We start from the raw sequence: 131278 nt of genomic DNA, 5'->3' as shown, positions 1-131278 counted from the left end.
GAGCTAGGCCGGAGGTCCGGGAGCAGGGGCGCAGGGCGTGGGGGAGAAAGCTAGGCCGGAGGTCAGGGAGCAGGGGCGCAGGGCGTGGGGGAGAGAGCTAGGCCGGAGGTCCGGGAGCAGGGGCGCAGGGCGTGGGGGAGAGAGCTAGGCCGGAGGTCAGGGACAGGGGCGCAGGGCGTGGGGGAGAGAGCTAGGCCGGAGGTCCGGGAGCAGGGGCGCAGGGCGTGGGGGAGAGAGCTAGGCCGGAGGTCCGGGAGCAGGGGCGCAGGGCGTGGGGGAGAGAGCTAGGCCGGAGGTCCGGGAGCAGGGGCGCAGGGCGTGGGGGAGAAAGCTAGGCCGGAGGTCAGGGAGCAGGGGCGCAGGGCGTGGGGGAGAGAGCTAGGCCGGAGGTCAGGGACAGGGGCGCAGGGCGTGGGGGAGAGAGCTAGGCCGGAGGTCCGGGAGCAGGGGCGCAGGGCGTGGGGGAGAGAGCTAGGCCGGAGGTCCGGGAGCAAAGGGGCGCAGGGCGTGGGGGAGAGAGCTAGGCCGGAGGTCCGGGAGCAGGGGCGCAGGGCGTGGGGGAGAGAGCTAGGCCGGAGGTCCGGGAGCAGGGGCGCAGGGCGTGGGGGAGAGAGCTAGGCCGGAGGTCCGGGAGCTGGGGCGCAGGGCGTGGGGGAGAGAGCTAGGCCGGAGGTCCGGGAGCAGGGGCGCAGGGCGTGGGGGAGAGAGCTAGGCCGGAGGTCCGGGAGCAGGGGCGCAGGGCGTGGGGGAGAGAGCTAGGCCGGAGGTCCGGGAGCAAAGGGGCGCAGGGCGTGGGGGAGAGAGCTAGGCCGGAGGTCAGGGAGCAGGGGCGCAGGGCGTGGGGGAGAGAGCTAGGCCGGAGGTCAGGGAGCAGGGGCGCAGGGCGTGGGGGAGAGAGCTAGGCCGGAGGTCAGGGAGCAGGGGCGCAGGGCGTGGGGGAGAGAGCTAGGCCGGAGGTCCGGGAGCAGGGGCGCAGGGCGTGGGGGAGAGAGCTAGGCCGGAGGTCAGGGAGCAGGGGCGCAGGGCGTGGGGGAGAGAGCTAGGCCGGAGGTCCGGGAGCAGGGGCGCAGGGCAGGGCCAGGAAGCTGCCGCCTGCTGACCAGGTGATGAAGGGCGAGGAACCCAGGGCAGGGAGGGGAGGAGGACAGAAAGGGAGCGGGACACTCGGCTCCATTGGCAGCTCACCTTCCCCCACTCCCCCCTCCTGGGACAGGCACTCAGCTCCTGGTGACGGAGGGAGAGGCCCAGCCTCCAGGCCCAGGACTGGGAGTTGGCCACAGCCTTGGGTTGTGGAGTTGCTTCCCAGGGCTGGTTTGGGGGGGTGGAGGGGTTGGTGAGACAGATTGGGAAAGGAGAGAGAGAGAGAGGGAGAGAGGGAGAGAAAGGGACAGAGAGGGAGAGAGATGGAAAGAGAGAGAAGGACAGAGAAAGAGAGAGAGGGAAAGAGAGAGAGGGAAAGAGAGAGAGGGAAAGAGAGATACGGGGAGAAGAGAGAGAGAGCGGGAGCGAGAGAGAGAGAGAGACAGGGAAGGAGAGAGAGGGAGAGAGAGAGGGAAAGAGAGAGATTGGGAGAGGGAGAGAGAGAGGGGGAGAGAGTGGGAGAGAGAGAGAGAGGGAAAGAGAGAGAGAGAGGGAAAGAGAGGGGGAAAGAGAGAGGGGGAGAGAGGGTGAAAGAGAGGGAGCTGAGAGAGGGAGAGAGAGGGAGAGAAAGAGAGGGAGAGAGAGAGGGAGAGAGAGCGGGAAAGAGAGAGGGAGAGAGAGGGAAAGAGAGAGAGGAGAGAAGGAAAGAGAGAGAGTGGTAGAGAGTGAGGGGGAGAGAGAGAGAGAGGGAGTGACAGAGAGAGGGAAAGAGAGAGGGAGAGAGAGAGAGGGAGAGAGAGAAAGAGAGGGAAAGAGGGAACTGAGAGAGAGAGGGAGAGAGGGGGAGAGAGAGAGGGAGAGAAAAAGAGGGAGAGAGAGTGGGAGAGAGCAAGGGAGAGAGAGGGGGAGAGAGAGAAAGAGAGAGGGAGAAGAGAGAGAGAGAGGGAAAGAGAGAGAGAAGAAGAGGGAGACAGAGAGAGAGACAGAGAGAGAGATACGGACAGAATGGGTTTATGCCAGGAGTGGGGTTTGGATTGTCCCCTATTGGAAAAGTCTCTCCGGTCCGCTCCCCCCCTCAGGAGCGCTGCTGCCCCTGTCTCCCCCGAGCCGGGATGTGCCGTCTCCTCCACTCTCGCCAATGTTTCTGGAGCGCTGGGGCCTCCCCTCCCCCCAACTCCCCCGGGGGTTTTACCGCTTCTCCTGGTGCCACCCCTGCCCTCCCTCACCTGCAGAGCAGCCCCTGTCCCCCGTGCCGGGTGGGAGACACCTCCTGCCGCTGGTCTGGGAATCGGCTCGGTCCCTTCTTGGCCCCTCCTTCTTCTTGGTCCTCTTCACCCCTCCTCCCCCACCTTCCCCGGTTGACCCTCTGCTGGTTCCTCCTCCACTGATTCGCTCTGATGGGGAGGGGGAGGTTCGGGGGAGCAGAGCTGGTGTTTGGCCATCTGCAGCCTCGCTCTTTTCCTCCATCTTGTCTCTCTCCCTCTCTCCTTCTCTCTCCTTTGCCCCAATCTGTTCGCTGGAGGCCCCGGTGGGTAGAGCCTTGGCAGTGGTCCCACTCTCCGCTCCGTCCGCTTGGCCCCTCCTTGGTTTTGGGAGTACTCCGCTGCAGTTGTCCGCCACGTGGGACCCGGTTTCTCCGCCGGGATTCCAAGGAATGTTGCGCTGCCCGGGGCCTCGTTCCCCCGTTGGTGAAGCTGGAGGGAGGGAGGAGTTGCTCCCTCGGCGCACCCCCCCCCCACCCCCCCAACCAACTTGACAGCCATCTGGTCCCAAACCCCAAAGGCACCCTTGACCTCGGCGCGGTTACCCACCTTGTCGATGTGCCTGTCGAGGAAGGGTGCCAGGGAGGTCCGGCAGCCAGTAGATGTCCACGGCTTCCAATCCACAGGGCCCCAAAAGGATCCTCTTAATGAAGGTGGCATGGTCAATGAGTGCACCTCCTTCGCTGTCTTTCACCACCACCTTAACATAACCCCCTGGTTCGGGGCTTGACTGGCTGCAGCTTCACCTCTAAGTTCCCGATATTTGGCACTGAAACCCCATCAAGGGGAACAAACAACCAGGGGATAGGTTCCAATACCAATGGGTAAAAAGGCCTTCGCTGAAACGCTCCCCCCTCACCAAGTGAAGAAATGAAGCCCACAAATTCAAAACTTACAGACGTGCAGGGATAACCATGATCTCCCCTTCTAACAACAAGTGTCCCCTCAGACTCCTCCCTTCTCCCCACCGAGCCCCAGGCCTATTCCTTCCAGGTCCTCATTTCAATACCCTCTACAGTCAGGTCAACCATCACTGCCCCACCCTCACCCACCTACCATGTCCCCCCCACCACACCTTCTCCAGGCACACGTTCCCACCCTGAATCCTTCACTCCTCCCACATCCTCTGCTCCAATATTGGCATCGCCGTGAGCGCAGTGGGTCGCTCCCTCTCTCCTTTGCCTCCCTGACAGTGGATTGTGGGTTGAAGAAGTGCCTCAGAAACTTGAACGCTGGCCTCCAGGCCAATGTTGCTCAGCGCCAGCACTGAAGGAGTGCTGCTCTGTCGGAGGCGCCGTCTTTGGGAGATGAGGCCTCAAGCCGAGGCCACGGCTGCCCCCTCAGGTGGGTCGTAAAAGATCCACGTCCACTATTTCACAGAAGAGAAAAGGCCAGTCAGGGGGCGGTGGGGGGGGAGATCTCCCCGTTGCCCTGGCCATTATTCCTCCCTCAGACGACTTGATAAACAACAGATTATCGGGTTGTTATCACATTGCTGCAGATGGCGGATCTTGCTCTGTACAAATTGGCTGCTGTGCTTCCTGTATTACAACAGCAACCGCACTTCTTAGGCCTCAACCCACTCACATGCTTCAAAAAGGCCAGTAAAAGGCATCTTGCTCGCTCTCTCTCTCTCCCCCACTCTTGCTCTCTCTCGCTCTCTCTCACTCTCTTTCTCTCCCACTCTTGCTCTTTCTCATTCTCTTTCTCTCTCTCTCCCTCTCTTTCTCTCCCATTCTTGCTCTCTCTCTCTCGCTCTCTTTCACTCTTTCTCTCCTGCTCTTGCTCTCTCTTGTTCTCTCTCTCGCTCTCTTTCTCTCCCGATCTAGCTCTCTCTCCCTCTCTCTCACTCTCTTTTTCTCCCACTCTTGCTCTTTCTCATTATCTTTCTCTCTCTCTCTCCCTCTCTTTCACTCCCACTCTTGCTCTCTCTCTCGCTCTCTTTCTCTCCCGCTCTTGCTCCCTCTCCCTCTCTCTCTCTCTTTCTCTCCCACTCTTGCTCTTTCTCATTATCTTTCTCTCTCTCTCTCCCTCTCTTTTTCTCCCACTCTTGCTCTCTCTCTCACTCACTTTCTCTCCCACTCTTGCTCTCTCTCTCGCTCTCTTTCCAAAGTGTGTTTTGGTCCCTCTCGTTAATCACTTTTTGTTTGATTACCTCCCTCCTCACTGACCTCACCCCCTCTCCCCAACCCCCACTCCCTCCAGCTCTGCAAGTGGTTTCTCTCACTCATGAGATGAGGGGTGTGGGACAGCTCCCCTTAACATAAGTTGCAGCTTATGGAGTGATCCACAGCTGGGAAATAAAATTGCATACACGCCAACCAGGTTGGGGGCGAGGGGATTGCTGGGGAGTTGGGAGGGTGGGGGTGGGGGTGGGGGTGGGGGAGGCGCTGGCAGAGGGTGGGTAAGGGCACAGCGGGAGGCACCCTGTCCCACCTCACGGCCGACGGCTAGAGCGCAAAAGACAAAGGCGTGGTTGTAAAGCCGCAAGAGGAGACCCAACCTGCAGATGATACAAGGATAGGTAGAGGGACAGGTAAAAACAAAAAAACTGCGGATGCTGGAAATCCAAAACAAAAACAGAATGACCTGGAAAAACGCAGCAGGTAAGGCAGCATCGGCGGAGAAGAAAAGAGTTGACGTTTCGAGTCCTCATGACCCTTCGACAGAACTTGAGTTCGAGTCCAAGAAAGAGTTGAAATATAAAAATATATTTCAACTCTTTCTTGGACTCGAACTCATGTTCTGTCGAAGGGTCATGAGGACTCGAAACGTCAACTCTTTTGTTCTCCGCCGATGCTGCCAGACCTGCCGAGTTTTTCCAGGTAATTCTGTTTTTGAGAGGGACAGGTAATATTGAGGAGGCGGGGAGGCTGCAGAAGGATTTGGACAGGTTAGGAGAATGGGCAAAGAAGTGGCATGTGGAATACAACGTGGGGAAGTGTGAGGTCATGCACTTTGGTAGGAAGAATAGAGGCATAGACTATTTTCTAAATGGGGAGAGAATTCAGAAATCTGGAGTGCAAAGGGACTTGGGAGTCCTGGTCCAGGATTCTCTTAAGGTTAACTTGCAGGTTAAGTCAGCAGTTAGGAAGGCAAATGCAATGTTCGCATTTATTTTGAGAGGACTAGAATATAAAAGCAGGGATGTGCTGCTGAGTCTTTATAAGGCTCTGGTCAGACCACATTTAGAATATCGTGAGCAATTTTGGGCCCCGTATCTCAGGAAGGATGTGCTAGACCTGGAGAGGGTCCAGAGGAGGTTCACGAGAACGATCCCAGGAATGAAAGGCTTAACATATGAGGAACGTTTGAGGACTCTGGGTCTATACTCGATGGAGTTTAGAAGGATGAGGGGGGATCTGATTGAAACTTACAGAATACTGAAAGGCCTGGATAGAGTGGACGTGGGGAAGATGTTTCCATTAGTAGGAGAGACTAGGACCCGAGGGCACAGCCTCAGAGTAAAGGGAAGACCTTTTAGAACAGAGATGAGGAGAAACTTCTTTAGCCAGAGAGTGGTGAATCTATGGAATTCATTGCCACAGAAGGCTGTGGAGGCCAGGTCGTTGAGTGTATTTAAGACCGAGATAGATAGGTTCTTGATTGGTAAGGGGATCAAAGGTTACGGGGAGAAGGCGGGAGAATGGGGTTGAGAAACTTATTAGCCATGATTGAATGGCGGAGCAGAATCGATGGGCCGAATGGCCTAATTTCTGCTTCTATGTCTTATGGTCTAACCACCCTCACCCCTCTCCCAACAGTCAAAATAGGGGACAAACGGGCATTCCAGGGGAGGGTGGAGGGTGGAGGGGGGGGGAACATAAACAGGGACGTGGGGCAAATGGCGGGAGTTACAGGACAGGAGCCGAATAATACGCGGCGGTGGGTCACTTTGTTGGTCAGTGCAGGCACTGCAGGGGTAACGGGGTTGGGGGGGGGGTGCCTCTCTCAACGGGTCAGGGCCTGTCGAGCGACCCCCCCTGCTCAGCGACACGTTCCCCGGGGACATCGAAAGCCGGGCCGGGCTAAAAAAAATACCTGCCTGGGAGGTATTTGCTTGCTCCGTCCTGTTGCCATGACACCAGGACCATTCCCCCCCCGAACCCCACCCCCCCCACGTTGCAGCTAGGCCCCGCAGGCGGCCGGGGCTGACCAGCTAGGCCGCAGCCTGGGCTTTTCCTGCAACAGCCACTGGGGAATCTGTTCCGCAGGTGGTTGTGGTTGGGGGTGGGGGTGGGAGCAGGGGGGAGGGGGGGTGGGGCGGGGGGGGGCGGGGGGGGTGGTGGGGGGGATGGTGAGGACAGCGCCAAGGATGTCAATCGCCAGCAACCCCTAAAACCTCGACCTCAGCGTAGGATTTTCCCATCGAGCGATTGAGGTTGAAGCCTCGAAGCCCCAGGCCTCCTCATTTCCGGCCAGTTGATTCCCGGGGTTGCTCCATTCTGGGCGGTTTCTTCATTTTTTTCAGGACAAAAGGCCACAGAATCACACAGAGTGCAGAAGAGGCCCTTCGGCCCATCGAATCTGCACCAATTACATGATCAACACCAGACCTACCTCCCTAACCCCACTGACCAGCACTTGGCCCCATAGCCTTGAATGTTAAGAGGTGCCAAGTGCTCATCCAGATACTTTTTACAAGGATGTGAGGCAACCCGCCTCCACCACCCTCCCAGGCAGCACATTCCAGACCTTCACCCCCACCCCCCCCTCACTCTGGGTAAAAAAAGTTTTCCCTCACATTCCCCCTCACATCCACCTCCCTCATCGTGTTCACTCTCGCTCGCCAGCCCCTTCCACGGGCGCCGTGGCAACCTTCCCGGCACCCCCCCACCCCCCCCCCCAAAACCCCGGGACTACCTCCCCCCTCACCCCCACTCCTCGCCCGGTTTCCGTGGCACCTCCTCCCCCCCCCCCACCGCCCCCCCCCACCCCCCCCGCCACCCCTCCCCCCCCCTGTCCAGGTTGTCACCCGTTGCCAATTCCCAGTGGGTCATTCAGCCCCCTCCCCAGCTCGTTCAATAAATGAGTGGCCCATCTGTATGTCAACCACACACCCCGGCACCACCACCCCCCCAACCCCCCCCTCCCCCCACCTCCCCCGGCGCACCCCCTCCCCCCCACCATCCACAACGCCCACCCCCCCCCAACACAAACCCGCCTCAGCCAGCTTCATAGGGGGAGAGAGTGTTCCAGATTTCCACACCACTTTGAGTGAAGAGGTGCTCCTTGACCTCATCCCACTCTAATTTTAAGGCTCCCTCTCCTGGTCACAGGAAAATCAGGGGAATGCTCTCCTTCATTGGCAGAGAGGGATAGAATATAAAAGTAAGGATATAATGTTGGAATTGTATAAAACACTGGTGAGTCCCACAACTGGAGTGTTGTGTGCAGTTCTGGTCACCACATTACAGGAAGGACGTAATAGCTCTGGGGAGAGTGCAGAGGAGGTTTACAAGAATGTTGCCAGGGTTAGAAAAGTGTAGCTACGAGGAGAGATTGGATAGGTTGGGGTTCTGTGCCTTAGAACAAAGGAGGCTGAGAGGTGACTCGATTGAGGTGTACAAAATTATAGATAGAGTGGACAGGATAAAATTGTTTCCCTTGGTGGAGAATTCTAGAACCGGGGGACATAGATTCAAGATAAGTGGCAGAAGGTGTAGGGGGGGACATGAGGAGGAACTTTTTTACGCAGAGGATAGTGGGTGTCTGGAATTCGCTGCCCAAGTTGGTGGTGGAGGCAGAAACTCTAAACTCTTTTAAAAAGTATCTGGATCTGCACCTCAAGTGCTGTAAGCTGCAGGGCTATGGGCTGGGTGGAGGGAGGTGGGATTAGAAAGGGCACCTGGGTGTCCTGGGGCTAGCATGGACAAGATGGGCCGAATGGCCTCCTTCTGTGCTGTAACTTTCCGATGGTTCTAAGCCCAGTCGGGAATGGGTCGGTGCTCAAGGGCCGAACTCTCTCCCCATCGGCAGAAGGTGTCTTGAACCAGGGGAGACCGGCTCGAGGTGACCGGTGAGAGAAGCAGCGGCAAGACACGTGGAAATCCCTTATTATTCTTATTTATTTTTTCCCACCCAGCGGGCGGTTAGGATCGGGGGATGGGCCGCCGGAGAGTGCGCTGGAGGTGGGGACCATTGAGGGTAAAAAAAACGCTACGGTGAGAAGGGGCGGGGCAGCGGGGGCTGGGTGAGCCGCTCCGACAGGGAGCTAGCCCCGGCGCGATGGGCTGAATGGCCTCCTTCTGGGTGGGCCAAAGCCAATTCTGCGTTTCCAGAATTTCACCCTCCCTCCGGTAAGGCCACTTCGGTGGTGCTGGTTCATTTCAAAGGAGCCAGAACTCAAGTTAGCTTTCGATCACTGAAAGCATGCAAGGTACAATTCTGGCCATAGCTTATCAGCAGAATGTCAGTCAAATATCAGGGGCATAACGCTAATCCTGTCACTCCGCCCCCCACCCTCAACACAGGCAGCGTTTGGGGTACCTCCATAAAAGTCAGCTTTTGCCAGGAGTGAAACGTAGAAAATAAGATCAGGAGGAGGCCACTTAGCCCCTCGAGCCTGCTCTGCCATTCAATATGATCATGGCTGATCCTCTATCTCAACGCCGCACTCCCGCTCTCTCCCCATACCCCTTGACTCATTTAGCGTCGAGGAATCTATTTCCTTCTTAAATATACTCAGTGACTTGGCCTCCACAGCCTCCTGTGGTAAGAGAATTCCACAGGTTCACCACCCTCAGAGTGAAGGCGTTTCTCCTCATCTCAGTCCTAAGTGGTCTACCCTGTATCCTGGGACCCCTTGTCCTAGACCCCCCCACCACACCCCCCCCCCACCCCCCACCACCCCCCCACCACAGCCAGAGGAAACATCATCCCTGCACCCAGTCTGTCCATCCCTGTCAGAATTTTACACGTTTCAATGAGATCCCCTCTCATCCCTTCTAAACTCCGGTGAATACAGGCCTAGTCAGCCCAATCTCAGAGCCCAAAATGTGCAAAGACAAAGTCATTTTGTTGATCTTCCCTCATCCCGGCTGCCCTCTCACTTTAAAAATAAACATGGATATGACATCTATCAATTAATCTCAAATCCTGCTGAAAAGAGAGACATGTTGCTGAAACTTTTCATCTCGCACTTTCACCAGGACAAACACAAGAATGCCAAATTTCAAACAATCACATCCATTTATACCACAGGAGAAAAAGGTGTTGATTGGCGGGCAGGTTGAATCTGATTGGCCGAAGCATTGCCGCAGATAATCTCCCCAAGCTCCCGGGTAGTTCAGAACAAGGTGCAAGGGAATGGGCCCCTGCGTAGGAATGTATGTCACTTCTAGCAGGTATAAATGAGCCATGTTACAGGCTCGACTGATTATCCTAAATGGGCTGTTAGTGTAGATGTTAGCGCACTTGGGATTGCTCAGTGAGTGCTGTCCAATCACAGAATCCCATCTAACAGTAGACATTTTGTTTTGGGTTTTGCAAGCGCACGCTGGTTGAGTACTCTGCCTATTACAAACAACCAAATGGACCATGCACCATTCAATTTGATCTGCTAGTCAGTAAGACATAAGGCCTACATACCTGGCATTGCAATAGCGTTGAATGATTATTCTTGACGCAGTGATAATATTCCAGTAGCATTAACCAACAGCTTCTCTCACAAATAACCTTACACACAGAATGACTCTGACCGACTGTCCCTCTTTTCTATGCTGTTTGTGGGATCCTGTTGTGCATAAATTGGCTTCCTCGGTTCCAATGTTCCAACAGTGAGGACTTTTCAAGAAGTACTTCATTGGCTATAAAGCAGTTGGGATGTCCAAGGCGTTACAGAAATGGAAGTTTTTTCTTTCCTGTACTGGTTTGGGGAAAGATAAAAAGAACTGTCTAGAAAAATTCACGGAGTAAAATGGGGCCTCAGAATCTAAGACCAAGAGGAAATTCCTTACAAATTACAGTCTACCTGACACTGTATCTAACCCCATGCAGTACCTGTCTGGGGAGTGTTTGATGGGGACAGTGTAGAGGGAGATTTACTCTGTATCTAACCCCGTGCTGTATCTTTCCTGGGAGTGTTTGATGGGGACAGTGTAGAGGGACATTACTCTGTATCTAACCCCGTGCTGTACCTGTCCTGGGAGAGTTTGATGGGGACAGTGTAGAGGGAGATTTACTCTGTATCTAACCCCGTGCTGTACCTGTCCTGGGAGTGTTTGATGGGGACAGTGTAGAGGGAGCTTTACTCTGTATCTAACCCCGTGCTGTACCTGTCCTGGGAGTGTTTGATGGGGACAGTGTAGAGGGAGATTTACTCTGTATCTAACCCCGTGCTGTACCTGTCCTGGGAGTGTTTGATGGGGACAGTGTAGAGGGAGCTTTACTCTGTATCTAACCCCGTGCTGTACCTGTCCTGGGAGTGTTTGATGGGGACAGTGTAGAGGGAGATTTACTCTGTATCTAACCCCGTGCTGTACCTGTCCTGGGAGTGTTTGATGGGGACAGTGTAGAGGGAGCTTTACTCTGGGTCTAACCCCGTGCTGTACCTGTCCTGGGAGTGTTTGATGGGGACAGTGTAGAGGGAGATTTACTCTGTATCTAACCCCGTGCTGTACCTGTCCTGGGAGTGTTTGATGGGGACATTGTAGAGGGAGCTTTACACTGTATCTAACCCCGTGCTGTACCTGTCCTGGGAGTGTTTGATGGGGACAGTGTAGAGAGAGCTTTACTCTGTATCTAACCCCGTGCTGTACCTGTCCTGGGAGTGTTTGATGGGGACAGTGTAGAGGGAGCTTTACTCTGTATCTAACCCCGTGCTGTACCTGTCCTGGGAGTGTTTGATGGGGACAGTGTAGAGGGAGCTTTACTCTGTATCTAACCCGGTGCTGTACCTGTCCTGGGAGTGTTTGATGGGGACAGTGTAGAGGGAGATTTACTCTGTATCTAACCCCGTGCTGTACCTGTCCTGGGAGTGTTTGATGGGGACAGTGTAGAGGAAGCTTTACTCTGTCTCTAACCCCGTGCTGTACCTGTCCTGGGAGTGTTTGATGGGGACAGTGTAGAGGGAGCTTTACTCTGTATCTAACCCCGTGCTGTACCTGTCCTGGGAGTGTTTGATGGGGACGGTGTAGACGGAGCTTTACTCTGTATCTAACCTGGTGCTGTACCTGTTCTGGGTGTGTTTCATTGGATCAGTGTTCAGTGAAATACATTATTTCCATTGGTTACATTCTCCTGTCAGTTACATTGTAGCCAATAGGAACATTCCCCTGTCAGTTACATTATTTCCATTGGTTACGTTCTCCTGTCAGTTACATTGTAACCAATAGGAACATTCCCCTGTCAGCTACATTATTTCCATTGGTTACATTCTCCTGTCAGTTACATTGTAGCCAGTAGGAACATTCCCCTGGCAGCTACATTATTTCCATTGGTTACATTCTCCTGTCAGTTACATTGTAGCCAATAGGAACATTCCCCTGTCAGTTACATTATTTCCATTGGTTACATTCTCCTGTCAGTTACATTGTAGCCAATAGAAACATTCCCCTGTCAGTTACATTCTTCCCTTGTTAATTTCTCTCTGTTTCTGTCTGCGGCGCTGTTGTTGGATGTTCTCTAACCCTGTTCTCTAACGCTCCTTCCCCATTCTGGCTCCTTGTCGCTCTGTGTGTGTTGATCGGGAATCGGGTGCCGAGCCGAATCGGGATAAACCTTTAGCCAGGTTCACTCAGCACCGAGGGAAACATTTTCTGCCCCATCGTCATGGGCACTTACGGTCCGGCTAACGAGAAACTCCGAAACCTGGAGGAGATCGAGAAGGAGATTGCCATTATCCTCCAGAGCGCAGGTGGGAGAGAGGGGGAGGAAAGAGAGAGTGTGTGGGAGGAGAGAGAAAGAGAGAGCGTGGCAGGAAAGAGAGAGAGAGACAGTGTGTGGGAGGAAAGAGAGGGATGGAGGGGGAAGGAAGAGAGAGAGGGAGTCCAGGAGGAGAGAGAAGAAAGAGAGAAGAAAGGGAGAGCGATGGAGGGATGGAGGGAAGGAGGGAAGGGAGGAGGAGAGAGTGAGTGTGTGAGAGGAGAGAGAAAGAGAGAGAGCGTGGGAGGAAAGAGAGAGAGAGACAGTGTGTGTGTGGGAGGAAAGAGAGGGATGGAGAGGGAAGGAAGAGAAAGAGGGAGTCCAGGAGGAGAGAGAAGAAAGGGAGAGGGATGGAGGGAAGGGAGGAGGAGAGAGTGAGTGTGGGAGGAGAGAGAAAGAGACAGTGTGTGTGGGAGGAAAGAGAGGGATGGAGAGGGAAGGAATAGAGAGAAGAAAGGGAGAGGGATGGAGGGAAGGGAGGAGGAGAGAGCGAGCGTGGGAGGAACGAGAGAGCGAGCGTGGGAGGAACGAGAAAGCGAGTGAGCATGGGAGGAACGAGAGAGCGAGCGAGCGCGGGAGGAACGAGAGAGCGAGCGAGCGCGGGAGGAACGAGAGAGCGAGCGAGCGCGGGAGGAACGAGAGAGCGAGCGAGCGCGGGAGGAACGAGAGAGCGAGCGTGGAAGGAACGAGAGAGCGAGTGAGCGTGGGAGGAACGAGGGAGCAAGCGTGGGAGGAACGAGAGAGAGCGAGCGAGCGTGGGGGGAACGAGAGAGAGCGAGCGAGCGTGGGAGGAACCAGAAAGAGCGAGCGTGGGAGGAACGAGAGAGCGAGCGTGGGAGGAACGAGAGAGCGAGCGTGGGAGGAACGAGAGAGCGAGCGAGCGTGGGAGCAACGAGAGAGAACGAGCGAGCGTGGGAGGAACCAGAGAGAGAGAGCGAGGGAGGAACGAGAGAGAGAGCGAGCGTGGGAGGAACGAGAGAGCGAGTGAGCGCAGGCGGAACGAGAGCACTAGCAAGTGCGGGAGGAACGAGAGAGCGAGCGAGCGTGGGAGGAGCGAGTGAGAGAGAGCATGGGAGGAACGAGAGAGCGAGCGTGGGGGGTACGAGAGAGCGATCGAGCGTGGGAGGAACGAGAGAGCGAGCGTGGGAGGAACGAGAGAGCGAGCGTGGGAGAAACAAGAGAGCGAGCGTGGGAGAAATGAGAGAGCGAGCGAGCGTGGGAGGAACGAGAGAGCGAGCGTGGGAGGAACGAGAGAGCGAGCGTGGGAGGAACGAGTGAGCGTGGGAGGAACGAGAGAGCGAGCGTGGGAGGAACGAAAGAGAGCGAGCGTGGGATGAACGAGAGAGAGCGAGCGTGGGATGAACGAGAGAGAGCGAGTGTGGGAGGAACGAGAGAGAGCGAGTGTGGGAGGAACGAGAGAGAGCGAGTGTGGGAGGAACGAGAGAGAGCGAGTGTGGGAGGAACGACGGAGCGAGTGAGCAAGAGTGGGAGGAACAAGAGAGAGAGCGAGCGAGCGTGGGGGCAACGAGAGAGAGCGAGCGAGTGTGGGAGGAACCAGAAAGAGCGAGCGTGGGAGGAACGTGAGAGCGAGTGAGCATGGGAGGAACGCGAGAGCGAGTGTGGGAGGAACGAGAGAGCGAGCGAGCGTGGGAGCAACAAGAGAGAACTAGCGAGCGTGGGAGGAACCAGAGAGAGAGAGCGAGGGAGGAACGAGAGAGCGAGCAAGCGTGGGAGGAACGAGAGAGCGAGCGAACGTGGGAGGAACGAGAGAGCGAGCGAGCGTGGGAGGAACGAGAGATCGAGTGAGCGTGGGAGGAGTGAGCGAGCAAGCGTGGGAGGAACAAGAGAGAGAGAGCATGGGAGGAACGAGAGAGCGAGCGAGCGCGGGAGGAACGACAGAGCGAGCAAGCGCGGGAGGAACGAGAGAGCGAGCGAGCACGGGAGGAACGAGAGAGCGAGCGAGCGCGGGAGGAACGAGAGAGCGAGCGAGCACGGGAGGAACGAGAGCGCGAGCGAGCGCGGGAGTCACGAGAGAGCGAGCGAGCGCGGGAGGAACGAGAGAGCGAGCGAGCGCGGGAGGAACGAGAGAGCGAGCGAGCGCGGGAGGAAGGAGTGCGCGAGCGAGCGCGGGAGGAATGAGAGCGCGAGCGAGCGCGGGAGGAACGAGAGAGCGAGTGAGCGTGGGAGGAGCGAGTGAGCAAGAGTGGGAGGAACAAGAGAGAGAGAGCATGGGAGGAACGAGAGAGCGATCGAGCGTGGGAGGAACGAGAGAGCGATCGAGCGTGGGAGGAATGAGAGAGTGAGCGTGGGAGGAACGAGACAGCGAGCGTGGGAGAATCGAGAGAGCGAGCGTGGGAGAATCGAGAGAGCGAGCGTGGGAGAATCGAGAGAGTGAGCGAGCGTGGGAGAATCGAGAGAGCGAGCGAGCATGGGAGGAACGAGAGAGCGAGCGTGGGAGAATCGAGAGAGCGAGCGTGGGAGAATCGAGAGAGCGAGCGTGGGAGAATCGAGAGAGCGAGCGTGGGAGAATCGAGAGAGCGAGCGAGCATGGGAGGAACGAGAGAGCGAGCGAGCGTGGGAGGAATGAGAGAGTGAGCGTGGGATGAACGAGAGAGAGCGAGCGTGGGATGAACGAGAGAGAGCGAGTGTGGGAGGAACGAGAGAGAGCGAGTGTGGGAGGAACGAGGGAGCGAGTGAGCAAGAGTGGGAGGAACAAGAGAGAGAGAGCATGGGAGGAACGAGAGAGCGAGCGAGCGTGGGAGGTACGAGAGAGCGAGCGAGCGCGGGAGGAACGAGAGAGCGAGCGAGCACGGCAGGAACGAGAGAGCGAGCAAGCGCGGGAGGAACGACAGAGCGAGCGAGCGCGGGAGGAACGAGATCGCGAGCGAGCGCGGGAGGAACGAGAGAGCGAGAAAGCGAGGGAGGAACGAGAGAGCGAGTGAGCGCGGGAGGAACGAGAGAGCGAGTGAGCGCGGGAGGAATGAGAGAGTGAGTGAGCGCGGGAGGAACGAGAGAGCGAGTGAGCGTGGGAGGAACGAGAGAGCGAGTGAGCGTGGGAGGAACGAGAGAGCGAGCGAGCGTGGGAGGAACGAGAGAGCGATCGAGCGTGGGAGGAACGAGAGAGCGAGCGTGGGAGGAACGAGAGAGTGAGCGTGGGAGAAATGAGAGAGCGAGCGTGGGAGAAATGAGAGAGCGAACGAGCATGGGAGGAACGAGAGAGCGAGCGAGCACGGCAGGAACGAGAGAGCGAGCAAGCGCGGGAGGAACGACAGAGCGAGTGAGCGTGGGAGGAACGAGAGAGTGAGCGAGCGCGGGAGGAACGAGATCGCGAGCGAGCGCGGGAGGAACGAGAGAGCGAGAAAGCGCGGGAGGAACGAGAGAGCGAGTGAGCGCGGGAGGAATGAGGGAGCGAGTGAGCGCGGGAGGAACGAGAGAGCGAGTGAGCGTGGGAGGAACGAGAGAGCGAGCGAGTGTGGGAGGAACGAGAGAGCGATCGAGCGTGGGAGGAACGAGAGAGCGATCGAGCGTGGGAGGAACGAGAGAGCGATCGAGCGTGGGAGGAACGAGAGAGCGAGCGTGGGAGGAACGAGAGAGCGAGCGTGGGAGAAACGAGAGAGCGAGCGTGGGAGAAATGAGAGAGCGAACGAGCATGGGAGGAACGAGAGAGCGAGCGAGCGTGGGAGAATGAGAGAGCGAGCGTGGGATGAACGAGAGTGAGCGAGCGTGGGAGGAGCGATCGAGCAAGAGTGGGAGGAACAAGAGAGAGAGCATGGGAGGAATGAGAGAGCGAGCGAGCGTGGGAGGTACGAGAGATAGAGCGTGGGAGAAACGAGAGAGAGAGCGTGGGAGAAACGAGAGAGCGAGCGTGGGAGGAACCAGAGAGCGAGCGAGCGTGGGAGGAACCAGAGAGCGAGCGAGCGTGGGAGGAACGAGAGAGCGAGTGAGCGTGGGAGGAACGAGAGAGTGAGTGAGCGTGGGAGGAACGAGAGAGCGAGCGAGCGTGGTAGGAACGAGAGAGCGAGCGAGCGTGGGAGGAACGAGAGAGCGAGCGAGCGTGGGAGGAAGGAGAGAGCGAGCGAGCGTGGGAGGAAGGAGAGAGCGAGCGAGCGTGGGAGGAAGGAGAGAGCGAGCGAGCGTGGGAGGAAGGAGAGAGCGAGCGAGCGTGGGAGGAAGGAGAGAGCGAGCGAGCGTGGGAGGAACGAGAGAGCGAGCGAGCGTGGCAGGAACGAGAGATAGCGAGCGAGCATGGGAGGAACGAGAGAGAGCAAGCGAGCGTGGGAGGAACGAGAGAGATCGAGCGAGCGTGGGAGGAACGAGACAGCGAGCGAGCGTGGGAGGAACGAGAGAGAGAGCGAGCGAGCGTGGGAGGAACGATAGAGCGAGCGTGGGAGGAACGAGAGAAAGAGCGAGCGTGAGAGGAATGAGAGAGCGAGCGAGCGTGGGAGGAACGAGAGAGCGAGCGACTGTGGGAGGAACGAGAGAGTGAGTGAGCGTGGGAGGAACGAGAGAGCGAATGAGCGTGGGAGGAGCGAGCGAGCAAGCGTGGGAGGAACAAGAGAGAGAGAGCATGGGAGGAACGAGATAGCGAGTGAGCGTGGGAGGAATGAGAGAGCGAGCGTGGGAGGAACGAGAAAGCGAGTGAGCATGGGAGGAACGAGAGCGCGAGCGAGCGCGGGAGCAACGAGAGCGCGAGTGAGCGCGGGAGGAACGAGAGAGCGAGCGAGCGCGGGAGGAACGAGAGAGCGAGTGAGCGTGGGAGGAGCGAGCGAGCATGTGTGGGAGGAACGAGAGAGCGAGCGAGCATGGCAGGAACGAGAGAGTGAGCGTGGGAGGAACGTGAGAGCGAGCGAGCATGGGAGGAACGAGAGAGCGAGTGAGCCTGGGAGGAACGAGAGAGCGAGCGTGGGAGGAACAAGAGAGCGAGTGAGCGTGGGAGGAACGAGGGAGCGAGCGTGGGAGGAACGAGAGAGATGGAGCGAGCGTTGGGGGGAACGAGAAAGAGCGAGCGTGGGAGGAACGAGAGAGCGAGCGTGGGAGAAATGAGAACGAGCATGGGAGAAATGAGAGAGCGAGCGTGGGAGAAATGAGAGAGCGAGCGAGCATGGGAGGAACGAGAGAGCGAGCGAGCGTGGGAGGAATGAGAGAGCAAGCGAGCGTGGGAGGAATGAGAGAGCGAGCGTGGGAGAAATGAGAGAGCGAGCGTGGGAGAAGTGAGAGAGCGAGCGTGGGAGGAACGAGAGAGCGAGCGAGCGTGGGAGGAACGAGAGTGCGAGTGAGCCTGGGAGGAACGAGAGAGCGAGCGTGGGAGGAACGAGAGAGAGCGAGCGAGCGTGGGGGGAACGAGAGAGAGCGAGCGAGCGTGGGAGGAACCAGAGAGAGCGAGCGTGTAAGGAACGAGAGAGCGAGCATGGGAGGAACGAGAGAGCGAGCGAGCGTGGGAGCAACGAGAGAGAACGAGCGAGAGTGGGAAGAACCAGAGAGACCGAGCATGGGAGGAACGAGAGAGCGAGCGTGGGAGAATCAAGAGAGCGAGCGTGGGAGAATCGAGAGAGCGAGCGTGGGAGGAATGAGAGAGCGAGCGTGGGATGAACGAGAGAGAGCGAGCGTGGGATGAACGAGAGAGAGCGAGTGTGGGAGGAACGAGAGAGAGCGAGTGTGGGAGGAACGAGGGAGCGAGTGAGCAAGAGTGGGAGGAACAAGAGAGAGAGAGCATGGGAGGAACGAGAGAGCGAGCGAGCGTGGGAGGTACGAGAGAGCGAGCGAGCGCGGGAGGAACGAGAGAGCGAGCGAGCACGGCAGGAACGAGAGAGCGAGCAAGCGCGGGAGGAACGACAGAGCGAGCGAGCGTGGGAGGAACGAGAGAGCGAGCGAGCATGGCAGGAACGAGAGAGTGAGCGTGGGAGGAACGTGAGAGCGAGCGAGCATGGGAGGAACGAGAGAGCGAGTGAGCCTGGGAGGAACGAGAGAGCGAGCGTGGGAGGAACAAGAGAGCGAGTGAGCGTGGGAGGAACGAGGGAGCGAGCGTGGGAGGAACGAGAGAGATGGAGCGAGCGTTGGGGGAACGAGAAAGAGCGAGCGTGGGAGGAACGAGAGAGCGAGCGTGGGAGAAATGAGAACGAGCATGGGAGAAATGAGAGAGCGAGCGTGGGAGAAATGAGAGAGCGAGCGAGCATGGGAGGAACGAGAGAGCGAGCGAGCGTGGGAGGAATGAGAGAGCAAGCGAGCGTGGGAGGAATGAGAGAGCGAGCGTGGGAGAAATGAGAGAGCGAGCGTGGGAGAAATGAGAGAGCGAGCGTGGGAGGAACGAGAGAGCGAGCGAGCGTGGGAGGAACGAGAGTGCGAGTGAGCCTGGGAGGAACGAGAGAGCGAGCGTGGGAGGAACGAGAGAGAGCGAGCGAGCGTGGGGGGAACGAGAGAGAGCGAGCGAGCGTGGGAGGAACCAGAGAGAGCGAGCGTGTAAGGAACGAGAGAGCGAGCGTGGGAGGAACGAGAGAGCGAGCGAGCGTGGGAGCAACGAGAGAGAACGAGCGAGAGTGGGAAGAACCAGAGAGACCGAGCATGGGAGGAACGAGAGAGCGAGCGTGGGAGAATCAAGAGAGCGAGCGTGGGAGAATCGAGAGAGCGAGCGTGGGAGGAATGAGAGAGCGAGCGTGGGATGAACGAGAGAGAGCGAGCGTGGGATGAACGAGAGAGCGAGTGTGGGAGGAACGAGAGAGAGCGAGTGTGGGAGGAACGAGGGAGCGAGTGAGCAAGAGTGGGAGGAACAAGAGAGAGAGAGCATGGGAGGAACGAGAGAGCGAGCGAGCGTGGGAGGTACGAGAGAGCGAGCGAGCGCGGGAGGAACGAGAGAGCGAGCGAGCACGGCAGGAACGAGAGAGCGAGCAAGCGCGGGAGGAACGACAGAGCGAGCGAGCGTGGGAGGAACGAGAGAGTGAGCGAGCGCGGGAGGAACGAGATCGCGAGCGAGCGCGGGAGGAACGAGAGAGCGAGAAAGCGAGGGAGGAACGAGAGAGCGAGTGAGCGCGGGAGGAACGAGAGAGCGAGTGAGCGCGGGAGGAATGAGAGAGCGAGTGAGCGCGGGAGGAACGAGAGAGCGAGTGAGCGTGGGAGGAACGAGAGAGCGAGCGAGCGTGGGAGGAACGAGAGAGCGATCGAGCGTGGGAGGAACGAGAGCGAGCGTGGGAGGAACGAGAGAGTGAGCGTGGGAGAAATGAGAGAGCGAGCGTGGGAGAAATGAGAGAGCGAACGAGCATGGGAGGAACGAGAGAGCGAGCGAGCACGGCAGGAACGAGAGAGCGAGCAAGCGCGGGAGGAACGACAAAGCGAGTGAGCGTGGGAGGAACGAGAGAGTGAGCGAGCGCGGGAGGAATGAGATCGCGAGCGAGCGCGGGAGGAACGAGAGAGCGAGAAAGCGCGGGAGGAACGAGAGAGCGAGTGAGCGCGGGAGGAATGAGAGAGCGAGTGAGCGCGGGAGGAACGAGAGAGCGAGTGAGCGTGGGAGGAACGAGAGAGCGATCGAGCGTGGGAGGAACGAGAGAGCGATCGAGCGTGGGAGGAACGAGAGAGCGATCGAGCGTGGGAGGAACGAGAGAGCGATTGAGCGTGGGAGGAACGAGAGAGCGAGCGTGGGAGGAACGAGAGAGCGAGCGTGGGAGGAACGAGAGAGCGAGCGTGGGAGAAACGAGAGAGCGAGCGTGGGAGAAATGAGAGAGCGAACGAGCATGGGAGGAACGAGAGAGCGAGCGAGCGTGGGAGGAACGAGAGAGCGAGCGTGGGAGGAACGAGAGAGTGAGCGTGGGAGAAATGAGAGAGCGAGCGTGGGAGAAATGAGAGAGCGAACGAGCATGGGAGGAACGAGAGAGCGAGCGAGCACGGCAGGAACGAGAGAGCGAGCAAGCGCGGGAGGAACGACAGAGCGAGTGATCGTGGGAGGAACGAGAGAGTGAGCGAGCGCGGGAGGAACGAGATCGCGAGCGAGCGCGGGAGGAACGAGAGAGCGAGAAAGCGCGGGAGGAACGAGAGAGCGAGTGAGCGCGGGAGGAATGAGGGAGCGCGTGAGCGCGGGAGGAACGAGAGAGCGAGTGAGCGTGGGAGGAACGAGAGAGCGAGCGAGCGTGGGAGGAACGAGAGAGCGATCGAGCGTGGGAGGAACGAGAGAGCGATCGAGCGTGGGAGGAACGAGAGAGCGATCGAGCGTGGGAGGAACGAGAGAGCGAGCGTGGGAGGAACGAGAGAGCGAGCGTGGGAGAAACGAGAGAGCGAGGGTGGGAGAAATGAGAGAGCGAACGAGCATGGGAGGAACGAGAGAGCGAGCGAGCGTGGGAGAATGAGAGAGCGAGCGTGGGATGAACGAGAGTGAGCGAGCGTGGGAGGAGCGATCGAGCAAGAGTGGGAGGAACAAGAGAGAGAGCATGGGAGGAATGAGAGAGCGAGCGAGCGTGGGAGGTACGAGAGAGAGAGCGTGGGAGAAACGAGAGAGAGAGCGTGGGAGAAACGAGAGAGCGAGCGTGGGAGGAACCAGAGAGCGAGCGAGCGTGGGAGGAACCAGAGAGCGAGCGAGCGTGGGAGGAACCAGAGAGCGAGCGAGCGTGGGAGGAACGAGAGAGCGAGCGAACTTGGGAGGAACGAGAGAGCGAGTGAGCGTGGTAGGAACGAGAGAGCGAGCGAGCGTGGGAGGAACGAGAGAGCGAGCGAGCGTGGGAGGAAGGAGAGAGCGAGCGAGCGTGGGAGGAAGGAGAGAGCGAGCGAGCGTGGGAGGAAGGAGAGAGCGAGCGAGCGTGGGAGGAAGGAGAGAGCGAGCGAGCGTGGGAGGAAGGAGAGAGCGAGCGAGCGTGGGAGGAACGAGAGAGCGAGCGAGCGTGGCAGGAACGAGAGATAGCGAGCGAGCATGGGAGGAACGAGAGAGAGCAAGCGAGCGTGGGAGGAACGAGAGAGATCGAGCGAGCGTGGGAGGAACGAGACAGCGAGCGAGCGTGGGAGGAACGAGAGAGAGAGCGAGCGAGCGTGGGAGGAACGATAGAGCGAGCGTGGGAGGAACGAGAGAGAGAGCGAGCGTGAGAGGAATGAGAGAGCGAGCGAGCGTGGGAGGAACGAGAGAGCGAGCGACTGTGGGAGGAACGAGAGAGTGAGTGAGCGTGGGAGGAACGAGAGAGCGAATGAGCGTGGGAGGAGCGAGCGAGCAAGCGTGGGAGGAACAAGAGAGAGAGAGCATGGGAGGAACGAGATAGCGAGTGAGCGTGGGAGGAATGAGAGAGCGAGCGTGGGAGGAACGAGAAAGCGAGTGAGCATGGGAGGAACGAGAGCGCGAGCGAGCGCGGGAGCAACGAGAGCGCGGGAGGAACGAGAGAGCGAGCGAGCGCGGGAGGAACGAGAGAGCGAGTGAGCGTGGGAGGAGCGAGCGAGCATGTGTGGGAGGAACGAGAGAGCGAGCGAGCATGGCAGGAACGAGAGAGTGAGCGTGGGAGGAACGTGAGAGCGAGCGAGCATGGGAGGAACGAGAGAGCGAGTGAGCCTGGGAGGAACGAGAGAGCGAGCGTGGGAGGAACAAGAGAGCGAGTGAGCGTGGGAGGAACGAGGGAGCGAGCGTGGGAGGAACGAGAGAGATGGAGCGAGCGTGGGGGGAACGAGAAAGAGCGAGCGTGGGAGGAACGAGAGAGCGAGCGTGGGAGAAATGAGAACGAGCATGGGAGAAATGAGAGAGCGAGCGTGGGAGAAATGAGAGAGCGAGCGAGCATGGGAGGAACGAGAGAGCGAGCGAGCGTGGGAGGAATGAGAGAGCAAGCGAGCGTGGGAGGAATGAGAGAGCGAGCGTGGGAGAAATGAGAGAGCGAGCGTGGGAGAAATGAGAGAGCGAGCGTGGGAGGAACGAGAGAGCGAGCGAGCGTGGGAGGAACGAGAGTGCGAGTGAGCCTGGGAGGAACGAGAGAGCGAGCGTGGGAGGAACGAGAGAGAGCGAGCGAGCATGGGGGGAACGAGAGAGAGCGAGCGAGCGTGGGAGGAACCAGAGAGAGCGAGCGTGTAAGGAACGAGAGAGCGAGCGTGGGAGGAACGAGAGAGCGAGCGAGCGTGGGAGCAACGAGAGAGAACGAGCGAGAGTGGGAAGAACCAGAGAGACCGAGCATGGGAGGAACGAGAGAGCGAGCGTGGGAGAATCAAGAGAGCGAGCGTGGGAGAATCGAGAGAGCGAGCGTGGGAGGAATGAGAGAGTGAGCGTGGGATGAACGAGAGAGAGCGAGCGTGGGATGAACGAGAGAGAGCGAGCGTGGGATGAACGAGAGAGAGCGAGCGTGGGATGAACGAGAGAGAGCGAGTGTGGGAGGAACGAGAGAGAGCGAGTGTGGGAGGAACGAGGGAGCGAGTGAGCAAGAGTGGGAGGAACAAGAGAGAGAGAGCATGGGAGGAACGAGAGAGCGAGCGAGCGTGGGAGGTACGAGAGAGCGAGCGAGCGCGGGAGGAACGAGAGAGCGAGCGAGCACGGCAGGAACGAGAGAGCGAGCAAGCGCGGGAGGAACGACAGAGCGAGCGAGCGTGGGAGGAACGAGAGAGTGAGCGAGCGCGGGAGGAACGAGATCGCGAGCGAGCGCGGGAGGAACAAGAGAGCGAGAAAGCGAGGGAGGAACGAGAGAGCGAGTGAGCGCGGGAGGAACGAGAGAGCGAGTGAGCGCGGGAGGAATGAGAGAGCGAGTGAGCGCGGGAGGAACGAGAGAGCGAGTGAGCGTGGGAGGAACGAGAGAGCGAGCGAGCGTGGGAGGAACGAGAGAGCGATCGAGCGTGGGAGGAACGAGAGCGAGCGTGGGAGGAACGAGAGAGTGAGCGTGGGAGAAATGCGAGAGCGAGCGTGGGAGAAATGAGAGAGCGAACGAGCATGGGAGGAACGAGAGAGCGAGCGAGCACGGCAGGAACGAGAGAGCGAGCAAGCGCGGGAGGAACGACAAAGCGAGTGAGCGTGGGAGGAACGAGAGAGTGAGCGAGCGCGGGAGGAATGAGATCGCGAGCGAGCGCGGGAGGAACGAGAGAGCGAGAAAGCGCGGGAGGAACGAGAGAGCGAGTGAGCGCGGGAGGAATGAGAGAGCGAGTGAGCGCGGGAGGAACGAGAGAGCGAGTGAGCGTGGGAGGAACGAGAGAGCGAGCGAGCGTGGGAGGAACGAGAGAGCGATCGAGCGTGGGAGGAACGAGAGAGCGATCGAGCGTGGGAGGAACGAGAGAGCGATCGAGCGTGGGAGGAACGAGAGAGCGATCGAGCGTGGGAGGAACGAGAGAGCGAGCGTGGGAGGAACGAGAGAGTGAGCGTGGGAGAAACGAGAGAGTGAGCGTGGGAGAAACGAGAGAGCGAGCGTGGGAGAAATGAGAGAGCGAACGAGCATGGGAGGAACGAGAGAGCGAGCGAGCGTGGGAGGAACGAGAGAGCGAGCGTGGGAGGAACGAGAGAGTGAGCGTGGGAGAAATGAGAGAGCGAGCGTGGGAGAAATGAGAGAGCGAACGAGCATGGGAGGAACGAGAGAGCGAGCGAGCACGGCAGGAACGAGAGAGCGAGCAAGCGCGGGAGGAACGACAGAGCGAGTGATCGTGGGAGGAACGAGAGAGTGAGCGAGCGCGGGAGGAACGAGATCGCGAGCGAGCGCGGGAGGAACGAGAGAGCGAGCGAGCGCGGGAGGAACGAGAGAGCGAGTGAGCGCGGGAGGAATGAGGGAGCGAGTGAGCGCGGGAGGAACGAGAGAGCGAGTGAGCGTGGGAGGAACGAGAGAGCGAGCGAGCGTGGGAGGAACGAGAGAGCGATCGAGCGTGGGAGGAACGAGAGAGCGAGCGTGGGAGGAACGAGAGAGCGAGCGTGGGAGAAACGAGAGAGTGAGCGTGGGAGGAACGAGAGAGCGAATGAGCGTGGGAGGAGCGAGCGAGCAAGCGTGGGAGGAACAAGAGAGAGAGAGCATGGGAGGAACGAGATAGCGAGTGAGCGTGGGAGGAATGAGAGAGCGAGCGTGGGAGGAACGAGAAAGCGAGTGAGCATGGGAGGAACGAGAGCGCGAGCGAGCGCGGGAGCAACGAGAGCGCGAGTGAGCGCGGGAGGAACGAGAGAGCGAGCGAGCGCGGGAGGAACGAGAGAGCGAGTGAGCGTGGGAGGAGCGAGCGAGCATGTGTGGGAGGAACGAGAGAGCGAGCGAGCATGTCAGGAAAGAGAGAGTGAGCGTGGGAGGAACGTGAGAGCGAGCGAGCATGGGAGGAACGAGAGAGCGAGTGAGCCTGGGAGGAACGAGAGAGCGAGCGTGGGAGGAACAAGAGAGCGAGTGAGCGTGGGAGGAACGAGGGAGCGAGCGTGGGAGGAACGAGAGAGATGGAGCGAGCGTGGGGGGAACGAGAAAGAGCGAGCGTGGGAGGAACGAGAGAGCGAGCGTGGGAGAAATGAGAACGAGCATGGGAGAAATGAGAGAGCGAGCGTGGGAGAAATGAGAGAGCGAGCGAGCATGGGAGGAACGAGAGAGCGAGCGAGCGTGGGAGGAATGAGAGAGCAAGCGAGCGTGGGAGGAATGAGAGAGCGAGCGTGGGAGAAATGAGAGAGCGAGCGTGGGAGAAATGAGAGAGCGAGCGTGGGAGGAACGAGAGAGCGAGCGAGCGTGGGAGGAACGAGAGTGCGAGTGAGCCTGGGAGGAACGAGAGAGCGAGCGTGGGAGGAACGAGAGAGAGCGAGCGAGCGTGGGGGGAACGAGAGAGAGCGAGCGAGCGTGGGAGGAACCAGAGAGAGCGAGCGTGTAAGGAACGAGAGAGCGAGCGTGGGAGGAACGAGAGAGCGAGCGAGCGTGGGAGCAACGAGAGAGAACGAGCGAGAGTGGGAAGAACCAGAGAGACCGAGCATGGGAGGAACGAGAGAGCGAGCGTGGGAGAATCAAGAGAGCGAGCGTGGGAGAATCGAGAGAGCGAGCGTGGGAGGAATGAGAGAGTGAGCGTGGGATGAACGAGAGAGAGCGAGCGTGGGATGAACGAGAGAGAGCGAGTGTGGGAGGAACGAGAGAGAGCGAGTGTGGGGAGGAACGAGGGAGCGAGTGAGCAAGAGTGGGAGGAACAAGAGAGAGAGAGCATGGGAGGAACGAGAGAGCGAGCGAGCGTGGGAGGTACGAGAGAGCGAGCGAGCGCGGGAGGAACGAGGAGAGCGAGCGAGCACGGCAGGAACGAGAGAGCGAGCAAGCGCGGGAGGAACGACAGAGCGAGCGAGCGTGGGGAGGAACGAGAGAGTGAGCGAGCGCGGGAGGAACGAGATCGCGAGCGAGCGCGGGAGGAACGAGAGAGCGAGAAAGCGAGGGAGGAACGAGAGAGCGAGTGAGCGCGGGAGGAACGAGAGAGCGAGTGAGCGCGGGAGGAATGAGAGAGCGAGTGAGCGCGGGAGGAACGAGAGAGCGAGTGAGCGTGGGAGGAACGAGAGAGCGAGCGAGCGTGGGAGGAACGAGAGAGCGATCGAGCGTGGGAGGAACGAGAGCGAGCGTGGGAGGAACGAGAGAGTGAGCGTGGGAGAAATGAGAGAGCGAGCGTGGAGAAATGAGAGAGCGAACGAGCATGGGAGGAACGAGAGAGCGAGCGAGCACGGCAGGAACGAGAGAGCGAGCAAGCGCGGGAGGAACGACAAAGCGAGTGAGCGTGGGAGGAACGAGAGAGTGAGCGAGCACGGGAGGAACGAGATCGCGAGCGAGCGCGGGAGGAACGAGAGAGCGAGAAAGCGCGGGAGGAACGAGAGAGCGAGTGAGCGCGGGAGGAATGAGAGAGCGAGTGAGCGCGGGAGGAACGAGAGAGCGAGTGAGCGTGGGAGGAACGAGAGAGCGAGCGAGCGTGGGAGGAACGAGAGAGCGATCGAGCGTGGGAGGAACGAGAGAGCGATCGAGCGTGGGAGGAACGAGAGAGCGATCGAGCGTGGGGAACGAGAGAGCGAGCGTGGGAGGAACGAGAGAGTGAGCGTGGGAGAAACGAGAGAGTGAGCGTGGGAGAAACGAGAGAGCGAGCGTGGGAGAAATGAGAGAGCGAACGAGCATGGGAGGAACGAGAGAGCGAGCGAGTGTGGGAGGAATGAGAGAGCGAGCGTGGGATGAACGAGAGTGAGCGAGCGTGGCAGGAGCGAGCGAGCAAGAGTGGGAGGAACAAGAGAGAGAGCATGGGAGGAACGAGAGAGCGAGCGAGCGTGGGAGGTACGAGAGATAGAGCGTGGGAGGAACGAGAGAGAGAGCGTGGGAGAAACGAGAGAGCGAGCGTGGGAGGAACCAGAGAGCGAGCGAGCGTGGGAGGAACCAGAGAGCGAGCGAGCGTGGGAGGAACCAGAGAGCGAGCGAGCGTGGGAGGAACCAGAGAGCGAGCGAGCGTGGGAGGAACCAGAGAGCGAGCGAGCGTGGGAGGAACGAGAGAGCGAGCGATCTTGGGAGGACCGAGAGAGCGAGTGAGCGTGGTAGGAACGAGAGAGCGAGCGAGCGTGGGAGGAAGGAGAGAGCGAGCGAGCGTGGGAGGAAGGAGAGAGCGAGCGAGCGTGGGAGGAAGGAGAGAGCGAGCGAGCGTGGGAGGAAGGAGAGAGCGAGCGAGCGTGGGAGGAAGGAGAGAGCGAGCGAGCGTGGGAGGAACGAGAGAGCGAGCGAGCGTGGGAGGAACGAGCGAGCGAGCGTGGCAGGAACGAGAGATAGCGAGCGAGCATGGGAGGAACGAGAGAGAGCAAGCGAGCGTGGGAGGAATGAGAGAGCGAGCGAGCGTGGGAGGAACGAGACAGCGAGCGAGCGTGGGAGGAACGAGAGAGCGAGCGAGCGTGGGAGGAACGATAGAGCGAGCGTGGGAGGAACGAGAGAGAGAGCGAGCGTGAGAGGAATGAGAGAGCGAGCGAGCGTGGGAGGAACGAGAGAGCGAGCGACTGTGGGAGGAACGAGAGAGTGAGCGAGCGTGGGAGGAACGAGAGAGCGAATGAGCGTGGGAGGAGCGAGCGAGCAAGCGTGGGAGGAATAAGAGAGAGAGAGCATGGGAGGAACGAGAGAGCGAGCATGGGAGGAACGAGAGAGCGAGCGAGCGTGGGAGGAAGGAGAGAGCGAGCGAGCGTGGGAGGAAGGAGAGAGCGAGCGAGCGTGGGAGGAAGGAGAGAGCGAGTGAGCGTGGGAGGAACGAGCGAGCGAGCGTGGCAGGAACGAGAGATAGCGAGCGAGCATGGGAGGAACGAGAGAGAGCAAGCGAGCGTGGGAGGAACGAGAGAGAGCGAGCGAGCGTGGGAGGAACGAGACAGTGAGCGAGCGTGGGAGGAACGAGAGAGCGAGCGAGCGTGGGAGGAACGATAGAGCGAGCGTGGGAGGAACGAGAGAGAGAGCGAGCGTGAGAGGAATGAGAGAGCGAGCGAGCGTGGGAGGAACGAGAGAGCGAGCGACTGTGGGAGGAACGAGAGAGTGAGCGAGCGTGGGAGGAACGAGAGAGCGAATGAGCGTGGGAGGAGCGAGCGAGCAAGCGTGGGAGGAACAAGAGAGAGAGAGCATGGGAGGAACGAGATAGCGAGTGAGCGTGGGAGGAACGAGAGAGCGAGCGTGGGAGGAACGAGAAAGCGAGTGAGCATGGGAGGAACGAGAGCGCGAGCGAGCGCGGGAGCAACGAGAGCGCGAGTGAGCGCGGGAGGAACGAGAGAGCGAGCGAGCGCGGGAGGAACGAGAGAGCAAGTGAGCGTGGGAGGAGCGAGCGAGCATGTGTGGGAGGAACGAGAGAGCGAGCGAGCATGGCAGGAACGAGAGAGTGAGCGTGGGAGGAACGTGAGAGCGAGCGAGCATGGCAGGAACGAGAGAGTGAGCGTGGGAGAAACGAGAGAGCGAGCGAGCGCAGGAGGAACGAGAGAGCAAGTGAGCGTGGGAGGAGCGAGCGAGCATGTGTGGGAGGAACGAGAGAGCGAGCGAGCATGGCAGGAACGAGAGAGTGAGCGTGGGAGGAACGAGATCGCGAGCGAGCGTGGGAGGAACGTGAGAGCGAGCGAGCGTGGGAGGAACGAGAGAGCGAGTGAGCCTGGGAGGAACGAGAGAGCGAGCGTGGGAGGAACAAGAGAGCGAGTGAGCGTGGGAGGAACGAGGGAGCGAGCGTGGGAGGAACGAGAGAGATGGAGCGAGCGTGGGGGGAACGAGAAAGAGCGAGCGTGGGAGGAACGAGAGAGCGAGCGTGGGAGAAATGAGAACGAGCATGGGAGAAATGAGAGAGCGAGCGTGGGAGAAATGAGAGAGCGAGCGAGCATGGGAGGAACGAGAGAGCGAGCGAGCGTGGGAGGAATGAGAGAGCAAGCGAGCGTGGGAGGAATGAGAGAGCGAGCGTGGGAGAAATGAGAGAGCGAGCGTGGGAGAAATGAGAGAGCGAGCATGGGAGGAACGAGAGAGCGAGCGTGGGAGAAATGAGAGAGCGAGCCTGGGAGAAATGAGAGAGCGAGCGTGGGAGAAATGAGAGAGCGAGCGAGCATGGGAGGAACGAGAGAGCGAGCGAGCGTGGGAGGAACGAGAGAGCGAGCGAGCGTGGGAGGAACGAGAGAGCGAGCGAGCGTGGGAGGAACGAGAGAGCGATCGAGCGTGGGAGGAACGAGAGAGCGATCGAGCGTGGGAGGAACGAGAGAGCGAGCGTGGGAGGAACGAGAGAGCGAGCGTGGGAGAAACGAGAGAGCGAGCGTGGTAGAAATGAGAGAGCGAACGAGCATGGGAGGAACGAGAGAGCGAGCGAGCGTGGGAGGAATGAGAGAGCGAGCGTGGGATGAACGAGGGTGAGCGAGCGTGGGAGGAGCGAGCGAGCAAGAGTGGGAGGAACAAGAGAGAGAGCATGGGAGGAACGAGAGAGCGAGCGAGCGTGGGAGGTACGAGAGATAGAGCGTGGGAGAAACGAGAGAGAGAGCGTGGGAGAAACGAGAGAGCGAGCGTGGGAGGAACCAGAGAGCGAGCGAGCGTGGGAGGAACCAGAGAGCGAGCGAGCGTGGGAGGAACCAGAGAGCGAGCGAGCGTGGGAGGAACGAGAGAGCGAGTGAACTTGGGAGGAACGAGAGAGCGAGTGAGCGTGGTAGGAACGAGAGAGCGAGCGAGCATGGGAGGAACGAGAGAGCGAGCGAGCGTGGGAGGAAGGAGAGAGCGAGCGAGCGTGGGAGGAAGGAGAGAGCGAGCGAGCGTGGGAGGAAGGAGAGAGCGAGCGAGCGTGGGAGGAAGGAGAGAGCGAGCGAGCGTGGGAGGAAGGAGAGAGCGAGCGAGCGTGGGAGGAACGAGCGAGCGAGCGTGGCAGGAACGAGAGATAGCGAGCGAGCATGGGAGGAACGAGAGAGAGCAAGCGAGCGTGGGAGGAACGAGAGAGAGCGAGCGAGCGTGGGAGGAACGAGACAGTGAGCGAGCGTGGGAGGAACGAGAGAGCGAGCGAGCGTGGGAGGAACGATAGAGCGAGCGTGGGAGGAACGAGAGAGAGAGCGAGCGTGAGAGGAATGAGAGAGCGAGCGAGCGTGGGAGGAACGAGAGAGCGAGCGACTGTGGGAGGAACGAGAGAGTGAGCGAGCGTGGGAGGAACGAGAGAGCGAATGAGCGTGGGAGGAGCGAGCGAGCAAGCGTGGGAGGAACAAGAGAGAGAGAGCATGGGAGGAACGAGATAGTGAGTGAGCGTGGGAGGAACGAGAGAGCGAGCGTGGGAGGAACGAGAAAGCGAGTGAGCATGGGAGGAACGAGAGCGCGAGCGAGCGCGGGAGCAACGAGAGCGCGAGTGAGCGCGGGAGGAACGAGAGAGCGAGCGAGCGCGGGAGGAACGAGAGAGCAAGTGAGCGTGGGAGGAGCGAGCGAGCATGTGTGGGAGGAACGAGAGAGCGAGCGAGCATGGCAGGAACGAGAGAGTGAGCGTGGGAGGAACGTGAGAGCGAGCGAGCGTGGGAGGAACGAGAGAGTGAGTGAGCCTGGGAGGAACGAGAGAGCGAGCGTGGGAGGAACAAGAGAGCGAGTGAGCGTGGGAGGAACGAGGGAGCGAGCGTGGGAGGAACGAGAGAGATGGAGCGAGCGTTGGGGGAACGAGAAAGAGCGAGCGTGGGAGGAACGTGAGAGCGAGCGTGGGAGAAATGAGAACGAGCATGGGAGAAATGAGAGAGCGAGCGTGGGAGAAATGAGAGAGCGAGCGAGCATGGGAGGAACGAGAGAGCGAGCGAGCGTGGGAGGAATGAGAGAGCAAGCGAGCGTGGGAGGAATGAGAGAGCGAGCGTGGGAGAAATGAGAGAGCGAGCGTGGGAGAAATGAGAGAGCGAGCGTGGGAGAAATGAGAGAGCGAGCGTGGGAGGAACGAGAGAGCGAGCGTGGGAGAAATGAGAGAGCGAGCGTGGGAGAAATGAGAGAGCGAGCGAGCATGGGAAGAACGAGAGAGCGAGCGAGCGTGGGAGGAACGAGAGAGCGAGCGAGCGTGGGAGGAATGAGAGAGCGAGCGTGGGATGAACGAGAGAAAGCGAGCGTGGGAGGAACGAGAGAGCGAGTGAGCGTGGGAGGATCGAGCGAGCAAGAGTGGGAGGAACAAGAGAGAGAGAGCACGGGAGGAACGAGAGATCGAGCGTGGGAGAAACGAGAGAGCGAGCGTGGGAGAAACGAGAGAGCGAGCGTGGGAGAAACGAGAGAGCAAGCGTAGGGGGAACGAGAGAGCGAAAGAGCGTGGGAGGAACGAGAGAGCGAGCGAGCGTGGGAGGAACGAGAGAGCGAGCGTGGGAGGAACGAGAGAGCGAGCGTGGGATGAACGAGAGAGCGAGTGTGGGAGGAACTAGAGAGAGCGAGTGTGGGAGGAACTAGAGAGAGCGAGTGTGGGAGGAACTAGAGAGAGCGAGTGTGGGAGGAACGAGAGAGAGTGCGGGAGGAACGAGAGAGAGCGAGCGAGCGTGGGAGGAACGAGAGAGCGAGTGGGCGTGGGAGGAACGAGAGAGCGAGCGAGCGTGGGAGGAAAGATAGAGCGAGCGTGGGAGGAATGAGAGAGAGAGCGAGCGTGAGAGGAATGAGAGAGCGAGCGAGTGTGGGAGGAACGAGAGAGTGAGGGAGCGTGGGAGGAACGAGAGAGCGAATGAGCGTGGGAGGAGCGAGCGAGCAAGCGTGGGAGGAACAAGAGAGAGAGAGCATGGGAGGAACGAGATAGCGATTGAGCGTGGGAGGAACGAGAAAGCGAGTGAGCATGGGAGGAACGAGAGAGCGAGCGAGCGCGGGAGGAACAAGAGAGCGAGTGAGCGTGGGAGGAGCGAGCGAGCATGTGTGGGAGGAACGAGAGAGCGGGCGAGCGTGGGAGGAACGAGAGAGTGAGCATGGGAGGAACGTGAGAGCGAGCGAGCGTGGGAGGAACGAGAGTGCGAGTGAGCCTGGGAGGAACGAGAGAGCGAGCGAGCGTGGGAGGAATGAGAGAGCAAGCGAGCGTGGGAGGAATGAGAGAGCGAGCGTGGGAGAAATGAGAGAGCGAGCGTGGGAGAAATGAGAGAGCGAGCGAGCATGGGAGGAACGAGAGAGCGAGCGAGCGTGGGAGGAATGAGAGAGCAAGCGAGCGTGGGAGGAATGAGAGAGCGAGCGTGGGAGTAATGAGAGAGCGAGCGTGGGAGAAATGAGAGAGCGAGCGTGGGAGGAACGAGAGAGCGAGCGAGCGTGGGAGGAACGAGAGTGCGAGTGAGCCTGGGAGGAACGAGAGAGCGAGCGTGGGAGGAACGAGAGAGAGCGAGCGAGCGTGGGGGGAACGAGAGAGAGCGAGCGAGCGTGGGAGGAACCAGAGAGAGCGAGCGTGTAAGGAACGAGAGAGCGAGCGTGGGAGGAACGAGAGAGCGAGCGAGCGTGGGAGCAACGAGAGAGAACGAGCGAGAGTGGGAAGAACCAGAGAGACCGAGCATGGGAGGAACGAGAGAGCGAGCGAGCGTGGGTGGAACGAGAGAGCGAGCGCGGGAGGAACAAGAGAGCGAGCGAGCGCGGGAGGAACGACAGAGCGAGCGAGCGTGGGAGGAACGAGAGAGTGAGCGAGCGTGGGAGGAACGAGATCGCGAGCGAGCGCGGGAGGAACGAGAGAGCGAGCGAGCGTGGGAGGAACGAGAGAGCGAATGAGCGTGGGAGGAGCGAGCGAGCAAGCGTGGGAGGAACAAGAGAGAGAGAGCATGGGAGGAACGAGATAGCGAGTGAGCGTGGGAGGAACGAGAGAGCGAGCGTGGGAGGAACGAGAGAGCGAGTGAGCATGGGAGGAACGAGAGCGCGAGCGAGCACGGGAGCAACGAGAGCGCGAGTGAGCGCGGGAGGAACGAGAGAGCGAGCGAGCGCGGGAGGAACGAGAGAGCGAGCGTGGGAGGAACAAGAGAGCGAGTGAGCGTGGGAGGAACGAGGGAGCGAGCGTGGGAGGAACGAGAGAGATGGAGCGAGCGTGGGGGGAACGAGAAAGAGCGAGCGTGGGAGGAACGAGAGAGCGAGCGTGGGAGAAACGAGAGAGCGAGCGTGGGAGAAACGAGAGAGCAAGCGAGCGTGGGAGAAATGAGAACGAGCGTGGGAGAAATGAGAACGAGCATGGGAGAAATGAGAGAGCGAGCGAGCATGGGAGGAACGAGAGAGCGAGCGAGCGTGGGAGGAATGAGAGAGCAAGCGAGCGTGGGAGGAATGAGAGAGCGAGCGTGGGAGAAATGAGAGAGCGAGCGTGGGAGAAATGAGAGAGCGAGCGTGGGAGGAACGAGAGAGCGAGCGTGGGAGAAATGAGAGAGCGAGCCTGGGAGAAATGAGAGAGCGAGCGTGGGAGAAATGAGAGAGCGAGCGAGCATGGGAAGAACGAGAGAGCGAGCGAGCGTGGGAGGAACGAGAGAGCGAGCGAGCGTGGGAGGAATGAGAGAGCGAGCGTGGGATGAACGAGAGAAAGCGAGCGTGGGAGGAACGGGAGAGCGAGCGAGCGTGGGAGGATCGAGCGAGCAAGAGTGGGAGGAACAAGAGAGAGAGAGCACGGGAGGAACGAGAGATCGAGCGTGGGAGAAACGAGAGAGCGAGCGTGGGAGAAACGAGAGAGCGAGTGAGCGTGGGAGGATCGAGCGAGCAAGAGTGGGAGGAACAAGAGAGAGAGAGCACGGGAGGAACGAGAGATCGAGCGTGGGAGAAACGAGAGAGCGAGCGTGGGAGAAACGAGAGAGCGAGCGTGGGAGAAACGAGAGAGCAAGCGTAGGGGGAACGAGAGAGCGAAAGAGCGTGGGAGGAACGAGAGAGCGAGCGAGCGTGGGAGGAACGAGAGAGCGAGCATGGGAGGAACGAGAGAGCGAGCGTGGGATGAACGAGAGAGCGAGTGTTGGAGGAACTAGAGAGAGCGAGTGTGGGAGGAACGAGAGAGAGTGCGGGAGGAACGAGAGAGAGCGAGCGAGCGTGGGAGGAACGAGAGAGCGAGTGAGCGTGGGAGGAACGAGAGAGCGAGCGAGCGTGGGAGGAAAGATAGAGCGAGCGTGGGAGGAATGAGAGAGAGAGCGAGCGTGAGAGGAATGAGAGAGCGAGCGAGTGTGGGAGGAACGAGAGAGTGAGGGAGCGTGGGAGGAACGAGAGAGCGAATGAACGTGGGAGGAGCGAGCGAGCAAGCGTGGGAGGAACAAGAGAGAGAGAGCATGGGAGGAACGAGATAGCGATTGAGCGTGGGAGGAACGAGAGAGCGAGCGTGGGAGGAACGAGAAAGCGAGTGAGCATGGGAGGAACGAGAGAGCGAGCGAGCACGGGAGCAACGAGAGCGCGAGCGAGCGTGGGAGGAACGAGAGAGCGAGCGAGCGGGGGAGGAACAAGAGAGCGAGTGAGCGTGGGAGGAACGAGAGAGTGAGCATGGGAGGAACGTGAGAGCGAGCGAGCGTGGGAGGAACGAGAGTGCGAGTGAGCCTGGGAGGAACGAGAGAGCGAGCGTGGGAGGAACGAGAGAGAGCGAGCGAGCGTGGGGGGAACGAGAGAGAGCGAGCGAGCGTGGGAGGAACCAGAGAGAGCGAGCGTGTAAGGAACGAGAGAGCGAGCGTGGGAGGAACGAGAGAGCGAGCGAGCGTGGGAGCAACGAGAGAGAACGAGCGAGAGTGGGAAGAACCAGAGAGACCGAGCATGGGAGGAACGAGAGAGCGAGCGAGCGTGGGAGGAACGAGAGAGCGAGCGCGGGAGGAACGAGAGAGCGAGCGAGCGCGGGAGGAACGACAGAGCGAGCGAGCGTGGGAGGAACGAGAGAGTGAGCGAGCGTGGGAGGAACGAGATCGCGAGCGAGCGCGGGAGGAACGAGAGAGCGAGCGAGCGTGGGAGGAACGAGAGAGCGAATGAGCGTGGGAGGAGCGAGCGAGCAAGCGTGGGAGGAACAAGAGAGAGAGAGCATGGGAGGAACGAGATAGCGAGTGAGCGTGGGAGGAACGAGAGAGCGAGCGTGGGAGGAACGAGAAAGCGAGTGAGCATGGGAGGAATGAGAGCGCGAGCGAGCACGGGAGCAACGAGAGCGCGAGTGAGCGCGGGAGGAACGAGAGAGCGAGCGAGCGCGGGAGGAACGAGAGAGCGAGTGAGCGTGGGAGGAGCGAGCGAGCATGTGTGGGAGGAACGAGAGAGATGGAGCGAGCGTGGGGGGAACGAGAAAGAGCGAGCGTGGGAGGAACGAGAGAGCGAGCGTGGGAGAAATGAGAACGAGCATGGGAGAAATGAGAGAGCGAGCGTGGGAGAAATGAGAGAGCGCGCGAGCATGGGAGGAACGAGAGAGCGAGCGAGCGTGGGAGGAATGAGAGAGCAAGCGAGCGTGGGAGGAATGAGAGAGCGAGCGTGGGAGAAATGAGAGAGCGAGCGTGGGAGAAATGAGAGAGCGAGCGTGGGAGTAACGAGAGAGCGAGCGAGCGTGGGAGGAATGAGAGAGCAAGCGAGCGTGGGAGGAAAGAGAGAGCGAGCGTGGGAGAAATGAGAGAGCGAGCGTGGGAGAAATGAGAGAGCGAGCGTGGGAGGAACGAGAGAGCGAGCGTGGGAGAAATGAGAGAGCGAGCCTGGGAGAAATGAGAGAGCGAGCGTGGGAGAAATGAGAGAGCGAGCGAGCATGGGAGGAACGAGAGAGCGAGCGAGCGTGGGAGGAACGAGAGAGCGAGCGAGCATGGGAGGAACGAGAGAGTGAGCGAGCGTGGGAGGAATGAGAGAGCGAGCGTGGGATGAACGAGAGAAAGCGAGCGTGGGAGAAACGAGAGAGCGAGCGTGGGAGAAACGAGAGAGCGAGCGTGGGAGAAACGAGAGAGCGAGCGTGGGAGAAACGAGAGAGCAAGCGTAGGGGGAACGAGAGAGCGAAAGAGCGTGGGAGGAACGAGAGAGCGAGCGAGCGTGGGAGGAACGAGAGAGCGAGCATGGGAGGAACGAGAGAGCGAGTGTGGGAGGAACTAGAGAGAGCGAGTGTGGGAGGAACTAGAGAGAGCGAGTGTGGGAGGAACGTGAGAAAGCGAGTGTGGGAGGAACGAGAGAGAGCGCGGGAGGAACGAGAGAGAGCGAGCGAGCGTGGGAGGAACGAGAGAGCGAGTGAGCGTGGGAGGAACGAGAGAGCGAGCGAGCGTGGGAGGAAAGATAGAGCGAGCGTGGGAGGAATGAGAGAGAGAGCGAGCGTGAGAGGAATGAGAGAGCGAGCGAGTGTGGGAGGAACGAGAGAGTGAGGGAGCGTGGGAGGAACGAGAGAGCGAATGAGCGTGGGAGGAGCGAGCGAGCAAGCGTGGGAGGAACAAGAGAGAGAGAGCATGGGAGGAACGAGATAGCGATTGAGCGTGGGAGGAACGAGAGAGCGAGTGTGGGAGGAACGAGAAAGCGAGTGAGCATGGGAGGAACGAGCGAGCACGGGAGCAACGAGAGCGCGAGCGAGCGCGGGAGGAACAGGAGAGCGAGTGAGCGTGGGAGGAGCGAGCGAGCATGTGTGGGAGGAACGAGAGAGCGGGCGAGCGTGGGAGGAACGAGAGAGTGAGCGTGGGAGGAACGTGAGAGCGAGCGAGCGTGGGAGGAACGAGAGTGTGAGTGAGCCTGGGAGGAACGAGAGAGCGAGCGTGGGAGGAACGAGAGAGAGCGAGCGAGCGTGGGGGGAACGAGAGAGAGCGAGCGAGCGTGGGAGGAACCAGAGAGAGCGAGCGTGTAAGGAACGAGAGAGCGAGCGTGGGAGGAACGAGAGAGCGAGCGAGCATGGGAGCAACGAGAGAGAACGAGCGAGAGTGGGAAGAACCAGAGAGACCGAGCATGGGAGGAACGAGAGAGCGAGCGAGCGTGGGAGGAACGAGAGAGCGAGCGCGGGAGGAACGAGAGAGCGAGCGAACGTGGGAGCATGAGAGAGAACGAGCGAGCGTGGGAGGAACCAGAGAGACCGAGCATGGGAGGAACGAGAGAGCGAGCGAGCGTGGGGGGAACGAGAGAGCGAGCGAGCGCGGGAGGAACGAGAGAGCAAGCGAGCGCGGGAGGAACGAGAGAGCGAGCGAGCGCGGGAGGAACGAGAGAGCGAGCAAGCACGGGAGGAACAACAGAGCAAGAGAGCGTGGGAGGAACGAGAGAGTGAGCGAGCGCGGGAGGAACGAGATCGCGTGTGAGCGCGGGAGGAACGAGAGAGCGAGAAAGAGCGGAGGGAACGAGAGAGCGAGCGAGCGTGGGAGGAACGAGAGAGCAAGCGTGGGAGGAGCGAGTGAGCAAGAGTGGGAGGAACAAGAGAGAGAGAGAGCATGGGAGGAACGAGAGAGCGATCGAGCATGGGAAGAACGAGAGAGCGATCGAGCGTGGGAGGAACGAGAGAGCGATCGAGCGTGGGAGGAACGAGAGAGCGAGCGTGGGAGGAACGAGAGAGCGAGCGTGGGAGGAACGAGAGAGCGAGCGTGGGAGGAACGAGAGAGCGAGCGTGGGAGGAACGAGAGAGCGAGCGTGGGAGAAATGAGAGAGCGAGCGTGGGAGAAATGAGAGAGCGAACGAGCATGGGAGGAACGAGAGAGCGAGCGAGCGTGGGAGGAATGAGAGCGAGCGTGGGATGAACGAGAGCGAGCGAGCGTGGGAGGAGCGAGCGAGCAAGAGTGGGAGGAACAAGAGATAGAGCATGGGAGGAACGAGAGAGCGAGCGAGCGTGGGAGGTACGAGAGATAGAGCGTGGGAGAAACGAGAGAGCGAGCGTGGGACGAACCAGAGAGCGAGCGAGCGTGGGAGGAACCAGAGAGCGAGCGAGCGTGGGAGGAATGAGAGAGCGAGCGAGCATGGGAGGAACGAGAGAGCGAACGAGCGTGGGAGGAATGAGAGAGTGAGCGTGGGAGGAATGAGAGAGCGAGCGTGGGAGGAACGAGAGAGAGCGCGTGTGGGAGGAACTAGAGAGAGCGCGTGTGGGAGGAACTAGAGAGACCGAGCGTGGGAGGAACGAGAGCGAGAGTGAGCATGGGAGGAACGAGAGAGCGAGCGAGCGCGGGAGCAACGAGAGCGCGAGCGAGCGCGGAACAAGAGAGCGAGTGAGCGCGGGAGGAACGAGAGAGCGAGTGAGCGTGGGAGGAGCGAGCGAGCATGTGTGGGAGGAACGAGAGCGAGCGAGCGTGGGAGGAACGAGAGCGAGCGAGCGTGGGAGGAACGAGAGAGTGAGCGTGGGAGGAACGTGAGAGCGAGCGAGCGTGGGAGGAACGAGAGAGCGAGTGAGCCTGGAAGGAACGAGAGAGCGAGCGTGGGAGGAACAAGAGAGCGAGTGAGCGTGGGAGGAACGAGGGAGCGAGCGTGGGAGGAACGAGAGAGAGCGAGCGAGCGTGGGGGGAACGAGAGAGAGCGAGCAAGCGTGGGAGGAACCAGAGAGAGCGAGCGTGGGAGGAACGAGAGAGCGAGCGTGGGAGGAACGAGAGAGCGAGCGAGCGCGGGAGGAACGAGAGAGCGAGCGAGCGTGGGAGGAGCGAGCAAGCATGTGTGGGAGGAACGAGAGAGCGAGCGAGCGTGGGAGGAACGAGAGAGTGAGAGTGGGAGGAACGAGAGAGCGAGCGTGGGAAGAATGAGAGAGCGAGCGTGGGAGCAACGAGAGAGAACGAGCGAGCGTGGGAGGAACCAGAGAGACCGAGCATGGGAGGAACGAGAGAGCGAGCGAGCGTGGGAGGAACGAGAGAGCAAGCGAGCGCGGGAGGAACGAGAGAGCGAGCGAGCGCGGGAGGAACGACAGAGCGAGCGAGCGTGGGAGGAACGAGAGAGTGTGCGAGCGCGGGAGGAACGAGATCGCGAGCGAGCGTGGGAGGAACGAGAGAGCGAGCAAGCGCGGGAGGAGCGAGTGAGCAAGAGTGCGAGGAACAAGAGAGAGAGAGCATGGGAGGAACGAGACAGCGATCGAACGTGGGAGGAACGAGAGAGCGATCGAGCGTGGGAGGAACGAGAGAGCGAGCGTGGGAGGAACGAGAGAGCGAGCGTGGGAGAAATGAGAGAGCGAGCGTGGGAGAAATGAGAGAGCGAGCGTGGGAGAAATGAGAGAGCGAGCGAGCATGGGAGGAACGAGAGAGCGGGCGTGGGATGAACGAGAGAAAGCGAGCGTGGGAGGAACAGGAGAGCGAGCGAGCGTGGGAGGAGCGAGCGAGCAAGAGTGGGAGGAACAAGAGAGCGAGCGAACGTGGGAGGAACGAGAGAGCGAATGAGCGTGGGAGGAGCGAGCGAGCAAGCGTGGGAGGTACAAGAGAGAGAGAGCATGGGAGGAACGTGATAGCGAGTGAGCGTGGGAGGAACGAGATAGCGAGTGAGCGTGGGAGGAACGAGAGAGCGAGCGTGGGAGGAACGAGAAAGCGAGTGAGCATGGGAGGAACGAGAGAGCGAGCGAGCGCGGGAGCAACGAGAGCGCGAGCGAGCGCGGGAGGAACGAGAGAGCGAGCGAGCGCGGGAGGAACGAGAGAGTGAGCGTGGGAGGAACGTGAGAGCGAGCGAGCGTGGGAGGAACGAGAGGGCGAGTGAGCCTGGGAGGAACGAGAGAGTGAGCGTGGGAGGAACAAGAGAGCGAGTGAGCGTGGGAGGAATGAGAGAGCGAGCGTGGGAGGAATGAGAGAGCAAGCGAGCGTGGGAGCAACGAGAGAGAACGAGCGAGCGTGGGAGGAACCAGAGAGACCGAGCATGGGAGGAACGAGAGAGCGAGCGAGTGTGGGAGGAACGAGAGAGCGAGCGAGCGCGGGAGGAACGAGAGAGCGAGCAAGCGCGGGAGGAACGACAGAGCGAGCGAGCGCGGGAGGAACGAGAGAGTGAGCGAGCGCAGGAGGAACGAGATCGTGAGCGAGCGCGGGCGGAACGAGAGAGCGAGCGAGCGTGGGACGAACGCGAGAGCGAGCGAGCATGGGAGGAACGAGAGAGCGAGCGAGCGTGGGAGGAGCGAGTTAGCAAGAGTGGGAGGAACAAGAGAGAGAGAGCATGGGAGGAACGAGAGAGCGATCGAGCGTGGGAGGAACGAGAGAGCGATCGAGCGTGGGAGGAACGAGAGAGCGAGCGTGGGAGGAACGAGAGAGCGAGCGTGGGAGAAATGAGAGAGCGAGCGTGGGAGAAATGAGAGAGCGAGCGAGCATGGGAGGAACGAGAGAGCGAGCGAGCGTGGGAGGAATGAGAGAGCGAGCGTGGGATGAACGAGAGAGAGCGAGCATGGGAGGAACGAGAGAGCGAGCGAGCGTGGGAGGAGCGAGCGAGCAAGAGTGGGAGGAACAAGAGAGAGAGCATGGGAGGAACGAGAGAGCGAGCGAGCGTGGGATGTACGAGAGATAGAGCGTGGGAGAAACGAGAGAACGAGCGTGGGAGAAACGAGAGAGCGAGCGTGGGAGAAACGAGAGAGCGAGCGTGGGAGAAACGAGAGAGCGAGCGTGGGAGGAACGATAGAGCGAGCGTGGAATGACCGAGAGAGAGAGCGAGCGTGGGAGGAATGAGAGAGCGAGCGAATGTGGGAGGAACGAGAGAGCTAGCGAGCGTGGGAGGAACGAGAGAGCGAGCAAGCGCGGGCGGAACGAGAGAGCGAGTGAGCGTGGGAGGAGCGAGCGAGCATGTGTGGGAGGAACGAGAGAGCGTGTGAGCGTGGGAGGAACGAGAGAGTGAGCGTGGGAGGAACGAGAGAGCGAGTGAGCCTGGGAGGAACGAGGGAGCGAGCGTGGGAGGAACGAGAGAGAGCGAGCGAGCGAGCGTGGGGGGAACGAGAGAGAGCGAGCAAGCGTGGGAGGAACCAGAGAGACCGAGCATGGGAGGAACGAGAGAGCGAGCGAGCGTGGGAGGAACGAGAGAGCGAGCGAGCGTGGGAGGAACGAGAGAGCGAGCGAGCGCGGGAGGAACGAGAGAGCGAGCGAGCGCGGGAGGAACGAGAGAGCGAGCGAGCGCGGGAGGAACGAGAGAGCGAGCGAGCGCGGGAGGAACGAGAGCGAGTAAGCGCGGGAGGAACGACAGAGCGAGCGAGCGTGGGAGGAACGAGAGAGTGAGCGAGCGCGGGAGGAACGAGATCTCAAGCGAGCGCGGGAGGAACGAGAGAGCGAGAAAGCGCGGGAGGAACGAGAGAGCGAGTGAGAGCGGGAGGAACGAGAGAGCGAGTGAGCGCGGGAGGAACGAGAGAGCGAGTGAGCGCGGGAGGAACGAGAGAGCGATCGAGCGTGGGAGGAACGAGAGAGCGATCGAGCGTGGGAGGAACGAGAGAGCGATCGAGCGTGGGAGGAACGAGAGAGCGATCGAGCGTGGGAGGAACGAGAGAGCGAGTGTGGGAGGAACGAGAGAGCGAGTGTGGGAGAAATGAGAGAGCGAGCGTGGGAGAAATGAGAGAGCGAACGAGCATGGGAGGAACGAGAGAGCGAGCGTGGGAGGAATGAGAGAGCGAGCGTGGGATGAACGAGAGCGAGCGAGCGTGGGAGGAACGAGAGATAGAGCGTGGGAGAAACGAGAGAGCGAGCGTGGGAGGAACCAGAGAGCGAGCGAGCGTGGGAGGAACCAGAGAGCGAGTGTGGGAGGAACGTGAGAAAGCGAGTGTGGGAGGAACGAGAGAGAGTGTGGGAGGAACGAGAGAGAGCGAGCGAGCATGGGGGGAACGAGAGAGAGCGAGCGAGCGCGGGAGGAACGAGAGAGCAAGTGAGCGTGGGAGGAGCGAGCGAGCATGTGTGGGAGGAACGAGAGAGCGAGCGAGCATGGCAGGAACGAGAGAGTGAGCGTGGGAGGAACGTGAGAGCGAGCGAGCGTGGGAGGAACGAGAGAGCGAGTGAGCCTGGGAGGAACGAGAGAGCGAGCGTGGGAGGAACAAGAGAGCGAGTGAGCGTGGGAGGAACGAGGGAGCGAGCGTGGGAGGAACGAGAGAGATGGAGCGAGCGTTGGGGGAACGAGAAAGAGCGAGCGTGGGAGGAACGTGAGAGCGAGCGTGGGAGAAATGAGAACGAGCATGGGAGAAATGAGAGAGCGAGCGTGGGAGAAATGAGAGAGCGAGCGAGCTTGGGAGGAACGAGAGAGCGAGCGAGCGTGGGAGGAATGAGAGAGCAAGCGAGCGTGGGAGGAATGAGAGAGCGAGCGTGGGAGAAATGAGAGAGCGAGCGTGGGAGGAATGAGAGAGCGAGCGTGGGAGAAATGAGAGAGCGAGCGTGGGAGAAATGAGAGAGCGAGCGAGCATGGGAGGAACGAGAGAGCGAGCGAGCGTGGGAGGAATGAGAGAGCAAGCGAGCGTGGGAGGAATGAGAGAGCGAGCGTGGGAGAAATGAGAGAGCGAGCGTGGGAGAAATGAGAGAGCGAGCGTGGGAGGAACGAGAGTGCGAGCGAGCGTGGGAGGAACGAGAGTGCGAGTGAGCCTGGGAGGAACGAGAGAGCGAGCGTGGGAGGAACGAGAGAGAGCGAGCGAGCGTGGGGGGAACGAGAGAGAGCGAGCGAGCGTGGGAGGAACCAGAGAGAGCGAGCGTGTAAGGAACGAGAGAGCGAGCGTGGGAGGAACGAGAGAGCGAGCGAGCGTGGGAGCAACGAGAGAGAACGAGCGAGAGTGGGAAGAACCAGAGAGACCGAGCATGGGAGGAACGAGAGAGCGAGCGAGCGTGGGTGGAACGAGAGAGCGAGCGCGGGAGGAACAAGAGAGCGAGCGAGCGCGGGAGGAACGACAGAGCGAGCGAGCGTGGGAGGAACGAGAGAGTGAGCGAGCGTGGGAGGAACGAGATCGCGAGCGAGCGCGGGAGGAACGAGAGAGCGAGCGAGCGTGGGAGGAACGAGAGAGCGAATGAGCGTGGGAGGAGCGAGCGAGCAAGCGTGGGAGGAACAAGAGAGAGAGAGCATGGGAGGAACGAGATAGCGAGTGGGCGTGGGAGGAACGAGAGAGCGAGCGAGCGTGGGAGGAAAGATAGAGCGAGCGTGGGAGGAATGAGAGAGAGAGCGAGCGTGAGAGGAATGAGAGAGCGAGCGAGTGTGGGAGGAACGAGAGAGTGAGGGAGCGTGGGAGGAACGAGAGAGCGAATGAACGTGGGAGGAGCGAGCGAGCAAGCGTGGGAGGAACAAGAGAGAGAGAGCATGGGAGGAACGAGATAGCGAGTGAGCGTGGGAGGAACGAGAGAGCGAGCGTGGGAGGAACGAGAAAGCGAGTGAGCATGGGAGGAACGAGAGCGCGAGCGAGCACGGGAGCAACGAGAGCGCGAGTGAGCGCGGGAGGAACGAGAGAGCGAGCGAGCGCGGGAGGAACGAGAGAGCGAGCGTGGGAGGAACAAGAGAGCGAGTGAGCGTGGGAGGAACGAGGGAGCGAGCGTGGGAGGAACGAGAGAGATGGAGCGAGCGTGGGGGGAACGAGAAAGAGCGAGCGTGGGAGGAACGAGAGAGCGAGCGTGGGAGAAATGAGAACGAGCATGGGAGAAATGAGAGAGCGAGCGAGCATGGGAGGAACGAGAGAGCGAGCGAGCGTGGGAGGAATGAGAGAGCAAGCGAGCGTGGGAGGAATGAGAGAGCGAGCGTGGGAGAAATGAGAGAGCGAGCGTGGGAGAAATGAGAGAGCGAGCGTGGGAGGAACGAGAGAGCGAGCGTGGGAGAAATGAGAGAGCGAGCCTGGGAGAAATGAGAGAGCGAGCGTGGGAGAAATGAGAGAGCGAGCGAGCATGGGAAGAACGAGAGAGCGAGCGAGCGTGGGAGGAACGAGAGAGCGAGCGAGCGTGGGAGGAATGAGAGAGCGAGCGTGGGATGAACGAGAGAAAGCGAGCGTGGGAGGAACGGGAGAGCGAGCGAGCGTGGGAGGATCGAGCGAGCAAGAGTGGGAGGAACAAGAGAGAGAGAGCACGGGAGGAACGAGAGATCGAGCGTGGGAGAAACGAGAGAGCGAGCGTGGGAGAAACGAGAGAGCGAGTGAGCGTGGGAGGATCGAGCGAGCAAGAGTGGGAGGAACAAGAGAGAGAGAGCACGGGAGGAACGAGAGATCGAGCGTGGGAGAAACGAGAGAGCGAGCGTGGGAGAAACGAGAGAGCGAGCGTGGGAGAAACGAGAGAGCAAGCGTAGGGGGAACGAGAGAGCGAAAGAGCGTGGGAGGAACGAGAGAGCGAGCGAGCGTGGGAGGAACGAGAGAGCGAGCATGGGAGGAACGAGAGAGCGAGCGTGGGATGAACGAGAGAGCGAGTGTTGGAGGAACTAGAGAGAGCGAGTGTGGGAGGAACGAGAGAGAGTGCGGGAGGAACGAGAGAGAGCGAGCGAGCGTGGGAGGAACGAGAGAGCGAGTGAGCGTGGGAGGAACGAGAGAGCGAGCGAGCGTGGGAGGAAAGATAGAGCGAGCGTGGGAGGAATGAGAGAGAGAGCGAGCGTGAGAGGAATGAGAGAGCGAGCGAGTGTGGGAGGAACGAGAGAGTGAGGGAGCGTGGGAGGAACGAGAGAGCGAATGAACGTGGGAGGAGCGAGCGAGCAAGCGTGGGAGGAACAAGAGAGAGAGAGCATGGGAGGAACGAGATAGCGATTGAGCGTGGGAGGAACGAGAGAGCGAGCGTGGGAGGAACGAGAAAGCGAGTGAGCATGGGAGGAACGAGAGAGCGAGCGAGCACGGGAGCAACGAGAGCGCGAGCGAGCGTGGGAGGAACGAGAGAGCGAGCGAGCGGGGGGAGGAACAAGAGAGCGAGTGAGCGTGGGAGGAACGAGAGAGTGAGCATGGGAGGAACGTGAGAGCGAGCGAGCGTGGGAGGAACGAGAGTGCGAGTGAGCCTGGGAGGAACGAGAGAGCGAGCGTGGGAGGAACGAGAGAGAGCGAGCGAGCGTGGGGGGAACGAGAGAGAGCGAGCGAGCGTGGGAGGAACCAGAGAGAGCGAGCGTGTAAGGAACGAGAGAGCGAGCGTGGGAGGAACGAGAGAGCGAGCGAGCGTGGGAGCAACGAGAGAGAACGAGCGAGAGTGGGAAGAACCAGAGAGACCGAGCATGGGAGGAACGAGAGAGCGAGCGAGCGTGGGAGGAACGAGAGAGCGAGCGCGGGAGGAACGAGAGAGCGAGCGAGCGCGGGAGGAACGACAGAGCGAGCGAGCGTGGGAGGAACGAGAGAGTGAGCGAGCGTGGGAGGAACGAGATCGCGAGCGAGCGCGGGAGGAACGAGAGAGCGAGCGAGCGTGGGAGGAACGAGAGAGCGAATGAGCGTGGGAGGAGCGAGCGAGCAAGCGTGGGAGGAACAAGAGAGAGAGAGCATGGGAGGAACGAGATAGCGAGTGAGCGTGGGAGGAACGAGAGAGCGAGCGTGGGAGGAACGAGAAAGCGAGTGAGCATGGGAGGAATGAGAGCGCGAGCGAGCACGGGAGCAACGAGAGCGCGAGTGAGCGCGGGAGGAACGAGAGAGCGAGCGAGCGCGGGAGGAACGAGAGAGCGAGTGAGCGTGGGAGGAGCGAGCGAGCATGTGTGGGAGGAACGAGAGAGATGGAGCGAGCGTGGGGGGAACGAGAAAGAGCGAGCGTGGGAGGAACGAGAGAGCGAGCGTGGGAGAAATGAGAACGAGCATGGGAGAAATGAGAGAGCGAGCGTGGGAGAAATGAGAGAGCGCGCGAGCATGGGAGGAACGAGAGAGCGAGCGAGCGTGGGAGGAATGAGAGAGCAAGCGAGCGTGGGAGGAATGAGAGAGCGAGCGTGGGAGAAATGAGAGAGCGAGCGTGGGAGAAATGAGAGAGCGAGCGTGGGAGTAACGAGAGAGCGAGCGAGCGTGGGAGGAATGAGAGAGCAAGCGAGCGTGGGAGGAATGAGAGAGCGAGCGTGGGAGAAATGAGAGAGCGAGCGTGGGAGAAATGAGAGAGCGAGCGTGGGAGGAACGAGAGAGCGAGCGTGGGAGAAATGAGAGAGCGAGCCTGGGAGAAATGAGAGAGCGAGCGTGGGAGAAATGAGAGAGCGAGCGAGCATGGGAGGAACGAGAGAGCGAGCGAGCGTGGGAGGAACGAGAGAGCGAGCGAGCATGGCAGGAACGAGAGAGTGAGCGAGCGTGGGAGGAATGAGAGAGCGAGCGTGGGATGAACGAGAGAAAGCGAGCGTGGGAGAAACGAGAGAGCGAGCGTGGGAGAAACGAGAGAGCGAGCGTGGGAGAAACGAGAGAGCGAGCGTGGGAGAAACGAGAGAGCAAGCGTAGGGGGAACGAGAGAGCGAAAGAGCGTGGGAGGAACGAGAGAGCGAGCGAGCGTGGGAGGAACGAGAGAGCGAGCATGGGAGGAACGAGAGAGCGAGTGTGGGAGGAACTAGAGAGAGCGAGTGTGGGAGGAACTAGAGAGAGCGAGTGTGGGAGGAACGTGAGAAAGCGAGTGTGGGGAGGAACGAGAGAGAGCGCGGGAGGAACGAGAGAGAGCGAGCGAGCGTGGGAGGAACGAGAGAGCGAGTGAGCGTGGGAGGAACGAGAGAGCGAGCGAGCGTGGGAGGAAAGATAGAGCGAGCGTGGGAGGAATGAGAGAGAGAGCGAGCGTGAGAGGAATGAGAGAGCGAGCGAGTGTGGGAGGAACGAGAGAGTGAGGGAGCGTGGGAGGAACGAGAGAGCGAATGAGCGTGGGAGGAGCGAGCGAGCAAGCGTGGGAGGAACAAGAGAGAGAGAGCATGGGAGGAACGAGATAGCGATTGAGCGTGGGAGGAACGAGAGAGCGAGTGTGGGAGGAACGAGAAAGCGAGTGAGCATGGGAGGAACGAGCGAGCACGGGAGCAACGAGAGCGCGAGCGAGCGCGGGAGGAACAGGAGAGCGAGCGTGGGAGGAATGAGAGAGAGAGCGAGCGTGAGAGGAATGAGAGAGCGAGCGAGTGTGGGAGGAACGAGAGAGTGAGGGAGCGTGGGAGGAACGAGAGAGCGAATGAGCGTGGGAGGAGCGAGCGAGCAAGCGTGGGAGGAACAAGAGAGAGAGCATGGGAGGAACGAGATAGCGATTGAGCGTGGGAGGAACGAGAGAGCGAGTGTGGGAGGAACGAGAAAGCGAGTGAGCATGGGAGGAACGAGCGAGCGCGGGAGGATCGAGAGAGCGAGCGAGCGCGGGAGGAACAGGAGAGCGAGTGAGCGTGGGAGGAGCGAGCGAGCATGTGTGGGAGGAACGAGAGAGCGGGCGAGCGTGGGAGGAACGAGAGAGTGAGCGTGGGAGGAACGTGAGAGCGAGCGAGCGTGGGAGGAACGAGAGTGTGAGTGAGCCTGGGAGGAACGAGAGAGCGAGCGTGGGAGGAACGAGAGAGAGCGAGCGAGCGTGGGGGGAACGAGAGAGAGCGAGCGAGCGTGGGAGGAACCAGAGAGAGCGAGCGTGTAAGGAACGAGAGAGCGAGCGTGGGAGGAACGAGAGAGCGAGCGAGCATGGGAGCAACGAGAGAGAACGAGCGAGAGTGGGAAGAACCAGAGAGACCGAGCATGGGAGGAACGAGAGAGCGAGCGAGCGTGGGAGGAACGAGAGAGCGAGCGCGGGAGGAACGAGAGAGCGAGCGAACGTGGGAGCATGAGAGAGAACGAGCGAGCGTGGGAGGAACCAGAGAGACCGAGCATGGGAGGAACGAGAGAGCGAGCGAGCGTGGGGGGAACGAGAGAGCGAGCGAGCGCGGGAGGAACGAGAGAGCAAGCGAGCGCGGGAGGAACGAGAGAGCGAGCGAGCGCGGGAGGAACGAGAGAGCGAGCAAGCACGGGAGGAACAACAGAGCAAGAGAGCGTGGGAGGAACGAGAGAGTGAGCGAGCGCGGGAGGAACGAGATCGCGTGTGAGCGCGGGAGGAACGAGAGAGCGAGAAAGAGCGGAGGGAACGAGAGAGCGAGCGAGCGTGGGAGGAACGAGAGAGCAAGCGTGGGAGGAGCGAGTGAGCAAGAGTGGGAGGAACAAGAGAGAGAGAGAGCATGGGAGGAACGAGAGAGCGATCGAGCATGGGAAGAACGAGAGAGCGATCGAGCGTGGGAGGAACGAGAGAGCGATCGAGCGTGGGAGGAACGAGAGAGCGAGCGTGGGAGGAACGAGAGAGCGAGCGTGGGAGGAACGAGAGAGCGAGCGTGGGAGGAACGAGAGAGCGAGCGTGGGAGGAACGAGAGAGCGAGCGTGGGAGAAATGAGAGAGCGAGCGTGGGAGAAATGAGAGAGCGAACGAGCATGGGAGGAACGAGAGAGCGAGCGAGCGTGGGAGGAATGAGAGCGAGCGTGGGATGAACGAGAGCGAGCGAGCGTGGGAGGAGCGAGCGAGCAAGAGTGGGAGGAACAAGAGATAGAGCATGGGAGGAACGAGAGAGCGAGCGAGCGTGGGAGGTACGAGAGATAGAGCGTGGGAGAAACGAGAGAGCGAGCGTGGGACGAACCAGAGAGCGAGCGAGCGTGGGAGGAACCAGAGAGCGAGCGAGCGTGGGAGGAATGAGAGAGCGAGCGAGCATGGGAGGAACGAGAGAGCGAACGAGCGTGGGAGGAATGAGAGAGTGAGCGTGGGAGGAATGAGAGAGCGAGCGTGGGAGGAACGAGAGAGAGCGCGTGTGGGAGGAACTAGAGAGAGCGCGTGTGGGAGGAACTAGAGAGACCGAGCGTGGGAGGAACGAGAGCGAGAGTGAGCATGGGAGGAACGAGAGAGCGAGCGAGCGCGGGAGCAACGAGAGCGCGAGCGAGCGCGGAACAAGAGAGCGAGTGAGCGCGGGAGGAACGAGAGAGCGAGTGAGCGTGGGAGGAGCGAGCGAGCATGTGTGGGAGGAACGAGAGCGAGCGAGCGTGGGAGGAACGAGAGCGAGCGAGCGTGGGAGGAACGAGAGAGTGAGCGTGGGAGGAACGTGAGAGCGAGCGAGCGTGGGAGGAACGAGAGAGCGAGTGAGCCTGGAAGGAACGAGAGAGCGAGCGTGGGAGGAACAAGAGAGCGAGTGAGCGTGGGAGGAACGAGGGAGCGAGCGTGGGAGGAACGAGAGAGAGCGAGCGAGCGTGGGGGGAACGAGAGAGAGCGAGCAAGCGTGGGAGGAACCAGAGAGAGCGAGCGTGGGAGGAACGAGAGAGCGAGCGTGGGAGGAACGAGAGAGCGAGCGAGCGCGGGAGGAACGAGAGAGCGAGCGAGCGTGGGAGGAGCGAGCAAGCATGTGTGGGAGGAACGAGAGAGCGAGCGAGCGTGGGAGGAACGAGAGAGTGAGAGTGGGAGGAACGAGAGAGTGAGAGTGGGAGGAACGAGAGAGCGAGCGTGGGAAGAATGAGAGAGCGAGCGTGGGAGCAACGAGAGAGAACGAGCGAGCGTGGGAGGAACCAGAGAGACCGAGCATGGGAGGAACGAGAGAGCGAGCGAGCGTGGGAGGAACGAGAGAGCAAGCGAGCGCGGGAGGAACGAGAGAGCGAGCGAGCGCGGGAGGAACGACAGAGCGAGCGAGCGTGGGAGGAACGAGAGAGTGTGCGAGCGCGGGAGGAACGAGATCGCGAGCGAGCGTGGGAGGAACGAGAGAGCGAGCAAGCGCGGGAGGAGCGAGTGAGCAAGAGTGCGAGGAACAAGAGAGAGAGAGCATGGGAGGAACGAGACAGCGATCGAACGTGGGAGGAACGAGAGAGCGATCGAGCGTGGGAGGAACGAGAGAGCGAGCGTGGGAGGAACGAGAGAGCGAGCGTGGGAGAAACGAGAGAGCGAGCGTGGGAGAAATGAGAGAGCGAGCGAGCATGGGAGGAACGAGAGAGCGAGCGTGGGATGAACGAGAGAGAGCGAGTGTGGGAGGAACGAGAGAGAGCGAGTGTGGGAGGAACGAGAGAGCGAGCGAGCGTGGGAGGAGCGAGCAAGCAAGAGTGGGAGGAACAAGAGAGAGAGAGCATGGGAGGAACGAGAGAGCGAGCGAGCGTGGGAGGTACGAGAGATCGAGCGTGGGAGAAATGAGAGAGCGAGCGTGGGAGAAACGAGAGAGCGAGCGTGGGAGAAATGAGAGAGCGAGCGTGGGAGAAACAAGAGAGCAAGCGTGGGAGGAACGAGAGAGCGAGTGAGCGTGGGAGGAACGAGAGAGCGAGCGAGCGTGGGAGGAATGAGAAAGCGAGCGTGGGAGTAACGAGAGAGTGAGCAAGCATGGGAGGAACGAGAGAGAGCAAGCGAGCGCTGGAGGAACTAGAGAGAGCGAGCGTGGGAGGAACGAGAGAGCGAGCGAGCGTGGGAGGAACGATAGAGCGAGCGTGGGAGGAACGAGAGAGCGAGCGAGCGTGGGAGGAACGAGAGAGTGAGCAAGCATGGGAGGAACAAGAGAGAGAGAGCACGGGAGAAACGAGATAGCGAGTGAGCATGGGAGGAACGAGAGAGCAAGCGTGGGAGGAACAAGAGAGAGAGAGCACGGGAGGAACGAGATAGCGAGTGAGCATGGGAGGAACGAGAGAGCGAGCGTGGGAGGAACGAGAAAGCGAGTGAGCAAGGGAGGAACGAGAGAGCGAGCGAGCGCGGGAGGAACGAGAGAGCGAGCGTGGGAGGAACGAGAGAGCGCGAGCGAGCGTGGGAGGAACGAGAGAGAGCAAGCGAGCATTGGAGAAACTAGAGAGAGCGAGCGTGGGAGGAACAAGAGAGCGAGCGAGCGTGGGAGGAACGATAGAGCGAGCGTGGGAGGAACGAGAGAGAGAGCGAGCATGGGAGGAATGAGAGCGAGCGAGCGTGGGAGGAATGAGAGAGAGAGCGAGCATTGGAGGAACGAGAGAGAGCGAGCGAGCGTGGGAGGAACGAGAGAGAGCGAGTGAGCGTGGGAGGAACGAGAGAGCGAGTGAGCGTGGGAGGAACGAGAGAGCGAGCGAGCGTGGGAGGAACGAGAGAGAGTGAGCGAGCGTGGGAGGAACGAGAGAGAGCAAGCGAGCGCTGGAGGAACTAGAGAGAGCGAGCGTGGGAGGAACGAGAGAGTGAGCGAGCGTGGGAGGAACGAGAGAGCGAGCGAGCGTGGGAGGAACGATAGAGCGAGCGTGGGAGGAACGAGAGAGCGAGCGAGCATGGGAGGAACGAGAGAGTGAGCAAGCATGGGAGGAACAAGAGAGAGAGAGCACGGGAGGAACGAGATAGTGAGTGAGCATGGGAGGAACGAGAGAGCAAGCGTGGGAGGAACAAGAGAGAGAGAGCACGGGAGGAACGAGATAGCGAGTGAGCATGGGAGGAACGAGAGAGCGAGCGTGGGAGGAACGAGAAAGCGAGTGAGCATGGGAGGAACGAGAGAGCGAGCGAGCGCGGGAGGAACGAGAGAGCGAGCGAGCGCGGGAGGAACGAGAGAGCGAGCGAGCGCGGGAGGATCGAGAGAGCGAGCGAGCGCGGGCGGAACGAGAGAGCGAGTGAGCGTGGGAGGAGCGAGCGAGCATGTGTGGGAGGAACGAGAGAGCGAGTGAGCGTGGGAGGAACGAGAGAGTGAGCGTGGGAGGAACGTGAGAGCGAGCGAGCATGGGAGGAACTTGAGAGCGAGCGAGCGTGGGAGGAAGGAGAGAGTGAGCGTGGGAGGAACGTGAGAGCGAGCGAGCATGGGAGGAACTTGAGAGCGAGCGAGCGTGGGAGGAAGGAGAGAGCAAGTGAGCCTGGGAGGAACGAGAGAGCAAGCGTGGGAGGAACAAGAGAGAGAGAGCACGGGAGGAACGAGATAGCGAGTGAGCATGGGAGAAACTAGAGAGAGCGAGCGTGGGAGGAACAAGAGAGCGAGCGAGCATGGGAGGAACTTGAGAGCGAGCGAGCGTGGGAGGAAGGAGAGAGCAAGTGAGCCTGGGAGGAACGAGAGAGCAAGCGTGGGAGGAACAAGAGAGAGAGAGCACGGGAGGAACGAGATAGCGAGTGAGCATGGGAGAAACTAGAGAGAGCGAGCGTGGGAGGAACAAGAGAGCGAGCGAGCGTGGGAGGAACGATAGAGCGAGCGTGGGAGGAACGAGAGAGAGAGCGAGCATGGGAGGAATGAGAGCGAGCGAGCGTGGGAGGAATGAGAGAGAGAGCGAGCATTGGAGGAACGAGAGAGAGCGAGCGAGCGTGGGAGGAACGAGAGAGAGCGAGTGAGCGTGGGAGGAACGAGAGAGCGAGTGAGCGTGGGAGGAACGAGAGAGCGAGCGAGCGTGGGAGGAACGAGAGAGAGTGAGCGAGCGTGGGAGGAACGAGAGAGAGCAAGCGAGCGATGGAGGAACTAGAGAGAGCGAGCGTGGGAGGAACGAGAGAGCGAGCGAGCGTGGGAGGAACGATAGAGCGAGTGAGCGTGGGAGGAGCGAGCGAGCATGTGTGGGAGGAACGAGAGAGCGAGTGAGCGTGGGAGGAACGAGAGAGTGAGCGTGGGAGGAACGTGAGAGCGAGCGAGCATGGGAGGAACTTGAGAGCGAGCGAGCGTGGGAGGAACGAGAGAGCAAGTGAGCCTGGGAGGAACGAGAGAGCAAGCGTGGGAGGAACAAGAGAGAGAGAGCACGGGAGGAACGAGATAGCGAGTGAGCATGGGAGGAACGAGAGAGCGAGCGTGGGAGGAACGAGAAAGCGAGTGAGCATGGGAGGAACGAGAGAGCGAGCGAGCGCGGGAGGAACGAGAGAGCGAGCGTGGGAGGAACGAGAGAGAGCGAGCGAGCGTGGGAGGAACGAGAGAGAGCAAGCGAGCATTGGAGAAACTAGAGAGAGCGAGCGTGGGAGGAACAAGAGAGCGAGCGAGCGTGGGAGGAACGATAGAGCGAGCGTGGGAGGAACGAGAGAGAGAGCGAGCATGGGAGGAATGAGAGCGAGCGAGCGTGGGAGGAATGAGAGAGAGAGCGAGCATTGGAGGAACGAGAGAGAGCGAGCGAGCGTGGGAGGAACGAGAGAGAGCGAGTGAGCGTGGGAGGAACGAGAGAGAGCGAGTGAGCGTGGGAGGAACGAGAGAGCGAGTGAGCGTGGGAGGAACGAGAGAGCGAGCGAGCGTGGGAGGAACGAGAGAGAGTGAGCGAGCGTGGGAGGAACGAGAGAGAGCAAGCGAGCGCTGGAGGAACTAGAGAGAGCGAGCGTGGGAGGAACGAGAGAGCGAGCGAGCGTGGGAGGAACGATAGAGCGAGCGTGGGAGGAACGAGAGAGCGAGCGAGCATGGGAGGAACGAGAGAGTGAGCAAGCATGGGAGGAACAAGAGAGAGAGAGCACGGGAGGAACGAGATAGTGAGTGAGCATGGGAGGAACGAGAGAGCAAGCGTGGGAGGAACAAGAGAGAGAGAGCACGGGAGGAACGAGATAGCGAGTGAGCATGGGAGGAACGAGAGAGCGAGCGTGGGAGGAACGAGAAAGCGAGTGAGCATGGGAGGAACGAGAGAGCGAGCGAGCGCGGGAGGAACGAGAGAGCGAGCGTGGGAGGAACGAGAGAGAGCGAGCGAGCGTGGGAGGAACGAGAGAGAGCAAGCGAGCATTGGAGAAACTAGAGAGAGCGAGCGTGGGAGGAACAAGAGAGCGAGCGAGCGTGGGAGGAACGATAGAGCGAGCGTGGGAGGAACGAGAGAGAGAGCGAGCATGGGAGGAATGAGAGCGAGCGAGCGTGGGAGGAATGAGAGAGAGAGCGAGCATTGGAGGAACGAGAGAGAGCGAGCGAGCGTGGGAGGAACGAGAGAGAGCGAGTGAGCGTGGGAGGAACGAGAGAGAGCGAGTGAGCGTGGGAGGAACGAGAGAGCGAGTGAGCGTGGGAGGAACGAGAGAGCGAGCGAGCGTGGGAGGAACGAGAGAGAGTGAGCGAGCGTGGGAGGAACGAGAGAGAGCAAGCGAGCGCTGGAGGAACTAGAGAGAGCGAGCGTGGGAGGAACGAGAGAGCGAGCGAGCGTGGGAGGAACGATAGAGCGAGCGTGGGAGGAACGAGAGAGCGAGCGAGCATGGGAGGAACGAGAGAGTGAGCAAGCATGGGAGGAACAAGAGAGAGAGAGCACGGGAGGAACGAGATAGTGAGTGAGCATGGGAGGAACGAGAGAGCAAGCGTGGGAGGAACAAGAGAGAGAGAGCACGGGAGGAACGAGATAGCGAGTGAGCATGGGAGGAACGAGAGAGCGAGCGTGGGAGGAACGAGAAAGCGAGTGAGCATGGGAGGAACGAGAGAGCGAGCGAGCGCGGGAGGAACGAGAGAGCGAGCGAGCGCGGGAGGAACGAGCGAGCGCGGGAGGAACGAGAGAGCGAGCGAGCGCGGGCGGAACGAGAGAGCGAGTGAGCGTGGGAGGAGCGAGCGAGCATGTGTGGGAGGAACGAGAGAGCGAGTGAGCGTGGGAGGAACGAGAGAGTGAGCGTGGGAGGAACGTGAGAGCGAGCGAGCATGGGAGGAACTTGAGAGCGAGCGAGCGTGGGAGGAACGAGAGAGCAAGTGAGCCTGGGAGGAACGAGAGAGCGAGCGTGGGCGGAACAAGAGAGCGAGTGAGCGTGGGAGGAACGAGGGAGCGAACGTGGGAGGAACGAGAGAGAGCGAGCGAGCATGGGGGGAACGAGAGAGAGCGAGCGAGCATGGGAGGAACCAGAGAGAGCGAGCGTGGGAGGAACGAGTGAGCGTGGGAGGAACGAGAGAGAACGAGCGAGCGTGGGAGGAACGAGAGAGAGCGAGCGTGGAATGAACGAGAGAGAGCGAGTGTGGGAGGAACGAGAGAGTGCGAGTGTGGGAGGAACGAGAGAGCGAGCGAGCGTGGGAGGAGCGAGCGAGCAAGAGTGGGAGGAACAAGAGAGAGATAGCATGGGAGGAACGAGAGAGCGAGCGTGGGAGGTACGAGAGATCGAGCGTGGGAGAAATGAGAGAGCGAGCGTGGGAGAAACGAGAGAGCGAGCGTGGGAGAAACAAGAGAGCAAGCGTGGGAGGAACGAGAGAGCGAGCGAGCGTGGGAGGAACGAGAGAGCGAGCGAGCGTGGGAGGAACGAGAGAGCGAGCGTGGGAGGAACGAGAGAGCGAGTGAGCGTGGGAGGAACGAGAGAGCGAGCGAGCGTGGGAGGAACGAGAGAGAGTGAGCGAGCGTGGGAGGAACGAGAGAGAGCAAGCGAGCGCTGGAGGAACTAGAGAGAGCGAGCGTGGGAGGAACGAGAGAGCGAGCGTGCGTGGGAGGAACGATAGAGCGAGCGTGGAAGGAACGAGAGAGCGAGCGAGCGTGGGAGGAACGAGAGAGTGAGCAAGCATGGGAGGAACAAGAGAGAGAGAGCACGGGAGGAACGAGATAGTGAGTGAGCATGGGAGGAACGAGAGAGCAAGCGTGGGAGGAACAAGAGAGAGAGAGCACGGGAGGAACGAGATAGCGAGTGAGCATGGGAGGAACGAGAGAGCGAGCGTGGGAGGAACGAGAAAGCGAGTGAGCATGGGAGGAACGAGAGAGCGAGCGAGCGCGGGAGGAACGAGAGAGCGAGCGAGCGCGGGAGGAACGAGAGAGCGAGCGAGCGCGGGAGGATCGAGAGAGCGAGCGAGCGCGGGCGGAACGAGAGAGCGAGTGAGCGTGGGAGGAGCGAGCGAGCATGTGTGGAAGGAACGAGAGAGCGAGTGAGTGTGGGAGGAACGAGAGAGTGAGCGTGGGAGGAACGTGAGAGCGAGCGAGCATGGGAGGAACTTGAGAGCGAGCGAGCGTGGGAGGAACGAGAGAGCAAGTGAGCCTGGGAGGAACGAGAGAGCGAGCGTGGGCGGAACAAGAGAGCGAGTGAGCGTGGGAGGAACGAGGGAGCGAACGTGGGAGGAACGAGAGAGAGCGAGCGAGCATGGGGGGAACGAGAGAGAGCGAGCGAGCATGGGAGGAACCAGAGAGAGCGAGCGTGGGAGGAACGAGTGAGCGTGGGGGGAACGAGAGAGAACGAGCGAGCGTGGGAGGAACGAGAGAGAGCGAGCGTGGAATGAACGAGAGAGAGCGAGTGTGGGAGGAACGAGAGAGTGCGAGTGTGGGAGGAACGAGAGAGCGAGCGAGCGTGGGAGGAGCGAGCGAGCAAGAGTGGGAGGAACAAGAGAGAGATAGCATGGGAGGAACGAGAGAGCGAGCGTGGGAGGTACGAGAGATCGAGCGTGGGAGAAATGAGAGAGCGAGCGTGGGAGAAACGAGAGAGCGAGCGTGGGAGAAACGAGAGAGCAAGCGTGGGAGGAACGAGAGAGCGAGCGAGCGTGGGAGGAACGAGAGAGCGAGCGAGCGTGGGAGGAACGAGAGAGCGAGCGTGGGAGGAACGAGAGAGCGAGCGTGGGATGAACGAGAGAGAGCGAGTGTGGGAGGAACGAGAGAGAGCGAGTGTGGGAGGAACGAGAGAGAGCGAGTGTGGGAGGAACGAGAGAGAGCGAGTGTGGGAGGAACGAGAGAGAGCGAGTGTGGGAGGAACGAGAGAGAGCGAGTGTGGGAGGAACGAGAGAGAGCGAGTGTGGGAGGAACGAGAGAGAGCGAGTGTGGGAGGAACGAGAGAGAGCGAGTGTGGGAGGAACGAGAGAGAGCGAGTGTGGGAGGAACGAGAGAGAGTGAGCGTGGGAGGAACGAGAGAGTGAGCGAGCGTGGGAGGAATGACAGAGAGCGAGCGTGGGAAGAACGAGAGAGCGAGCGAGCATGGGAGGAACGAGAGAGCGAGCGAGCGTGGGAGGAACGAGAGCGAGAGCGAGCATGGGAGGAAAGAGAGAGAGCGAGCGAGCGTGGGAGGAATGTGAGAGAGAGTGAACATGGGAGGAACGAGAGAGAGCGAGCGAGCGTGGGAGGAACAAGAGAGCGAGTGAGTGTGGGAGGAACGAGAGAGCGAGCGAGCGTGGGAGGAACAAGAGAGCGAGTGAGCGTGGGAGGAACGAGAGAGCGAGCGTGGGAGGAACGAGCGAGCGAGCGTGGCAGGAACGAGAGAGAGCGAGCGAGCGTGGGAGGAACGAGAGAGACCGAGCGTGGGAGGAACGAGAGAGCGAGCGAGCGTGGGAGGAATGATAGAGCGAGCGTGGGAGGAACGAGAGAGAGAGCGAGCGTGGGAGGAACGAGAGTGAGCGAGCGTGGGAGGAACGAGAGAGCGAGCGAGCGTGGGAGGAATGATAGAGCGAGCGTGGGAGGAACGAGAGAGAGAGCGAGCGTGGGAGGAACGAGAGTGAGCGAGCGTGGGAGGAACGAGAGAGAGCGAGCGAGCATGGGGGGAACGTGAGAGAGCGAGCGAGCATGGGAGGAACCAGAGAGAGCGAGCGTGGGAGGAACGAGTGAGCGTGGAATGAACGAGAGAGAGCGAGTGTGGGAGGAACGAGAGAGTGCGAGTGTGGGAGGAACGAGAGAGCGAGCGAGCGTGGGAGGAGCGAGCGAGCAAGAGTGGGAGGAACAAGAGAGAGATAGCATGGGAGGAACGAGAGAGCGAGCGTGGGAGGTACGAGAGATCGAGCGTGGGAGAAATGAGAGAGCGAGCGTGGGAGAAACGAGAAAGCGAGCGTGGGAGAAACGAGAGAGCAAGCGTGGGAGGAACGAGAGAGCGAGCGAGCGTGGGAGGAACGAGAGAGCGAGCGAGCGTGGGAGGAACGAGAGAGCGAGCATGGGAGGAACGAGAGAGCGAGCGTGGGATGAACGAGAGAGAGCGAGCGTGGGATGAACGAGAGAGAGCGAGTGTGGGAGGAACTAGAGAGAGCGAGTGTGGGAGGAACGAGAGAGAGCAAGCGAGCGCTGGAGGAACTAGAGAGAGCGAGCGTGGGAGGAACGAGAGAGCGAGCGAGCGTGGGAGGAACGATAGAGCGAGCGTGGGAGGAACGAGAGAGCGAGCGAGCATGGGAGGAACGAGAGAGTGAGCAAGCATGGGAGGAACAAGAGAGAGAGAGCACGGGAGGAACGAGATAGTGAGTGAGCATGGGAGGAACGAGAGAGCAAGCGTGGGAGGAACAAGAGAGAGAGAGCACGGGAGGAACGAGATAGCGAGTGAGCATGGGAGGAACGAGAGAGCGAGCGAGCGCGGGAGGAACGAGAGAGCGAGCGAGCGCGGGAGGAACGAGAGAGCGAGCGAGCGCGGGCGGAACGAGAGAGCGAGTGAGCGTGGGAGGAGCGAGCGAGCATGTGTGGGAGGAACGAGAGAGCGAGTGAGCGTGGGAGGAACGAGAGAGTGAGCGTGGGAGGAATGTGAGAGCGAGCGAGCATGGGAGGAACTTGAGAGCGAGCGAGCGTGGGAGGAACGAGAGAGCAAGTGAGCCTGGGAGGAACGAGAGAGCGAGCGTGGGAGGAACGAGAGAGAGCGAGCGAGCATGGGGGGAACGAGAGAGAGCGAGCGAGCATGGGAGGAACCAGAGAGAGCGAGCTTGGGAGGAACGAGTGAGCGTGGGAGGAACGAGAGAGAACGAGCGAGCGTGGGAGGAACGAGAGAGAGCGAGCGTGGAATGAACGAGAGAGAGCGAGTGTGGGAGGAACGAGAGAGTGCGAGTGTGGGAGGAACGAGAGAGCGAGCGAGCGTGGGAGGAGCGAGCGAGCAAGAGTGGGAGGAACAAGAGAGAGAGAGCATGGGAGGAACGAGAGAGCGAGCGTGGGGGGTACGAGAGATCGAGCGTGGGAGAAATGAGAGAGCGAGCGTGGGAGAAACGAGAGAGCGAGCGTGGGAGAAACGAGAGAGCAAGCGTGGGAGGAACGAGAGAGCGAGCGAGCGTGGGAGGAACGAGAGAGCGAGCGAGCGTGGGAGGAACGAGAGAGCGAGCATGGGAGGAACGAGAGAGCGAGCGTGGGATGAACGAGAGAGAGCGAGCGTGGGATGAACGAGAGAGAGCGAGTGTGGGAGGAACTAGAGAGAGCGAGTGTGGGAGGAACGAGAGAGAGCAAGCGAGCGCTGGAGGAACTAGAGAGAGCGAGCGTGGGAGGAACGAGAGAGCGAGCGAGCGTGGGAGGAACGATAGAGCGAGCGTGGGAGGAACGAGAGAGCGAGCGAGCATGGGAGGAACGAGAGAGTGAGCAAGCATGGGAGGAACAAGAGAGAGAGAGCACGGGAGGAACGAGATAGTGAGTGAGCATGGGAGGAACGAGAGAGCAAGCGTGGGAGGAACAAGAGAGAGAGAGCACGGGAGGAACGAGATAGCGAGTGAGCATGGGAGGAACGAGAGAGCGAGCGAGCGCGGGAGGAACGAGAGAGCGAGCGAGCGCGGGAGGAACAAGCGAGCGCGGGAGGAACGAGAGAGCGAGCGAGCGCGGGCGGAACGAGAGAGCGAGTGAGCGTGGGAGGAGCGAGCGAGCATGTGTGGGAGGAACGAGAGAGCGAGTGAGCGTGGGAGGAACGAGAGAGTGAGCGTGGGAGGAACGTGAGAGCGAGCGAGCATGGGAGGAACTTGAGAGCGAGCGAGCGTGGGAGGAACGAGAGAGCAAGTGAGCCTGGGAGGAACGAGAGAGCGAGCGTGGGCGGAACAGAGAGCGAGTGAGCGTGGGAGGAACGAGGGAGCGAACGTGGGAGGAACGGGAGAGAGCGAGCGAGCATGGGGGGAACGAGAGAGAGCGAGCGAGCATGGGAGGAACCAGAGAGAGCGAGCGTGGGAGGAACGAGTGAGCGTGGGAGGAACGAGAGAGAACGAGCGAGCGTGGGAGGAACGAGAGAGAGCGAGCGTGGAATGAACGAGAGAGAGCGAGTGTGGGAGGAACGAGAGAGTGCGAGTGTGGGAGGAACGAGAGAGCGAGCGAGCGTGGGCGGAGCGAGCGAGCAAGAGTGGGAGGAACAAGAGAGAGATAGCATGGGAGGAACGAGAGAGCGAGCGTGGGAGGTACGAGAGATCGAGCGTGGGAGAAATGAGAGAGCGAGCGTGGGAGAAACGAGAGAGCGAGCGTGGGAGAAACAAGAGAGCAAGCGTGGGAGGAACGAGAGAGCGAGCGAGCGTGGGAGGAACGAGAGAGCGAGCGAGCGTGGGAGGAACGAGAGAGCGAGCGTGGGAGGAACGAGAGAGCGAGTGAGCGTGGGAGGAACGAGAGAGCGAGCGAGCGTGGGAGGAACGAGAGAGAGTGAGCGAGCGTGGGAGGAACGAGAGAGAGCAAGCGAGCGCTGGAGGAACTAGAGAGAGCGAGCGTGGGAGGAACGAGAGAGCGAGCGAGCGTGGGAGGAACGATAGAGCGAGCGTGGAAGGAACGAGAGAGCGAGCGAGCGTGGGAGGAACGAGAGAGAGAGAGCACGGGAGGAACGAGATAGTGAGTGAGCATGGGAGGAACGAGAGAGCAAGCGTGGGAGGAACAAGAGAGAGAGAGCACGGGAGGAACGAGATAGCGAGTGAGCATGGGAGGAACGAGAGAGCGAGCGTGGGAGGAACGAGAAAGCGAGTGAGCATGGGAGGAACGAGAGAGCGAGCGAACGCGGGAGGAACGAGAGAGCGAGCGAGCGCGGGAGGAACGAGAGAGCGAGCGAGCGCGGGAGGAACGAGAGAGCGAGCGAGCGCGGGCGGAACGAGAGAGCGAGTGAGCGTGGGAGGAGCGAGCGAGCATGTGTGGAAGGAACGAGAGAGCGAGTGAGCGTGGGAGGAACGAGAGAGTGAGCGTGGGAGGAACGTGAGAGCGAGCGAGCATGGGAGGAACTTGAGAGCGAGCGAGCGTGGGAGGAACGAGAGAGCAAGTGAGCCTGGGAGGAACGAGAGAGCGAGCGTGGGCGGAACAAGAGAGCGAGTAAGCGTGGGAGGAACGAGGGAGCGAACGTGGGAGGAACGAGAGAGAGCGAGCGAGCATGGGGGGAACGAGAGAGAGCGAGCGAGCATGGGAGGAACCAGAGAGAGCGAGCGTGGGAGGAACGAGTGAGCGTGGGAGGAACGAGAGAGAACGAGCGAGCGTGGGAGGAACGAGAGAGCGAGCGTGGGAGGAACGAGCGAGCGAGCGTGGCAGGAACGAGAGAGAGCGAGCGAGCGTGGGAGGAACGAGAGAGACCGAGCGTGGGAGGAACGAGAGAGCGAGCGAGCGTGGGAGGAATGATAGAGCGAGCGTGGGAGGAACGAGAGAGAGAGCGAGCGTGGGAGGAACGAGAGTGAGCGAGCGTGGGAGGAACGAGAGAGAGCGAGCGAGCATGGGGGGAACGAGAGAGAGCGAGCGAGCATGGGAGGAACCAGAGAGAGCGAGCGTGGGAGGAACGAGTGAGCGTGGGAGGAACGAGAGAGAACGAGCGAGCGTGGGAGGAACGAGAGAGTGCGAGTGTGGGAGGAACGAGAGAGCGAGCGAGCGTGGGAGGAGCGAGCGAGCAAGAGTGGGAGGAACAAGAGAGAGATAGCATGGGAGGAACGAGAGAGCGAGCGTGGGAGGTACGAGAGATCGAGCGTGGGAGAAATGAGAGAGCGAGCGTGGGAGAAACGAGAGAGCGAGCGTGGGAGAAACGAGAGAGCAAGCGTGGGAGGAACGAGAGAGCGAGCGAGCGTGGGAGGAACGAGAGAGCGAGCGAGCGTGGGAGGAACGAGAGAGCGAGCATGGGAGGAACGAGAGAGCGAGCGTGGGATGAACGAGAGAGAGCGAGTGTGGGAGGAACTAGAGAGAGCGAGTGTGGGAGGAACGAGAGAGAGCGAGTGTGGGAGGAACGAGAGAGAGCGAGTGTGGGAGGAACGAGAGAGAGCGAGTGTGGGAGGAACGAGAGAGAGCGAGTGTGGGAGGAACGAGAGAGAGCGAGTGTGGGAGGAACGAGAGAGAGCGAGTGTGGGAGGAACGAGAGAGAGCGAGTGTGGGAGGAACGAGAGAGAGCGAGTGTGGGAGGAACGAGAGAGAGCGAGTGTGGGAGGAACGAGAGAGAGCGAGTGTGGGAGGAACGAGAGAGAGCGAGTGTGGGAGGAACGAGAGAGAGCGAGCGTGGGAGGAACGAGAGAGTGAGCGAGCGTGGGAGGAACGACAGAGAGCAAGCGTGGGAGGAACGAGAGAGCGAGCGAGCATGGGAGGAACGAGAGAGCGAGCGAGCGTGGGAGTAACGAGAGCGAGCGTGGGAGGAACGAGAGAGAGCGAGCGTGGGAGGAACGAGAGCGAGAGCGAGCATGGGAGGAAAGAGAGAGAGCGAGCGAGCGAGCGTGGGAGGAATGTGAGAGAGAGCGAACATGGGAGGAACGAGAGAGAGCGAGCGAGCGTGGGAGGAACAAGAGAGCGAGTGAGTGTGGGAGGAACGAGAGAGCGAGCGAGCGTGGGAGGAACAAGAGAGCGAGTGAGCGTGGGAGGAACGAGAGAGCGAGCGTGGGAGGAACGAGCGAGCGAGCGTGGCAGGAACGAGAGAGAGCGAGCGAGCGTGGGAGGAACGAGAGAGACCGAACGTGGGAGGAACGAGAGAGCGAGCGAGCGTGGGAGGAACGAGAGAGCGAGCGAGCGCGGGCGGAACGAGAGAGCGAGTGAGCGTGGGAGGAGCGAGCGAGCATGTGTGGAAGGAACGAGAGAGCGAGTGAGCGTGGGAGGAACGAGAGAGTGAGCGTGGGAGGAACGTGAGAGCGAGCGAGCATGGGAGGAACTTGAGAGCGAGCGAGCCTGGGAGGAACGAGAGAGCAAGTGAGCCTGGGAGGAACGAGAGAGCGAGCGTGGGCGGAACAAGAGAGCGAGTGAGCGTGGGAGGAACGAGGGAGCGAACGTGGGAGGAACGAGAGAGAGCGAGCGAGCATGGGGGGAACGAGAGAGAGCGAGCGAGCATGGGAGGAACCAGAGAGAGCGAGCGTGGGAGGAACGAGTGAGCGTGGGAGGAACGAGAGAGAACGAGCGAGCGTGGGAGGAACGAGAGAGAGCGAGCGTGGAATGAACGAGAGAGAGCGAGTGTGGGAGGAACGAGAGAGTGCGAGTGTGGGAGGAACGAGAGAGCGAGCGAGCGTGGGAGGAGCGAGCGAGCAAGAGTGGGAGGAACAAGAGAGAGATAGCATGGGAGGAACGAGAGAGCGAGCGTGGGAGGTACGAGAGATCGAGCGTGGGAGAAATGAGAGAGCGAGCGTGGGAGAAACGAGAGAGCGAGCGTGGGAGAAACGAGAGAGCAAGCGTGGGAGGAACGAGAGAGCGAGCGAGCGTGGGAGGAACGAGAGAGCGAGCGAGCGTGGGAGGAACGAGAGAGCGAGCGTGGGAGGAACGAGAGAGCGAGCGTGGGATGAACGAGAGAGAGCGAGTGTGGGAGGAACTAGAGAGAGCGAGTGTGGGAGGAACGAGAGAGAGCGAGTGTGGGAGGAACGAGAGAGAGCGAGTGTGGGAGGAACGAGAGAGCGAGCGAGCGTGGGAGGAGCGAGCGAGCAAGAGTGGGAGGAACAAGAGAGAGATAGCATGGGAGGAACGAGAGAGCGAGCGTGGGAGGTACGAGAGATCGAGCGTGGGAGAAATGAGAGAGCGAGCGTGGGAGAAACGAGAGAGCGAGCGTGGGAGAAACGAGAGAGCAAGCGTGGGAGGAACGAGAGAGCGAGCGAGCGTGGGAGGAACGAGAGAGCGAGCGAGCGTGGGAGGAACGAGAGAGCGAGCATGGGAGGAACGAGAGAGCGAGCGTGGGATGAACGAGAGAGAGCGAGTGTGGGAGGAACTAGAGAGAGCGAGTGTGGGAGGAACGAGAGAGAGCGAGTGTGGGAGGAACGAGAGAGAGCGAGTGTGGGAGGAACGAGAGAGAGCGAGTGTGGGAGGAACGAGAGAGAGCGAGTGTGGGAGGAACGAGAGAGAGCGAGTGTGGGAGGAACGAGAGAGAGCGAGTGTGGGAGGAATGAGAGAGAGCGAGTGTGGGAGGAACGAGAGAGAGCGAGTGTGGGAGGAACGAGAGAGAGCGAGTGTGGGAGGAACGAGAGAGAGCGAGTGTGGGAGGAACGAGAGAGAGCGAGTGTGGGAGGAACGAGAGAGAGCGAGTGTGGGAGGAACGAGAGAGAGCGAGCGTGGGAGGAACGAGAGAGTGAGCGAGCGTGGGAGGAACGACAGAGAGCAAGCGTGGGAGGAACGAGAGAGCGAGCGAGCATGGGAGGAACGAGAGAGCGAGCGAGCGTGGGAGTAACGAGAGCGAGCGTGGGAGGAACGAGAGAGAGCGAGCGTGGGAGGAACGAGAGCGAGAGCGAGCATGGGAGGAAAGAGAGAGAGCGAGCGAGCGAGCGTGGGAGGAATGTGAGAGAGAGCGAACATGGGAGGAACGAGAGAGAGCGAGCGAGCGTGGGAGGAACAAGAGAGCGAGTGAGTGTGGGAGGAACGAGAGAGCGAGCGAGCGTGGGAGGAACAAGAGAGCGAGTGAGCGTGGGAGGAACGAGAGAGCGAGCGTGGGAGGAACGAGCGAGCGAGCGTGGCAGGAACGAGAGAGAGCGAGCGAGCGTGGGAGGAACGAGAGAGACCGAGCGTGGGAGGAACGAGAGAGCGAGAGAGCGTGGGAGGAACGAGAGAGCGAGCGAGCGCGGGCGGAACGAGAGAGCGAGTGAGCGTGGGAGGAGCGAGCGAGCATGTGTGGAAGGAACGAGAGAGCGAGTGAGCGTGGGAGGAACGAGAGAGTGAGCGTGGGAGGAACGTGAGAGCGAGCGAGCATGGGAGGAACTTGAGAGCGAGCGAGCCTGGGAGGAACGAGAGAGCAAGTGAGCCTGGGAGGATCGAGAGAGCGAGCGTGGGCGGAACAAGAGAGCGAGTGAGCGTGGGAGGAACGAGGGAGCGAACGTGGGAGGAACGAGAGAGAGCGAGCGAGGGTGGGGGGGAACGAGAGAGAGCGAGCGAGCATGGGAGGAACCAGAGAGAGCGAGCGTGGGAGGAACGAGTGAGCGTGGGAGGAACGAGAGAGAACGAGCGAGCGTGGGAGGAACGAGAGAGAGCGAGCGTGGAATGAACGAGAGAGAGCGAGTGTGGGAGGAACGAGAGAGTGCGAGTGTGGGAGGAACGAGAGAGCGAGCGAGCGTGGGAGGAGCGAGCGAGCAAGAGTGGGAGGAACAAGAGAGAGATAGCATGGGAGGAACGAGAGAGCGAGCGTGGGAGGTACGAGAGATCGAGCGTGGGAGAAATGAGAGAGCGAGCGTGGGAGAAACGAGAGAGCGAGCGTGGGAGAAACGAGAGAGCAAGCGTGGGAGGAACGAGAGAGCGAGCGAGCGTGGGAGGAACGAGAGAGCGAGCGAGCGTGGGAGGAACGAGAGAGCGAGCGTGGGAGGAACGAGAGAGCGAGCGTGGGATGAACGAGAGAGAGCGAGCGTGGGAGGAACTAGAGAGAGCGAGTGTGGGAGGAACGAGAGAGAGCGAGTGTGGGAGGAACGAGAGAGAGCGAGTGTGGGAGGAACGAGAGAGAGCGAGTGTGGGAGGAACGAGAGAGAGCGAGTGTGGGAGGAACGAGAGAGAGCGAGTGTGGGAGGAACGAGAGAGAGCGAGTGTGGGAGGAACGAGAGAGAGCGAGCGTGGGAGGAACGAGAGAGAGCGAGCGTGGGAGGAACGAGAGAGAGCGAGCGTGGGAGGAACGAGAGAGTGAGCGAGCGTGGGAGGAACGAGAGAGAGCGAGCGTGGGAGGAACGAGAGAGCGAGCGAGCATGGGAGGAACGAGAGAGCGAGCGAGCGTGGGAGGAACGAGAGAGAGCGAGCGTGGGAGGAACGAGAGCGAGAGCGAGCATGGGAGGAAAGAGAGAGAGCGAGCGAGCGTGGGAGGAATGTGAGAGAGAGCGAACATGGGAGGAACGAGAGAGAGCGAGCGAGCGTGGGAGGAACAAGAGAGCGAGTGAGTGTGGGAGGAACGAGAGAGCGAGCGAGCGTGGGAGGAACAAGAGAGCGAGTGAGCGTGGGAGGAACGAGAGAGCGAGCGTGGGAGGAACGAGCGAGCGAGCGTGGCAGGAACGAGAGAGAGCGAGCGAGCGTGGGAGGAACGAGAGAGACCGAGCGTGGGAGGAACGAGAGAGCGAGCGAGCGTGGGAGGAATGATAGAGCGAGCGTGGGAGGAACGAGAGAGAGAGCGAGCGTGGGAGGAACGAGAGTGAGCGAGCGTGGGAGGAACGAGAGAGAGCGAGCGAACATGGGGGGAACGAGAGAGAGCGAGCGAGCATGGGAGGAACCAGAGAGAGCGAGCGTGGGAGGAACGAGTGAGCGTGGGAGGAACGAGAGAGAACGAGCGAGCGTGGGAGGAACGAGAGAGTGCGAGTGTGGGAGGAACGAGAGAGCGAGCGAGCGTGGGAGGAGCGAGAGAGAGCGAGTGTGGGAGGAACGAGAGAGAGCGAGTGTGGGAGGAATGAGAGAGAGCGAGTGTGGGAGGAACGAGAGAGAGCGAGTGTGGGAGGTACGAGAGATCGAGCGTGGGAGAAATGAGAGAGCGAGCATGGGAGAAACGAGAGAGCGAGCGTGGGAGAAACGAGAGAGCAAGCGTGGGAGGAACGAGAGAGCGAGCGAGCGTGGGAGGAACGAGAGAGCGAGCGAGCGTGGGAGGAACGAGAGAGCGAGCATGGGAGGAACGAGAGAGCGAGCGTGGGATGAACGAGAGAGAGCGAGTGTGGGAGGAACTAGAGAGAGCGAGTGTGGGAGGAACGAGAGAGAGCGAGTGTGGGAGGAACGAGAGAGAGCGAGTGTGGGAGGAACGAGAGAGAGCGAGTGTGGGAGGAACGAGAGAGAGCGAGTGTGGGAGGAACGAGAGAGAGCGAGTGTGGGAGGAATGAGAGAGAGCGAGTGTGGGAGGAACGAGAGAGAGCGAGTGTGGGAGGAACGAGAGAGAGCGAGTGTGGGAGGAACGAGAGAGAGCGAGTGTGGGAGGAACGAGAGAGAGCGAGCGTGGGAGGAACGAGAGAGTGAGCGAGCGTGGGAGGAACGACAGAGAGCAAGCGTGGGAGGAACGAGAGAGCGAGCGAGCATGGGAGGAACGAGAGAGCGAGCGAGCGTGGGAGTAACGAGAGCGAGCGTGGGAGGAACGAGAGAGAGCGAGCGTGGGAGGAACGAGAGCGAGAGCGAGCATGGGAGGAAAGAGAGAGAGCGAGCGAGCGAGCGTGGGAGGAATGTGAGAGAGAGCGAACATGGGAGGAACGAGAGAGAGCGAGCGAGCGTGGGAGGAACAAGAGAGCGAGTGAGTGTGGGAGGAACGAGAGAGCGAGCGAGCGTGGGAGGAACAAGAGAGCGAGTGAGCGTGGGAGGAACGAGAGAGCGAGCGTGGGAGGAACGAGCGAGCGAGCGTGGCAGGAACGAGAGAGAGCGAGCGAGCGTGGGAGGAACGAGAGAGACCGAGCGTGGGAGGAACGAGAGAGCGAGCGAGCGTGGGAGGAACGATAGAGCGAGCGTGGGAGGAACGAGAGAGAGAGCGAGCGTGGGAGGAACGAGAGTGAGCGAGCGTGGGAGGAACGAGAGAGCGAGCGAGCGTGGGAGGAACGAGAGAGTGAGCAAGCATGGGAGGAACGAGAGAGTGAATGAGCGTGGGAGGAGCGAGCGAGCAAGCATGGGAGGAACAAGAGAGAGAGAGCACGGGAGAAACAAGATAGCGAGTGAGCGTGGGAGGAACGAGAGAGCGAGCGTGGGAGGAACGAGAAAGCAAGTGAGCATGGGAGGAACGAGAGAGCGAGCGAGCGCGGGAGGAACGAGAGAGCGAGCGTGCGCGGGAGGAACGAGAGAGCGAGCGAGCGCGGGAGGAACGAGAGAGCGAGCGAGCGCGGGAGAAACGAGAGAGAGAGCGAGCGCGGGAGGAACGAGAGAGCGAGTGAGCGTGGGAGGAGCGAGCGAGCATGTGTGGGAGGAACTTGAGAGCGAGCGAGCGTGGGAGGAATGAGAGAGCGAGTGAGCCTGGGAGGAACGAGAGAGCGAGCGTGGGCGGAACAAGGGAGCGAGTGAGCGTGGAAGGAACGAGAGAGCGAGCGAGCGTGGGTGGAACGAGAGAGGGCGAGCGTGAGAGGAACGAGAGAGCGAGCGTGGGAGGAACGAGAGAGAGCGAGCGTGGGAGGAACGAGAGAGCGAGCGAGCGTGGGAGGAACGAGAGAGCGAGCGAGCGTGGGAGGAACGAGAGAGCGAGCGAGCGTGGGAGGAACGAGAAATAGCGAGCGTGGGATGAACGAGAGAGCGAGCGTGGGATGAACGAGAGAGCGAGCGTGGGAGGAACGAGAGAGCGAGCGTGGGAGGAATGAGAGAGCGAGCGAGCGTGGGAGGAACAAGAGAGCGAGTGAGCGTGGGAGGTTCGAGAGAGTGAGCGTGGGAGGAACGTGAGAGCGAGCGAGCGTGGGAGGAACGAGAGAGCGAGCGTGGGAGGAACAAGAAAGCGAGTGAGCGTGGGAGGAACGAGGGAGCGAGTGAGCGTGGGAGGAGCGAGCGAGCAAGAGTAGGAGGAACAAGAGAGAGAGAGCATGGGAGGAACGAGAGAGCGAGCGTGGGTGGAATGAGAGAGCGAGCGAGCGTGGGAAGAATGAGAGAGAGAGCGTGGGAGGAATGAGAGAGCGAGCGTGGGAGGAATGAGAGAGCGAGCGAGCGTGGGAAGAATGAGAGAGAGAGCGTGGGAGGAACGAGAGAGCGAGCGTGGGAGGAACAAGAGAGCGAGTGAGCGTGGGAGGTTCGAGAGAGTGAGCGTGGGAGGAACGTGAGAGCGAGCGAGCGTGGGAGGAACGAGAGAGCGAGCGTGGGAGGAACAAGAAAGCGAGTGAGCGTGGGAGGAACGAGGGAGCGAGTGAGCGTGGGAAGAATGAGAGAGAGAGCGTGGGAGGAATGAGAGAGCGAGCGTGGGAGGAATGAGAGAGAGCCAAACTCTCTTCATCCCAGGAATCAGACGAGTGAACCTTCTCTGCACTGCCTCCAACATTATTATATTCCTCCTTAAACAGGGAGACCACAACTGTACCGTACTCCAGGTGTGGTCTCGGCTACACCCTGTCCACTTGCAGCAAGTCTCCCCTTCGTATATACCCCATCCCCCTTTGCAATAAAGGCCGGCGTCCTATTTGCCCCCTGAACATGCTGGACCTGCTACCTTTCAGACTCCCTCACCCTCGAGAGATGGAGTTTAGCACCGGGTTCTCAGCAGAGGGTATATGGGGTGTCTGACACTGGGGGAGCTTCCTGACTGTTTTCTCTCTCTGTCTCTTAGCCAGTGCCATCTTGGAAATGTCCAAGGAGAAGCCAGCAGAACGCACCCTGGACCGCCATGCCCTGCAATTTACCGCCTCCGTCCAACGTGTGGAGATGGAGCTCTCGAGCCAGATCCGCTACCTCACCCAGGTAAGGCCAACTCTCTCCGTCTCCCTAACCTCCATCCACTCGACCTCCCCAGGCATTCTGCCCAGGTCCCCATTCCACCCCCTTCCACACTCACCCCCGTGACCACAGAGGCTGCAATCACCTCCCCCATCCCCATCCCCCTCCCCATTCCCCTCCCCCATCCCCATCCCCCTCCCCATTCCCCTCCCCCATCCCCCATCCCCATTCCCCTCCCCCATCCCCATCCCCCATCCCCCTCCCCCATCCCCCTCCCCCATCCCCATCCCCATCCCCATCCCCATCCCCCTCCCCATTCCGCTCCCCCATCCCCCTCCCCCATCCCCATTCCCCCATCCCCATCCCCCATCCCCATTCCCTCCCCCATCCCCATCCCCCTCCCCCTCCCCCATCCCCCATCCCCCTCCCCCATCCCCATTCCCCCATCCCCATCCCCCATCCCCATCCCCATCCCCCTCCCCATTCCCATCCCCATTCCCATCCCCATCCCCATCCCCATTCCCCCATCCCCATCCCCCATCCCCATTCCCCTCCCCATTCCCCATCCCCCATCCCCCATCCCCATTCCCCCTCCCCCATCCCCCATCCCCCATCCCCATCCCCATCCCCCATCCCCATCCCCCATCCCCATCCCCCTCCCCCATCCCCATTCCCCCATCCCCCTCCCCCATCCCCCTCCCCCATCCCCATCCCCATCCCCATCCCCATCCCCCTCCCCATTCCGCTCCCCCATCCCCATCCCCCTCCCCCATTCCCCTCCCCCATCCCCATCCCCCATCCCCATCCCCCATCCCCATCCCCAATCCCCCATCCCCCATCCCCCTCCCCCATCCCCATCCCCCATCCCCATCCCCCTCCCCCATCCCCATCCCCCTCCCCATTCCGCTCCCCCATCCCCCTCCCCCATCCCCATCCCCATCCCCCTCCCCCATCCCCCTCCCCATCCCCCTCCCCCATCCCCCTCCCCATTCCGCTCCCCCATCCCCCTCCCCCATCCCCATCCCCATCCCCCATCCCCATCCCCCTCCCCCATCCCCCTCCCATTCCGCTCCCCCATCCCCTCCCCCATCCCCATCCCCATCCCCCATCCCCATCCCCCTCCCCCATCCCCCTCCCCATTCCGCTCCCCCATCCCCCTCCCCCATCCCCATCCCCATCCCCCATCCCCATCCCCCTCCCCATCCCCCTCCCCATTCGCTCCCCCATCCCCCTCCCCCATCCCATCCCCCTCCCCCATTCCCATCCCCCTCCCCCATCCCCCTCCCCCATCCCTCATCCCCCTCCCCCTCCCCCTCCCCCATCCCCCTCCCCCATCCCCATCCCCCATCCCCCATCCCCATCCCCCTCCCCCATCCCTCATCCCTCATCCCCCTCCCCCATCCCCATCCCCCTCCCCCATCCCCATCCCCCTCCCCCATCCCCCATCCCCATCCCCCATCCCCATCCCCCTCCCCCATCCCCCTCCCCCATCCCCCTCCCCCATCCCCATCCCCCTCCCCCATCCCCCTCCCCCATCCCCATCCCCCTCCCCCATCCCCCATCCCCATTCCCCTCCCCCATCCCCATCCCCCTCCCCCATCCCCCTCCCCCATCCCCATCCCCCTCCCCCATCCCCCTCCCCATCCCCATCCCCCATCCCCATCCCCCTCCCCCATCCCCCTCCCCCATCCCCCTCCCCCATCCCCCATCCCCATTCCCTCCCCCATCCCCATCCCCCATCCCCATCCCCCTCCCCCATCCCCCTCCCCCATCCCCCTCCCCCATCCCCCATCCCCCATCCCCATCCCCAATCCCCATCCCCCATCCCCCATCCCATCCCCCATCCCCCTCCCCATCCCCATCCCCCTCCCCATCCCATCCCCCCTCCCCATCCCCCTCCCCCATCCCCCATCCCCATCCCCAATCCCCCATCCCCCATCCCCCATCCCATCCCCCATCCCCCTCCCCCATCCCCATCCCCCTCCCCCATCCCCCTCCCCCATCCCCCTCCCCCATCCCCATCCCCCTCCCCCATCCCCATCCCCCTCCCCCATCCCCATCCCCAATCCCCCATCCCCCATCCCCATTCCCCTCCCCCATCCCCATCCCCCATCCCCATCCCCCTCCCCCATCCCCCTCCCCCATCCCCCTCCCCCATCCCATCCCCTCCCCCATCCCCCTCCCCCATCCCCATCCCCCTCCCCCATCCCCCTCCCCCATCCCCCTCCCCCATCCCCCATCCCCATTCCCCTCCCCCATCCCCATCCCCCTCCCCCATCCCCCTCCCCCATCCCCCATCCCCATCCCCAATCCCCCATCCCCCATCCCCCATCCCATCCCCCATCCCCATCCCCATCCCCCTCCCCCATCCCCCTCCCCCATCCCCATCCCCCTCCCCCATCCCCCTCCCCCATCCCCATCCCCATTCCCCTCCCCCCTCCCCCATCCCCCATCCCCATCCCCAATCCCCCATCCCCCATCCCCATTCCCCTCCCCCATCCCCCATCCCCATTCCCCTCCCCCATCCCCCATCCCCATCCCCCATCCCCACCCCCCTCCCCCATCCCCCTCCCCATCCCCATCCCCATCCCCCATCCCCCTCCCCCATCCCCATCCCCCATCCCATCCCCCATCCCCATTCCTCTCCCCCATCCCCCATCCCCCATCCCCCTCCCCATTCCCCTCCCCCATTCCCATCCCCCATCCCCATCCCCCATCCCCATCCCCCATCCCCATTTCCCCTCCCCCATTCCCATCCCCATCCCCATTCCCCTCCCCCATTCCCATCCCCCATCCCCATCCCCCATCCCCATCCCCATCCATCCCCATTCCTCTCCCCCATCCCCCATCCCCCATCCCCCTCCCCATTCCCCTCCCCCATTCCCATCCCCCATCCCCATCCCCCATCCCCATCCCCATCCCCATTCCCCTCCCCCATTCCCATCCCCATCCCCATCCCCATCCCCCATTCCCCTCCCCCATTCCCATCCCCCATCCCCATCCCCCATCCCCATCCCCCATCCCCATTCCCCTCCCCCATTCCCATCCCCATCCCCATCCCCCTCCCCCATCCCCCTCCCCCATCCCCCTCCCCATCCCCATTCCCATCCCCATCCCCATCCCCCATCCCCATTCCCCTCCTCCATCCCCCTCCCCCATCCCCATTCCCCTCCCCCATTCCCATCCCCCTCCCCATTCCCCATTCCCCTCCCCCATTCCCATCCCCCATCCCCATTCCGCTCCCCCATCCCCCTCCCCCATCCCCATCCCCCTCCCCCATCCCCATTCCCCTCCCCCATTCCCATCCCCCATCCCCATTCCCCTCCCCCATTCCCATCCCCCTCCCCATTCCGCTCCCCATCCCCCTCCCCATCCCCATCCCCCTCCCCCATCCCCCATCCCCATTCCCCTCCCCCATTCCCCTCACCCATCCCCATTCCCCTCCCCCATTCCCATCCCCCATCCCCATTCCCCTCCCCCATTCCCATCCCCATCCCCCATCCCCATCCCCCATCCCCATCCCCCATCCCCATTCCCCTCCCCCATTCCCATCCCCCTCCCCATTCCGCTCCCCCATCCCCCTCCCCCATCCCCATTCCCCTCCCCCATTCCCATCCCCCTCCCCATTCCGCTCCCCCATCCCCCTCCCCCATCCCCCTCCCCCATCCCCAATCCCCCTCCCCCATCCCCATCCCCATCCCCATCCCCCTCCCCCATCCCCCTCCCCCCCCCCATTGTTCAAACCTCTCCAACGACCTCCCCTTCCTCCCCAATCCCCGTAACATCCTCCGCACGCCCCCCCACCCCACCCCGGGGGTCTCTCTGCGCCCCTCACCTTTCTGTCCTGCCGGCTGATGTGGTTTTTTTCCCTATAATTTTGCGTCCTTGGTGTAGCACCGACGAGAGACCATTCGGCCCATCCTTTTCCATGCTGACTCTCTGAGAGAGCTACCCACCTTAACACCGCCGCCCCCCCCCCCCGACCCCCTTTTCCTCCACCTCCTGTCCCTTCCCCACGAACTTGCAGATTTCCCTTTGCAGCTACTTACCCGATCCTGCCCCCCGCCTATTGAATCTGACCCCATCCCCCACCCCCTCCCTTTCCAGAGCCCACAACTCGCTGCGTTTACCAACCCCCCCACCCACCCCCCAACCCACCGCCCTCCGGCTCCTTCTCCAAACCCTCTTCAAACTTCCGCCCTGGGGTTATCGCCCCAGTTTACCATCAAAAGCCCCTCACGATTCTGAATGCTCCGATCAAACCCCCCCCGCCCCGCCCCTTCGTCTCCCCTGCTTCGGGGGCCGGGGGGGGGGCGAGGTGGTGGTGGGTAGACAGTCTGGGCTCGCTCTCCCAGAGCAGCCCTGGGGGCGAGGTGGTGGTGGGTAGACAGTCTGGGCTCGCTCTCCCAGAGCAGCCCTGGGGGGGGAGGGGGTGGTGGGTGGTGGGTAGACAGTCTGGGCTCGCTCTCCCAGAGCAGCCCTGGGGGGGGAGGGGGTGGTGGGTGGTGGGTAGACAGTCTGGGCTCGCTCTCCCAGAGCAGCCCTGGGAGCGAGGTGGTGGTGGGTAGACAGTCTGGGCTCGCTCTCCCAGAGCAGCCCTGGGGGGGGAGGGGGTGGTGGGTGGTGGGTAGACAGTCTGGGCTCGCTCTCCCAGAGCAGCCCTGGGAGCGAGGTGGTGGTGGGTAGACAGTCTGGGCTCGCTCTCCCAGAGCAGCCCTGGGGGCGAGGTGGTGGTGGGTAGACAGTCTGGGCTCGCTCTCCCAGATCAGCCCTGGGGGGGAGGTTGGGGGGGGGCGGTGGGGGGTGCTGCTGCTCTGCCGGGTGAGGCTGCCGTTAGACGGAGGCCCCCGCCTGGTGGGGGTAAAAGATGCCAGGGCCTCCCCCACTGGAGGAGGAGCGGAGGGGGGTGCAGTGTGGAAGGGGGGGGGGGGTCTTCACCCCGGTGGCCTGGGGTCAATATTTACCCCTCAACCCACTGTGGCTGAGAAGCAGATGACCTGGTGATTACCGCGTCGCTGCTGGTGGGATCTTGCTGTGCGCGAATGGGGCTGCCGTGCTTCTCACATCGTTTCGGGAGGGGGGGGGGCACTTCCAAAAAAAATAAGCAAAGTTCTTAATGGGGCTGAGAAGGGGTTTGGGATGTCCCAGGGTGGGAAAAGGCACAGTATAAATGCAACTTCTGTCATGTGTTTCCCTGTCTCTCTCTACTCCACCCCCCGCCCCCATCCTCTTCTCTCCTCTCTCTGCTCCCCACCCGCTTCTCTCTCTCTGCCCACCTCACCCCACCCCCCCCCTCCTCCCAGGTCGCTACGGGGCAGCCGCACGAAGGCTCGAGCTATTCCTCCAGGAAGGATGCGCAGATGGCGGTGAACCGAGTGGAGTACACCCACGTGAAAGTCAGAGACCTGGCCAAGACCTGCGACCAGATGCTGGAGCAGCCCTGAACCGTGGTGGGAGGAGCCAACGGGCGCTCGGGGCTGTCGTCTGGTGTTCAAACCACCCCCCCCCCTTTCCCTTTCCCCCCCCACCCTCCCCCCTCCCCGAGCCCGTTGGGCTGGAGGAAGGGTCGCCCTTTGTCATTCCGTGCGACATGGTCTCTGTGCTCCCCTCCGTTGTGACCTCTTGTCCCGTGATTGTCGCTTTGGCCTGTCAGATAACTTTCAGCAGGTATTCCCCTTCAAGCAGGAACCGGCAAAGAATTATTCCCCAGCTCTCTCCTAAAATGACTATTTGGGGTTTCAGCAGAGGAGAAATGTTCCCAGCTAAACAGTGGCCTGGGAGTTTGGGAACACCTGGTGACAGGGAGGAATACGCGGGCTCCTGTTTCAGGCAGGACCCCCATGCTGGCCACACTCCCCAAGGGTCTCGGTCCGAACCCACTGCCCAACCCTTTCAGACCCTGACTGAGGTTTGTGGCAGCCTCCCCTGCCCCCATTCCCCCCCCCGCCACTGGTTGTGGGAGCATTGGCCGGTGAAGGTGCGGGGGTGGGTGGTGGTGAACCGAGAAGGTATAAACCCAGAGGCTGTGTTGCATTTGGGACTCTCTGCTTCCTGTTGCCAGTGGGGTGGGACTATCTTGAGGTGACTCCCCCGTGTCTTTATATCGGCCAGTGAGGTGGGGGGGTGCGTGGAGTTCCTATCCCAGTCCCAGTCCCAAACCCAATCCTAATCCCAGCCCCGATCCCGACCCCAGTTCCGATCCCGATCCCAGAACCAATTCCAGTCCCAATCCCAATGCCAATCCCAATGCCAATCTCAATCTCAATCTCAATCTCAATCCCTATCCCTATCCCTATCCCTATCCCAATTCCAATCACAATCCCAATCCCAATCCCAATCCCAACCCCAACTCCAACAGCAAGAATTTTGGGCCCAAAGGAATGGGCTGTGATTTGGGCTGGAGTGGGAAGGTGGTGGGGGGGGGTGGTGGTGGTGGGATTTGGGGGCGGGGTGAGTGGAATGAGAGTGGGTAAACAGTGGGGGCGGAGGAGGGGGCAGCTTCAACGTTTTTCTAAGCTGGGGGTTGGCTCGGGGTCTGGGAGCTGGTCTCCACAAGAGCTACAAATGTGAAGGCCTTCACCCCAAAAGAGGTTAAACTACCGCTGGATTCTTGTCTCACTGCGCAACGGTTATAAATTGAGGATCACTGCTCTCTCTCTATCTCTCTCTCTATCTCTCTCTGTCTCTCTATCTCTCTAGCTCTCTCTCTCTCTCTATCTCTCTCTCTCTCTCTCTAGCTCTCTCTATCTCTCTCTCTCTCTCTCTCTTTCTCTATCTCTCTAGCTCTCTCTCTCTCTCTATCTCTCTCTCTCTCTCTCTAGCTCTCTCTATCTCTCTCTCTCTCTCTCTCTCTCTTTCTCTATCTCTCTAGCTCTCTCTCTCTATCTCTCCCTTTCCCTACCCAGCTCCCCTTTGCGCTTGTGTAAGGTGGTGGGCCTTTGGGGTGGAGTGGGGGTTTGGGGGAAGAGTGGCGGCTGGGGGAGGGGATTCCGAACTGTAAATCCGATCCTGGAATGTCGTCTTGCCGAACGGGGAATGGGGCGGGAGGGGAATGTTGATATTGTGAGGCTTTCACTCGTGTATTCCTTTCTGTAGTCAGGCGTGTGGTGACGTGTTACACGGATATCTCTGTATTAGTGCTGCTGTTTTGTTAGCTCACTTATTGCCTTGTGTTTGGCTTCTGTATCCGAGGGGCGGGTTTACCCCCCCACCCCCCCAACCACCCTCACCCCCACCTCCCACCCCGACCCTCCTGAAATAAAGAGGATGTAGCATATCTCTCGTTTCTGTCCCTTTTGTATCGTCGGCGATTAGGTTTCAGCCCCGCCACTCCGAAGCAGCTCTTATCAAAGTCACCATTGACATCCTGGGTGAGGGTGATTGAGGTAAACTTTCCCTCCTCGTCCCCCTCGGCCTGTCGGCAGCCTTCAACGCGGTGGACTACACCATCCTCCTCCAACTCCTCTCCACGGCCTGGACAGAGTGGGACTGCCCTCCCCAGGTTCCACTCTCACCTCTCCAGTCTTGGCCAGAAGATCACCAGCGATGGCTTCTCTTCCTGCTTCCATTGACCTTGGTGTCCCCCAAAGATCAAAGCTTTGCCCCCACGCCTCTCCCATTTCTCACCCACACGCCGCCCCCTCGGTTACATTTTCACATGTACAACACCCAGCTCCACCTCACCACCACCTCTCTCCCGAACGTTGCTGAATTATCAGGCTGATTATCTGGATGAGCAGAAATCTCCAATTAAATTTCGGGAAGACTGAAGCCCATTGTTTCCGATCCTCACTCCCAGCTTCATTCCCGAACTATCGGCTCCATCCCTGGTAACAGTCTGAGATCAAGTCAGTCTCTTCGCAACCTTTGCTGTCATGTTTCTCCGTGAGATGAGCCCACGACCTCATATTCCTGCCGTTTGCAGGATTTCCATCTCCGTAATATCGCCAGCCTTCCCGTTTCTCAGCTCACCTCCTGCTGAAACCCTCGCCCACGCCTCCTTTATCTCTAGACTTGACTTCCGATATACCCTCGGCTGGTCTCGCACATTCCAGCCTCTGTAAACTTGAGGTCATCCAAAACTCTGCTGTCCATGTCTAAACTCGCGGCCAAACCCCATCACCCAATCACCCCCTGTGCTCGCTGACCTACATTGGCTCCCGGTCAAGCAACGTCTTGATTTTCAAATTCTCATTCTTGATTTCAAAACCCTCTATGGTCTCATCCCTCCCTATCTCTATAATCTCCTCCAGCCCAACAACCCTCTTTTGTTTATTCCTTCATGGGATGTGGGCTTCGTTGGCTGGGCCAACATTTATTGCCCATCCCTAATTGCCCTTGAGAAGGTGGTAGTGAGCTGCCTTCTTGAACTGCTGCAGTCCATGTGGTGTAGGTACACCCACAGTGCTGTTAGGGAGGGTGTTCCAGGATTTTGGCCCAGCGACAGTGAAGGAACGGCGATATATTTCCAAGTCAGGATGGTGAGTGGCTTGGAGGGGAACTTCCAGGCGGTGGTGTTCCCATGTGTCTGCTGCCCTTGTCCTTCTAGATGATAGTGGCCTGGGTTTGGAAGGTGCTGTCAAAGGAGCCTTGGTGAATTCCTGCATTCTTGTAGATGGTACACACGCTGCTGCCACTGTGCGTCAGTGGTGGAGGGAGTATGTTTGTGGATGGGGTGCCAATCAAGCGGGGCTGCTTTGTCCTGGATGGTGTCAAATTTCTTGAGTGTTGTGGGAGCTGCACTCATCCAGGCAAGTGGAGAATATTCCATCACACTCCTGACTTGTGCCTTGTAGATGGTGGACAGGCCTTGGGGAGTCAGGAGGTGAGTTACTCACCGCAGGATTCCTAGCCTCTGACCTGCTCTTGTAGCCACAGTATTTATATGGCTATTTCAGTTCAGTTTCTTGTCAATGGTAACCCCCAGGATGTTGATTGTGGGGGATTCAGTGATGGTAATGCCATTGAACATCAAGGGGCAATGGTTGGATTCTCTCTTGTTGGAGAAGGTCATTGCCTGACATTTGTGTGGCGCGAATGTTACTTGCCACTTGTCAGCCCAAGCCTGGATATTGTCTGGACTGCTTCAGTATCTGAGGAGTCACGAATGGTGCTGAATATTGTGTAGTCATCAGCAAACATCCTCACTTCTGACCTTATGATGGAAGGAAGGTCATTGATGAAGCAGCTGAAGATGGTTGGGCCGAGGACACTACCCTGAGGAACTCCTGCAGTGATGTCCTGGAGCCAAGACGCCTGAACTCCAACAACAACAACCATCTTCCTTTGTGCTAGGTATGACTCCAGCAATGGAGGGTTTTCCCCCTGATTCCCACTGACCCCAGTTTTGCTAGGGCTCCTTGATGCCACACTCGGTCAAATGCTGCCTTGATGTCAAGGGCAGTCACTCTCGCCTCACCTCAGAAGTTCAGCTCTATTGTCTATGTCTGAACCCAAGGCTGTAATGGGGTCAGGAGGTCATTCCCAATCATGATTGCTCCACCATCAGTGGCCGGGCCTTCAGCTGCTTCGGCCCCAAGCTCTGGAATTCCCTCCCTAAACCTCTCCGCCTCTCTCCCTCGCTTCCCTCCTTTTAAGAGAGTTATTGAAACCTACCCCTTTGACCAAACTTTTGATCATCTGCCCTAATATCTCCTCCATGTGGCTCAGTGCCATACTTTGTTTTATAATGCTCCTGTGAAACGCCCTGGGATATTTCATCATGCTAAAGGTGCTATAAAAATATAAGTCGTTGTTGTTTCTATCATATTCCCTCCTGTCAAGCGATCAACATACTTTCTTAATCACAGTGCTTTATGTCACCCCCCACCCTCAATCTCTGAGGACCCCGTCTCTACTTAACGCCAGTCAACCAGTTAAAGGCATCGCCCATTACTGTGCCAGTCCACACAACTCGGGCAGGTGGAAAGTTCCCTCCCTGCTCGTGCCCTGTTTTCATTCGTTCTTCGAATGTGGGCGTCACTGGCAGAGCCAACATTTATTACCCACCTCCAACTGCCCCTTGAGAAGGTGGGGGGCTGAGCCGCTGCTGTCTGAGTGGTGGAGGTGCACCCACGATGTGCGATGTAGATGCCACTTGGATCACACCGTGTCCAGTAGGGCATTGGCCAGGCCACGCCTGGGGTATTGTGAAAGGTTTTGGTCTCTTTACCTAAAGAACATTTATATTTGCCTTAGAGGGGAAGCAATGAATGTTCGCTAGATTGACTCCTGGGATGAGGGGGATTGTGATATGAGGTGAGACTGAATAAAATAGGCCTATGTTTCATGGAGTTTAGAAGAATGAGAGGTGACCTCACTGAAATGTATAACATTCTTAAGGGGCTTAAAAGGGTAAATGGTGAGAAATGTTACCCCTGACAGGGGAATCTAGTACACAAGGGCACAGCCTCTGGATAAGGGATCAGCCACTTTGGAATGAGATGAGGAGAGATTTCTTCGCTCAGAGGGTTGTGAATCTTTGATATTCTCCACCTCAGCGAACTGTGGATGCTCAGTCATTGAGTTTATTCAGACTGAGAGCGATCAGATTTTAGGCAGCAAGGGAATTAAGGGATGTGGGCAGAGTGTGGGATTGTGGAGTTGAGGTCGATCAGCCGTGAACTTATTGAATGGAGGAGCAGACTCAGAGCAAAATGGCCTCCTTATGCTATCTTATATAGTGGATAGTGCTGCGTATCATTCAAGGAAAGTGGAGGTAAGGTAGCACTTTGACTACTGGTGATGCACACTGTACCTAACCCCGTGCTGTACTTGCCCTGGGAATGTTTGATGGGGACAGTGTAGAGAGAGCTTTACTCTGTATCTAACCCCGTGCTGTACCTGTCCTGGGAGTGTTTGATGGGGACAGTGTAGAGGAAGCTTTACTCTGTATCTAACCCCGTGCTGTACCTGTCCTGGGAGTGTTTGATGGGGACAGTGTAGAGGGAGCTTTACTCTGTATCTAACCCCGTGCTGTACCTGTCCTGGGAGTGTTTGATGGGGACAGTGTAGAGGGAGATTTACTCTGTATCTAACCCCGTGCTGTACCTGTCCTGGGAGTGTTTGATGGGGACAGTGTAGAGGGAGCTTTACTCTGTATCTAACCTGTGCTGTACCTGTCCTGGGAGTGTTTGATGGAACAGACACCAGTCAAATTTTTAGAACAAGTGCCAGCTGGGTGAGATTACTCTATTTGATCATTTCAACTTTCACATGAAATACACAAAATGGGGAACTCGGTGTCTGTAAATTATCTTGAAGGGTTTTTTCCTGAATATCACCTTGTTAACTGATCCTATTTAAGATTGCTTAATGGCTTGCAACAGTTTTCAAGAATGATGATTGCAGAACATGAATTTGTACACGGGTGCACACCAAAGGGATCGCAAAAAAGTCATCAACAAGTCGCTTGTGATGCTTGAATCTTTTATTAAGCTTGCAAGGTGCAACTACATTGCTCCCCCATTGATACAGCAACCAACTGGAGTCCAGCTTCACTCAACCCAAATCCAATTGACACCCTTGGAATTCAACTCAACTCACCCCAGGGAATGGCAACTGATTTTAACTCAATTCATGGGTTCAACTCTAACCGCCAACTGAGCCCATCCCAACCCATCGGATATAATCAACCCAACATGTACTGGCAAAGGAAATAGTCCAGGTCCACAACTCCAAGTTGCTTTCCTTGTCCGAAACTTAAGAAGACAACTTTTGAAGGGTAAATTAAAGTCCTGATGAACTCTTCATCAATGTTCCTGACATCCAATTTTCATCTTCACTGTGGAAGTGAAAAAGAAAATTGAAAATGGTTTATAATAAGAGCTTCCTCAGCTCTTCACAATGACCTTCACTGGGAGGTTCCCTCACAATTTCACATTTTGATTGAAAGTGTGTTAGTTTCTTTCGGTTATGCAACGATAATAATTACTTTCAATGGGCACCAATACCATCCTTCATTCTGAAATGATTTCAAGATGTTTTGTATGAAAAGTCAGATCAGGTCACTCCAAGATCTCTCCAGACTCTGAGATGCGTGAGGAAATGCAAACCTAATTGTCTCCGCTAATTATGGTTGGAAAGGGTCATCTCAATTTTAATCTAAATATATTTTAACTAATGCATTAATCAGGGAGGGCAAATCTCCAGATCAGGATGTTACTTCACAGATAACAATCATTCTCCAAGGATCTCCAGTCAGAGAACCAGTAAGACCTCTCTCCCGACGGGAGGCATCATTTGTGGTTCTTGCAACACTCGCCAACAAACAGGGTGGTTCGCTCTGGTGTTACCGGAGCCTTTGTTGTCCTCGGTGTTAGTGATCCAACAGTGAAGGGATGTCCCTTTTTAAGCAGCTACTGATTGCACACGAAGCAGATCATGAGCAGAAGTGACAATTGCGTCCGTTAGGGATCCGATCCTAAAAAGTGGGAAAGAAATAAGAACGTACTTCCCTGATAGAAATCAGCCTTGAAGAGAATTATAGAATGGCTACAACACAGGCCTTTTGACCTGCCGTGTCCAGACCCGCTTTCGGGAGAGCAACTCAGCCAGTCCCATTCCTCCGCCTTTTTCCCATAACCCTTCAATTCTTTTACCCTCGAGACCTTATCCAATTCCCTTTTGAAAGCCCCAATTGGTTCCCTGTTATTAATTCCCCAACCTCATTCTCCAAGGGGCCCATGTTCACTTTGGCCTCTCTCTTCCTTTTTATACATTTAAAGAAGCTCTCACTGTCTGTTTTTATATTACTTGCTAGTTTACCCTCAAAGTTTATTTTCTCCCACTTTATTGTTTTTGTGGTCATCTTTTGTTGGCTTTTAAAACTTTCCCAATCCCCTGGCTTGCCACTAATCTTTGCCATGTTGTATGTTTTTTCTTTCAATTTGATACTATCCTTAACTTGCTTGGTTAACCATGGTTGGCTTATCCCCTTCCTTGAATCCTTCTTCCTCACTGGGATCTTTGTTGTGAGTCATGAACTATTTTCTTAAACATCTGCCATTGTTCATCCACCATCTTTTCTGCTAAACTCCTTTCCCAGTCCACCCCAGCCAATTCTGCCCTCATTCCTTTGTAGCTACCCTTATTTAACCTTAGCATAGTTGTTTCTGACCCAAGTTTCTCACTCTCAAACAGAATGTTAAATGCTATCATGTTATGGTCACTGTTTCCTAGGGGATCTTTTACTCTGGGATCATTTATTAGACCTGTCTCATTACGCATTATCAGATCCAAAATAGCCTGATCCATGGTTGTATCCACAACATATTGTCCTAGGAAACTGTCCCCAATGCACTCTACAAATTCTTGCTCGTGGCTAGCTCTGCCAATTTGATTTTCCCAATCGACATGAAGGTTAAAGTCACCCATGACTAATTATCTTTTTTACACGCTCTCATTATCTCCTGATTTATTCTCTGTTTAGGGGGCCTTTAGACTACTCCCACCAATGTCGTCTTCCCCTTGTTATTTCTTACCTCCACCCACATGAATTCTACATCATCCAGTCAAAGATCATTTCTTGCTACCGTGGTTATTCCATCCTGTACTAACAAAGCTACCCCACCACCCTTTCCTTCCTGCCAGTCCTTTCATAAAGTCACATCCCCCTGAATATTTAGTTCCCAGCTTTGATCTCCTTGTAACCATGTCTCCATAATGGCAATAAGGTCATACCCATTAACCTCTATTTCTATCGTTAATTCATTTATTTTATTCCGAATACTACATGCATTTAAGTAAAGAGCCATTAATTTTGCCTTTTTACTATTTTTTCCCACCTCTGACCCAATTTGCTCCTGTCCTTTTACACCCTGTCCCTTCCTGTCACACTCTGGGTATCTATACCTAAATAGCTGCTCTGCAAGGCTGCCATATGGTTTTGATTTATAAACCTATGTATCCCCTCTCCAGAACCCCCTCCCCCTCGTGCCCCCCCACCCCCCCCCCAAACTCTATTTAGTTTAAAGCCCTCTCTACAGCCCCAGTTATTAGATTCGCCAGGACGTCCCACTATTGGTGCCAATACCCCATGAACTGAAACCCATTCCTCCCACACCAATCTCTCTGCCATGCATTTACCCTATGCCAGTTTGCCCCTGACTCAGGTGGTAATCCTGAGATTATTATCTTGGTGGTTATTTTCAATTTAGCTCGAAACTGTTCAAATTCTTTCAGCAGAACCTCCTTTCTAGTCTTATCAATGTCATTGGTATGAACATGGACGACAACAACTGGATCCCTCCCCTCCCACTCCAAGTTCCTCTCCAGCCCTGAGGAGATGTCCTTAACCCTGGCACCGGGCAGGCATCACAGCCTTCGGGATTCACACACACGGCTGCAGAGAACAGTGTCTATCCCCCTAATTATACAGGCCCCTCCCACTACTATGTTCCTATTTCCTCCCCCCACTTGAATGGCTCCCTGTACCATAGTGCCATGGTCAGTTCACTCATCCTCCTGCAGTCCCCGCTGTCATCCAGCAAGAACTTGAAGTTGGACAATTGCAGGGGCTGAGGCTCCTTAAAGGCTACCCCCTGGAACCCCTACCTGCCTCACCTATATTCACACCCTCCTGTCCCTGATCACAGGCCAAACTCCTAAGCTCCCTCTTAATTACCTAATGACCGCCTCCTGGAGCAAAGTGTCCAGTTAACTTCCCCCACCCCCCTCCCTGATGTGGCACAATGTCTGCTGCTCGGACTCCAGCTCCTCGACCTGGATCTGAAGTCCCTCGAGCTGCAAACACTTATTGCAGTTGTGGTCGCTCTGGATCAGCTTGGTGTCCAGCAGCTCCCACATGCTGCAGCAGTAACACATCACCCGTCCTGCCATCACTATTGTATTTAATTTAATTTATTAACTAATTACTCTAGTATCACTGCTCTTTACACTTTATTGCAATTAATTTTTATATCAGTATCAATCTTATACTTAAAAAGCTATTTTTAAGAAAAAAGGAGAAAATAAAGACTAGAGACCTAAACGCAAGCTAAATACCTTACTTCTACTTTTACATTAAAGACTAGAAATACTCACTAATCCTACTCACCAATCAGCTGCTTCCCCTGCATTCGTGTCACATTGTGGTTCGTGACGTCACTCCGCCACTGATCTCACTGCAGGTAGGCCTCTCGATCCACGCCTTTTATTCTCTTCCGCTCACATCCTGAATAGAATAAACCCTAATCACTTACCAGATACTCACCAATTCACCAGCTTCTTCTCCTGCAGCAGAGCAAGGAGCAATCCCTGGAGGCTGAGATAGTTTAGGCAAAAGCAACCCACACCTCTTTCCCTTCCTCCGCTTAACACCCTGATGCGCTCAACTCCGGCACTCCATCGTAAGTCGCACTCCCTGATGCGCTCAACTCCGGCACTCCATCGTAAGTCGCACTCCCTGATGCACTCAACTCCGGCACTCCATTGTAAGTCGCACTCCCTGACGTGCTCAACTCCAGCACTCCATCGTAAGTCGCACTCCCTGATGCACTCAACTCCGGCACTCCATCGTAAGTCGCACTCCCTGACGCGCTCAACCCCGGCACTCCATCGTAAGTCGCACTCCCTGTAGTGCTCAACTCTGGCATTCCATCGTAAGTCACACTCCCTGTAGTGCTCGACTCTGGCACTCCATCGTAAGTCGCACTCCCTGACGTGCTCAACCCCGGCACTCCCTGTAGAGCTCAACTCCAGCACTCCATCGTAAGTCGCACTCCCTGATGCGCTCAACCCCGGCACTCCCTGTAGAGCTCAACTCCAGCACTCCATCGTAAGTCGCACTCCCTGACGCGCTCAACTCCAGCACTCAGTCGTAAGTCGTACGCCCTGACGCGCTCAACTCCAGCACTCCATCGTAAGTCGCACTCCCTGACGCGCTCAACTCCAGCACTCCATCGTAAGTCGCACTCCCTGACGCGCTCAACTCCAGCACTCCACCGTAAGTCGCACTCACGTGCTAAGCCGCATTGAGTCGGCTACTTATTTATGCTCTTAACACAAAAGGCCTATCTGGGTGATTTACTGAGAATGCAGTTTCTGCAGGTTCTTATTTAAGCCTGCTCTTTCACTGGAACCCATGGAAAAAGCCCTGCTTAAGGATGGCCACTGCAGGATTTAAACTGTAGCTTTCAGTTTAATGCCAACTACAGGCTACAACATAAATTAGATTTGTACAAAATAAAAATAAAGATTTAGGACTCTTACCCAACAATGCACGCGCTCAGTCATAATAATCATCATCTGTGGAACAAACAGATGAACACTGCAGAAGATGAGTTGGGAATCTACACTTCAAGATAATCTGTTCAACAACTGCTGCACTCAGCATTGCACAGATTACGGGTTGTTGTTGCTCTTTCAAGAAGTAAGTTGACATGACCCTTCATGCTCATTGTATTTCAAATTATTCATCTCTCCTCCCTCCACAGGTGAAAATCTAACCCTTGCGCCAAAGCAGGGAGTGAATTGCCTATTTACCCTTTGTTCCCAAGTTGGATAAATTTACCCAACGGTCTGGTTAATGACCACATCACAGGGCAGGTCAGACTTGAGTGACTCGGAAAGTCCTTGAACTGGTTGAATTGGATGGATCACCCTCATCCAGCCGTTGAAGTGTTCAACAGGTAACTTGACATATTTGGCGAGCGCCACTGGATAGAATCATCACGTTCACGCGAAAAAAACTCCCTGCGACTGGACAACCTCGGGCAGTGGCGTTAATGACTCTTGCCCATTTTGCCCAGTGTCTTTATTGTTGATTGAACACACGAGAAGCCTCCAGGGGTTTTCCACTGTCATGTGATTTAAGTACAGCTGTTACCCTTCCCATGTTAATGGAATCACAGAGTGAAAGGGCAGATTTTGGGGAATCCTTGTCCAGAAGCTCAAATGAGTTGTTTTCACATTTGAATGTTTGACTCCAGTCTGGCTTATGGCAATGTGAACACCCTCTGTGAGTGCATTGCTGTCATGGAGATACAATGGAGGCCCTAATAGTCACTCAATCACAGGGAGATGATGATGCAGTGAGGACACTCCATAAATCTTCACATGGTCTCTGCGAATGTCTGACTTCTGTCTGGCCGAGGGCAGCTCGCTTGCGTTCCATGATCAGGGTCATATTATAGAGAAACAGCCATGAAACTTTAGAAGTATCTGATGCTTTGTCTGCCTTCAGCACCTGAGCCCTTCAGGAGCTGGAGAACAGCATCAGTGGTCACAGATGCTGAAGAGATGGGTCCAGCCTCACTTTACAGACACTGAGAGCACATTGAGAGAATGGGAGAACTCTGTGACCCTGTCCACTACATTCTGGCAGCAATGACCAGCACCACCGAGGTGCAGACATCAGTAATGTTTCCAGGGAGTGTGAGGCTGGACCATCACTGTGGTCTGAAGGCTGCACAGACACAGGGAAGAGGCCCTGGACTGAGACACCTGCCTTTATCTTGTGCAGAAAGGTTTCACATCTGAGTGACAAGAACACTGCTCATCAGAACAAGGAGCCACAGGCAGGGAGACATTCTTGGGAGTTTATTGACAATAGTGAACATTATGCACAAGTGATCAACACCTGTGTCCAGGCTGTGTAACTAATTCCCCTTAAGCTTCCTAATCCTGCCGCTACGTCTTGGTGCTCCCCAGACATCCACAGTGGAGGTGGAGACAGCCTGCTGACTGTGAAGCCCTGTCTGTGATGACCCTGGCGGGAGTCCTCTGGAGGGCTGAGACTTGGAGGGCCTCGGACTGCTTTCAGGGTCCTGCTGTGTGGCAGTGACTCCCTCCTCGGCCTGTGGAGCTGGAGCTACGGAGGTCACAGGAACAGGCAGTCGATGGGCCGGACACTCCTGGAGACCCCTGGGTGGGTGGGCTCGGAGTGTGCTCCTGCTGATCCTCCTCCCTATGGGTGCCCGAGGGCCCCAGGCTGACTCCATGTGGAGCAGGGGTGGCTGGAGTGAGACCGAGCTGCCCAGCACCCCTCTCACGTACACACTGTTGGAGGCCAACAATGGTATCAGTGATGGAGTTCAGCCCGCGCAGCAGGGCAGGAGTGATGTCCTGGACCAAGGTCTCCATGGTGACTGCCACCCTGCCAGTGTTGACCTCGATGCGTTGGCAATGTCGGCGCTATCACCTCAGTCTGAAGACGGAGACTCCTCCATCGTGCCTTGCAATCTGAGGAGTGCAGCAGACATCCTTTCCTGATGCTCCCCAGCTTGCCTGTGCAGCTCCAGCAACTGTGACATGAGCGAGTCCAGAGGTTCCTCATTTGATCCGGACTCAGCAACGTTCTGGCCTCCAGCAGTCCTCCGAGTGCTGGGGACCTGGGAAGTCCCTGCCTCCGTCTGCTGTGGATCAGAAAGTGAGATGTGCTCAGCAGATTGTGCTCACCAGGAGCTACTCTAAAGCCAGGTCCCACCGAGGTGTGTGTCTCTGCGCTGGTGGAGGGTCTGGGTGAGGCTGTGATGGGACTTCAGGGAGGGGGCCTCCAGATTCCACTCCAGAGGTTTCTTCGGGGTTCTGCCACCGGTCTGTAACCTCTCCCTCTTGTTGTGTGCCAGCTTGTCCTGCATGGATACATATGGAGAGGGTGTAAACAGGACACCTGCCGGGCCAGATGATAAGTATGCCCGACCTGTGTGGGTGGTGAATGGTCCCATGGACAGGGTGAGGACAATGTCAGTAAGTGTGAGAGAGTGAATGGTGATGTCACTTAAACTGGCAGTGGGTGAGGGCCCTGTGGGTGTGTGATGGGTTTGTGAGTGTGTGAGTTGTGAGTGATGAGTAGAGTGACTTACCCTGGCGGAACGGAGGAGATCATTCATCCTCTTGCGGCACTGGGTGGCTGTTCTCTTCTGAAGGGGGTTTGCGCTGACCACTGCTGACCACCGCCTCCCAAGCTGGATTGGTCACATTGCTGCCCATCCTGTGGCCAGAGCGGGGGATGCAGGACATCCTGGTCAGACCCCCACATCCACAGTCGCTCGAGGGAGCCGTCGTTGAAGCAGGGGGTGGGGTCTGCAGTCTTATTTCCATTGCTGGCCATGTCTCCCGGGCAGTGGGTGGTGAACTGGTGGCGATGAGCAGTGCGCTAGTGGCTGCCTTTTAAAGATGGTCTCCGGCGTGATGGGATGGCGGGGTGATGGTGAGAGGGCGGATGAGACCCAGCCCGCTCTGGAAATGGTGTGTTTCCTGGGAGCATGTAAATAATGAGGTGGGTTTGGGACGATACAGAGTGAAATCCCACCATCGCGCCCAGCGGCTAAAATATCATTTTATCCGCCCACAACTGCACTTAGTGCAAACCTGGGAAAATTCCGCCCTTTGTCTCTCTCAGGAGGGTTTCCAATTTTCACCTTCGAAGATCTTGCCTTTCAAATTCTCTCCCAAAGTCGCTCCAACTTGCACGGCTTCAGCGACGACTCAGGTTTCAAGCTCACCTTCCCCGAGCGGCTGTTCCCCTAGATGTCTGGAGTACACACTCAAGCACCAGCTCACAGGCACAATTTCAGATCTTAGGCCACATCCCAGCTGAACACCACGGCTGCAAAGGGTTAACTTCCCCTCAGCGGCCCACAGCATAGGCTCTCCGAACCTCGGCTGCCTCTTGGGTCTTCAGGGCTTCTTCTGAACCCACTTCACTTAAATATCTGCTCCCCGCTGCCCTTTTTGCAACTGGAGCCTGTTTCTCTACATCACTCGTTTTCTTAACTGGGAGCTGTATCTGTCCCGTGTATTTGCCCCTTATCTGGGACACTTGCTGGGACCTCTCCCTGTCTCCCCTCCCTGGGACACTAGCTGGCTTTGGCACTCTGCACCTGGTCACCTGACCTGGATTTTCATGCCCTTCTCCTTATCTTTCCCTCTGCGCAGGTCTACACGGCCTGAAGGACATAAACCTGCCACACTGCACATGGGCAGCCGGCTCCCGGCCTGGGCATGTGCAGAACGTCGCTGGATCTCTCTGATCCACCAATCACAGCACCTCCTTCTTCCTGCTCGCTCTCTCTGATCCACCAATCACAACGCCTCCTCCTTCCCGCTCACTCCCTCTGATCCACCAATCGCAGGGCCACCTTCTTCCCGCTCACTCTCTCTGATCCACCAATCACAGGGCCAGTTTCTTCCCGCTCGCTCTCTCTGATCCACCAATCACAGGGCCTGTTTCTTCCCGCTCATCCCTCTGATCCACCAATCGCAGGGCCTGTTTCTTCTCGCTCACTCTCTCTGATCCACCAATCACGGGGCCTGTTTCTTCCTGCTCACTCTCTCTGATTCACCAATTACAGGGCCTGTTTCTTCCCGCTAGCTCTCTCTGATCCACCAATCGGAGGGCCTCTTTCTTTTTCCGCTCATGCGTTTGCCATTGACGGTTTTTATTTTGAGGCAGATCTCGCTCTGGCCTCTCGACCCCCTTCACTGACCCTCCGCCCCGCTTCGATTGGAGAAAGTTGGGGTTGGGGAAGAGGGAAGATGTCGCTTCCTCATCAAACAATCAAAAATGATTCACAAAATAACCACAAGCCGCATGAGGGGAACAAACCCTTTACACAGCGAGTGGTTAGTTTCGGCTATGCACTGCCTGATTCTGGAGGCAGATTCATAGAAAGATAGACATAGAAACATAAAAACTAGGAGCAGGAGTAGGCCATTCAGCCCTTCCAGCCTGCTCCGTCATTCATTATGATCATGGCTGATCATCCAACTCAATAGGCTGCTCCCGCTTTCTCCCCATACCCTTTGATCCCTTTCGCCCCAAGAGCTATATCTAATTCCTTCTCGAAAACATACAATGTTTAGGCCTCAACTACTTTCTGTGGTTCACCATTCTCTGGGTGAATAAATTTCTCCTCATCTCAGTCCTAAATGGTCTACCCCGTATCCTCAGACTGTGACCCCTGGTTCTGGACTCCCCCACCATCGGCAACATCCTTCCTGCATCTACCCTGCCTAGTCCTGTTAGAATTTTATAGGTTTCTATGAGATCCCCCCTCATTCTTCTGAGCTCTGGTGAATATAATCCAACTTGAATCAATCTCTCCTCATATATCAGTCCCGCCATCCCAGGAATCAGTCTGGTAAACCTTCGCTGCACTCCCTCTATAGCAAGAACATCCATCCTCAGATAAGGAGACCAAAACACAATATTCCAGGTGTGGTCTCACCAAGGCCCTGTACAATTGCAGCAAGACAGCCCTGTTCCTTTACCCAAATCCTCTCGCTATGAAGGTCAACATACCATTTGCCTTCTTTACCGCCTGCTGGACCTGCATGCTTACCTTCAGCGACTGGTGTACAAGGACACCCAGGTCTCGTTGCACATTCCCCTCTCTCAATTTAATAATCTGCCTTCCTGTTTTTGCTACCAAAATGGATAACCTCACACTTATCCACATTATACTGCATCTGCCATGCATTTGCCCGCTCACTCAGCTTGTCCAAATCACACTGAAGCATCTCTGCATCCTCCTCACAGCTCACCCTCCAACCCAGCTTTGTGTCATCTGCAAATTTGGAGATATTACATTTAATCCCCTCATCTAAATCATTAATATATATTGTGATTACCTGGGGTCCCAGCACCGATCCCTGCGGTACCCCACTAGTCACTGCCTGCCATTCGGAAAAAGACCCATTTATTCCTACTCTTTGTTTCCTGTCTGCCAACCAGTTTTCTATCCGTCTCAATACACTAACCCCAAATCCCATGCGCTTTAATTTTACACGCTAACCTCTTATGTGGGACTTTTTCGAAAGCCTTCTGAAAGTCCAAATAAACTACATCCACTGGCACCCCCCTCATCAACTCTACTTGTTACATCCTCGAAAAATTCCAGTAGATTTGTCAAGCATGATTTCCCTTTCGTAAATCGATGCCGCCTCTGTCCGATTCTGCCACTGTTTTCCAAGTACTCAACTATTAAATCTTTTATAATGGACTCTAGAATTTTCCCCACTACTGATGTCAGGCTGACTGGTCTATAATTCCCTGTTTTCTCTCTACCTCCCTTTTTAAATAGTGGGGTTACAGTAGCTACCCTCTAATCTGTAAGAACTGTTCCAGAGTCTATAGAATCTCGGAAGATAACCACCAATGCATCCACTATCCACAATGGCTACCTTTTCAAAAGGAAATTAGATCATTCTCTGAAGTGAAAGAAAATTGTGGGGCACTGGGGGAAGTGGTGCGAGCTCTCCTGCAGATAGACGGTGCAGTCATGATGGACACAGTGTCCTCCTCCTGCGCTGTGACCATCCTATGATTCAGCTGAGTAAACCTTCTCTAAACTGCTTCCAAGGCAATTATATCCCTCCTTCAGGAAGGAGACCATAACTGAACACAGTACTCCAGGCGTGGTCTCACCTACAGCCCTGTACAGTTGTAGCAAGACTTCCCTACTTTTATACTCCATCCCCCTTTGCAATAAAGGCCAGTGCCCCATTTGCCTCCCGAATATACACTACCTGCATTGCTGACTTTCATGCACAAGGGCACCCAGATCTTGCAGGTGGATGGTGTTCCCATCTATCGGCTGCCCTTGTCCTTCTAGATAGGAGGGGTTGTGGGTTTGGAAGGTGCTGTTGAAGAAGCCTTGGTGAATTCCTTAAGTGCATCTTGTAGATGGTACACAATGCTGCTGCTGTGCATCGGTGGAGGAGGGAGTGTGGATGGGGTGCCAATCAAGCGGGCTGCTTTGTCCTGGACTATGTCATGCTTCTTGAGTGTTGAGGGAGCTGCACTCATCCAGGCAAGTGGTAAGAGTATTCCATCACATTCCTGACTTGTGCCTTGTAGATTGTGGACAGGCTTTGGGACTCAGGAGGTGAGTTACTTGCTACAGGAATCCTAGCCTCTGACCTGCTCTTGTAGCTACAGTGCTTATGGCTAGTCTGGTTCAGTTTCCCAGTAATAATAACCCCCAGGATGTTGATAGTGGGGGATTCAGTGATCGTAATGCCATTGAATATCAAGGGGTTAGATTCTCTCATGTTGGAGATGTTCATTGCCTAGCACTTGTGTGGTGCCACGTTCCAGCCAAGCCTGAATATTGTCTGAATATTGTTGTGTTTGGACATGGACTGCTTCAGTAGCTGAGGAACTGCAAAGGTGCTGAACATTGTGCAATCATCAGCAAACAGACCCGACTCTGGCCTTATAATGGAAGGAAGGTTATTGATGAAGCTGCTGAAGATAGTTGGACCTAGGACACTACACTCAGGAACTCCTGCAGTGATGTTCTGGAGCTGAGTTGACTGACTTCCAACCACCACAACCATCTTCCTTTGTGCTAGGTATGACTCCAAGCAGCAGAGAGTTTTCCCCATGATTCCCACTGACTCTAGTTTTGCTTGGGCTACTTGATGCCACACTCGGTCAAATGCTGCCTTGATGTCAAGGGCAGTCACTCTCGCCTCACCTCCGGAGTTCAGCTCTTTTGTTCATGTTTGAACCAAGGCTGTAATGGGGTCAGAAGTTGAGTGACTCTGGAAGAACTCGAACTGAGTGTCAGTGAGTAGTTACTTGCTAAGCAAGTGCCGCTTGATAGCACTATTGATGACCCCTTCCATCACTTTCCTGATAACAGAGTAAACTGATGGGCTGGTGATTAGCTGGGTTGAATTTGTCCTGCTTTTTGTGTACGGGACACACCTGGGCAATTTTCCACATAGCCGGCTAGATGCCAGTGTTGTAGCTGTACTGGAACAGCTTGGCTAGGGGCCCGGCAAGCTGTGGAGCACTTCAGTTCAGTCTTCAGTGCTATTGTCGAATATTGTCAGGGCCCATAGCCTTTACAGTATCCAGTGCCTATGGCAGGTTCTTGATATCACATGGAGTGAATCGAATTGGCTGAAGACTGGCATCTGTGATGCTGGGTACCTCCGGAGGAGGCCGAGATGGATCATCCATTCGGCACTTCTGGCTGAAGATTGTGGCAAATGCTTCAGCCTTATCTTTTGCACTAATGTGCTGGGCTCCCTCATCATTGAGGATGGGGATATTTATGGAGCTGCCTCTTCCAGTGAATTGTTCTGTTGTCCACCACCATTCATGACGGGTTATGGAAGGACTGCAGAGCTTAGATCTGCTCCATTGGTTGTGGAATCACTTTGCTCTGTCTATCATTTGCTGCTTAGGCTGTTTGACTCACAAGTAATGCTGTGTTGTTGCTTCAGCAAGTTGACATCTCATTTTTAGGTATGCCTGGTGCTATTCCTGCACTCTTCATTGAACCAGGGTTGATCCCCTGGCTTGATGGTAATGGTAGAGTGGGGGATATGCTGGGCCATGAGCTTACAGATTGTGGTTGAGTACAATTCTGCTGCTGCTGATGGCCCACAGCGCCTCATGGATACCCAGTCTTCAGTTGCTCAATCTGTTCAAAATCTATCCCATTTTGCCCAGTGGTAGTGCCACACAACATGATAGAGTATATCCTCAAATTGAAGAATCTACTGGCTGCCCTTTATCCACTCAGCTTGTTACATCCTCAACAAACTCTAAACCCTAGTACTAATCTTCACAGCAATGTATGCATTTTCTTTCTATTTGATTCCACCCTTAAATTTCTTAGCCATGACTAGTGCATCCTTCTGATAGTGTCTTTCTTCCTCCATCAAATGCATCTTTGTTGAGAATTATGAACTATCTCCTTAAATGTCTGCCACTGCTTATTTACTATCTCACTTTTAACGTTATTTATCCAGTCTGCATTTGCAGATTCTGTTTTCATATCCTTGCGCTTGCCTTTATTTAAGTTCAACACACTAGTTATGGACCCATATTTCTCACCGCCAAACTGAGTGTGAAATTCCATCATGTTATGATCACTGTTGCCTAGAGGCTTTGGACTCCTTACCTAAGGATGTTCACAGCTGCCTTAGAGAGGGAGGTTCACTTGACAGATTCCTAGGACGAGGGGATTTTCCACCAGGAGAGATTGAGTAGACTAGGTCTATTTTCTGTGGAGTTTAGAAGATTGAGAAGTGATCATATTTAAATATTTAACATTCTTAAGGGTTTTGACTGGGCTGATACTGAAAAAATGTTTCTCCTGGCAGGGGAATCTAGAACTTGGGGTCAGCATTTCAAGGTAAGGGGTGGGCCATTTAGGACTGAGATAAGAATAAGTTCTTCACCAAGAGGGGTTGTGGCTGCTTAATTGATGAGTTTATTCAAGACAGAGGTCCAACAGATTTTTGGACACAGGGAATTAAAGGATAGGCTAGGAAGGTAGAGTTGAGATAGAAAATGAACCATGATCCTTTGGAAGGAGAGAGCAGTTACAAAAGGCCAAATGGCCTCTTCCAAATATATCTCTTCTATTGTTACAGTTGATGCTATTGTATCATTCAGCATCAACTGTGACCATTCAGACCACTAGATGGTGGTGTTGTACACTATCCAATCTGTGATGTACCTGCTCTGCAAGTGTCCAGAGCCTGCAAGCTCTGTCCATGATCTACATGGACACTTGGAGGTCTGACCAGAGGCTGCAAGCTCTGTCCATGATCTACATGGACACATGGAGCTCCGAGCAGAGGCTGTAATCTCTGTCCGTGACATACTGTTATGACACAGCAGTTGGTAAAGGCTGAGTAATTTAAAATCCCAGAGGGAATCTTATAACAACTATCATAACCTATATTTTCAATGGTATGTTTGAGATGCAGCTCTGAATTCAGAAATGAAACCCACCAAGCCTCAAGAGGTTTTTAATATAAATTAAATTAAACACATTAATTTAATGACAAATTTAAATGCATGCATATGTCTACAAATTACTACCATAATAACTCTTAAACAAATCCCCAAATTAATCACTGTCAGGCAATCTTCCCTAAGGCAACAATAACCCATAGACTTTAAACAGACACCAGGCAAAGCACATTTTATCTGACAAAATCAAAATGAGGTCCCTTTGAATTTGGTTCCTTTGCACAGTTGTAGATTTACAGGTGGCATGCTTCTGACTCACACACAAAACTCTTTTCTGTATATACCTAGCCTTCCATGGAATGCAAATTCTCATTGTATCACCAGGCCCTTTGAACTCTACCTCTTCTAACAATAAAACCTCTTTCATAGTACCAATAGTATTAGTAATATAAACATATTGCTTGGTATCTCCTAGCTAGGTGCAAGAATTCACTCCCAATCTTTATATGGTTTATTCAACAAAATGCAAATGTACCTGGTACCTCACTGATTAACACCTCAAACTACTATACATAACGCACCCAGACTAGCTGGCTTTAATCCAATTAAGACACATAAACTCACACCCATAGACACAGACCCTACAAGTCCAATTTAAAATAATTTACAATGACATTACATACATTAGTATCTTCATGACATCCCCCTCCCTACCAATAAATGAACCAACATTATTCAAAAAGACTGCTCCATTTTTTTAATAACCTATCTCAAGCTATCTCCTGTACTTATTACACTATCAGATGCATTAACAATATATATATACACAACTCCTTGGTATCAACAGAAATTACTCCAGATCAGTGTCCAGGTTTTTTAAAAATGTCCAATTTTCCTTTAAGCTTCAAGCTCTTGATAACGCATCTGCGAACAGATATTCTCTACCAGCAACATGTACAATCTGTAGATTAAATGGTTGTAATAGTAGACTCCACCTGAAAAGTCTTGCACTTTTGTCTCAAAATTGGTCCAAAAACTTCAAAGGATTGTGGTCTGTATAAACAATTGTTTCTGATGAATTGTTGGCAACATAAATTTCAAAATGCTGCAACACTTACGCCAAACCCAAGGTCTCCTTTTTCAACCATTGAATATCTTCTCTGTTGTACATTCAGCTTCCCTGAAAAATACCCTATTAGCTTTTCAATTCCAGTGTCATCTTCTTGTAACAGTACGGTCCCAATGCCTATATCGCGTGCGTCAATTGCCAACTTAAATTGCTTGGCATAATTGGGTACTGTCCCAAGTGGTGTTGTAGTTAATACAGTTTCAAACTATCAAATGACTTCTGACACTCCAGTGTCCATTGAGACTTCTTGTTCCTTTTTAATAGTTCAGTCAGTGGAGCAACCACTTGGCTAAAACTTGGTACAAATTTCAGGTAAAACCCACTCATGCCCAGAAATCTCAATACTTCTCTTTTTGTTGTAGACACTGGGAAATCCAGGATGGCCTTGACTTTCGCATCTCTCAGAGCTACCTTACCATGTCCAATGGTATGACCTAGATATGTAACTTGCGCTTTTGCAAATTCACTTTTAGCCAAGTTTATCACCAAAGTAGATTCTTATAGTCGAGAAAATAATCCTTCCAGACTCTTTGAATGCTCCTTCCATGCAGGACTGAAAACTATTAGGTCATCAATATAAACAGCACAATTGCTTAGATCTGCAATGACTTTGCTTGTCACGCCTTTGAAATGCCGCAGGTGCATTCTTCACACCAAATGGCCTGACTTTAAACTGATATAGTCCACTTAGTGTTACAAAAGCCGATATTTCCCTTGTTCTCTCTAACAACGGTACTTGCCAAAATCCCTTTAGCAAGCCAATCTTTGTGATAAATTTCAACTGTCCCACTTTCGCAATACAATCTTCCAACCGTGGTATGGGATATGAATCCACTTTTGTCACCACATTCACCTTTCGATAGTCCACACACAGTCTTTGTGTTCCATCCGGTTTCAGAACCAGTACAATAGGCGAACTCCAGTTACTGCAACTAGACTCAATGATATCATTTTGAAGCATGAAATCAATTTCTTTTTGTACTTGTGATAACTTTTTGGATTTAATCTATAAGGATGTTGCCTTATTGAAGATGAAACCTGTACAGAGACATCATGTATAGCTAAATGTATCTTTCCCAATTTATTCCCACAAATAAGTTTGTGTGACTGCAATAGCTTTTCCAAATCACTGACACTTGCTTGAAAGGTAACTCAATATTTCATTTAAATTTTCAAGCACCCCTCACTAGCCAATTTGATTAAAGGAAAATCAATCTTAGAGTCCTCTACCTCTTTCTCATCATCCACCATCACTAATACCTCTTTATGTTCCTCTTCCCTGTCAAAGTACTTTTTAAGCATATTTACATGACACACCCTCTGCTTCTTTCTTCTATCTGGAGTATTTATTAAATAATTTACTTCACTCAGTTGTTTTTTAATCCTGTAAGGCCCACTAAATCTTGCATTTAATGAATAACCTACTACTAGTAACAAAAGTAATACTTTCCAGAATCAAAACTGCGAGCTTTAGCTTTCTTATGTGCTTTCACTTTCATCACTTGCTCTGATATCTTTAAATGTTCCCTAGTCAAGTCACACGCTCTGTTCAATCCTTCCCTGAAATTGATATGTAATCCAAGAGAATAGTTTCTGAATTTTGACCCACCAATTTCTCATAAATTAATTTCAGTGGTCCCCTTACTTAATGACCATAAACTAGTTCAAAAGGGCTAAAACCAGCCAATGCATTAGGAGCATCTTTAATAGCAAATAACAAGAATGGAATTCCTGTATCCCAATCCTGTGGCTAGTCCTGACTGTATGCTCTCATCATAGTTCTTAAAGTTTGATGCCATCTTTCTAAAGCTCCTTGTGATTCCGGATGATAAGCTGTTGACTTGAACTGTTTTATCCCTATTCATTTCTTCCTTAAACAGCTGTGACATGAAATTTGACCCCTGATCTGATTGTATTTCTTTAGGTAAACCATATCTTGTCAAAAATTTAGTTAGCTTCTCCACAATCCTCTTTGTTGTGATATTTCTTAAAGCTATCACTTCAGGAAACCTGGGAGACACATCCATTATTGTCAGTAAGTACTGATCTCCACTTTCAGTCTTAGGGAAGGGTCCTACATAATTAATCATGAAACTGGTAAAAGGTTCTTCAAATGCTGGTATTGGGGATAAAGGCGCTGGCTTAATCACTGCTTGGGGTTTCCCTATTATTTGACATGTATCACAGATTCTACAGAATTTGACTACATCCCTTTGCAATCCTGGCCACCTCTGTATCTTTTCCTGTGTTTTCCTAATTCCTAAATATCCCCCCCCCCCGCCCCCACCCCCATTGGAATTTCATGAGCAATCCTCAGAATCTCATTTCTATACCCTAATGGGATAACAGTCTGATGCACCCCACTCCAGCTTTCATTTGCTGAGAAATGATCCAGCCTCCATTTTCTCATTAAAATATCTCCCTTAAGACAATGACATACTGGAATACATTTTACTTCTGTTTCTGAGTAAGCTTCCTGATATAACTGCTTTAACTGCAAATCATTTTTCTATAACTCCACTAACCTCCTTGAGTTAAACACTTGAGCTAAATTGTTCTGAAGTCTTTCCTCCTGAACAATGTTATCAAACACAGTACCAGCTGATTGAATTTTGACATCTTCTTCTTGTCTTTGAGCTGCCTGCCTGTCTTTCTTGTTTTTCTTGTTCTCCCCAATGAGTTTTTGATCTCGTTATCACACAATCTGGAAACAATCCAGGATGCTCCCTCTGTAACACTTCTGTTGAAAACACTTCTACGGGCTGCTCAACTACCCTAGGCATCACCCACATTTGCGATCCAGCTATATCATTACCCAGAATAAACTGAACGCCCGCAATGGGCAATTTTCCCACTGCTTCAGCAATAACTTCACCCGACCTCCATTTGCTCTTTAAATTTATCTTCCACAACGGAATAGATTGAGCATCTCCATGAACCCCACTTATTATCATCTGCTCCTGCAATACTCCCTCTGAACAACAGATACCACTATCCCACAACATTAAGGATTGTCTCTTAAAACTTTAACATCTTTACCTACTCCGCCCTGTACACATGGAAAGACTTTCCCTTCAGACACGAAGCCTTTAAACATTTCTGCAACCTGCTCCTCAGAATTCTCTTGGGTAAATTGTGAACACATTCCCGATTCTCCCTGTTTTACAAAAAAAAACATTGGTTTATCCTGTGCCTGAACGTCAGAACCCGCAATACTTTTGCCTCCGGAACTTTTCTGTACTCCAATAATTCCAAAAGATTTTCCCTGCAATTTCCAACACACTGACTTTGTGTGTCCCACTTTATTACAATTAAAACACCTCAATTTTCGAATGTCACTCCTACCCCCAGCACCTTCCTTTTTGTTCTGAGAAAAAACTTCCTGGGAATTCCCAGCCACTCCTTCCCTTCCCTGAATACCTACCTTCCTTTCACCTTCCCACTTTCTATCCTTTTCCGATTTGAGGGGGTGACGGAGAAAAGGTTTAGCTCAATGAACTAACTCACAATCATCAGCTTTTTCTGCCGCTTGTCTTACAGTTTGAACCCTCTGTTCCTCCACATGAGTTCTCACTACCAAAGGGATTGAGTCTTTAAATTCTTCCAAAAGAGTTACTTCCCTTAGAGCTGCATAGGTTTTTAATGCCTGTATCCACCAGTCAAAGTTGCTTTGTTTTACCCTCTCAAATTCAATGTAGCTAGGCATCCTCTCCTGTATCACACTCCTGCAATGAAAAAATTCTCCTCATCTCTGTCCTAAAAGGGCGACCCCTAATTTTAAATCAGTGCCCCTGGCTCTGGACTCACCCACAAGAGGAAACATCCTTTCCACATCCACTGTTTGATGGAGACAGTGTAGAGGGAGCTTTACTCTGTATCTAACCCCGTGCTGTACCTCTCCTGTGGCCATTTCATCTGTTTGGCTACCTTCTCAAATGAAATAAAGAATGCTTCAACATCTTTTCCCTCTAACTTTGGAAGAGCTTGTACAAATCTCAACATCTCCCCACTGGGTTTTAGGTTAAAGGTTTCTTGTGTTCAGGATCTTGTAAACTTCAATCAAATCACCCCTCACTCTTCTAAACTCTACAAATCACCCTTCACTCTTCTAAACTCCACAAGTCACCGCTCACTCTTCTAAACTCCAGTGGAAACAAGCCCAGTCTGTCCAACCTTTCCTCATAAGACAACCCACTCACCCCTCACTCTGGGCCCGTGGGCCACACACTGAGAACACACAGCCCACACACTGAGAACACACAATCCACACACTGAGAACACACAATCCACACACTGAGAACACACAGCCCACACACTGAGAACACACAGCCCACACACTGAGAACACACAGCCCACACACTGAGAACACACAATTCACACACTGAGAACACACAGCCCACACACTGAGAACACACAATCCACACACTGAGAACACACAGCACACACACTGAGAACACACAGCCCACACACTGAGAACACACAATCCACACACTGAGAGCACACAGCCCACACACTGAGAACACACAATCCACACACTGAGAACACACAATCCACACACTGAGAACACACAATCCACACACTGAGAACACACAGCCCACACACTGAGAACACACAGTCCACACACTGAGAACACACAGTCCACACACTGAGAACACACAGTCCACACACTGAGAACACACAGCCCACACACTGAGAACACACAGTCCACACACTGAGAACACACAATCCACACACTGAGAACACACAGCCCACACACTGAGAACACACAGCCCACACACTGATAGTTTGTGGACTGTGTGTTCTCAGTGTGTGGGCTGTGTGTTCTCAGTGTGTGGGCTGTGTGTTCTCAGTGTGTGGGCTGTGTGTTCTCAGTGTGTGGACTGTGTGTTCTCAGTGTGTGGGCTGTGTGTTCTCAGTGTGTGGACTGTGTGTTCTCAGTGTGTGGACTGTGTGTTCTCAGTGTGTGGGCTGTGTGTTCTCAGTGTGTGGGCTGTGTGTTCTCAGTGTGTGGGCTGTGTGTTCTCAGTGTGTGGACTGTGTGTTCTCAGTGTGTGGGCTGTGTGTTCTCAGTGTGTGGACTGTGTGTTCTCAGTGTGTGGACTGTGTGTTCTCAGTGTGTGGGCTGTGTGTTCTCAGTGTGTGGATTGTGTGTTCTCAGTGTGTGGGCTGTGTGTTCTCAGTGTGTGGGCTGTGTGTTCTCAGTGTGTGGGCTGTGTGTTCTCAGTGTGTCGGCTGTGTGTTCTCAGTGTGTGGACTGTGTGTTCTCAGTGTGTGGGCTGTGTGTTCTCAGTGTGTCGGCTGAGTGTTCTCAGTGTGTGGGCTGTGTGTTCTCAGTGTGTGGGCTGTGTGTTCTCAGTGTGTGGATTGTGTGTTCTCAGTGTGTGGGCTGTGTGTTCTCAGTGTGTGGGCTGTGTGTTCTCAGTGTGTGGCTGTGTGTTCTCAGTGTGTGGACTGTGTGTTCTCAGTGTGTGGGCTGTGTGTTCTCAGTGTGTGGACTGTGTGTTCTCAGTGTGTGGGCTGTGTGTTCTCAGTGTGTGGGCTGTGTGTTCTCAGTGTGTGGGCTGTGTGTTCTCAGTGTGTGGGCTGTGTGTTCTCAGTGTGTGGGCTGTGTGTTCTCAGTGTGTGGGCTGTGTGTTCTCAGTGTGTGGGCCGTGTGTTCTCAGTGTGTGGGCCTTGTGTTCTCAGTGTGTGGGCTGTGTGTTCTCAGTGTGTGGGCTGTGTGTTCTCAGTGTGTGGATTGTGTGTTCTCAGTGTGTGGGCTGTGTGTTCTCAGTGTGTGGGCTGTGTGTTCTCAGTGTGTGGGCTGTGTGTTCTCAGTGTGTGGGCTGTGTGTTCTCAGTGTGTGGGCTGTGTGTTCTCAGTGTGTGGGCTGTGTGTTCTCAGTGTGTGGGCTGTGTGTTCTCAGTGTGTGGGCTGTGTGTTCTCAGTGTGTGGACTGTGTGTTCTCAGTGTGTGGACTGTGTGTTCTCAGTGTGTGGACTGTGTGTTCTCAGTGTGTGGGCTGTGTGTTCTCAGTGTGTGGGCTGTGTGTTCTCAGTGTGTGGGCTGTGTGTTCTCAGTGTGTGGGCTGTGTGTTCTCAGTGTGTGGGCTGTGTGTTCTCAGTGTGTGGGCTGTGTGTTCTCAGTGTGTGGACTGTGTGTTCTCAGTGTGTGGACTGTGTGTTCTCAGTGTGTGGGCTGTGTGTTCTCAGTGTGTGGGCTGTGTGTTCTCAGTGTGTGGGCTGTGTGTTCTCAGTGTGTGGACTGTGTGTTCTCAGTGTGTGGGCTGTGTGTTCTCAGTGTGTGGGCTGTGTGTTCTCAGTGTGTGGGCTGTGTGTTCTCAGTGTGTGGGCTGTGTGTTCTCAGTGTGTGGGCTGTGTGTTCTCAGTGTGTGGGCTGTGTGTTCTCAGTGTGTGGGCTGTGTGTTCTCAGTGTGTGGGCTGTGTGTTCTCAGTGTGTGGGCTGTGTGTTCTCAGTGTGTGGACTGTGTGTTCTCAGTGTGTGGACTGTGTGTTCTCAGTGTGTGGGCTGTGTGTTCTCAGTGTGTGGACTGTGTGTTCTCAGTGTGTGGACTGTGTGTTCTCAGTGTGTGGGCTGTGTGTTCTCAGTGTGTGGGCTGTGTGTTCTCAGTGTGTGGGCTGTGTGTTCTCAGTGTGTGGACTGTGTGTTCTCAGTGTGTGGGCTGTGTGTTCTCAGTGTGTGGACTGTGTGTTCTCAGTGTGTGGACTGTGTGTTCTCAGTGTGTGGGCTGTGTGTTCTCAGTGTGTGGCTGTGTGTTCTCAGTGTGTGGGCTGTGTGTTCTCAGTGTGTGGGCTGTGTGTTCTCAGTGTGTGGGCTGTGTGTTCTCAGTGTGTGGGCTGTGTGTTCTCAGTGTGTGGACTGTGTGTTCTCAGTGTGTGGGCCTTGTGTTCTCAGTGTGTGGCTGTGTGTTCTCAGTGTGTGGCTATGTGTTCTCAGTGTGTGGGCTGTGTGTTCTCAGTGTGTGGGCTGTGTGTTCTCAGTGTGTGGGCTGTGTGTTCTCAGTGTGTGGGCTGTGTGTTCTCAGTGTGTGGGCTGTGTGTTCTCAGTGTGTGGACTGTGTGTTCTCAGTGTGTGGGCTGTGTGTTCTCAGTGTGTGGGCTGTGTGTTCTCAGTGTGTGGACTGTGTGTTCTCAGTGTGTGGACTGTGTGTTCTCAGTGTGTGGGCTGTGTGTTCTCAGTGTGTGGGCTGTGTGTTCTCAGTGTGTGGACTGTGTGTTCTCAGTGTGTGGGCTGTGTGTTCTCAGTGTGTGGACTGTGTGTTCTCAGTGTGTGGCTGTGTGTTCTCAGTGTGTGGGCTGTGTGTTCTCAGTGTGTGGGCTGTGTGTTCTCAGTGTGTGGACTGTGTGTTCTCAGTGTGTGGGCTGTGTGTTCTCAGTGTGTGGGCTGTGTGTTCTCAGTGTGTGGGCTGTGTGTTCTCAGTGTGTGGGCTGTGTGTTCTCAGTGTGTGGGCTGTGTGTTCTCAGTGTGTGGGCTGTGTGTTCTCAGTGTGTGGGCTGTGTGTTCTCAGTGTGTGGGCTGTGTGTTCTCAGTGTGTGGGCTGTGTGTTCTCAGTGTGTGGACTGTGTGTTCTCAGTGTGTGGCTGTGTGTTCTCAGTGTGTGGGCTGTGTGTTCTCAGTGTGTGGGCTGTGTGTTCTCAGTGTGTGGACTGTGTTTTCTCAGTGTGTGGGCTGTGTGTTCTCAGTGTGTGGACTGTGTGTTCTCAGTGTGTGGACTGTGTGTTCTCAGTGTGTGGGCTGTGTGTTCTCAGTGTGTGGGCTGTGTGTTCTCAGTGTGTGGGCTGTGTGTTCTCAGTGTGTGGGCTGTGTGTTCTCAGTGTGTGGGCTGTGTGTTCTCAGTGTGTGGCTGTGTGTTCTCAGTGTGTGGACTGTGTGTTCTCAGTGTGTGGGCTGTGTGTTCTCAGTGTGTGGGCTGTGTGTTCTCAGTGTGTGGGCTGTGTGTTCTCAGTGTGTGGGCTGTGTGTTCTCAGTGTGTGGGCTGTGTGTTCTCAGTGTGTGGGCTGTGTGTTCTCAGTGTGTGGGCTGTGTGTTCTCAGTGTGTGGGCTGTGTGTTCTCAGTGTGTGGGCTGTGTGTTCTCAGTGTGTGGACTGTGTGTTCTCAGTGTGTGGGCTTTGTGTTCTCAGTGTGTGGGCTGTGTGTTCTCAGTGTGTGGGCTGTGTGTTCTCAGTGTGTGGGCTGTGTGTTCTCAGTGTGTGGATTGTGTGTTCTCAGTGTGTGGGCTGTGTGTTCTCAGTGTGTGGGCTGTGTGTTCTCAGTGTGTGGACTGTGTGTTCTCAGTGTGTGGGCTGTGTGTTCTCAGTGTGTGGACTGTGTGTTCTCAGTGTGTGGGCTGTGTGTTCTCAGTGTGTGGGCTGTGTGTTCTCAGTGTGTGGGCTGTGTGTTCTCAGTGTGTGGGCTGTGTGTTCTCAGTGTGTGGGCTGTGTGTTCTCAGTGTGTGGGCTGTGTGTTCTCAGTGTGTGGGCTGTGTGTTCTCAGTGTGTGGACTGTGTGTTCTCAGTGTGTGGACTGTGTGTTCTCAGTGTGTGGGCTGTGTGTTCTCAGTGTGTGGACTGTGTGTTCTCAGTGTGTGGGGCTTGTGTTCTCAGTGTGTGGGCTGTGTGTTCTCAGTGTGTGGGCTGTGTGTTCTCAGTGTGTGGGCTGTGTGTTCTCAGTGTGTGGGCTGTGTGTTCTCAGTGTGTGGCTGTGTGTTCTCAGTGTGTGGGCTGTGTGTTCTCAGTGTGTGGATTGTGTGTTCTCAGCGTGTGGGCTCTGTGTTCTCAGTGTGTTGGCTGTGTGTTCTCAGTGTGTGGGCTGTGTGTTCTCAGTGTGTCGGCTGTGTGTTCTCAGTGTGTGGGCTGTGTGTTCTCAGTGTGTGGGCTGTGTGTTCTCAGTGTGTGGGCTGTGTGTTCTCAGTGTGTGGGCTGTGTGTTCTCAGTGTGTGGGCTGTGTGTTCTCAGTGTGTGGGCTGTGTGTTCTCAGTGTGTGGGCTGTGTGTTCTCAGTGTGTGGGCTGTGTGTTCTCAGTGTGTGGGCTGTGTGTTCTCAGTGTGTGGGCTGTGTGTTCTCAGTGTGTGGGCTGTGTGTTCTCAGTGTGTGGACTGTGTGTTCTCAGTGTGTGGGCTGTGTGTTCTCAGTGTGTGGACTGTGTGTTCTCAGTGTGTGGACTGTGTGTTCTCAGTGTGTGGGCTGTGTGTTCTCAGTGTGTGGGCTGTGTGTTCTCAGTGTGTGGGCTGTGTGTTCTCAGTGTGTGGATTGTGTGTTCTCAGTGTGTGGGCTGTGTGTTCTCAGTGTGTGGGCTGTGTGTTCTCAGTGTGTGGACTGTGTGTTCTCAGTGTGTGGGCTGTGTGTTCTCAGTGTGTGGGCTGTGTGTTCTCAGTGTGTGGGCTGTGTGTTCTCAGTGTGTGGGCTGTGTGTTCTCAGTGTGTGGGCTGTGTGTTCTCAGTGTGTGGGCTGTGTGTTCTCAGTGTGTGGGCTGTGTGTTCTCAGTGTGTGGGCTGTGTGTTCTCAGTGTGTGGGCTGTGTGTTCTCAGTGTGTGGACTGTGTGTTCTCAGTGTGTGGGCTGTGTGTTCTCAGTGTGTGGGCTGTGTGTTCTCAGTGTGTGGGCTGTGTGTTCTCAGTGTGTGGGCTGTGTGTTCTCAGTGTGTGGGCTGTGTGTTCTCAGTGTGTGGGCTGTGTGTTCTCAGTGTGTGGGCTGTGTGTTCTCAGTGTGTGGGCTGTGTGTTCTCAGTGTGTCGGACTGTGTGTTCTCAGTGTGTGGACTGTGTGTTCTCAGTGTGTGGGCTGTGTGTTCTCAGTGTGTGGGCTGTGTGTTCTCAGTGTGTGGGCTGTGTGTTCTCAGTGTGTGGACTGTGTGTTCTCAGTGTGTGGGCTGTGTGTTCTCAGTGTGTCGGCTGTGTGTTCTCAGTGTGTGGACTGTGTGTTCTCAGTGTGTGGACTGTGTGTTCTCAGTGTGTGGGCTGTGTGTTCTCAGTGTGTGGGCTGTGTGTTCTCAGTGTGTGGGCTGTGTGTTCTCAGTGTGTGGGCTGTGTGTTCTCAGTGTGTGGGCTGTGTGTTCTCAGTGTGTGGGCTGTGTGTTCTCAGTGTGTGGGCTGTGTGTTCTCAGTGTGTGGGCTGTGTGTTCTCAGTGTGTGGGCTGTGTGTTCTCAGTGTGTGGGCTGTGTGTTCTCAGTGTGTGGGCTGTGTGTTCTCAGTGTGTGGACTGTGTGTTCTCAGTGTGTGGACTGTGTGTTCTCAGTGTGTGGCTGTGTGTTCTCAGTGTGTGGCTGTGTGTTCTCAGTGTGTGGCTGTGTGTTCTCAGTGTGTGGCTGTGTGTTCTCAGTGTGTGGGCTGTGTGTTCTCAGTGTGTGGGCTGTGTGTTCTCAGTGTGTGGACTGTGTGTTCTCAGTGTGTGGGCTGTGTGTTCTCAGTGTGTGGGCTGTGTGTTCTCAGTGTGTGGGCTGTGTGTTCTCAGTGTGTGGGCTGTGTGTTCTCAGTGTGTGGGCTGTGTGTTCTCAGTGTGTGGGCTGTGTGTTCTCAGTGTGTGGGCTGTGTGTTCTCAGTGTGTGGGCTGTGTGTTCTCAGTGTGTGGGCTGTGTGTTCTCAGTGTGTGGGCTGTGTGTTCTCAGTGTGTGGATTGTGTGTTCTCAGTGTGTGGACTGTGTGTTCTCAGTGTGTGGGCTGTGTGTTCTCAGTGTGTGGGCTGTGTGTTCTCAGTGTGTGGGCTGTGTGTTCTCAGTGTGTGGCTGTGTGTTCTCAGTGTGTGGGCTGTGTGTTCTCAGTGTGTGGGCTGTGTGTTCTCAGTGTGTGGGCTGTGTGTTCTCAGTGTGTGGACTGTGTGTTCTCAGTGTGTGGGCTGTGTGTTCTCAGTGTGTGGGCTGTGTGTTCTCAGTGTGTGGGCTGTGTGTTCTCAGTGTGTGGGCTGTGTGTTCTCAGTGTGTGGGCTGTGTGTTCTCAGTGTGTGGGCTGTGTGTTCTCAGTGTGTGGGCTGTGTGTTCTCAGTGTGTGGGCTGTGTGTTCTCAGTGTGTGGCTGTGTGTTCTCAGTGTGTGGGCTGTGTGTTCTCAGTGTGTGGACTGTGTGTTCTCAGTGTGTGGGCTGTGTGTTCTCAGTGTGTGGGCTGTGTGTTCTCAGTGTGTGGATTGTGTGTTCTCAGTGTGTGGGCCTTGTGTTCTCAGTGTGTGGGCTGTGTGTTCTCAGTGTGTGGACTGTGTGTTCTCAGTGTGTGGGCTGTGTGTTCTCAGTGTGTGGGCTGTGTGTTCTCAGTGTGTGGGCTGTGTGTTCTCAGTGTGTGGGCTGTGTGTTCTCAGTGTGTGGACTGTGTGTTCTCAGTGTGTGGGCTGTGTGTTCTCAGTGTGTGGACTGTGTGTTCTCAGTGTGTGGACTGTGTGTTCTCAGTGTGTGGGCTGTGTGTTCTCAGTGTGTGGACTGTGTGTTCTCAGTGTGTGGGCTGTGTGTTCTCAGTGTGTGGGCTGTGTGTTCTCAGTGTGTGGGCTGTGTGTTCTCAGTGTGTGGGCTGTGTGTTCTCAGTGTGTGGGCTGTGTGTTCTCAGTGTGTGGGCTGTGTGTTCTCAGTGTGTGGGCTGTGTGTTCTCAGTGTGTGGGCTGTGTGTTCTCAGTGTGTGGGCTGTGTGTTCTCAGTGTGTCGGCTGTGTGTTCTCAGTGTGTGGGCTGTGTGTTCTCAGTGTGTGGGCTGTGTGTTCTCAGTGTGTGGTCTGTGTGTTCTCAGTGTGTGGACTGTGTGTTCTCAGTGTGTGGGCTGTGTGTTCTCAGTGTGTGGGTTGTGTGTTCTCAGTGTGTGGGCTGTGTGTTCTCAGTGTGTGGACTGTGTGTTCTCAGTGTGTGGGCTGTGTGTTCTCAGTGTGTGGGCTGTGTGTTCTCAGTGTGTGGACTGTGTGTTCTCAGTGTGTGGGCTGTGTGTTCTCAGTGTGTGGGCTGTGTGTTCTCAGTGTGTGGACTGTGTGTTCTCAGCGTGTGGGCTCTGTGTTCTCAGTGTGTGGGCTGTGTGTTCTCAGTGTGTGGGCTGTGTGTTCTCAGTGTGTCGGCTGTGTGTTCTCAGTGTGTGGGCTGTGTGTTCTCAGTGTGTGGACTGTGTGTTCTCAGTGTGTGGACTGTGTGTTCTCAGTGTGTGGGCTGTGTGTTCTCAGTGTGTGGGCTGTGTGTTCTCAGTGTGTGGGCTGTGTGTTCTCAGTGTGTGGGCTGTGTGTTCTCAGTGTGTGGGCTGTGTGTTCTCAGTGTGTGGGCTGTGTGTTCTCAGTGTGTGGCTGTGTGTTCTCAGTGTGTGGGCTGTGTGTTCTCAGTGTGTGGACTGTGTGTTCTCAGTGTGTGGGCTGTGTGTTCTCAGTGTGTGGGCTGTGTGTTCTCAGTGTGTGGGCTGTGTGTTCTCAGTGTGTGGGCTGTGTGTTCTCAGTGTGTGGGCTGTGTGTTCTCAGTGTGTGGGCTGTGTGTTCTCAGTGTGTGGGCTGTGTGTTCTCAGTGTGTGGGCTGTGTGTTCTCAGTGTGTGGGCTGTGTGTTCTCAGTGTGTGGGCTGTGTGTTCTCAGTGTGTGGACTGTGTGTTCTCAGTGTGTGGGCTGTGTGTTCTCAGTGTGTGGGCTGTGTGTTCTCAGTGTGTGGACTGTGTGTTCTCAGTGTGTGGGCTGTGTGTTCTCAGTGTGTGGGCTGTGTGTTCTCAGTGTGTGGGCTGTGTGTTCTCAGTGTGTGGGCTGTGTGTTCTCAGTGTGTGGGCTGTGTGTTCTCAGTGTGTGGGCTGTGTGTTCTCAGTGTGTGGACTGTGTGTTCTCAGTGTGTGGGCTGTGTGTTCTCAGTGTGTGGGCTGTGTGTTCTCAGTGTGTGGATTGTGTGTTCTCAGTGTGTGGACTGTGTGTTCTCAGTGTGTGGGCTGTGTGTTCTCAGTGTGTGGGCTGTGTGTTCTCATTGTGTGGACTGTGTGTTCTCAGTGTGTGGGACTTGTGTTCTCAGTGTGTGGGCTGTGTGTTCTCAGTGTGTGGATTGTGTGTTCTCAGTGTGTGGGCTGTGTGTTCTCAGTGTGTGGGCTGTGTGTTCTCAGTGTGTGGACTGTGTGTTCTCAGTGTGTGGGCTGTGTGTTCTCAGTGTGTGGGCTGTGTGTTCTCAGTGTGTGGACTGTGTGTTCTCAGTGTGTGGGCTGTGTGTTCTCAGTGTGTGGGCTGTGTGTTCTCAGTGTGTGGGCTGTGTGTTCTCAGTGTGTGGGCTGTGTGTTCTCAGTGTGTGGGCTGTGTGTTCTCAGTGTGTGGGCTGTGTGTTCTCAGTGTGTGGGCTGTGTGTTCTCAGTGTGTGGGCTGTGTGTTCTCAGTGTGTGGGCTGTGTGTTCTCAGTGTGTGGGCTGTGTGTTCTCAGTGTGTGGGCTGTGTGTTCTCAGTGTGTGGGCTGTGTGTTCTCAGTGTGTGGACTGTGTGTTCTCAGTGTGTGGGCTGTGTGTTCTCAGTGTGTGGGCTGTGTGTTCTCAGTGTGTGGGCTGTGTGTTCTCAGTGTGTGGGCTGTGTGTTCTCAGTGTGTGGGCTGTGTGTTCTCAGTGTGTGGGCTGTGTGTTCTCAGTGTGTGGGCTGTGTGTTCTCAGTGTGTGGGGCTTGTGTTCTCAGTGTGTGGGCTGTGTGTTCTCAGTGTGTGGATTGTGTGTTCTCAGTGTGTGGACTGTGTGCTCTCAGTGTGTGGGCTGTGTGTTCTCAGTGTGTGGGCTGTGTGTTCTCAGTGTGTGGGCTGTGTGTTCTCAGTGTGTGGGCTGTGTGTTCTCAGTGTGTGGGCTGTGTGTTCTCAGTGTGTGGGCTGTGTGTTCTCAGTGTGTGGACTGTGTGTTCTCAGTGTGTGGGCTGTGTGTTCTCAGTGTGTGGGCTGTGTGTTCTCAGTGTGTGGATTGTGTGTTCTCGGTGTGTCGGCTGTGTGTTCTCAGTGTGTGGGCTGTGTGTTCTCAGTGTGTGGGCTGTGTGTTCTCAGTGTGTGGGCTGTGTGTTAGTGTGTGGACTGTGTGTTCTCAGTGTGTGGGCTGTGTGTTCTCAGTGTGTGGGCTGTGTGTTCTCAGTGTGTGGCTGTGTGTTCTCAGTGTGTGGGCTGTGTGTTCTCAGTGTGTGGACTGTGTGTTCTCAGTGTGTGGGCTGTGTGTTCTCAGTGTGTGGACTGTGTGTTCTCAGTGTGTGGGCTGTGTGTTCTCAGTGTGTGGGCTGTGTGTTCTCAGTGTGTGGACTGTGTGTTCTCAGTGTGTGGGCTGTGTGTTCTCAGTGTGTGGATTGTGTGTTCTCAGTGTGTGGGCTGTGTGTTCTCAGTGTGTGGGCTGTGTGTTCTCAGTGTGTGGACTGTGTGTTCTCAGTGTGTGGGCTGTGTGTTCTCAGTGTGTGGGCTGTGTGTTCTCAGTGTGTGGACTGTGTGTTCTCAGTGTGTGGGCTGTGTGTTCTCAGTGTGTGGGCTGTGTGTTCTCAGTGTGTGGACTGTGTGTTCTCAGTGTGTGGGCTGTGTGTTCTCAGTGTGTGGGCTGTGTGTTCTCAGTGTGTGGGCTGTGTGTTCTCAGTGTGTGGGCTGTGTGTTCTCAGTGTGTGGGCTGTGTGTTCTCAGTGTGTGGGCTGTGTGTTCTCAGTGTGTGGACTGTGTGTTCTCAGTGTGTGGGCTGTGTGTTCTCAGTGTGTGGGCTGTGTGTTCTCAGTGTGTGGGCTGTGTGTTCTCAGTGTGTGGGCTGTGTGTTCTCAGTGTGTGGGCTGTGTGTTCTCAGTGTGTGGGCTGTGTGTTCTCAGTGTGTGGGCTGTGTGTTCTCAGTGTGTGGGCTGTGTGTTCTCAGTGTGTGGGCTGTGTGTTCTCAGTGTGTGGCTGTGTGTTCTCAGTGTGTGGGACTGTGTGTTCTCAGTGTGTGGACTGTGTGTTCTCAGTGTGTGGGCTGTGTGTTCTCAGTGTGTGGGCTGTGTGTTCTCAGTGTGTGGGCTGTGTGTTCTCAGTGTGTGGACTGTGTGTTCTCAGTGTGTGGGCTGTGTGTTCTCAGTGTGTGGGCTGTGTGTTCTCAGTGTGTGGACTGTGTGTTCTCAGTGTGTGGGCTGTGTGTTCTCAGTGTGTGGGCTGTGTGTTCTCAGTGTGTGGGCTGTGTGTTCTCAGTGTGTGGGCTGTGTGTTCTCAGTGTGTGGGCTGTGTGTTCTCAGTGTGTCGGCTGTGTGTTCTCAGTGTGTGGACTGTGTGTTCTCAGTGTGTGGGCTCTGTGTTCTCAGTGTGTGGGCTGTGTGTTCTCAGTGTGTGGGCTGTGTGTTCTCAGTGTGTGGGCTGTGTGTTCTCAGTGTGTGGGCTGTGTGTTCTCAGTGTGTGGGCTGTGTGTTCTCAGTGTGTGGGATGTGTGTTCTGAGTGTGTGGGCTGTGTGTTCTCAGTGTGTGGGCTGTGTGTTCTCAGTGTGTGGGCTGTGTGTTCTCAGTGTGTGGGCTGTGTGTTCTCAGTGTGTGGGCTGTGTGTTCTCAGTGTGTGGGCTGTGTGTTCTCAGTGTGTGGACTGTGTGTTCTCAGTGTGTGGGCTGTGTGTTCTCAGTGTGTGGGCTGTGTGTTCTCAGTGTGTGGGCTGTGTGTTCTCAGTGTGTGGGCTGTGTGTTCTCAGTGTGTGGACTGTGTGTTCTCAGTGTGTGGGCTGTGTGTTCTCAGTGTGTGGGCTGTGTGTTCTCAGTGTGTGGACTGTGTGTTCTCAGTGTGTGGGCTGTGTGTTCTCAGTGTGTGGGCTGTGTGTTCTCAGTGTGTGGGCTGTGTGTTCTCAGTGTGTGGGCTGTGTGTTCTCAGTGTGTGGACTGTGTGTTCTCAGTGTGTGGGCTGTGTGTTCTCAGTGTGTGGGCTGTGTGTTCTCAGTGTGTGGGCTGTGTGTTCTCAGTGTGTGGGCTGTGTGTTCTCAGTGTGTGGCTGTGTGTTCTCAGTGTGTGGGCTGTGTGTTCTCAGTGTGTGGGCTGTGTGTTCTCAGTGTGTGGGCTGTGTGTTCTCAGTGTGTGGGCTGTGTGTTCTCAGTGTGTGGGCTGTGTGTTCTCAGTGTGTGGGCTGTGTGTTCTCAGTGTGTGGGCTGTGTGTTCTCAGTGTGTGGGCTGTGTGTTCTCAGTGTGTGGGCTGTGTGTTCTCAGTGTGTGGGCTGTGTGTTCTCAGTGTGTGGGCTGTGTGTTCTCAGTGTGTGGGCTGTGTGTTCTCAGTGTGTGGCTGTGTGTTCTCAGTGTGTGGGCTGTGTGTTCTCAGTGTGTGGACTGTGTGTTCTCAGTGTGTGGGCTGTGTGTTCTCAGTGTGTGGGCTGTGTGTTCTCAGTGTGTGGGCTGTGTGTTCTCAGTGTGTGGGCTGTGTGTTCTCAGTGTGTGGGCTGTGTGTTCTCAGTGTGTGGGCTGTGTGTTCTCAGTGTGTGGGCTGTGTGTTCTCAGTGTGTGGGCTGTGTGTTCTCAGTGTGTGGATTGTGTGTTCTCAGTGTGTGGGCCTTGTGTTCTCAGTGTGTGGATTGTGTGTTCTCAGTGTGTGGGCCTTGTGTTCTCAGTGTGTGGGCTGTGTGTTCTCAGTGTGTGGACTGTGTGTTCTCAGTGTGTGGGCTTTGTGTTCTCAGTGTGTGGGCTGTGTGTTCTCAGTGTGTGGGCTGTGTGTTCTCAGTGTGTGGGCTGTGTGTTCTCAGTGTGTGGACTGTGTGTTCTCAGTGTGTGGGCTGTGTGTTCTCAGTGTGTGGGCTGTGTGTTCTCAGTGTGTGGACTCTGTGTTCTCAGTGTGTGGGCTGTGTGTTCTCAGTGTGTGGGCTGTGTGATCTCAGTGTGTGGGCTGTGTGTTCTCAGTGTGTGGGCTGTGTGTTCTCAGTGTGTGGGCTGTGTGTTCTCAGTGTGTGGATTGTGTGTTCTCAGTGTGTGGGCTGTGTGTTCTCAGTGTGTGGGCTGTGTGTTCTCAGTGTGTGGGCTGTGTGTTCTCAGTGTGTGGGCTGTGTGTTCTCAGTGTGTGGGCTGTGTGTTCTCAGTGTGTGGGCTGTGTGTTCTCAGTGTGTGGGCTGTGTGTTCTCAGTGTGTGGGCTGTGTGTTCTCAGTGTGTGGACTGTGTGTTCTCAGTGTGTGGGCTGTGTGTTCTCAGTGTGTGGGCTGTGTGTTCTCAGTGTGTGGGCTGTGTGTTCTCAGTGTGTGGGCTGTGTGTTCTCAGTGTGTGGCTGTGTGTTCTCAGTGTGTGGACTGTGTGTTCTCAGTGTGTGGGCTGTGTGTTCTCAGTGTGTGGGCTGTGTGTTCTCAGTGTGTGGGCTGTGTGTTCTCAGTGTGTGGGTGTGTGTTCTCAGTGTGTGGGCTGTGTGTTCTCAGTGTGTGGGCTGTGTGTTCTCAGTGTGTGGGCTGTGTGTTCTCAGTGTGTGGGCTGTGTGTTCTCAGTGTGTGGGCTGTGTGTTCTCAGTGTGTGGGCTGTGTGTTCTCAGTGTGTGGGCTGTGTGTTCTCAGTGTGTGGGCTGTGTGTTCTCAGTGTGTGGGCTGTGTGTTCTCAGTGTGTGGCTGTGTGTTCTCAGTGTGTGGGCTGTGTGTTCTCAGTGTGTGGGCTGTGTGTTCTCAGTGTGTGGGCTGTGTGTTCTCAGTGTGTGGGCTGTGTGTTCTCAGTGTGTGGGCTGTGTGTTCTCATTGTGTGGACTGTGTGTTCTCAGTGTGTGGGCTGTGTGTTCTCAGTGTGTGGGCTGTGTGTTCTCAGTGTGTGGATTGTGTGTTCTCAGTGTGTGGACTGTGCGTTCTCAGTGTACGGGCTGTGAGTTCTCAGTGTGTGGGCTGTGTGTTCCCAGAGTGTGGGCTGTGTGTTCTCAGTGTGTGGGCTGTGTGTTCTCAGTGTGTGGGCTGTGTGTTCTCAGTGTGTGGACTGTGTGTTCTCAGTGTGTGGGCTGTGTGTTCTCAGTGTGTGGGCTGTGTGTTCTCAGTGTGTGGGCTGTGTGTTCTCAGTGTGTGGGCTGTGTGTTCTCAGTGTGTGGGCTGTGTGTTCTCAGTGTGTGGGCTGTGTGTTCTCAGTGTGTGGGCTGTGTGTTCTCAGTGTGTGGCTGTGTGTTCTCAGTGTGTGGGCTGTGTGTTCTCAGTGTGTGGGCTGTGTGTTCTCAGTGTGTGGGCTGTGTGTTCTCAGTGTGTGGGCTGTGTGTTCTCAGTGTGTGGGCTGTGTGTTCTCAGTGTGTGGGCTGTGTGTTCTCAGTGTGTGGGCTGTGTGTTCTCAGTGTGTGGGCTGTGTGTTCTCAGTGTGTGGGCTGTGTGTTCTCAGTGTGTGGGCTGTGTGTTCTCAGTGTGTGGGCTGTGTGTTCTCAGTGTGTGGGCTGTGTGTTCTCAGTGTGTGGGCTGTGTGTTCTCAGTGTGTGGGCTGTGTGTTCTCAGTGTGTGGGCTGTGTGTTCTCAGTGTGTGGGCTGTGTGTTCTCAGTGTGTGGGCTGTGTGTTCTCAGTGTGTGGGCTGTGTGTTCTCAGTGTGTGGACTGTGTGTTCTCAGTGTGTGGGCTGTGTGTTCTCAGTGTGTGGGCTGTGTGTTCTCAGTGTGTGGCTGTGTGTTCTCAGTGTGTGGGACTGTGTGTTCTCAGTGTGTGGGCTGTGTGTTCTCAGTGTGTGGGCTGTGTGTTCTCAGTGTGTGGGCTGTGTGTTCTCAGTGTGTGGGCTGTGTGTTCTCAGTGTGTGGGCTGTGTGTTCTCAGTGTGTGGGCTGTGTGTTCTCAGTGTGTGGGCTGTGTGTTCTCAGTGTGTGGGCTGTGTGTTCTCAGTGTGTGGCTGTGTGTTCTCAGTGTGTGGGCTGTGTGTTCTCAGTGTGTGGCTGTGTGTTCTCAGTGTGTGGGCTGTGTGTTCTCAGTGTGTGGGCTGTGTGTTCTCAGTGTGTGGGCTGTGTGTTCTCAGTGTGTGGGCTGTGTGTTCTCAGTGTGTGGGCTGTGTGTTCTCAGTGTGTGGGCTGTGTGTTCTCAGTGTGTGGACTGTGTGTTCTCAGTGTGTGGGCTGTGTGTTCTCAGTGTGTGGGCTGTGTGTTCTCAGTGTGTGGGCTGTGTGTTCTCAGTGTGTGGGCTGTGTGTTCTCAGTGTGTGGGCTGTGTGTTCTCAGTGTGTGGGCTGTGTGTTCTCAGTGTGTGGGCTGTGTGTTCTCAGTGTGTGGGCTGTGTGTTCTCAGTGTGTGGACTGTGTGTTCTCAGTGTGTGGGCTGTGTGTTCTCAGTGTGTGGGCTGTGTGTTCTCAGTGTGTGGACTGTGTGTTCTCAGTGTGTGGGCTGTGTGTTCTCAGTGTGTGGGCTGTGTGTTCTCAGTGTGTGGATTGTGTGTTCTCAGTGTGTGGGCTGTGTGTTCTCAGTGTGTGGACTGTGTGTTCTCAGTGTATGTGCTGTGTGTTCTCAGTGTGTGGGCTGTGTGTTCTCAGTGTGTGGGCTGTGTGTTCTCAGTGTGTGGGCTGTGTGTTCTCAGTGAGTGGGCTGTGTGTCTCAGTGTGTGGGCTGTGTGTTCTCAGTGTGTGGGCTGTGTGTTCTCAGTGTGTGGGCTGTGTGTTCTCAGTGTGTGGGCTGTGTGTTCTCAGTGTGTGGGCTGTGTGTTCTCAGTGTGTGGGCTGTGTGTTCTCAGTGTGTGGGCTGTGTGTTCTCAGTGTGTGGGCTGTGTGTTCTCAGTGTGTGGGCTGTGTGTTCTCAGTGTGTGGGCTGTGTGTTCTCAGTGTGTGGGCTGTGTGTTCTCAGTGTGTGGGCTGTGTGTTCTCAGTGTGTGGGCTGTGTGTTCTCAGTGTGTGGGCTGTGTGTTCTCAGTGTGTGGGCTGTGTGTTCTCAGTGTGTGGGCTGTGTGTTCTCAGTGTGTGGACTGTGTGTTCTCAGTGTGTGGGCTGTGTGTTCTCAGTGTGTGGGCTGTGTGTTCTCAGTGTGTGGACTGTGTGTTCTCAGTGTGTGGGCTGTGTGTTCTCAGTGTGTGGGCTGTGTGTTCTCAGTGTGTGGGCTGTGTGTTCTCAGTGTGTGGGCTGTGTGTTCTCAGTGTGTGGGCTGTGTGTTCTCAGTGTGTGGGCTGTGTGTTCTCAGTGTGTGGGCTGTGTGTTCTCAGTGTGTGGGCTGTGTGTTCTCAGTGTGTGGACTGTGTGTTCTCAGTGTGTGGGCTGTGTGTTCTCAGTGTGTGGGCTGTGTGTTCTCAGTGTGTGGATTGTGTGTTCTCGGTGTGTCGGCTGTGTGTTCTCAGTGTGTGGGCTGTGTGTTCTCAGTTTGTTGGCTGTGTGTTCTCAGTGTGTGGGCTGTGTGTTCTCAGTGTGTGGGCTGTGTGTTCTCAGTGTGTGGACTGTGTGTTCTCAGTGTGTGGGCTGTGTGTTCTCAGTGTGTGGACTGTGTGTTCTCAGTGTGTGGGCTGTGTGTTCTCAGTGTGTGGGCTGTGTGTTCTCAGTGTGTGGGCTGTGTGTTCTCAGTGTGTGGGCTGTGTGTTCTCAGTGTGTGGGCTGTGTGTTCTCAGTGTGTGGGCTGTGTGTTCTCAGTGTGTGGGCTGTGTGTTCTCAGTGTGTGGGCTGTGTGTTCTCAGTGTGTGGGCTGTGTGTTCTCAGTGTGTGGACTGTGTGTTCTCAGTGTGTGGGCTGTGTGTTCTCAGTGTGTGGGCTGTGTGTTCTCAGTGTGTGGGCTGTGTGTTCTCAGTGTGTGGGCTGTGTGTTCTCAGTGTGTGGGCTGTGTGTTCTCAGTGTGTGGGCTGTGTGTTCTCAGTGTGTGGGCTGTGTGTTCTCAGTGTGTGGGCTGTGTGTTCTCAGTGTGTGGGCTGTGTGTTCTCAGTGTGTGGGCTGTGTGTTCTCAGTGTGTGGACTGTGTGTTCTCAGTGTGTGGGCTGTGTGTTCTCAGTGTGTGGGCTGTGTGTTCTCAGTGTGTGGGCTGTGTGTTCTCAGTGTGTGGGCTGTGTGTTCTCAGTGTGTGGGCTGTGTGTTCTCAGTGTGTGGACTGTGTGTTCTCAGTGTGTGGGCTGTGTGTTCTCAGTGTGTGGGCTGTGTGTTCTCAGTGTGTGGGCTGTGTGTTCTCAGTGTGTGGGCTGTGTGTTCTCAGTGTGTGGACTGTGTGTTCTCAGTGTGTGGACTGTGTGTTCTCAGTGTGTGGGCTGTGTGTTCTCAGTGTGTGGACTGTGTGTTCTCAGTGTGTGGACTGTGTGTTCTCAGTGTGTGGGCTGTGTGTTCTCAGTGTGTGGGCTGTGTGTTCTCAGTGTGTGGGCTGTGTGTTCTCAGTGTGTGGGCTGTGTGTTCTCAGTGTGTGGGCTGTGTGTTCTCAGTGTGTGGGCTGTGTGTTCTCAGTGTGTGGCTGTGTGTTCTCAGTGTGTGGACTGTGTGTTCTCAGTGTGTGGGCTGTGTGTTCTCAGTGTGTGGCTGTGTGTTCTCAGTGTGTGGGCTGTGTGTTCTCAGTGTGTGGGCTGTGTGTTCTCAGTGTGTGGGCTGTGTGTTCTCAGTGTGTGGGCTGTGTGTTCTCAGTGTGTGGGCTGTGTGTTCTCAGTGTGTGGGCTGTGTGTTCTCAGTGTGTGGGCTGTGTGTTCTCAGTGTGTGGGCTGTGTGTTCTCAGTGTGTGGGCTGTGTGTTCTCAGTGTGTGGCTGTGTGTTCTCAGTGTGTGGGCTGTGTGTTCTCAGTGTGTGGGCTGTGTGTTCTCAGTGTGTGGGCTGTGTGTTCTCAGTGTGTGGACTGTGTGTTCTCAGTGTGTGGGCTGTGTGTTCTCAGTGTGTGGGCTGTGTGTTCTCAGTGTGTGGGCTGTGTGTTCTCAGTGTGTGGGCTGTGTGTTCTCAGTGTGTGGGCTGTGTGTTCTCAGTGTGTGGGCTGTGTGTTCTCAGTGTGTGGGCTGTGTGTTCTCAGTGTGTGGGCTGTGTGTTCTCAGTGTGTGGGCTGTGTGTTCTCAGTGTGTGGGCTGTGTGTTCTCAGTGTGTGGGCTGTGTGTTCTCAGTGTGTGGGCTGTGTGTTCTCAGTGTGTGGGCTGTGTGTTCTCAGTGTGTGGGCTGTGTGTTCTCAGTGTGTGGGCTGTGTGTTCTCAGTGTGTGGGCTGTGTGTTCTCAGTGTGTGGGCTGTGTGTTCTCAGTGTGTGGGCTGTGTGTTCTCAGTGTGTGGGCTGTGTGTTCTCAGTGTGTGGACTGTGTGTTCTCAGTGTGTGGACTGTGTGTTCTCAGTGTGTGGGCTGTGTGTTCTCAGTGTGTGGGCTGTGTGTTCTCAGTGTGTGGGCTGTGTGTTCTCAGTGTGTGGGCTGTGTGTTCTCAGTGTGTGGGCTGTGTGTTCTCAGTGTGTGGGCTGTGTGTTCTCAGTGTGTGGGCTGTGTGTTCTCAGTGTGTGGGCTGTGTGTTCTCAGTGTGTGGACTGTGTGTTCTCAGTGTGTGGACTGTGTGTTCTCAGTGTGTGGGCTGTGTGTTCTCAGTGTGTGGGCTGTGTGTTCTCAGTGTGTGGGCTGTGTGTTCTCAGTGTGTGGGCTGTGTGTTCTCAGTGTGTGGGCTGTGTGTTCTCAGTGTGTGGGCTGTGTGTTCTCAGTGTGTGGGCTGTGTGTTCTCAGTGTGTGGGCTGTGTGTTCTCAGTGTGTGGGCTGTGTGTTCTCAGTGTGTGGGCTGTGTGTTCTCAGTGTGTGGGCTGTGTGTTCTCAGTGTGTGGGCTGTGTGTTCTCAGTGTGTGGGCTGTGTGTTCTCAGTGTGTGGACTGTGTGTTCTCAGTGTGTGGGCTGTGTGTTCTCAGTGTGTGGGCTGTGTGTTCTCAGTGTGTGGGCTGTGTGTTCTCAGTGTGTGGGCTGTGTGTTCTCAGTGTGTGGGCTGTGTGTTCTCAGTGTGTGGGCTGTGTGTTCTCAGTGTGTGGGCTGTGTGTTCTCAGTGTGTGGACTGTGTGTTCTCAGTGTGTGGGCTGTGTGTTCTCAGTGTGTGGGCTGTGTGTTCTCAGTGTGTGGGCTGTGTGTTCTCAGTGTGTGGGCTGTGTGTTCTCAGTGTGTGGGCTGTGTGTTCTCAGTGTGTGGGCTGTGTGTTCTCAGTGTGTGGGCTGTGTGTTCTCAGTGTGTGGGCTGTGTGTTCTCAGTGTGTGGGCTGTGTGTTCTCAGTGTGTGGGCTGTGTGTTCTCAGTGTGTGGGCTGTGTGTTCTCAGTGTGTGGTCTGTGTGTTCTCAGTGTGTGGACTGTGTGTTCTCAGTGTGTGGACTGTGTGTTCTCAGTGTGTGGGCTGTGTGTTCTCAGTGTGTGGGCTGTGTGTTCTCAGTGTGTGGGCTGTGTGTTCTCAGTGTGTGGACTGTGTGTTCTCAGTGTGTGGGCTGTGTGTTCTCAGTGTGTGGGCTGTGTGTTCTCAGTGTGTGGGCTGTGTGTTCTCAGTGTGTGGGCTGTGTGTTCTCAGTGTGTGGACTGTGTGTTCTCAGTGTGTGGACTGTGTGTTCTCAGTGTGTGGGCTGTGTGTTCTCAGTGTGTGGACTGTGTGTTCTCAGTGTGTGGGCTGTGTGTTCTCAGTGTGTGGGCTGTGTGTTCTCAGTGTGTGGGCTGTGTGTTCTCAGTGTGTGGACTGTGTGTTCTCAGTGTGTGGGCTGTGTGTTCTCAGTGTGTGGGCTGTGTGTTCTCAGTGTGTGGGCTGTGTGTTCTCAGTGTGTGGGCTGTGTGTTCTCAGTGTGTGGGCTGTGTGTTCTCAGTGTGTGGGCTGTGTGTTCTCAGTGTGTGGGCTGTGTGTTCTCAGTGTGTGGGCTGTGTGTTCTCAGTGTGTGGGCTGTGTGTTCTCAGTGTGTGGGCTGTGTGTTCTCAGTGTGTGGGCTGTGTGTTCTCAGTGTGTGGGCTGTGTGTTCTCAGTGTGTGGGCTGTGTGTTCTCAGTGTGTGGGCTGTGTGTTCTCAGTGTGTGGGCTGTGTGTTCTCAGTGTGTGGGCTGTGTGTTCTCAGTGTGTGGACTGTGTGTTCTCAGTGTGTGGCTGTGTGTTCTCAGTGTGTGGGCTGTGTGTTCTCAGTGTGTGGCTGTGTGTTCTCAGTGTGTGGGCTGTGTGTTCTCAGTGTGTGGGCTGTGTGTTCTCAGTGTGTGGGCTGTGTGTTCTCAGTGTGTGGGCTGTGTGTTCTCAGTGTGTGGGCTGTGTGTTCTCAGTGTGTGGGCTGTGTGTTCTCAGTGTGTGGACTGTGTGTTCTCAGTGTGTGGGCTGTGTGTTCTCAGTGTGTGGGCTGTGTGTTCTCAGTGTGTGGACTGTGTGTTCTCAGTGTGTGGGCTGTGTGTTCTCAGTGTGTGGGCTGTGTGTTCTCAGTGTGTGGGCTGTGTGTTCTCAGTGTGTGGGCTGTGTGTTCTCAGTGTGTGGGCTGTGTGTTCTCAGTGTGTGGGCTGTGTGTTCTCAGTGTGTGGACTGTGTGTTCTCAGAGTGTGGGCTTTGTGTTCTCAGTGTGTGGGCCTTGTGTTCTCAGTGTGTGGGCTGTGTGTTCTCAGTGTGTGGGCTGTGTGTTCTCAGTGTGTGGGCTGTGTGTTCTCAGTGTGTGGGCTGTGTGTTCTCAGTGTGTGGGCTGTGTGTTCTCAGTGTGTGGGCTGTGTGTTCTCAGTGTGTGGGCTGTGTGTTCTCAGTGTGTGGGCTGTGTGTTCTCAGTGTGTGGACTGTGTGTTCTCAGTGTGTGGGCTGTGTGTTCTCAGTGTGTGGGCTGTGTGTTCTCAGTGTGTGGGCTGTGTGTTCTCAGTGTGTGGGCTGTGTGTTCTCAGTGTGTGGGCTGTGTGTTCTCAGTGTGTGGGCTGTGTGTTCTCAGTGTGTGGGCTGTGTGTTCTCAGTGTGTGGCTGTGTGTTCTCAGTGTGTGGGCTGTGTGTTCTCAGTGTGTGGGCTGTGTGTTCTCAGTGTGTGGCTGTGTGTTCTCAGTGTGTGGGCTGTGTGTTCTCAGTGTGTGGGCTGTGTGTTCTCAGTGTGTGGTCTGTGTGTTCTCAGTGTGTGGGCTGTGTGTTCTCAGTGTGTGGGCTGTGTGTTCTCAGTGTGTGGCCTGTGTGTTCTCAGTGTGTGGACTGTGTGTTCTCAGTGTGTGGGCTGTGTGTTCTCAGTGTGTGGGCTGTGTGTTCTCAGTGTGTGGGCTGTGTGTTCTCAGTGTGTGGGCTGTGTGTTCTCAGTGTGTGGGCTGTGTGTTCTCAGTGTGTGGCTGTGTGTTCTCAGTGTGTGGGCTGTGTGTTCTCAGTGTGTGGACTGTGTGTTCTCAGTGTGTGGGCTGTGTGTTCTCAGTGTGTGGGCTGTGTGTTCTCAGTGTGTGGGCTGTGTGTTCTCAGTGTGTGGACTGTGTGTTCTCAGTGTGTGGGCTGTGTGTTCTCAGTGTGTGGGCTGTGTGTTCTCAGTGTGTGGGCTGTGTGTTCTCAGTGTGTGGGCTGTGTGTTCTCAGTGTGTGGGCTGTGTGTTCTCAGTGTGTGGGCTGTGTGTTCTCAGTGTGTGGGCTGTGTGTTCTCAGTGTGTGGGCTGTGTGTTCTCAGTGTGTGGACTGTGTGTTCTCAGTGTGTGGGCTGTGTGTTCTCAGTGTGTGGGCTGTGTGTTCTCAGTGTGTGGGCTGTGTGTTCTCAGTGTGTGGGCTGTGTGTTCTCAGTGTGTGGGCTGTGTGTTCTCAGTGTGTGGGCTGTGTGTTCTCAGTGTGTGGGCTGTGTGTTCTCAGTGTGTGGCTGTGTGTTCTCAGTGTGTGGGCTGTGTGTTCTCAGTGTGTGGGCTGTGTGTTCTCAGTGTGTGGGCTGTGTGTTCTCAGTGTGTGGGCTGTGTGTTCTCAGTGTGTGGGCTGTGTGTTCTCAGTGTGTGGGCTGTGTGTTCTCAGTGTGTGGGCTGTGTGTTCTCAGTGTGTGGACTGTGTGTTCTCAGTGTGTGGGCTGTGTGTTCTCAGTGTGTGGCTGTGTGTTCTCAGTGTGTGGGCTGTGTGTTCTCAGTGTGTGGGCTGTGTGTTCTCAGTGTGTGGGCTGTGTGTTCTCAGTGTGTGGGCTGTGTGTTCTCAGTGTGTGGGCTGTGTGTTCTCAGTGTGTGGACTGTGTGTTCTCAGTGTGTGGACTGTGTGTTCTCAGTGTGTGGGCTGTGTGTTCTCAGTGTGTGGACTGTGTGTTCTCAGTGTGTGGGCTGTGTGTTCTCAGTGTGTGGACTGTGTGTTCTCAGTGTGTGGGCTGTGTGTTCTCAGTGTGTGGGCTGTGTGTTCTCAGTGTGTGGACTGTGTGTTCTCAGTGTGTGGGCTGTGTGTTCTCAGTGTGTGGGCTGTGTGTTCTCAGTGTGTGGGCTGTGTGTTCTCAGTGTGTGGGCTGTGTGTTCTCAGTGTGTGGGCTGTGTGTTCTCAGTGTGTGGGCTGTGTGTTCTCAGTGTGTGGGCTGTGTGTTCTCAGTGTGTGGGCTGTGTGTTCTCAGTGTGTGGACTGTGTGTTCTCAGTGTGTGGACTGTGTGTTCTCAGTGTGTGGGCTGTGTGTTCTCAGTGTGTGGACTGTGTGTTCTCAGTGTGTGGGCTGTGTGTTCTCAGTGTGTGGGCTGTGTGTTCTCAGTGTGTGGACTGTGTGTTCTCAGTGTGTGGCTGTGTGTTCTCAGTGTGTGGGCTGTGTGTTCTCAGTGTGTGGGCTGTGTGTTCTCAGTGTGTGGGCTGTGTGTTCTCAGTGTGTGGGCTGTGTGTTCTCAGTGTGTGGGCTGTGTGTTCTCAGTGTGTGGGCTGTGTGTTCTCAGTGTGTGGGCTGTGTGTTCTCAGTGTGTGGGCTGTGTGTTCTCAGTGTGTGGGCTGTGTGTTCTCAGTGTGTGGGCTGTGTGTTCTCAGTGTGTGGACTGTGTGTTCTCAGTGTGTGGGCTGTGTGTTCTCAGTGTGTGGGCTGTGTGTTCTCAGTGTGTGGGCTGTGTGTTCTCAGTGTGTGGGCTGTGTGTTCTCAGTGTGTGGGCTGTGTGTTCTCAGTGTGTGGGCTGTGTGTTCTCAGTGTGTGGACTGTGTGTTCTCAGTGTGTGGGCTGTGTGTTCTCAGTGTGTGGACTGTGTGTTCTCAGTGTGTGGGCTGTGTGTTCTCAGTGTGTGGGCTGTGTGTTCTCAGTGTGTGGGCTGTGTGTTCTCAGTGTGTGGGCTGTGTGTTCTCAGTGTGTGGGCTGTGTGTTCTCAGTGTGTGGGCTGTGTGTTCTCAGTGTGTGGGCTGTGTGTTCTCAGTGTGTGGACTGTGTGTTCTCAGTGTGTGGGCTGTGTGTTCTCAGTGTGTGGGCTGTGTGTTCTCAGTGTGTGGGCTGTGTGTTCTCAGTGTGTGGCTGTGTGTTCTCAGTGTGTGGGCTGTGTGTTCTCAGTGTGTGGGCTGTGTGTTCTCAGTGTGTGGACTGTGTGTTCTCAGTGTGTGGGCTGTGTGTTCTCAGTGTGTGGACTGTGTGTTCTCAGTGTGTGGACTGTGTGTTCTCAGTGTGTGGGCTGTGTGTTCTCAGTGTGTGGGCTGTGTGTTCTCAGTGTGTGGACTGTGTGTTCTCAGTGTGTGGGCTGTGTGTTCTCAGTGTGTGGACTGTGTGTTCTCAGTGTGTGGGCTGTGTGTTCTCAGTGTGTGGGCTGTGTGTTCTCAGTGTGTGGGCTGTGTGTTCTCAGTGTGTGGTCTGTGTGTTCTCAGTGTGTGGGCTGTGTGTTCTCAGTGTGTGGACTGTGTGTTCTCAGTGTGTGGACTGTGTGTTCTCAGTGTGTGGGCTGTGTGTTCTCAGTGTGTGGGCTGTGTGTTCTCAGTGTGTGGGCTGTGTGTTCTCAGTGTGTGGGCTGTGTGTTCTCAGTGTGTGGGCCTTGTGTTCTCAGTGTGTGGGCTGTGTGTTCTCAGTGTGTGGACTGTGTGTTCTCAGTGTGTGGACTGTGTGTTCTCAGTGTGTGGGCTGTGTGTTCTCAGTGTGTGGGCTGTGTGTTCTCAGTGTGTGGGCTGTGTGTTCTCAGTGTGTGGCTGTGTGTTCTCAGTGTGTGGCTGTGTGTTCTCAGTGTGTGGGCTGTGTGTTCTCAGTGTGTGGGCTGTGTGTTCTCAGTGTGTGGGCTGTGTGTTCTCAGTGTGTGGGCTGTGTGTTCTCAGTGTGTGGGCTGTGTGTTCTCAGTGTGTGGGCTGTGTGTTCTCAGTGTGTGGGCTGTGTGTTCTCAGTGTGTGGGCTGTGTGTTCTCAGTGTGTGGGCTGTGTGTTCTCAGTGTGTGGGCTGTGTGTTCTCAGTGTGTGGGCTGTGTGTTCTCAGTGTGTGGGCTGTGTGTTCTCAGTGTGTCGGCTGTGTGTTCTCAGTGTGTGGGCTGTGTGTTCTCAGTGTGTGGACTGTGTGTTCTCAGTGTGTGGACTGTGTGTTCTCAGTGTGTGGGCTGTGTGTTCTCAGTGTGTGGCCTGTGTGTTCTCAGTGTGTGGGCTGTGTGTTCTCAGTGTGTGGGCTGTGTGTTCTCAGTGTGTGGGCTGTGTGTTCTCAGTGTGTGGACTGTGTGTTCTCAGTGTGTGGGCTGTGTGTTCTCAGTGTGTGGGCTGTGTGTTCTCAGTGTGTGGACTGTGTGTTCTCAGTGTGTGGACTGTGTGTTCTCAGTGTGTCGGCTGTGTGTTCTCAGTGTGTGGGCTGTGTGTTCTCAGTGTGTGGGCTGTGTGTTCTCAGTGTGTGGGCTGTGTGTTCTCAGTGTGTGGGCTGTGTGTTCTCAGTGTGTGGGCTGTGTGTTCTCAGTGTGTGGGCTGTGTGTTCTCAGTGTGTGGGCTGTGTGTCTCAGTGTGTGGGCTGTGTGTTCTCAGTGTGTGGGCTGTGTGTTCTCAGTGTGTGGACTGTGTGTTCTCAGTGTGTGGGCTGTGTGTTCTCAGTGTGTGGGCTGTGTGTTCTCAGTGTGTGGATTGTGTGTTCTCAGTGTGTGGGCTGTGTGTTCTCAGTGTGTGGATTGTGTGTTCTCAGTGTGTGGGCTGTGTGTTCTCAGTGTGTGGGCTGTGTGTTCTCAGTTTGTGGACTGTGTGTTCTCAGTGTGTGGGCTGTGTGTTCTCAGTGTGTGGGCTGTGTGTTCTCAGTGTGTGGGCTGTGTGTTCTCAGTGTGTGGGCTGTGTGTTCTCAGTGTGTGGGCTGTGTGTTCTCAGTGTGTGGGCTGTGTGTTCTCAGTGTGTGGGCTGTGTGTTCTCAGTGTGTGGGCTGTGTGTTCTCAGTGTGTGGGCTGTGTGTTCTCAGTGTGTGGGCTGTGTGTTCTCAGTGTGTGGACTGTGTGTTCTCAGTGTGTGGGCTGTGTGTTCTCAGTGTGTGGCTGTGTGTTCTCAGTGTGTGGGCTGTGTGTTCTCAGTGTGTGGGCTGTGTGTTCTCAGTGTGTGGGCTGTGTGTTCTCAGTGTGTGGGCTGTGTGTTCTCAGTGTGTGGGCTGTGTGTTCTCAGTGTGTGGGCTGTGTGTTCTCAGTGTGTGGCTGTGTGTTCTCAGTGTGTGGACTGTGTGTTCTCAGTGTGTGGACTGTGTGTTCTCAGTGTGTGGACTGTGTGTTCTCAGTGTGTGGGCTGTGTGTTCTCAGTGTGTGGGCTGTGTGTTCTCAGTGTGTGGGCTGTGTGTTCTCAGTGTGTGGGCTGTGTGTTCTCAGTGTGTGGGCTGTGTGTTCTCAGTGTGTGGGCTGTGTGTTCTCAGTGTGTGGGCTGTGTGTTCTCAGTGTGTGGGCTGTGTGTTCTCAGTGTGTGGGCTGTGTGTTCTCAGTGTGTGGGCTGTGTGTTCTCAGTGTGTGGGCTGTGTGTTCTCAGTGTGTGGGCTGTGTGTTCTCAGTGTGTGGGCTGTGTGTTCTCAGTGTGTGGGCTGTGTGTTCTCAGTGTGTGGACTGTGTGTTCTCAGTGTGTGGGCTGTGTGTTCTCAGTGTGTGGGCTGTGTGTTCTCAGTGTGTGGGCTGTGTGTTCTCAGTGTGTGGGCTGTGTGTTCTCAGTGTGTGGGCTGTGTGTTCTCAGTGTGTGGGCTGTGTGTTCTCAGTGTGTGGGCTGTGTGTTCTCAGTGTGTGGGCTGTGTGTTCTCAGTGTGTGGGCTGTGTGTTCTCAGTGTGTGGACTGTGTGTTCTCAGTGTGTGGGCTGTGTGTTCTCAGTGTGTGGCTGTGTGTTCTCAGTGTGTGGGCTGTGTGTTCTCAGTGTGTGGGCTGTGTGTTCTCAGTGTGTGGGCTGTGTGTTCTCAGTGTGTGGGCTGTGTGTTCTCAGTGTGTGGGCTGTGTGTTCTCAGTGTGTGGGCTGTGTGTTCTCAGTGTGTGGGCTGTGTGTTCTCAGTGTGTGGACTGTGTGTTCTCAGTGTGTGGGCTGTGTGTTCTCAGTGTGTGGGCTGTGTGTTCTCAGTGTGTGGGCTGTGTGTTCTCAGTGTGTGGGCTGTGTGTTCTCAGTGTGTGGGCTGTGTGTTCTCAGTGTGTGGACTGTGTGTTCTCAGTGTGTGGACTGTGTGTTCTCAGTGTGTGGGCTGTGTGTTCTCAGTGTGTGGGCTGTGTGTTCTCAGTGTGTGGGCTGTGTGTTCTCAGTGCGTGGACTGTGTGTTCTCAGTGCGTGGGCTGTGTGTTCTCAGTGTGTGGGCTGTGTGTTCTCAGTGTGTGGGCTGTGTGTTCTCAGTGTGTGGGCTGTGTGTTCTCAGTGTGTGGGCTGTGTGTTCTCAGTGTGTGGGCTGTGTGTTCTCAGTGTGTGGGCTGTGTGTTCTCAGTGTGTGGGCTGTGTGTTCTCAGTGTGTGGGCTGTGTGTTCTCAGTGTGTGGACTGTGTGTTCTCAGTGTGTGGGCTGTGTGTTCTCAGTGTGTGGGCTGTGTGTTCTCAGTGTGTGGGCTGTGTGTTCTCAGTGTGTGGCTGTGTGTTCTCAGTGTGTGGGCTGTGTGTTCTCAGTGTGTGGCTGTGTGTTCTCAGTGTGTGGGCTGTGTGTTCTCAGTGTGTGGGCTGTGTGTTCTCAGTGTGTGGGCTGTGTGTTCTCAGTGTGTGGGCTGTGTGTTCTCAGTGTGTGGGCTGTGTGTTCTCAGTGTGTGGACTGTGTGTTCTCAGTGTGTGGGCTGTGTGTTCTCAGTGTGTGGGCTGTGTGTTCTCAGTGTGTGGGCTGTGTGTTCTCAGTGTGTGGGCTGTGTGTTCTCAGTGTGTGGGCTGTGTGTTCTCAGTGTGTGGGCTGTGTGTTCTCAGTGTGTGGGCTGTGTGTTCTCAGTGTGTGGCTGTGTGTTCTCAGTGTGTGGGCTGTGTGTTCTCAGTGTGTGGGCTGTGTGTTCTCAGTGTGTGGGCTGTGTGTTCTCAGTGTGTGGGCTGTGTGTTCTCAGTGTGTGGGCTGTGTGTTCTCAGTGTGTGGGCTGTGTGTTCTCAGTGTGTGGGCTGTGTGTTCTCAGTGTGTGGGCTGTGTGTTCTCAGTGTGTGGGCTGTGTGTTCTCAGTGTGTGGGCTGTGTGTTCTCAGTGTGTGGGCTGTGTGTTCTCAGTGTGTGGGCTGTGTGTTCTCAGTGTGTGGGCTGTGTGTTCTCAGTGTGTGGGCTGTGTGTTCTCAGTGTGTGGACTGTGTGTTCTCAGTGTGTGGGCTGTGTGTTCTCAGTGTGTGGGCTGTGTGTTCTCAGTGTGTGGGCTGTGTGTTCTCAGTGTGTGGGCTGTGTGTTCTCAGTGTGTGGGCTGTGTGTTCTCAGTGTGTGGGCTGTGTGTTCTCAGTGTGTGGGCTGTGTGTTCTCAGTGTGTGGGCTGTGTGTTCTCAGTGTGTGGGCTGTGTGTTCTCAGTGTGTGGACTGTGTGTTCTCAGTGTGTGGGCTGTGTGTTCTCAGTGTGTGGGCTGTGTGTTCTCAGTGTGTGGGCTGTGTGTTCTCAGTGTGTGGGCTGTGTGTTCTCAGTGTGTGGACTGTGTGTTCTCAGTGTGTGGACTGTGTGTTCTCAGTGTGTGGGACTTGTGTTCTCAGTGTGTGGGCTGTGTGTTCTCAGTGTGTCGGCTGTGTGTTCTCAGTGTGTGGGCTGTGTGTTCTCAGTGTGTGGATTATGTGTTCTCACTGTGTGGTCTGTGTGTTCTCAGTGTGTGGACTCTGTGTTCTCAGTGTGTGGGCTGTGTGTTCTCAGTGTGTGGGTTGTGTGTTCTCAGTGTGTGGGCTGTGTGTTCTCAGTGTGTGGGCTGTGTGTTCTCAGTGTGTGGGCTGTGTGTTCTCAGTGTGTGGACTGTGTGTTCTCAGTGTGTGGGCTGTGTGTTCTCAGTGTGTGGGCTGTGTGTTCTCAGTGTGTGGGCTGTGTGTTCTCAGTGTGTGGGCTGTGTGTTCTCAGTGTGTGGACTGTGTGTTCTCAGTGTGTGGGCTGTGTGTTCTCAGTGTGTGGGCTGTGTGTTCTCAGTGTGTGGGCTGTGTGTTCTCAGTGTTTGGGCTGTGTGTTCTCAGTGTGTGGATTGTGTGTTCTCGGTGTGTCGGCTGTGTGTTCTCAGTGTGTGGGCTGTGTGTTCTCAGTGTGTGGGCTGTGTGTTCTCAGTGTGTGGGCTGTGTGTTCTCAGTGTGTGGGCTGTGTGTTCTCAGTGTGTGGGCTGTGTGTTCTCAGTGTGTGGGCTGTGTGTTCTCAGTGTGTGGGCTGTGTGTTCTCAGTGTGTGGGCTGTGTGTTCTCAGTGTGTGGACTGTGTGTTCTCAGTGTGTGGGCTGTGTGTTCTCAGTGTGTGGGCTGTGTGTTCTCAGTGTGTGGGCTGTGTGTTCTCAGTGTGTGGGCTGTGTGTTCTCAGTGTGTGGGCTGTGTGTTCTCAGTGTGTGGGCTGTGTGTTCTCAGTGTGTGGGCTGTGTGTTCTCAGTGTGTGGGCTGTGTGTTCTCAGTGTGTGGGCTGTGTGTTCTCAGTGTGTGGGCTGTGTGTTCTCAGTGTGTGGGCTGTGTGTTCTCAGTGTGTGGGCTGTGTGTTCTCAGTGTGTGGGCTGTGTGTTCTCAGTGTGTGGGCTGTGTGTTCTCAGTGTGTGGACTGTGTGTTCTCAGTGTGTGGACTGTGTGTTCTCAGTGTGTGGGCTGTGTGTTCTCAGTGTGTGGGCTGTGTGTTCTCAGTGTGTGGGCTGTGTGTTCTCAGTGTGTGGGCTGTGTGTTCTCAGTGTGTGGGCTGTGTGTTCTCAGTGTGTGGGCTGTGTGTTCTCAGTGTGTGGGCTGTGTGTTCTCAGTGTGTGGGCTGTGTGTTCTCAGTGTGTGGACTGTGTGTTCTCAGTGTGTGGGCTGTGTGTTCTCAGTGTGTGGGCTGTGTGTTCTCAGTGTGTGGGCTGTGTGTTCTCAGTGTGTGGGCTGTGTGTTCTCAGTGTGTGGGCTGTGTGTTCTCAGTGTGTGGACTGTGTGTTCTCAGTGTGTGGGCTGTGTGTTCTCAGTGTGTGGATTGCGTGTTCTCAGTGTGTGGGCTGTGTGTTCTCAGTGTGTGGATTGTGTGTTCTCAGTGTGTGGGCTGTGTGTTCTCAGTGTGTGGGCTGTGTGTTCTCAGTGTGTGGGCTGTGTGTTCTCAGTGTGTGGGCTGTGTGTTCTCAGTGTGTGGACTGTGTGTTCTCAGTGTGTGGGCTGTGTGTTCTCAGTGTGTGGGCTGTGTGTTCTCAGTGTGTGGACTGTGTGTTCTCAGTGTGTGGGCTCTGTGTTCTCAGTGTGTGGGCTGTGTGTTCTCAGTGTGTGGGCTGTGTGTTCTCAGTGTGTGGGCTGTGTGTTCTCAGTGTGTGGGCTGTGTGTTCTCAGTGTGTGGGCTGTGTGTTCTCAGTGTGTGGGCTGTGTGTTCTCAGTGTGTGGGCTGTGTGTTCTCAGTGTGTGGGCTGTGTGTTCTCAGTGTGTGGATTGTGTGTTCTCAGTGTGTGGGCTGTGTGTTCTCAGTGTGTGGGCTGTGTGTTCTCAGTGTGTGGGCTGTGTGTTCTCAGTGTGTGGGCTGTGTGTTCTCAGTGTGTGGGACTTGTGTTCTCAGTGTGTGGACTGTGTGTTCTCAGTGTGTGGGCTGTGTGTTCTCAGTGTGTGGGCTGTGTGTTCTCAGTGTGTGGGCTGTGTGTTCTCAGTGTGTGGGCTGTGTGTTCTCAGTGTGTGGGCTGTGTGTTCTCAGTGTGTGGGCTGTGTGTTCTCAGTGTGTGGATTGTGTGTTCTCAGTGTGTGGGCTCTGTGTTCTCAGTGTGTGGGCTGTGTGTTCTCAGTGTGTGGGCTGTGTGTTCTCAGTGTGTCGGCTGTGTGTTCTCAGTGTGTGGGCTGTGTGTTCTCAGTGTGTGGACTGTGTGTTCTCAGTGTGTGGGCTGTGTGTTCTCAGTGTGTGGGCTGTGTGTTCTCAGTGTGTGGATTGTGTGTTCTCAGTGTGTGGACTGTGTGTTCTCAGTGTGTGGGCTGTGTGTTCTCAGTGTGTGGGCTGTGTGTTCTCAGTGTGTGGGCTGTGTGTTCTCAGTGTGTGGGCTGTGTGTTCTCAGTGTGTGGGCTGTGTGTTCTCAGTGTGTGGGCTGTGTGTTCTCAGTGTGTGGGCTGTGTGTTCTCAGTGTGTGGGCTGTGTGTTCTCAGTGTGTGGGCTGTGTGTTCTCAGTGTGTGGGCTGTGTGTTCTCAGTGTGTGGGCTGTGTGTTCTCAGTGTGTGGGCTGTGTGTTCTCAGTGTGTGGGCTGTGTGTTCTCAGTGTGTGGGCTGTGTGTTCTCAGTGTGTGGGCTGTGTGTTCTCAGTGTGTGGGCTGTGTGTTCTCAGTGTGTGGGCTGTGTGTTCTCAGTGTGTGGACTGTGTGTTCTCAGTGTGTGGGCTGTGTGTTCTCAGTGTGTGGGCTGTGTGTTCTCAGTGTGTGGGCTGTGTGTTCTCAGTGTGTGGGCTGTGTGTTCTCAGTGTGTGGGCTGTGTGTTCTCAGTGTGTGGGCTGTGTGTTCTCAGTGTGTGGGCTGTGTGTTCTCAGTGTGTGGGCTGTGTGTTCTCAGTGTGTGGGCTGTGTGTTCTCAGTGTGTGGGCTGTGTGTTCTCAGTGTGTGGACTGTGTGTTCTCAGTGTGTGGGCTGTGTGTTCTCAGTGTGTGGGCTGTGTGTTCTCAGTGTGTGGACTGTGTGTTCTCAGTGTGTGGGCTGTGTGTTCTCAGTGTGTGGGCTGTGTGTTCTCAGTGTGTGGGCTGTGTGTTCTCAGTGTGTGGGCTGTGTGTTCTCAGTGTGTGGGCTGTGTGTTCTCAGTGTGTGGGCTGTGTGTTCTCAGTGTGTGGACTGTGTGTTCTCAGTGTGTGGGCTGTGTGTTCTCAGTGTGTGGGCTGTGTGTTCTCAGTGTGTGGACTGTGTGTTCTCAGTGTGTGGGCTGTGTGTTCTCAGTGTGTGGGCTGTGTGTTCTCAGTGTGTGGGCTGTGTGTTCTCAGTGTGTGGGCTGTGTGTTCTCAGTGTGTGGGCTGTGTGTTCTCAGTGTGTGGGCTGTGTGTTCTCAGTGTGTGGGCTGTGTGTTCTCAGTGTGTGGGCTGTGTGTTCTCAGTGTGTGGACTGTGTGTTCTCAGTGTGTGGGCTGTGTGTTCTCAGTGTGTGGGCTGTGTGTTCTCAGTGTGTGGGCTGTGTGTTCTCAGTGTGTGGGCTGTGTGTTCTCAGTGTGTGGGCTGTGTGTTCTCAGTGTGTGGGCTGTGTGTTCTCAGTGTGTGGACTGTGTGTTCTCAGTGTGTGGGCTGTGTGTTCTCAGTGTGTGGGCTGTGTGTTCTCAGTGTGTGGGCTGTGTGTTCTCAGTGTGTGGGCTGTGTGTTCTCAGTGTGTGGGCTGTGTGTTCTCAGTGTGTGGGCTGTGTGTTCTCAGTGTGTGGACTGTGTGTTCTCAGTGTGTGGGCTGTGTGTTCTCAGTGTGTGGACTGTGTGTTCTCAGTGTGTGGACTGTGTGTTCTCAGTGTGTGGGCTGTGTGTTCTCAGTGTGTGGGCTGTGTGTTCTCAGTGTGTGGACTGTGTGTTCTCAGTGTGTGGGCTGTGTGTTCTCAGTGTGTGGGCTGTGTGTTCTCAGTGTGTGGGCTGTGTGTTCTCAGTGTGTGGGCTGTGTGTTCTCAGTGTGTGGGCTGTGTGTTCTCAGTGTGTGGGCTGTGTGTTCTCAGTGTGTGGGCTGTGTGTTCTCAGTGTGTGGGCTGTGTGTTCTCAGTGTGTGGGCTGTGTGTTCTCAGTGTGTGGACTGTGTGTTCTCAGTGTGTGGGCTGTGTGTTCTCAGTGTGTGGGCTGTGTGTTCTCAGTGTGTGGACTGTGTGTTCTCAGTGTGTGGGCTGTGTGTTCTCAGTGTGTGGACTGTGTGTTCTCAGTGTGTGGACTGTGTGTTCTCAGTGTTTGGGCTGTGTGTTCTCAGTGTGTGGGCTGTGTGTTCTCAGTGTGTGGATGTGTGTTCTCAGTGTGTGGGCTGTGTGTTCTCAGTGTGTGGGCTGTGTGTTCTCAGTGTGTGGGCTGTGTGTTCTCAGTGTGTGGCTGTGTGTTCTCAGTGTGTGGGCTGTGTGTTCTCAGTGTGTGGGCTGTGTGTTCTCAGTGTGTGGGCTGTGTGTTCTCAGTGTGTGGGCTGTGTGTTCTCAGTGTGTGGGCTGTGTGTTCTCAGTGTGTGGGCTGTGTGTTCTCAGTGTGTGGGCTGTGTGTTCTCAGTGTGTGGGCTGTGTGTTCT

The 131278-nt window shown here is 56.6% G+C and overlaps 1 protein-coding gene across 1 annotated transcript; it reads left to right on the top strand.

Annotated features, from left to right (window-relative positions):
• The first annotated feature begins 11926 nt into the window (after nucleotides 1–11926).
• Nucleotides 11927–74735, top strand: med11 (mediator complex subunit 11). Its single transcript, XM_041178916.1, has 3 exons — nucleotides 11927–12198; nucleotides 68211–68341; nucleotides 73621–74735. The coding sequence occupies exons 1-3, from the start codon at nucleotides 12114–12116 to the stop codon at nucleotides 73759–73761; spliced, it is 357 nt and encodes a 118-aa protein (XP_041034850.1). The 5' UTR covers nucleotides 11927–12113; the 3' UTR covers nucleotides 73762–74735.
• The last annotated feature ends 56543 nt before the right edge of the window (nucleotides 74736–131278 follow it).

Source organism: Carcharodon carcharias, chromosome 33 (genome assembly GCF_017639515.1).
Source record: "Carcharodon carcharias isolate sCarCar2 chromosome 33, sCarCar2.pri, whole genome shotgun sequence".
NCBI classification, from domain to species: Eukaryota; Metazoa; Chordata; class Chondrichthyes; order Lamniformes; family Lamnidae; genus Carcharodon; species Carcharodon carcharias.
Note: the sequence above shows the minus strand (reverse complement) of the source record. Positions and strands in the feature narration are given on the sequence as shown.

Excerpts from the sequence above, each read along its gene's own strand:
- med11 (XM_041178916.1), top strand. The coding sequence starts at position 12,114 with ATGGGCACTTACGGTCCGGCTAACGAGAAACTCCGAAACCTGGAGGAG. Across the intron at positions 12,199-68,210 it reads CATTATCCTCCAGAGCGCAG|CCAGTGCCATCTTGGAAATG; the intron begins GTGGGAGAGAGG and ends TCTGTCTCTTAG. Across the intron at positions 68,342-73,620 it reads AGATCCGCTACCTCACCCAG|GTCGCTACGGGGCAGCCGCA; the intron begins GTAAGGCCAACT and ends CCCTCCTCCCAG.